We start from the raw sequence: 144,179 nt of genomic DNA, 5'->3' as shown, positions 1-144,179 counted from the left end.
TGAGGTACCATCAGAATTATTTATGAACGATGTTTATGTGAATCTCTTTTACATTGGTTTTGTTTTCAGTTGTCTGCGGATCCTGGTTTGATCATTTCCTAAGTTGGGAAGAACATGAAAATGACAAAAATGTACTGTTTTTATTCTATGAAGACATGAAGAAGGTAAATATGCTCTCTGCTCTGATTTCAGAATGCATTACTTGCAAATTAACATCATTAAAATATCAAAGAGCAAATTATAATGAAAAAGGAGAAAGAAGGAAGATGTGAATGTATGTCTTTGGCCATATTTTCTGTTTGCACAGAACTTTATATTAGTGAACTAATTCTGACTGCAAAGTTATATAAATATCAATCCTGTGAGGGCTGCATTTCACAGATGTAGGAGTGGGACATATATTACATTATTTTCCCCAGGATACAGGAAGAATTTTAAGTTAAGTTCCTTGTTCTTGGTCCTATGGAAAGACCAACCAAGGACATCTGTTGACGGCCACACATTATTAACCTGCTATACCTGACATTTCAGGTGAAATTTTCATAAAGTTATGTAAGACAGCAGAACTACTCATGGTCAGTGGGACTTACGCTCCCTATAAAAAACAAAATTAGAGGCTCGAGGGATAGGAAAAAGGTTTCAATGAAAGGAAATTATTATGCAGAAACTGCTTTGTTATTCTTTTAAAAAGTCAAATACCAGCAAACCTTAGCTTTCAGAGAATGAATTTTTGGGTGAAAACACTTTCTAGTGTTTCCATTAAAATAGTTTTGTTCCTTTTTTTTTTTTTTTTTTTTGCAGGGGTAAGGAGAAGTCCACTAGGGCATGTAAATAAACCGGTTGGATCTGTAGATATAGCACTTCCAGTGAAATAAGCTACTTACACAGAAGCTGAGCTTAAATTATTTCTCTACTCCCAGTGAAATAATTCTGAGAGACAGGAGGATACTTTACCTGCACTGAGAGTAAAATTGGCAATGTAACTAACTGTATTTGATATCACATACTTAGCATTTACTCATTTCTGTGATTATGGGTAAGAGAGGAATCGAGTTTACTGCACCCATCATCAACACAGTCCAATAACATCTTTAGCTTTGCTTGAAAGCAAATAAATGTATGATAAACTTGGTAGGTAATAAAAAGAATAATTTTCATATCAACTAAAAGTCTGATAGTCAGCTCGGAAATATAAAAGCTTCATTTTTCTTGTATCTCAGGATCTCCCTAAGGTTGTAAAGGACATTAGTTTGTTCTTGGGTTTAAACATCAGTGACGATGATATCCAAGACATCTGCAAGAAGTCCTCATTCTCAGAGATGAAAAGTGACACAGAAAAGGAGAACAGCAATCCCAGTCACACTGTTTGTGCACTGACATCCAACAGGAAGCTGATTTTCCGAAAAGGTGAGCTCCTGTGGCTGGGCTTAACACAGTAGAAGGAGTGGGAATCCAGCCAGAGGCCACAGTCCAGGTCTCTCCTGCACTGTAGTGATGTTTTGGGTCAGCCACAGGAAGAAGTGACAGGATTCTTCAATTTGAAGCCATCTTAAAAATGACGTTCTTTCTAAGTTCTCCGGTCGCAAATGCAGACTTATACTAAGGAAGCATGGGGGATCTGAAAAACAGTCTGACTAATATTGCTCTGTGGGAGCTTTTATGCTAAAAGAAAAGCTTCATGAAGCATTATTCTGTATCTGTCTTTTTTATCTAAAAGTTGACCACTTCAGTCTTTTACAACGTGTCTCCTCTGGTATCACCTGCAAAGGTCACTTTATTTTAGAAAGAGCTAGACACACTCCTTCCAAAGGAGACTGCTTGTAGCCTTTATCCTCCATACTATCTCTTATCTTATTGAAATGTTCCTGAAAAAGGAATATGCTGACAATGACAACAACAAAAGAATGGATGACTCAATCACCTGATGGCCTCACAGGCAGCCCTTAGACCTTGGCCAAGCTGGAATCCCTGGTAAAATCTTGAACAGTGCTTAGCTCAGATGGGACTTTAAAATACCTGCAGGAGCTGTTTTCTTGCTCCTAACATTTCCTCAGATGTGAATAATAATTAGATCAAACAATCATATTTAGTTGGATTTTGATTATTTTTACATAGTTAATTTTTTAACAACAATTGATAGTTTAAAACCAAGAGTTGTTTCAATTAATAAATAGGGAAATGCTCTTCTACATTTCACTAATTCAGAATGTTTTTACCAATGAGCTAAAGCAAATGCCAAAATACAATCTGTCAGTAAAAAACAAAAAAGCAAAACCCTCACATACACTTTTCTAAGTCAGTGACCTTTGACAAAGACATGCTGAAAGATTTGAAAAACACCAGTTTCACTTCCAAGTAGTTCCTCTTCAAATCCCAGGGGTTTAGCTAGTTGCAGCCAGTTTACAGAAGATTTATACATATATATTATTCTTCAGGCTCTCTTTTCTTGTCTCTGATGTCCAGAATGCTATTTTAGTGAGCAGTTTTGGGATCGCAGAATCATAGAGTCATAGAATCCCAGGTTGGAAGGGACCTCAAGGATCATTTGGTTCAACCTTGGCAAAGTACGACCTAAACTAGATGCCCCAGCACCCTGTTCAGCTGAATCTTAAAAGTGTTCAACGTTAAGGAATCCACCTTTTCTCTGAGGAGATTATTTCAATAGCTGATGGTTCTCATTGTGAAAAATTTTCCTCTAGTGTCCTGTCAGAATGCAAGGTCTTTAGAGGATGCATTGTACACATTGTCTCATTCAAATATGTCAGTTTAGTAAACAATTTCCTGTTTGCTCCAACTGGGTAACAGTTGAAACACTTTACTGAACATGAGTGTGCGTGGTCACCCAGAAGCAGCTAACTGCCCACTTATGTAGTGGGACATCTCTTCTGGAGAAAGCCTTAGAGATTAGGAGTGGGTTTGAGGGTGGGATTCATCTATCAGGGCACTCTGGGCTCCTTTTTTAGGAGTCTTCTTTAGCCAATGGAGACAAATGGCTGCTTTTGGGGCACCATTCATTTGATGAGTTTTAGATGTTGACTAGGATGAGATGGGTTTCAGACAGGAAGTAACAGTTTCCTCTACTGCCTGTGAAAGAGCCAAGGCAGACCTTTAACTGCATACATCTAAGGTGCAGAAGATGCCTCTCTGCTGAGATGACCAAGAGCTCTAATCCATCTAGAAAACCTGCTGCTCTTCATGTATCACTTAGTTGTTGGCACTAACCAAGTACGAGGCTGAGGGTTAACAGCGTTTATGGATGATGAACCAGCTGCTTCCTTCAGAGTCCCACCAGACCAATAAAACAATTACTTAGGACCATGACCTAACACAGAGACTGTGGTTAATAATATATTAACAATTTGTGCCAACAGCAACATTAACCAAACTGGGCTGCATTGAAATGATTTTCTGCACTATATATTGCTAACCTCACTGTTCTTTTTCTGCTCCTGCTCTCCTAGGCACTGTTGGTGATTGGAAGAACCATTTCACTCCAAAACAGAATCAAAGGTTTGAGGAGATATTTAACGAGAAAATGAAGCTCAGCAAAATGGCGAAAAGTCTCACCTATGAATTTTAACTGCATGTGAAGGACAATACCCAGTTATCAACAAACACAGACAGAGCAATTGGTGGGAAATTCTGAATGGGGGCTCCCACTCTGTTTATAAGCCTCCCAGCAGAAAGGATTGTAAACACCAGATTTTGCAGACAGGAAAATTCTGTCATGATGCTAGAGCTGAACTCAGCTTTCAGTGGGCAGATGTATATGGTTTTACAGAGTTAGGTGTCAGACTCATTTTTCTATAACCAAATCTACATTATAATTTATTTATTTTTTGCTCTAGAGGGATATGAATGGATGTCTTAGATATAATTTAGGAATTTTACCTAAGATGTAAAAAAAAAAAAAATTAAAACCAAACCCATAAGAATCTGACTATATGAAAAGTCTAAACCCACATCATAAGAAAATGACCAAAGATTTGACCCCAGCCCTGCTCCCTTCCTGATCTACCATGATTTAGAAAGTGCCTATCTTATCGGACTTGATACTGAAGTTGAAAACTACAGCTTTATATTTGACGATCTGAAGTGAAGTTTGTTTATAAAATGTCTTTTAAATGTCTTTTTTTATATGTATATAATATGTAGTTCTTCAATGTAATTTATTTCTGGGTTAGGTACTGTATAGTGTTTGCGTTTTAAATGCAACTAATATAAATCCATGTAAATTTCTGCACCATATGTTGGGAATTACAAACATGGTTTTTTTTCTATTTGACTTTCTTCCTGCAAAATGCTGGTTTCCACTGTTTTGATGAGAAGCATTTTACTTCATAGTCCTTGTGCAACGGAACTCAACAGTTCCACTGTGGTAAACAAACTGCACTCAGAGACAGTTTAACCAGAACACGACTTACTTATTTACCCTGCCCTGATAAGACAGATTCTCCAAGAATCAGCTGTCTGTGTTCATATCTGAGGGACTGTTCTAGGAACCCAGAAAGGATTTTTCTTCTGATTTATTCCATGATGTGTTTTCTGTCCTCACCTTCAATTTGCTTTGTAGGCTGGCTTTAAACACTCTTCTCCCTAAACTCGATCTCCCCAACCACGCAATGCCAAGGCATCAGCAGGCAGAAAAAAACATAGCAAAAGCTGTTTGAAAAGAAACTCATGCAGACAAACATGGTTACTCTGACTCTTGTGTGTTCCAAAGGTACACATCAGTAAGGCAAGGTCGTCCTCTTTTTCTGAGAAGCTGAGGTATGGCCTTATTTGCAGTGTAACACTAATGCTTTCTCTAGCCACACATTTCACACTTGCCACATAGCCCTCTCATTCTGTACCTTGCTTGTGCAAGCTGACCTACTGATTTTGCATCTGTATAAATGATACGGAAGTTATGTGCTGAGGAGATCAGTGAGAGAAAAGCCTGTTTGACTGCAGTCCCTTGCCACTTACCAATTCAACACAATCCAAGCGAGATGCTGCCCTGAGCACTGTTTTATGCAAATACCCATTTGGAAACCAGAAGTTTGTTTGTGTTGCTATGCAATTCTGACACTAAAATCACATTCTCTCCCACTAAAATGCCATGGGCCACTGTTGCCTTCCTTTCAGGTATCATTCTAACACTATTAGTAAGTGGCGAGAGATCAGCTAATAAAGATGCTTGGACTTTTTACTGAAAGACTTTTTTCTAGCCCTCTGAGTATGGAAAAAAGCCAAAGGATCCTTGGGCAAACAAAGTTTGCAAGCAAGTTTATTAACTGTGTTAAGACGACCACTGTAAGCAGCATTGGTATGTGTATTCACAATATGAAAGTGTGTGTGAAGGGACAGGGTGAGGACATTCCATGTGGACCAATGAGGGGGTTAAAGCATACAGTCCTGAACTGGCTGAAGAGATAGCATTAGAATATAAGGTAGTGAGTGCTTTGCCAGCTGTCCAACCTCTAGCACTGCACTGCAGAGTTAAATGGACTTTCAAAATAAAGTTCCTCTCAATAACACTTCGTACTCTTACAGCACTTTTAATCTCCAAGAACAGCTTTCCTCGAGCTTTATGCAATGCAGCCACACCTGAGGTAGAGTGCAGCAACTGTTTGGCAGTGCGTAATAGAAAGCAAGCAGCTTCTGACAGTACAACTACAGGGTAGCAGGAACATGCTAGGCACTGGCACAGCCCAGTGCAGCTGAGGACATTGTCGCAAAATGTGCCTACGTCAGAGGTCCAGAGAGCTAGGCTGGGCACTGTTACTAAAGGACGGGGGAATGTAATGCTAGCAACAAGCAACTAAGGTCTCCCAGCAGTTGCCACGCTTACCATTTCTTTCACCCTCTTTTCTCTTGCTCTCCCCACTGTGCTGCTATTCCCCCTCCCCTTCCCATGAGTGTAGCAGAGGGATTTAAACTGAGCTTTCCACAGAATTGTCAATCTGGCTCCACAAGACATTTTGGCAGGTCACAGAGGTGTTAAAAATTTTCAAAACTTCCACAGTAAGATGTTGTAAAAATGACTTTTCACCTCTCCGTTTTTCTTTCTTTTTTCCATGGCAGTTAGAATTTTTGAAGAGAGAAATTTCAACTCTACAAAATATAAAAATACTGGTCCAAAATGTATCTAGACCACAGCAACAGTAGGTTTGGAAGAAACAAAGCCCTGTGCAATCTCCATTACATTTAAATGGCTACAATACTGCTTTCCTATTTGGGTAATATATTCTTTCTTCCTGAGTAAGGGCTCTTCTGAAGACTGATTTAATTAGAGAGGACAGCATTAAATATTCATGCCATCAGAGCTGAGTTGAGAGGCTTCTACCACCTCCTGTTGAAGTTAGCCTGGTTTGCTTGCTAACCAGGCTTACCTGGCTTTCGGGTCAGATGAAAAAGAGAGCAAAACATTTGGAGAGCCACAACTCCTGTGAGAGGAACACATGAATTTGAGGCCTTGCTTCAAGGATCTTTTCCCTGAAAACAGCACAAAACTAGCTTCTAAAGTAGCTCTCAAAGAAGAAAAGGTGCTCAGATAAACACCCTGGCGAGCTGACTTAAAGTTATATTAGTTCTAATACAATGAGTTTGATTCCTAAAGCAGTTTCTTAGAGGAAAACAATGACTGATGAAAAAAAATTTCTGAATAGCTTCTTGCCTTGCAGAAGATGCAAGTGAGTCTGGAGAAATGAGGGGGAAAAGCAGGTGGGGGAAGGAATCTGAGACAGATCTGGTAATCTCTGAAAATAGAGAAGACTCCAGGCAGATCAACTGGTGGGTTTCTACACTCAGTCTAAGCAGAGCAGAGATGCTTAGGGGATCAAGACAAGGGTTTACCTGTAAGGATCTGTCAGCTGGAAAAGTAAGCATGAAGGAACAGAAGGAATTTCCATAGGGATTGCTTCATGACCAGCTGATGAGAGGAAAGCCAGTCACAGGCCACAAAGAGCCAAGGATGCTCCTGCTTGTGAAGTCCAGGGAGGATGGGACAGGAGGGATCAAGCCTGACAGAAAGGAGATGGTGGTGAAGGCAATCGCTGAAAGAGCATGTCCAGAAAGGGGAAAAGAACTGAGTGGCCGTGTCACTCCCACCAATTCCAGCTTCACAGGTGACAACAATCCACCTTCTTTCAAGGGACCAGCAACCATGAGACAACTCTGCAGCAGCTTCTCTGCTAACTTTGATTGGAGACAGTCCTCCCCTTTTCCTGACCCTGTTTATCTGCCCTGGATACCACAGAGGCTCTACTGTAGGAAAGGACAGGCGGAGACGGTGTGTGCGTGGTGAGACATTGCCCTTCCTGGGCTCCTGCAGAAGACGCTTCTCCTTGGCCAAGCAGAGAGGAGCAGCGGCACCTCGTGGCCCCAGCAGGAGCTCCCTACAGCTGCTCGAGCGAAAACCCCAGCAACATAAAAGCATGAAGTCACAATTTACATCACTGTGCCTCCTTCTGGCCTCCTCCCAAACTGGTCTCACAGGCCAGTGCTAAGTGGAGAAGCAGCCGTCTTGGAAAGGACTGCAACCCCATGGCACCAGAGACATGTCCCCTCTGGTGCGGGGCTCATCAGCCATCCAGGCTTTTTGCTATTAGAAGAGGAGCAGCGTTGCCTTTGAAATGTACAGAAATGCTTGCTCTTCACTGACATCTATTGACTGCAGTGTTTTAACCTAATTCTTTAATGCACAAGAATTAGGCATGCATTTTTGCAGGATGCTCAAAACCAGAAGCACTCTAAAGGGAATTAGACACAGGTTTGAGGGAAGCAGGTCTGTCTTTGGGTACCTAGGGACATGCACAGCCTGCTGATGAAGTCCTTCATTTCTGACTGCCAGTGTCTGCAAGGATGTAGCCAGGAATGATCAATCCGCACTACTGAGAATCTACCAGCAGCCATAGTAGAGACAGGATGATGGGACAGATGATGACATTCCCATATAAACAAATATTGATGCTGAGGAGTAATAAAATCAGATTTTCCTTTTCTGCCTGCAGGGCCTTTCACTAAAACAAAGGATAACTGTGGTTTGTTGTACTCTGTCATTTATGACCTTGGTAAACTACTTAGACCTAATCCAACAGCCAGGTACGTATTGCTGTGCTGCAAAAACTGCAGTTAGTTGCCTAGCTACTTAAGAGGGATGAGGAATTAATTGAGTCTACAGCATTGCCTACTGGCTAAATTAACGATTTACCTACCTTACAATAATAATAATTAAAAAGAAAAGGTAGAGCATGACTTCATTGGCAGGTGAATGAAATGCAGTAAGAGCTAGTTCATGTATCTCCATGCTATCCAAGCTCAGACACCAATGACAGTACCTTAACTGAAGCAGCCCAGACTTGAGTTCCCCTGCTTCTCGGCAGGGGCATCAGTACAGATGCACTGCAAGGTACAGATCCTGTTAGCTTGTTCTCTACATTGCCATGCACTGCCTGCAGCCTTATCCTGAAAACCCCTTAAATCTCTTGGCTTTCATTATAAATCAAACACGTGCTTTCTCTAAACAAATAAGAAACTTGAGGAGCCTCGCTCTTAGGAGCTGCAAGGTGCTCAATGACATTTAGTAAAAACCTGGCAGGGTATGGAGCATACAAGAACAAGAAGTAAAAAGCAGCATGGCTTGCAGACAGCCCACAGGTATTTTACAGTGAGAGTGCACAAAGGATATCAACAAATGCAGAATTCATAAAATTGAATGAATCCAAAGACAGATCATGATAAACATTCTGAAGAAATCGTTAAGTTCATTAAGTCAGATTAATTGGAGTGCTTTATATTTGTCTAAATCAATTACTCCATCCCATTCTTAAGCTTTTTAAATTGAGCTTCACCAAATCAATTGCAACACTTGAGTTGGGCATCACTGATCAGGATGAGTGACTGGTGATGCATCCTTTTCCAACTCAAGACTCTGCTGCTGAGGACAAGATTTAACCAGGAAAAAAAGGTGGAAAAATAAAAACAGTAAAACTCCTATGTAGACTGTACAGGCAATAAAACATGCAACTACAGTCTTAGGTAAAAGTTACATCCCTGAAGAGACAATCTCCACATTTAACTTTAAGACAAGAGTGGCCGTACTAGCTCAGATCAATTTAGCCCAGATACTTGTCTGCAAAAGTATGTGAACAAACAGGACAAGCCCACGATATTTTCCTGAATATTCTCCCAACCTCCAATTACATTTTGTCCAAGAACTTCATGAGCAATTTACCATTAGTATCTATGGACAATGGATGTCAATTCAGCTGATGTCATGCACTTTCACGCAGTTCTGTGTGTACTTCTGCTCTATTTTCAATGAGCTTTGAGGATTAGAGGATTAATTCCTATCAGTAATAGTAATGCAATGTCCTGCTCCATGTTGTGTCAGAGCTACACACTGACATTTTAGAATGAGCATTTTAAAACATATATTGTGAAATAAGGCTAAAAATGCACTTGGGTATTTCCTGTACAAGTAAGAGGAGGAAGAAACCAAGGTTCAGAACCTGAGGAACCCTACTAGGTGTCAGACTCATGGAACACATGGGCAAAGGCTGTTTTAAGTGTGCTGAGGTTTATTAAATATCTATATGCCATGTCCAGCTATCGAAATTCCTGAGCTGCAAATGTTTTGAGGCCACAGGAAGACTGGAAAGCTCTGGCGAATACAACACAATAAATTTATATTCCTCAGGCATCTGCTTTTGGTCTCTGCTAGTTTTTTCAGTGGTCTTTCCCTGTTAGATATCTAACACAAATCTCCTTCTTCCAAACTGAAGAATTCTTACTTGGCTATTGCTCACACTGAACCCGATTCCTTCATCATCCATTTTACCCTCCCACAAACCTTTTGAGTACTACAATCTTTTTAACATGCAAGAAACAAAACACACAGTGTTCAAGATACATGCAAATCACTGATTTATACAGTGGAAAAATTACCTTTATCCTTTTTGTTCTATAGGCTTAATTCCTAAAATTCAGTTTGCCTTTTTAACTGGTAGCACACACCTTGATAGTTATTTTTCTGGATTATTGAAATGAGTATTTTTTATGCATGACATTAGGATTGTTTTTCTATTAAGATCATCATCTTATACATGTCTATTCTGCTTCATCAGCCCTGCTCTTTACTAACCTAAATGATTTGGTATCACTGCCTCCACATTGCTCACTGCTCACTCCCTATAACACCTTTTTTTATAAACAACTAAAAAAATCCTTCCATCTGCAAAAACAAAATAATGGCAACTCTTTTAGGGAAGTGGTCTGTAATGCTACAGAGGTGTGGGAGAGAGCTATAGAATGGGTCTGCTCCCAAATGTTTCTCTTTCCTCCGATACCTCTAGCAGTGGAAAAAGCTCTATTAAAACAGAGCCACATACACAAATGCATCTAGGCTCAGCAATGGTAATAGACAAACCTGTCTGAGAACAAGAAAGAAACAAACCTAAAAAACAAGGATTTTTAAGACAAGTGCATTACTTAGAAGATTTTCTAACTCATTTATGCAACAGGTTGCTGCATAATGGTGTTTTTCTTCCGCTGGACATACTTTATTATTGCTCTTATAATGCTGACATTTAGGATAATTAATCCCGCTGCGTGTAAACTAGACTCATTTGGAGTTATTTCTGGAAACAGGAAATAGTGTTTTAAGAGAATACTAATAGAAAATAGAATTTAAAAAAACCAAAACAAACCAGAACAACCATCCTACACAGGAAAAAGCTTGTTAACTAATGTGTGCTCATGGTTTAAAAGTATTAAGAAGCTGAAATCACGAAGTATTATAAAATATCTCTGACCTCAAAAGGCTGAATGATATATAACTCATATTGATTTGAAATGAACTAAGGTCAGAACACATTGGATCACTCTCCAGGAAGTAGCACAGAACTGGAGAGAAGCATACATTGAATAGGACAAAGATCAGATAAAAATAAATTACTGGATCCACAAGTAGGTGAAGGGCTAACCACTACTTCAGCTAAAGTTAGCAAATGTAATAATATGTTACTGTCTAGCCTTCTCTCCTCTCCTCAACTCTCCTGGCAATAGCCATGCACAAAACACTCAAGATTTGCCTCCGAGACCAGATCAAGATGAAGATTTAGAATAGCTGACTGTGAGCGCATGTGATTAATTTGGGCATTAAATCTGTCCACCTTCATCAGCTATAATCCATCTGTGTGGCACATGAACTTGGAAGTATATTATTTACAGTATATAAGTCATCATAAATCACCCGATAGCCATTCTCTACTCAAAACGCTAAAGGAAACTGTTTATTTAAAATTTCAGGTAATCAGCTATTTTTTCATAATAACTTATTACATAGTTTATTCTTTTCAGTTTCACAAAATTATGATAAACCAGCCTATATTAAATAAGATCTTTTTTTGGAATACAGTAGGCAATTTAAAATGAAAAACAATTACTCACATGAACAAAAGACATTATTCCAAAATTAGCCCACTATAATAAAAATGACCACTGAAATCTAGTCTGAGTGAACTATGCATGTCTAATGAAAGGCAGCCATCCAGGTGCCATCCAGGATATGTCCTGAAACAACAGGCATTGGCAAAAGATACTACACTTGCGAAGCTTTTTCGGGACCTGGAACTTCCCCATTAAGGTGACAGTCTCATCCTCATTCTCTCTGTGACCCCTAAATCCTTCATATGATTGAGGATCTTCTATAAAATCAGTAATTAAGAGATCCCTCATGCTACTCTACAGTCAGGCTTTGCCCTGCAGCATGAGCAATACAAATATGAACTTTTCAGCCAGCAGATCACGCGTCTCCTGTATCCTCAAATGGGCTTTATTTTGTAAATAGTTTTGAACTCTTTTGTTCTTCCCATATGCCCAATGTAAGTTTATACCACATTTTTCTAAACAAGAATTTGTCAAAGTGAAAACACTTATATATCAGCTACCATTTCTTTCTTCTTGTTACCAACGCTCACATAAAAACATTTCTACATTTATTTTTGATTCATGCAGAAATTTTGCATAGAGACTCAATGTATATGCAGCACATTCAGCAAGCAGCAGCACATTCAGCAAGCAGCTGGAATGTTAGAAGAGTTATTGATTCAAACAGTAAGCTAAAAACAGTACTGCCAACTCATATTTTTATTATAATTGCACTTACTCATTTTTGCTTTCCTCTAGCATAAAAGGAACGGGAATCACAGTCACCTTGTTTAAAGCAACCTATTCACAGGGAACTGTTGTTGAAATTTAAGTCAGGAAGTTACTGATGATGACACAAGGTGAAGTAATGAAAAACCTGGCCAATTCTATATGACGTTATCAAACCTGAATTGTTCATTGAGTCTGGACTTCTGAAGCTTTACCACATAAGTTTAGAAAACTAAATAATCAATTTCCCTATACCAAAGTCCACAGTTCTGTCCAAAATGCGTCTCTCCTGTTATCAAAGTTCATAGGATCTATTCAGCACAGAACCATAAAACTTCACTGAAAAGAAATACTTAAATGATAAATTAGAGCTGATTAGTAAACTATTCACCTGTTAACCTTCCTACTGTAGCTAGGCAGTAAAAGAAATACAGTTTAAAATTTTCCTTTGTAAAAGGAAGCAAATACAAAGTTAATCAGAGGGCCATCTGTCAGGTGATATTATATTGGGAGTGAGAAACCAAAGCAGAGAAACAAAATAAAATGACAAGCCACTATTATTCACCTCAGTAGTAATCACCTGTGTACCACAGGTATTTTTTATTTTTTAGCATAACCCAAGGCAGAACTTGATTCACTGATAAATACTAGGATTGAAAACCGATGCTTATTTTTAGAGTCAGTTCTATGAATTTTTACAGATATCAAATTCTTTAAATCAAGACACAGTAAAAACTGTATTTTCCATAAATACAAACATACATACACACCAGCTTTAAATTAACATGCTAAAAAGTCTGAATATATACTTTTTATAAATCCACAATCAATAACTATGTTTTGGTTGTTTTCTGTTTTTTTGTCTTTTGCTCATTTTTAAACAGCATTTAGTTTTCCATACAATACACATTAAAGGTTGATTACTTTTTTTTTTAACTCAGTGACTGTAATAAAGGCCTTCATAGAAAGAAACTGAGTTTCTACAAAGGAAAGATCTCAAAGTTAGTGTTAAATTTAACCCCAAATTTGACAAAGCATTCAGGTATGTTAATTTAAGCACTGCCATAAACCTCAACATAAAGAGATTTAAAGAGGCACAATTCCAAATGCCATTTAATACTTATGAGCTTGAAATTTAACACATGCTTGAGTGCATTTCTTAACTAATATTAACTGGGTTTACAGTAACTGAGCTTTCTTTTAAAAATACAGGAAAAAGTTTGATAGTTATTTTTCTCCTGATCTCTCCAGCACATGTTAAAACTCTTCCTTACGGAGATGAATCCTGCAAAAAGCAAGCCCACAACTACAACATCATGTTGACATTTGGTAAAGGAAATGTAATCCAAATGAGAAAAACTGACTTTTTTTTTTTTTCTGAAAGTCTGAATTACGATCTTCGAGTCATGCAAACTCATTGATCCCCGAAAATGTCTGGATTATGAACTAAAGACACATCATTCCTGTAGCACAGGTGTAAAGATTAAGAGTAGATTTACAGAACACTACTTTTTGTAGCATTTCTTCAATGGCTTTTAAAATAATCCTGAATATGATAATTATTATCAGCATACAATCATCCATATCAGCACTTAATTGAAGTGGGACCTTAAATTAGAGGGAAACATCTTTGTAACTCATGGCAATGTAAAACTTGAAAGATAAGCCATCCTTTGGGATACAGACTTACCGAGAGAGGAAGACAAGAAAAGCAGGACTGACCAAAACTGTGTTAGTCCTTTTTCATTAGTTCCTTCTTTCCTCTCCTGCTGTTCTCATTTCCCCCTTTTCTCTCCTGCTGAACTCATTTCTTCCATTCGCTTCTTTGCAGAGTTCACCTTTTCTAACAACAGGAATATGTGTTCTGCAAACTCCCGGACAGCTCCACAGCCACCATTGCTTTTACAAATATAGCCAGCAGCCTTCTGAGCAACTACACAAGCATCAGCAGGCACACCACTCATGCCAGCTTTCTTCAGGCATTCCACATCAGACTCTTCATTTCCTATGGAAAAAGATGACAGACAAGGCAAAATATCACAGAGGGGAAAAGCTGAGCAAACTCGTATTAAAATACATATTAAAAAAAAAAAAAGACTAAAATTCGTATTCTTGCCACAATTTTCATCTGAGCAGCTCAACAGCAGTTTGCACATACGAGTCAGTTCTTGGAAAATCTTAGTGATACGTGTAAATGCTGATCACACTTCACACAAGCTTCAGGTAAGAGAATGGTACTTGTAAGAGTAGTAAAATTATTAGAGCAGCTGAATAAACATTTGCAAACTATACACTTAAGCTGTCACTGAAATATAATTTTGTACAGAATCATATGGCTTTCAATTTTAATTCTGTTCATCTGTTTCAATTTCAGAATATAATCTATACAACATCCATCTGAAATGAACTACAATCAGCTTAAAAATGTGAGCTGTAGCTGTACGCTTGTGTAATACCAAAAACTTTCCTAAATCTCATTATAAAAACAGCCAATACCTCCTTACCAAATTAGACACTGATTCATCAATGCCTTTAATAATCAATGCCTTGTACCCTAACAAGCCTAAAAATACATACCTGCTTTTGGTGATTGGTGTTGTAATTTACATGTCAATCACATTAAGTTCAGCATATTAACGAAGAGCAAAGTGTTTCGAAGCTGAGCAGCACTGTGAAGTTTTTATTTGTGTATACTATATGAAATTTTACTATCAAAAAAAAAAAGGAACTGACCTAAGTAAGAGACTTCTTTCCAGCTCAAACCCATGTCTTTTTGCCATTCCTCTAGGACTTCTAATTTATTTGTTGCACTAACTTTTGCTATACATCCCAGCTGCATGGCTGACAGTGTTTTTGAACAATCTCTGTCAGAGATGAGTCGAACCTATTAAAATAAAGTCAAGTTAGAATAAACTCTGTATACAAAGAAATAAAACATGTAAGATTATTTACTAACAAAACAGAAGTTTTGGTCATAGGAGCTCTCTCAAATATCACAAAAGCATTGAACAACTGGTTTCTTCAATCAAAACTCAGAGCAGATGTGATTAGCATCCAGACTCAACATCAGAGTCCTGATGTTACTTTGGGAAAGTGAAACACCATTCTCTAGGCTTCCCTGAGGTTCAAGAAAAGAAATCTGCATTTGTCTTTTTAAACACATGTACTGAATAAAATACTGGGTATCATGGTCCAGTGGCATGCTGACTCTCTAGTGCAATAGCATCTAATTAAGCCACAGTAGGGATTAGGAGAATTCCCAAGGAAGATTTCTGTAATACTTGTAGAAGTAAAATATTATGGAGTATTTTCTATGACTCCTTTACCTAGTAACATCATTTTATTTACAGTAGGGCTTCAGAGCATCAACAGAACACCAAACAGACTCACACAGCTCAGAATATAAATCTCCCAAAGTTCATTCCAACTTTGACATTTCAGAAATGATGTACAAGGCAAGCTAAAACCAGAAGATTACTGCAGCAGGATTTTTAAAAAACTCAGACACAACCCCTCCAAGTTTTCTGTTTATCTTCCCTACTTGCTTTTAAATACTAACAAATACTTGGCACTGGTTTTAGGAATGAACAGAAGTGGTGCACAAAGCAGCAACATATACTAGAAATATATAAAGAGCAGCACAAAGACCAGGAGGTTTTTAATGAAAGACTCCAAGTCACAGCAAGTATGGAAATGGGTCCCACAGGCAAAAAAACAATGATTACAAGCTTCCTTTCCCTTTCGCCTCACAGAAAATGAAGCTGAGGGAGTTTTGAAAAACCATCTACTCCATTTCACTGCCCCAAGGCAGCAACACCTGCATCCAAGTATGTCATGAATGTCTCATACCTAACCTGTTCTGAAAGAATCCTACAATGGAGACTCCAAAAATGTATCTAGACAAGTCTACTTCGGGTATAGCTACTTTTGTCTTACCCATGCCTATCTATACCTGCAATAGAACTGGGTTAGGGCTCTTTGAAGGCAGCCTACATCTCTACTTAGTTCTTAACCCCAAAAACGTTCAGTTTACGTAAGACATAAAGCCTCACACTTCAGAACATACCTGGATACCTCTTTTCTTTAATAGGTCGATACCAACAACGTCTCTATAATCATAGGAGACCATTTCTTTCCGATCTTCTGTCACATAAATGCGACCATTTGTCAGGCATCCATCAATACTGCAAACCAATAGCTTCACCTCTTTTAATGGCTCTTTGCCAAAATATCCAAAGCTAGACAAAGAAGTTATCTCTTTAGGATCAAAGTTTCTGCACACTCCAAACCCCAAATATTTCAAATACAACTGTGATCTTCAGACAGAGAATCAATTTTGAAATTCGTTGTTTTTCTAATGTCTTTTCTCACCATTATCCCTCTCCAACTATATTCTCCCTCTTCAAAGAAAAAAACAGAATGACCCAAAAGACAGCTCAGTTATGTCGTCCATTTAAAAATTAGGATGAGATTTACTTCCTTAGCATAACCTCTTATGTTCTGTAGCATTTACGTGGGGCAAAACCAAAATGGAGCAAAGGACGAAAAAGGCACAGAAAACATATTCCGTTCCCACCCATCATCTCCTTAGAGAAGTGCAGAGCAGCTGCAAAGAAAACACAGCTGGCAAGATGTGATCAGCTCATGCCTTAGATGTGAGCACTCTCACCCATGTGCATCAATAAATGTGCTCCAGACCATTAAAGCCTAGAACAACTCAGCTGGAAGGGCCGGAGATGATGCTAACACATTGCTGTAGTATAGTGAGGCTTACGCTTTTCCCCAAGCTGAACTTTCAAAAAAAAAAAACCAACCAACCAACAAAGAAACAAAACCCAAACCCAACACAAAACCAAACATATAGCAAAAGTAATTTAGATGATTTCAACAGATAGAAGAAAAAATGATGCATGGAAAGCAAGCTGTCCGATTATCTTTGATCTTGATTACTTACATTACATACATTATGAATTCACATGACCACACTTTGAAACAATCAGAGATATCAAGGAAATAAAGGAATAAAAAGCCGTTTTACCTCAATACTCTCTGCTCTGCAATAGGCCAATCAATGTCTATATCAATATCCACACTGTGCTCTGCACGCATTTCATAGTAGGCCATTTTGCCACCCTAAATAAAATAGAACCCTTTAAAATGTTCTGCTTGGCTTAATACAAGATTAAGAGACTTGTACAATTTAGCACCATGTAATGAAAGCTAAGTATCTAGTTACACTTTGGTCACAACAGCTTGTATATGTGAACTATCAATAATCAAGTTTTTGCCAGTGATACAGAAAAAAGCATGCGAAGGAACTTTTACAGGCAACAGTTAGTAAGTATTTTATCACTAGAGAAAGTGTGCGAGAAAGATGTTACCCATTGTAGTCATTACGTCACACCAATTTCACCAGGTGTTTTACTACACTAAAATAGAAATGCCTTTAGCACTTACCTAGTAAGAGTATGCTTATATTTTGTTTGCTGTCTACACAAACAATGTCAATTGGAAAAATATCCACCACATCCCAATGTAATTGAAAAAAACTAAAAACCCTAATCCTCTGAGAGTTAGTGGCCCAATCTTCAGAAAATGTAGAATTCAACACAATTGTACTACCCAGATCAACTCTTGCAAGTCCACACAGCACTAGGTAGTACTGCATGGGTCTTTACAAACTACAAACCTAAGCTGGCATCTCTGCATTAGTGAGGTATCTGGAAAAGAGAGAAGCAAGAACCAGGTATTCTTGACACACCTAGTAAGGCATTCCTCTTAGAAATATGGAAATACTTACACTGGGCTTTTTTGCAGTTCTGCTAACAAATACTGGAAATGACCTGTACGATGGAGAACTTGTCATGCATGAGAAAATGAAGAGACTATACTTGTAGACAAATAAAATGAAAGCTGAAGTAAATGCATTTGTTCTGCATTACTACACTGGGATGTAAACACCAGGAAAGGGAAAAAGATTGTTTAAGTTACAGCGTAAAATTAGCCTAAGACTAAACTGGCCAAGAATACAAGTTTATAGATTAAATGAGAAGCCTATGACACTGCATGAAGGTCAGTTTTGCACCTTTAGTAACACTAAAATGAATTACAAGATGTATACTTACATCCTGGTGAACTGATGCGAAATTCAATATTGTATTGTTTTAGGCTTAGAGCTATATATTGCTCAATATTATTTATATAAGAGCTATATATTGCTCAATATTATTTGTATAAATTTGTTTCCTGTGGAGGATGCTGTTACTGGAACTCCCCTTGCTGCAGCTGAGTTACAAATAATAAGTAAACTGTGCTGAGGTCAAAGTGTTGTTACTTCATACTGACTGCATCAGAAACAGAAGTACATTAACGAATTTTGAATCCTCTGTAACGACAGTAAAAGGTGTATTATGCTAAAGAGCATGAAAACCAGAAGCATTAACCTGCAAGTAGCCTTTCTCAATCAACTGTCTCCTGGCAAAATAAAATGAGCCATTTTCATACAGCTCCCCAGGCCAATCTTGCCTTCGGTATCGTTTTGCTGGATTCAGGTTCTGGGGCTCTGTCATTTTGTTTTCTGTTAACAAAGAAAAATTACAAAGTAAGTTTTCTAGCATCTCTGTTCAGAGTCAGTGAACTTTCTTTAAATAGCTTTCTGTTGAAAAATGAAGGACACAACGCAGTCACCAACTTCCTTCGTTATGGCCTCTCATTGCTTAGCTTTATAAAGGATCACTGAATTGTTTCTCTTTCTTGGAGCTGCGGATAACAAACTGGAGGACTGCCTTGCATTTCTAGGAAAGGAAAGGGAAATTTTTCATTCCAACTTAACAAAACAAACCAACAACAACAAAAAACCACCACAAAAAAACCCCCGAGAGCTCATCAGCTCCAAAACTGGTTACTAAAAGGAGTAGGGGGAGACATTCTTCTAGACAGTCCTTGCAAATGTGAAAGAAATACTACCCTCTTTCCATACTCCACCTCCTAGTCCACGTTAGGAGGTGGTTTATCTCAGTAAGGGTAAACACAAAATAACCCATTCAACTACCTATGCCTAAAATCAGGAATGCCCTGAATGAACTCCGAGAACTGAGAAGACTAACCTGAAATCTGGAAGGTGATAAAAGAGCATACAAGAAGAAATTTTGCCTGTGAAAACATCTCAGCGCTTCCCCAAAATACTTCCTATTTAAGAACACACATTATGTTAACTTTTCATAAGTGGTTTAATCAGTGCCCACAAACTAACAAACAAATGCCTTTGAACAAACATAATCCCATAAGATCCCATATTGTTATCAATGCCAGTAGTGCATGCAGCAGAAACTGGACCAGAGACTTCTGTCCTTACGCCACTCAAATTCACACACACAAAGCAGCTAAAATTCCCCAGGTCTCACGATCTAGGAACTATAAAAAAGTTAGAGGGCATTCTCAAACACCCAAAACATCTGAGACTTTAGTATATATACACACACCTTGTATTTTCTAAATACACTAGAGCTGTGTGCTCAATGAAGTAAAACATTTACAGAAAGACACCTTTCTCTTTCAGGATGCATCAATACTAAACCTTAATGCAAAAGGAAAAATAGAAAGACACACAAAAGATATAAAATTCTTTTAACATAATGAGTATTTTAAAGCCATCTGGACAAAGACTAAAAAAAGAGTACAATACTAAACTGTATGATGCTTTGTAACTCGTAAAAAAGTTTTCATCTGAAGCAATTTATGTCACAACAGAATAATTCTAATGTCCAAGTATAACACATTCATTTTTAAAAAATAACAATGTGACAGCATCTGAACGAACTATTTTTGAAAAAGAAGCAAACATTTCTACTTCACTCACAACAACAAAACCAATACAGATAATGTGCAAAACAGTTCTTTGTACAAGGACAAAAGGTACTTCAATAGCTACAACAAGGTACAATCTTTATTTGCAAGTAAAGAGTTCAGCCTTTAGTCATCTTGGCAGCTGCAGCTGAGAGGCATATTTTCACCAGGAAAAATAGTCACATCCTTCTGTATGAGCTGATTAATATGAGTTCAGTCCTCATGACTCAAAGGCAGTTTGCAATTTCACACATGTCAGCAGCCAAATTAGCAGGCTGAAACACAGTCTAAGTCTCCAGGCTAAGAGGTTGCCTTCCCATCTTCACTAAGACTTACCTCACATTATTTTCATTTGTTAGCTACTGTATAGTAAGAACACTTTCCTAGTTAAGACAGGAAATCAGTCTTATGTTTACTGAGGTAAGTTCATATAATTTTAACTTGCATTTTTACAGAAAGGCTGAGCAATGATCAGTAATACCAAAACAACATGACTTAGAAGGAATTTCTAAGCCATCCCAAACCTCCCCAGGAGCACACCCCTGCCTCTGATCACTTCCTAATGTAAGTATCATGGATATGAAAATAAACCATTTGAAATAAAAAAATAATTCATTAAGTGTAACCAGAAACACCTAAATATTACCTCCTTTTTTTACCTCGCTCCATCTAAATTGATGTCGTCTCACAACGGAGAAGACAGAATCAAATCCCTCTTTCTGGATCATATCCGCCACTTTTATAAGATCACTTGGATGTAAACAGGGAGATGTTGCTTGAATATTTCCTACAATATCAACCTCTAAAGAAAATGAAAGAAACATTTATGAAACAGCATTTTTAATACAAACAAATGCAAAGCGGGGTATGAATAGATGTCAGAATCTTTCTAGCTTTTATTTACTAACAGCTTTATTTATTTTTCTAAGAAATAAGTGGTTTTACTTATGTTTCTGAACAGTGCATTTTCACTCTGGGACTACAACAAAAAGGCTCAGCATATTTCATCACTCATTTACCATGATGATGATTAAGAAACTCTCTGATAGCTTCTAGAGAAGTTGACGAGTCTTGGGAAACTTCGGGGCTTCTGCGATGAACTTGAGCACCAAACTGCTTTGCAACCTTCTCAATTTCATCATGGTCCGTAGAAACCCATATACTGTTGGCAAACAGTGACAGAAATTAATATAAAGAATAAATCCCAGCATTGTTGACTTGCCTGCCATAATCTAACCTGAACAACACCCTGGCTTATGTGCGTACTACACCTTGCAATGAAAGGAACTAGTTCTTATATTTGCATTAGTAAAAGTATCAAGCAGCTTCTAACAATACGGATAAAACATACACATTCACATTCACCAGAATGTAAAATCTCAACCCTGGCCTGCATTTCAGTTTAATACTGTAGGGTGTTTGATCTACCTTCCATGTGGGAAGCTTAAGCAATATAAAATTCAGAAGTGTTACCAGAAAAATCCTGTGTCAGCACACCACAATTTGCTTCGCATGCTAACAGATCAATGAATTGTGAATGGGTTGAATGAGGCATCCAAAATCATCTAAGAGTTCAGAAACAAGGCTGACAACCAGAGCTGCCACACAGATAGAAGATGAACTTATCTGCAAGTGTTTTAAAATGTGTTAATTAGGCTCCATATGATCCCAGAGAAAGAGCTGTTCAAGTTACAACCACATATGTTTTGGCACAGAAAACCTTCAGTACTGGTAAAACAAGATTGTGATTGTTCAGGGTTAATAAACATTTACAAAAGGAAGGGCTAAGTCTGAATATTATGTGATGATAAACACTGGCTGAGCACTGTGAGGCCATTACTGCCATCACTGTGACAAAAAATCATGCGAGATATAAAACCAAAAAATACGAAAAATAACCCTTCTCTCAGCAACACTGGCATTCTCAATGCTCTCTACACAGCAAATGGTGCTTTAGTTAAGTATTTTTCACGCAAAGACGTCATGGGATCATCAGAATAAAAATATGTATAACAGCGACAGCAATGTCAAGTCACACCCAGCTGAACAAATGCAGAAGAGGTATTCTCCATAAACTGCCTCAGGCTGGTTAGCTTAAACACACAGTCCTCAGTCAACTAACAGAGTTTTGTTGTGTAACACATGCCATCAACACAGCTGTTTCAAAGGTGACTAGAAAACCTAATATTCCATTTAACGCACTTGTTATGCCTCAAGAGTTAGGCTGCATAACCCTAAGTGGTTTCCTGTTGGGCTAATTCAAATGCCAGATAGAAAATGAGAAGGTCGCTCAAACCACCATATCCACCACAGGTCATTAAGCAATATGGATTTGCATGCGTTAAATAATTATCAGTAATCTAGGTCAGAAATGTTTTTGACTGCTTCTTTATTCAAAATAAAACCAACTCAGTGATGCTTCCTCTACTTTTGAGATACAGTTAAAAAGATTTTCCAGAACAGATAATGGTACAGCAACTATGAGACACAGAAGGCTCATGCTTGCTTCCAGGTCTGAATCTTCCTGGGCTACACTGCTACTTGACTACATCAAGTCCCTGCTCTGACTTGACGCAGTAGGTTTGCATTGGGAACCTGCTACCTACCAAGGGCATCCTAGCCACGCACTGGTTTAATTATCAGTATGCATGTAGAAAACTCTCAGCTTTGTTCTGCCAGAAAAAAGAAATATCTAATGCCCATATTCTTCACACTATCTAGCTCTAATCATTGCTATCAAAGTTTCCTGCATTTTGCCACAAACTGAGCTTCTGTTCTGTGTCACATGGGCACACATGGTTATTTCCTTCCATGTGACATTTACAAGATTGCCTCTGATGTGCTGCATACAGCTGTGGGCTCCCTGATAGAAGAAAGAAAAATTGGAGCAAGCCCAGCAGAGAGCCAATATGATGACTGGGACCTCAGAGCACATGCATGCCAGGAGATGCTGAAAGAGCTGTCTTGATTCAGACTTACAAAATTCTTTTCATAAGGGGTGACTTTATTGCCATCTTCAAGTACCAAGTACCTAGTGAGCAGGTGGAGAGAAAACAGAGAAACTTCTCCTGGAAGAGCACACTAAGAGGACACAGACACATACTGCAAGAACAGAAGGGTCAATTCAACTGGTTCCATTGGAGGTTGTCCATCAATGGAACTAGTGCCCAGAATGGCTGTGGAATCTCCATCCGTGGAAATACTCAAGCTCAGCTGCATGTGGTCCTGAGCAACCCTAATGAGTCTGGCTTTGTGCTGTAGGTGGGACCAGATGATCACCCACTGGAGTCAGCCTGCAATCCAGCTATCTTAATGAAGTAAAAATGTCATAAAATAATAGACTGGTTTGGGTTGGAAAGGGCCTTAAAGATCATCCAGTTCCAACCCCCCTGGAAGGGCAAGGACACCCTCCACAGGTTGTTCCAAGCCCCATTCAACACTAACTGACAAACATCCTCAATTAGCGGCTCCCAACCACGAAAGAGAACAACTTGAACTTCCAAGTACTGCACTGCACGACTGATTACTTCATTCCATCGCAGCTCACCCTCACCAGGAAGGGATGCCAGAGTTCCTGTCAGGGTGCAGCCTTCTTGCCTTGCCCTGCCCGATCCCTAACCCAGTGCCACGTCAGCCGCACCCCCCAGCCTTCAGCGAGGGGCTCATTCAGCGAGCCTAAAGACGCGCCGTGGTGGGACCACCCGCCTCACGACAGCCGCCTCAGAGCCCGTCAGGGAGAAGCCAGCAGTGAAGGAAAGGCTGCCCCAGGAGCCTGCTGCGGGCAGAGACCACTCCCCGACCCCTCAGCGCGCCGCAACCCTCCATAATGCCCCGGCCCGGGACCCCTTCCCGCCCACCGAGGAGCCCGGGGCGGCGGGGAGCGGGACGGCGCCTGCGCACCTGTGGAAGACGCCGGCGTCGGCGGCGGCACGCAGCACCCAGCCCACGAGCGGCACTCCCGCCAGCAGCTTGATGTTCTTTAGCGGGATGCCCTTGCTGCCGCCGCGCGCCAGCACCAGTGCGGCCAGGTGGGCGCGCGGCCGGCCCTCGCCCGCCGCCGCGCCGTGATCCATGGCCCGGCACGGCGCCGACATGCACGCTGGGAAGTGTAGTCCTGCTCCGGGAAGGGGCGGCCCGGCCTGGGCGCGCGTGCGTGCTGCGAGCGCGGGGCGGGGGAAGGTGCTGTGGCGGAGTGATCGGGAGTCAACGCATCGGGTGGGTTGGGGTAGGTCTTTAAACTCATCAAGTCCAAGTGCTACCCCAGCTTTGCCAAGCCGGCCACTAAACCATGTCACTGATGGCCTCATCTACACGGTTTGTGGACACTTCAGGGACGGTGATTCCACCACTGCCCTGGGCAGCCTGTTCCAATGCCTGAGCACCCTTTCAGTGAGGAAATTTTTCCTAATATCCAGTCTAAACCTCCCCTGGTGCAGCTTGAGGCCGTTACCTCTTGTCGTGTTACATGGGAGAAGAGCCCAGCCACCTCCTGTCTCCATCCTCCTTTCAGGTAGTTGTAGAGAGCAACAACGTCCCCCCTGAGCCTTTTCCAGACTAAACAACTGCAGTTCCCAGTTCCTTATAAGACGTATTCTCCAGACCCTTCACCAGCTTCATAGCTTGTCTTTGGACATGCTCCAGCACCTCATTGTCTCTCTTGTAGTGAGGGGCCCAGAACTGAACACAGGATTTGAGGTGCAGCCTCACCAGTGCTGAGTACAGGGAGATGGTCGCTTCCCTGGCCCTACTGGTGATGCTATTTCTTATACAAGCCAGGATGCCATTGATCTTCTTGGCTGCCTGGGCACAAGCTGGCTCATGTTCGGTGGCTATCAGTCGGCACCCCCAGGTCCTTTTCCACTGAGCAGCTTTCCAGCCACTCTTCCGCAAGCCTGTATCATTGCATGGGGTCGTTGTGACTCAAGTGCAGGACCCAGCACTTTGCCTTGTTGAACTGCATACCACTGACTGGCCACAGCCCACTGATCCAGCCTGTCCAGATCCCTCTGCAGAGCTTTCTTGTGTCATAGGGCAGGGTTGCTATTTGGGTGAAGGGGTCTGGCACCAAGGGACACCTTGCTTAGGGGGAGTTTGGGGTGAGGCAGCCTCCCCCGTGGCTGTGAAGACAGGCAGCCTATTTGGCACGGAGCACCGTGCAAAGCCCTGTCCTGCGCGGGGAGGAAGGCTCCGTGTCTTCTTGGATGAGACTGTCGAGGTTGCACGGAGGGTCCATGGGGCCTCCGCAGCGTCCGGAGAGCTGCACACGCACCAAGCGGCCGGATTCAGTGGGTTTTTCGTCATCCACTGGCATAAATCCTCAAACTTGAGTGGTGCCCTTCCCTCCTCATGCGTCCCGGCAGAGGGCAGCGTGGTCACACCGGAGCCTGTCTGCGTGGAAGGGAAACCTTCCCTCACTGCTCCACCTCGTGGAAAGTGTACCAAAGCACAATAACGTAAATTAAATAAATAAAGCGTTAAAAGAATTTACCTATAGAAACCGGATGGATAAAATAAAGTAATACCACAACCAATGTAAGGCTGCACAGGAATTTGTTTTTTAATGTAATTTGGAAAATAGAAAGTTGAGGCTATTGGACAGCATCATAAAATCACTCCTGGACACTTGGGTGCCAGTCTGTAGTGGAAATGTATCACATGCCATTCACTGAAATACTCCTCAGGTTATTTAAGATGTGTTGAGGAGCAGAAGGACCTCGTCTGCCACTGACAAAGTTATATTCAGCGGTAGGCAGGCATTTAAGAAAAATAACCATTAGGTGTTCTGTTCTTTCTTTTTGAAGTGGACATCTGTTCAAAGAATGAGAGACAGCAGAGATAGACTGCTTGCCCTTCTACTGTGCAGATCAAGGCAGCAGCTTTCAGGCCTCTTTTTTCTTTTTTTTTTTAGATGAGATTGAAACTCATAGCTGTAAGCTGCTAAGTACAGTGTTTCCTGCAGGCCACTTCCCATGCGCCTTTTTTTTAACTCTAGAGTTTCAAGCCTTTGTCACATCATAAGTTCCTACCTACTTAGTGATATGCTTCTGTTAGATACTGTGCCCACAGCAGACTGAGTGCAATAAAACACGTGCCTGGACAAGGTTGACTTCACTGCGAAGTCTGGTGGTCTTGCTGAGAGCTGCCAGTTCTGCTGCACAGGCTGGAATCTCCAGGAGGGTCTAAAGAAAAGTGCTGTCAGTGCTAACTTTTTAACCTGGCATAACTAGCTTGCTAGATCCTACCTGTCAACCCTTTTAGATATAGATGTAAGAAAAATAATATCGAACTTCTGAACAAACACAACAGCTACATGGTGCACTTCTGCTGCAAAAAAGGGTCCTTTTGGTTGAGAAGAAAGATACAAGTCCTCCTGAGGTCAGATTTATGCACTGACTTTTACTCTAAATCATAGGATTTTGGCCAGTTCTCTGAGAAATTCCTTTAAAGTAGCCAGAGATGGCACTTTTATAATGTAAATCTACAAAACTTTAGCAACTGAAGAATGAGAAATCACATGCTGTATTAAATCTCTTTCAGAGTTTCCTAGGTAATTGTTACAATATTCAACATACCTACCTGTTAAGTGGCAATGGGTTGAAAAATCTGTATTTTGCTTCATCACTTTGTGAAAATCAGATGATTTGCCAACAATAATATTTCAGCTACACAATTCACTTCAGTACTTTCTCATAGTCCAGGAGTATCCCAAGCAGGGAGCTGAGTCTGAATTTAACTTTCATTTGCAGAGAAAAGAAATTACATCAGAAACTCTCGCCTACATCATAGATCTAGGTAGGGTTCATCATTCATCTGGTAAGAATTTCTTTGGAGGTCTGTGCATAATTAAAACTTGTTTGTTTGTGGGGTTTTTTTAGTGTGTTTGTTTGTTTGTTTGTTTTTTGTCTTCACATCAAAAGCGAATCTTTCATTCATAGGACTGAAATGATCCTCAAGCAAGTATCTTAAATATCTCTGTCCTTCTTCATAGACATGAGTCTAACCCAGTCCTAAAGACTATCACTAATGTTGACTGCATAACCTGTCTGGGCAATCTAGAGATTCATATGAAAGCAAAGCTTTTCCTAATCTTTACTGAATATTCTTTTCTGTAATGGAAGTCCATTAATTCCCATCTTATCCAAAACAGATCTCAAGAACAGATTATTTCCTATCTTTTATTAGCAGGCACATGTATATTTAAAAACAGGCACCATCTCAGCTCTTAGGCATTTCCTTTTCAGGATCATACCCATTAGTTCAGTCTTTCTCCTAGTTCAAATCTTCCAGACTTCCAATCATCGCCACTATTCTCCTTTGGAAATCCTATAATGTAGTACTCAAAATTAAACAGAATTTTTCAAGTGAAAGAAACAGAAAGATGAATACTTCATATACCTTGAGGGCTGTACTCTCAATCATGCATCTCTTTATGATTTATCTTTTCTTGCACAATATTGTCATGATTCAGCCAGTGGTTCACTATGACCTCATATTTGATTCTGCAAGAGCTGTTACATAGTTAGATACTTCCAACCTCTGCCTTTGCATCTGGCTATATCTGCCCAAATGAAGTATCTTGCATTTATTCCTGCAGCAACCACCTTAAAATATTTTAAGGTGGTTAAAATCTGTCCCCACCTTAAAATATTTCCATGTAAACCACGTTCCTCTAGTTTGTTTATGTGAAAGCTATGTGAGACCTTTTCAAGAGTTTTACTAAGCTTAAGATACATACTATTTACTCCACCTTCCTCTAGCCACAGGCCTGGTTTTGTAGATTGAAATTATACTGATTTGACTTATTCTAGGTAAGTTATTGTTGCCTGCTATTAATTACTTTGATTTCTTTTATGTGCTTACCAAAGTTGTTGATTATTTATTCCAGCAGGGGTTTTTTTATTAGGATCAAGTGTTTGACTAATGGTTCAAATGCATCCATATCAGAATTTTAGTTCAGATCAAGAGTGCAGTTCTGAACTGAGTCTCAAAGCACATATAAACTATTACTGCTTTATACTACTCGCTAAAGCAGACATAGTGAATAGTTCCCAGGTTCTTCCTTTCTCCCCTTTTTTAACATAGTAGATATTTTATCGTTTCTAGTCTTGGTAACTCTACCTGGCTCTGAGATTTCATTAGCCAGCTGCTTCGGTATCCAAGGATGGAAGTCAGTTCTGAGCTAGTTTGAGTACATATTACTCACCTAAATACATTCTGACTCGCTTCTTCTGTATTTGTACTGACATCTTGCTCCTGAAGGGACTGTGTGGGTAAAAGCACTCAGTGAGATAAGAACATTTGCTATTCTAATAATAGAGCAGCAGAGAACAAAGCAAAGAATATAATGCTTTCCACTTCTTTGGAACATGTACCCTGTTTTATGTAATCATGAAGAGGCCTGCAGGCACAGGTTTCCCAGCACGGAGGAAGGGATTTCAGCTCTCTTATCACCACTAGCTAGTGCAGTGCACATTCCTACATCACATAAACTGGTCATGGTCTTGTGACTATCATGCCCAACCGTCCCTGAACAAGTAGGGCCAAACTGGCTCATTTCAAGGAAATGCTGGTATACTAGTAAAATTAGTGGGAATAAATCTATTTTTAAAATATGTTCCATGCCATATGATTCCACTAGGGATAATAAAATCTGTGAATTTCCTTTCTGGCCACTATTCAGTTGCTATAAAATATCGTATTGTAGTTTCAAGAAAGAAGTCCATTTATTCAAGCTTGTATGTAAAAGCAAATGAGCAAAACTGGAGGCATTCAGTAGGTCTGTACTGGAGTGTTACTGTGATCACTTTTCAAAGGTTATAATCTACTAATAGGGAGCACATCATGGAACTTAGGCTCTTAATGAAGGAAACCTCACTAGTAGTGACGGCTGGCATCTGCTTTCAAGCTTACAAACACCCTCTGAATTGCCAGTCATGAGATCTACCCTGCCCTTTCATCTTCTGAATTGCCAGTCTTGAAATCTTCTCTGCTCTGCTTTTTCTGACATTCACCCTGGTCACAACACTCTTCATAAACTTTAAGTCAGGAAAAATATGTAATAGTGGCTGTCTGAAGCTCACATTGAAGCTTCATGAGGAGAGCCTTGTGGGGCATTGGTCAAAGCCAAATGCCTTAAAAAAAAAAGCAGTGATAAAACTGCTGTTGACCTAACTGGGTCTAGGATTTAATTTTGTGTGCATGGGTCTAATTTGGTTTATGTTAGTAGGGCTCCATAAGTAAGCATGTAGATGGGTCTGGTTGCAAGGTTCTGCTTTTTTCTAGGACATAATAACTTAATGAGTACTATAGAAACAGGTAAGAAAGACTCAGTGGAAGCATGTGGTGGAAACCTCAGGGATATGCTACCTTCGGGTAAAGTGGGAATTACTCTTTCCAGGCCTCTCTACAGCAACAGGAAATCTCAGAGATTCAGATCTTCTTTCCTGGCTCTGAACCATGGATAGCTCCAAACCAGTGTAAAGGAAATAAGGAATGGGCCTGAGCAAGTCTAGAAAATTACCTGTTCATGTTGCTGGAAGCTTCATGCAAGCCTTGGGCTAATGCAGTCTGTCCATACATGAGAGTTGGAATAAAGGCTAACATATGTTTATAAAAAAGGTCAAGGGAGTGTTCAAGGGTCTGAGATTTCCTAAAAGCAGATAGGAGGGAATACGATTACTTAGAGCTTACACTTGGCCTGGTGTATTACTTGGACTTTCTGTAGAAATTAAATGGAACAAACTGCTGCAGCATACTGAAAGTGTTTAATTCAATGCCTGCTGGATGGATTGTGTTCCTGTTGGCAATCTCACGTACACAGAAGAAATCAGAAAGAACTGAAATATGCATATTTGAGAATAATTTCAAACTGCTGAAGTGAAGTCTTTATTACTATTACCAAAACTATTACAAAACTATTACATTATTTGACAAATGGTGTTGATATTACTTGTCTGGCTGTAAAATAATTACTGATTCTTGTGATAACAACATTGATTTATATTTCATTTTTAGTGTAAAAGAATCCAAACAACTTTGTAAATCGAGTCAGGATTGCGGACGTTTACACTTGTTCATAATTTTTGATATCATGACTAGGATTCATCCTACTTAAATCCAGGTGAATGAGGCAAACTGGAAGCCTAAATTCCTCAGGTACTTTGTATAGCCAAAGCATATAGTTCAAGTAGCCTTCAGAGCGTACCTTTAGAGAACAGCTGAAGGCACCTAAACTTTGGATTGCCCTCAGAGAGGGTACATCAGCAGCTTTCCCCAGCTGGAAAATTAATTTTAGTAGTGCTAGCTATCCCCCAGTACTCAGCTTTTTCAGATGCCAGGTTAGTGTGTCCTGATTACATGGACAAGGTTAAGCTTTTAGCCTGATGTGCAAGCAGAAAGAATTTTTCCCTTATAGTTCAGATTTGCAGAGATCTTTGTTACCTTGATTGTTTTGGGTTGTTTTTTTTTCTTCTGTAGTGTGATTTAGTTGTGGTCCTCCCTAAAGCCTTCTTCAAAAGTTCCCTCCTACTTAAGGGACTTAGTATAGGAATGACATTTTCTTCCTGTAGTTGGTGGCTTTTCACTCTTTTTATTCCAAATTGTATGTCTTGTTACAATGTCAGGAAACCTCATGGTTTAGCATTTTGTGAGGTTTGTTTTTTTTTTTTTAACTAACCTGCTATCACATGTCTGACCGGATCATTTTTCCTAGCCTATTGTTCTTACATCTTCCCTCCATCAACAAGCCTATGGGAGGCTAGCTGAATGCCCAAAATATGAGATAGTTGTTGCCAGCAGGTAAAGCAAAGCACCAAAGTTCCTGCCTGGTTTTCCTTCTTAGGCTGAAACTGTGAAGAAATGTTGAGGGAAGTGGACCTCTTTAATCAAAAGAAGGAGAAACTGAGAGGGGACATGGTAGTAATCATCACACAAGTAAAAGATTGCTGCAAGAAAAAAAGAAAAAAAAAATCTTTGTCATGTCAGTGTGTTTAGGGCACGAACTTACAAGCTTGAGTTACATCACAGGATATTCAGGCCAGATATTAGAAATGGTAATTGGAAGGGCGATTACCCCTACGTTGCTTAGGGAGGATGTGACATCTCCGTTATTGGCAGCTGACGCGGTGTTAGGATTTGGTTTAGGTACCATTGGGTGGCCTAAACGATCTCTTTGAGTCCCTTTCATCTTCCTTTCTTTTTATTTTCTTTAAATTATGATTTGCAAGGAAGACATTCTAAGGAAGAAAACAGAGAGAGAACCCCAAACCCACTAATATACACAAGTCTGAGAGAACATTGTAATAGAGAGGAGTTAAAAGAGGTGAAGGAGTCAGGGGACATGGGAATATAAGTTCTAAAAAAAAAAAAAAGTAAGATTTATCAGGCCCACATCACAGTCACCTGCATCTATCTCCCTGTCAAGGATCACTTGCGTGCAACATAGATTGCAAAGGACATTGTCTGTTATGTGTTCATCATTTCTCTGGAGTTCTTCTTGATAGACAAGAGTGAACTTGTTTTTTGACAAATCTTGATAACCTTTAGGAATAAATGTTTGTTATAGGGCAGTCCTTTGTTTTGGGTTTTTGCTTACTTTAGCCTCCACAAATCACAGGCAGAGTTGCTGGTTTTGCCCATTTTTTCTTGTTTGTTTGAAATGTACATCTGTTTTTCCAGCAGGCTGATGGGAAAAGAAATGCTTTATGTCATATGCTGCAGCCTTGTTTCTATCCTGCTGTTGTGAGGATGCAGCATCTTCTGCTGAGAACTCTTCTTGTCTTAGAGTGCAGGCCTTTTGGGCTTGACCTAAACATCACATTACTCAATTTTACTGCTGAGAACAATGTTCTGGGAACAGTGTCAAAGGAATAATGTTCTTCATTATCAGTACAGGCTATTCTTTTACCCCTTGTTCTACTGTCTCGTGGTGTTTTCACACACGTATGTTTCCATTCACATTGTGTTCATAACACTTGATGTTTTTTTGTTACAAATCTCTACAACTTTAGCAGCCAGCTCACTCATTTTATCTGTGCACTGGGTCATTAAACAGTTTATCTGTCTGAGTCCATAAACATCCTCAATCTGCTGCTGCCATTTGCACACAATATATGTCAAAACTATTTATGAAATGCATGCTTCGTTTGCACATTAGCAAATACTTTCACTTGAAGCGCAGGAATGTGTATATAGTGCCTCCTTTTTTGCCTGACACTGAACATCCCTGACTGCTGTTAATGGTTTTGATTTGCCAAGTACAAGGCTTTGCATGTTGCTTCTTAGTAGAAGAGAAACCCACAATCAGAACAGAGCTTGCTTTAGTTGTACCTAGTCTAAAGCAGTTTATACCTTCCTTTATCTAAAGCAGTAGATTTAGTTATAGATTCAAACAGCTCATAGTCTGACATGTCTTCTGAAACCGCTCCTGTAACACGGCCCGGTATAACCCTGCATAAATCAGAATTAGCAACCCATGCTAGTGCTCGCATGCCATTTCGGCGGCTGGTGGAAACAGTGCCATCTAGTGCCATTATTATAGCAGCGTTAATACTATGTGGTACAGAAGCAAGTAATAATCAACTGAGAAAATCATCAGAGGTGCAATAAGACCTCTGCTTAAATTATCTTTCTTACTATAACAATGATGTCAAAACGTGTCCATGGAGAACTCAGTAAAATCACCAGCTATTTTTACTGCATACAGATTTCCAAGACAGTTATCTATAATTATTGCACATGAAATAGCTTCTGCAGATGCTGTTATGCTATTACTGGTTGCAGTTTCTAATTACTGTATTTTTTGATTCTTTTACAGTTATGTTGAATTGGAATTCTTATTCCCCACAGGGCATGACTGACAGGTACAGAGCAGACAGTACTTTCCCTTTAAGTGAAATTAATCCCTTGTGCACGCATGTAGCTCCTCTTCCTTTCAATGTAAACACCCTCCCTCTGTCTAGGCCTCAAGCTGGATGGGAAACAAGTACAGTAAAGTGTTGTTGTTTGGACCGGTTCCTATTTCCAATCTCATCACTGGCTGATGACCCACGGAGCAAGCCCTGGACAGAAAGCTCATGCGCAGCCTGAACATAATTTTGCGGGGTCAGATAAATAGTCCTCTTAATAATTTCTCTATGAGCATGTGAATCACAGAGACTGTACAAAAGATCACGCAGAGATCAGGGTATCCTCATGCTACCTTTGTAATTCACGCTATTAGGAAATCTACTTCCCATTCCCCATTGCTTGCGCGATGTCAGAAAGTCCGTGTTGCTCTTGTGCCCCTGTGTTTAGCTAACTGTCTTCTCAGACCCAGAGGTATTTTGTGCACATTTCCGTAGTGTCACTTGCCTCAATGCAGCTGCTGAGAGAGCATTACAGAGCTCAGGTCTGCACGTACAATATTCCTGTTTCACTATAATGGAAATTTTTGGAAGATGGTTCTCACACTCTAACTAATCAGTTAGGAAATGGTCATTTTGGACTACCCATACAAGCACATGAGCCACATCTCACTCGTAATTGCTTCTGAGAAGGCAAGTCACTGAGTACTGTGTGCAGTTCTGGTGTCCTCAACATAAGAAGGACATGGAGCTGTTGGAGCAAGTCCAGAGGAGGGCCATGAGGATGATGAGGGGGATGGAGCACCTCCCGTACAAAGAAAGGCTGAGAAAACTGGGGCTGTTCATCCTGGAGAAGAGAATCATAGCAGCATTCTAGTATCTGAAGGGGGCCTACAAGGATGCTGGGGAGGGACTCTTCGTTAGGGACTGTAGTGATAGGACAAGGAGTAATGGGTTTAAACTTAAACAGGGGAAGTTCAGGTTAGATATAATGAAGAAGTTCTGTGAGGGTGGTGAGGCACTGGAACAGGTTGCTCAAGTGGTAAATGTCCCATCCTTGGCAGTTCAAGGCCAGGCTGGACAGAGCCTTGGGCAACAGGTGAAGTTCCCGATGACTGGAAGAAGGGTAATATAACCCCCATTTTAAAGAAGGGGAAGGTGGAAGACCCAGGGAACTACAGACCAGTCAGTCTCACCTCTGTGCCTGGCAAAATCTTGGAACAGTTTCTCCTGGAAAACATGCTAAGGCACATGAAAAACAACGAGGTGGTTGGTGACAGCCAACATGGCTTCACTAAGGGGAAATCCTGCCTGACCAATTTGGTGGCCTTCTATGATGGAGCCACGGAACTGATGGACAGGGGCAGAGCAGTTGACGTCATCTACCTGGACTTGTGCAAAGCGTTCGACACTGTCCCGCATGACATCCTTGTCTCTAAATTGGAGAGACATCAATTTGATAGATGGACCACTCGGTGGATAAAAAACTGGCTCGATGGCCGCATGCAAAGAGTTGTGGTAAATGGCTCGATGTCCAGTTGGAAACCTGTAACGAGTGGTGTCCCTCAGGGATCGGTGTTGGGACCGGTCCTGTTCAACATCTTTGTCGGCGACATGGACAGTGGGATTGAGTGCGCCCTCAGCAAGTTTGCCGACTACCCCAAGCTGTGTGGTTCGGTTGATACGCTGGAGGGAAGGGATGCCATCCAGAGGGACCTTGACACGCTTGTGAGGTGGGCCGATGCCAACCTTATGAAGTTTAACCAAGCCAAGTGTAAGGTCCTACACCCGGGTCGGGGCAATCCCAGGCACTGCTACAGGTTGAGCAGAGAAGAGATTCAGAGCAGCCCTGCAGAAAAGGACTTGGGGGTGTTGGTTGACGAGAAGCTTAACATGAGCCGGCTTTGGTGTGCGCTTGCAGCCCAGAAAGCCAACCGTATCCTGGGCTGCATCAAAAGAAGCGTGACCAGCAGGTCGAAGGAGGTGGTCCTGCCCCTCTACTCTGCTCTTGTGAGACCTCCCTTGGAGTACTGTGTACAGTTCTGGTGTCCTCAACATAAAAAGGACATGGAGCTGTTGGAGCGAGTCCAGAGGGCCACGAGGATGATAAGAGGGCTGGAGCACCTCCCATATGAAGACAGGCTGAGAGAGTTGGGGCTGTTCAGCCTGGAGAAGAGAAGGCTGCGTGGTGACCTCATGGCAGTCTTCCAGTATCTGAAGGGGGTCTACAAGGATGCTGGGGAGGGACTCTTCCTTAGGGACTGTAGTGGTAGGACAAGGGGTAATGGGTTCAAACTCAAACAGGGGAAGTTTAGAATAGATATAAGGAAGAAGTTCTTTACAGTGAGGGTGGTGAAGCACTGGAATGGGTTGCCCAGGGAGGTTGTGGATGCTCCATCCCTGGCGGTGTTCAAGGCCAGGTTGGACAGAGCCTTGAACCACGTGGTTTAGGGCGAGGTGTCCCTGCCCATGGCAGGGGGGTTGGAACTAGATGATCTTAAGGTCCTTTCCAACCCTTACGATTCTATGATTCTATGATTCTAACATGGTCTAGTGTGAGGTGTCCCTGCCCATGCAGGGGAGTTGGAACTAGATGATCCTAAGGTCCTTTCGAACCCAAACCATTCTATGATTCTATGATTCTATAATATGTATTTGTAGAGACATACAGCCATAGATATTTGTGATAAATTTTAGTTCTTCATTAACACTAACCAAAAGTAGCACTATGCTGATCATGGAGTAAAGAATTATTTTATTTTGTTAGTGAAGACATAGAACATTCGAAATATCTATAATATACAATGATTTTATACTTATATATATTTTTAAAAAAACAGCTTAAGTTATGCAATTTTGATTGAACTGCCTCCTGAGGTGAAAGAGGTAGCTGAGGTGACCATTATGGCCAGGAGGTGTCTTAAGGGACATTAGGTGATTCATTTACTCTAGGCTTTTTCCTTGCTATATCTTGGAAGAGTTGGACACAGAAACCTCTGCTTTACAGAAACAGACATTATCTAGTCATCTTATTGTCTTCCATCTTACAATACCCTTACCCTTGCCTTTGCAAGGTTTTTGTCATTTTTCAATAAAATCTCTGCAAAAGTTCAGGAGGTTTTGGGACTGTAGGACTAAAACCTCAATCTGTCCTAATCTGTCAAATCATGTTCCAAACCAGAGTCCAAGCCTGGTACAGAGCTGGTCTTTTAAATATTCTACCCTTCAGTACTACACAGTACTCTGCTTTCAACTATTTAGGCTACAACTTGCATGTGTTGTATGGCATGCGTTGTATACCATGTCTTAAAACAATTTGACAGATTCATAATTGTTTATTCTAAGTAATCTAAAACAAAGATCTCTGTTCAAGTGCAGGAACAAGCTTTCCTGGGAAGCCTAAGGCAAATCAGACATCATTCCTGTGCCTTATCTCTAAGGAAAGAACTCCTGGAAAACATTAGTAACTATTGAAAACACAGCACTTGCAAAGACCTGTCCCTTGAATGGTGCCAATTAGATTTCTTCCCTGTTAGAGTATTTGAAATGCGTTAAATCTCCTTTAGCTGTCACTAACTATGAAAGCCACCTAAAAATATCTGTTCAACATGGAAATAAGTATTTTTCCTAGGCTGGATTAACTGTGCTCAGGCAGAAAGTGCAGAGATAGCTGCAAGGGGATGCCATTCAGGAGCCAGAGCTTCTCCTGGTGCTAACCATGGCCACGCTGACCACAAGCATCCAACTGTTCTGTCAATCATTTTTGTCTTCAGGCTAAATTGCTCATGGAAATATCATTGCAGACTAATTTTCCTTCTGCCTCTTTTCCCATTTTCCCTAATAAAGCACTCTATTAGCTCAGGCCATGAACCTTTTGTTTTCATTGATGCATGTCTTAGACCTCAGAGGGAATGACACCTTTTGGTGTGATAGCAAGCACTGTTGTCAGGGAGGAAAAACTTTCCCCTCTATCACTCTCCTTTCTTCCATACATAGATGGAAGATGCCTGAATACTGGTACATTTTATTTTGGTTTTGGTACCAGTGGTGAATGCTTCAAACTATGCATGAAAAGGAGGTTGTTTTAGAATTATAGCAGGATCATTATCAACAGATACAGGCCAGGAACTTAGGGGAAGGTACAGTGGTAGTAGGCACTCACCTTCCTTGGGAGACTTCATCAGTTTCTGTCTCTGAAAGATTCTAAATCTGAGACTGTTAATGCCTTTGTATTTTATTTATTGAATGAACATCATGTTTTAGCTTCTGAGATTCCAGCAACCTCAATACTTGCTTCAAAAGGACTACAGAAGAATGTTGTTGTAGATATCTACATGGTATGATGGATGCTGTATTGAACACTTTTATTGGTGATACCTGATAATGAAACACAATATTTTATAAAGGAATTATTCTGCCATTGTTACAAGTATTGTAAATTTTCACGGTGAAAGCTGAAATGCATATTTGCAGGAGAGAAAGCTTTCTGAAGAAGAATCTTGTTTACTACTCAAAGTGTGTCCAGAAACTGTGGTAAATCTAGTAGGAATATTATCTATTATAAAATAGTATTTCAGTTTGTTTTATTTATCAGGATCCCATTTTACTGGGTTCCCCCATACATAATAAAATGCATTAACACATTAAGAAACTGCATCTTCCCATACACTCCCCACCCTCTTTAACTTAAATTAATATATATCTCTCATCTTAGCTCTGGAGATTTCCTCAGAAAATTGGTTTTCAGGGTATCAGGAATCTGCATCTCCTCATAGCTTTGGTGGAAATGTACTTAACAGTGTTAGCGCTGGTTGTTAAGACGTTAAGATTTCCAAAATATGGGGCCTAAAGTTACCATTTTGCATTTTGAAAATGCTGGAACAAATGTCATAGGAATCTGAAAGATACTTTTTTCCTGCGTAAGACTTTTCACAATGTTATCATAATTTTCATCTCAACAAATATGAGATACCAAGGACTCTCAAGATGTGAGAAAAAAGGTTTTCCAACTTCTTCTCTGTGTTTTTCTATTAAAAAGGGGTAGAAAATAATATAAATAGTAGAAAATATAGAAATGAAAGAGAAAGAAAAAGAAATAAGAAAATGAGCCTACATTTTTCATAACTAAAGTAAAAACATTACAAAAATACTTTGAATTCTTTTTTATGAGTGAGACAAAAGCTTCTCAAAACAAAATTCCAACCAACTCTACTAGTCGTGGTTTTCATATCAGCTTGTATTGAACCAGCTTAATAAAACAGTAGTTACCCAGGCTGAGTGGTAAGGATTAGGCAGCATATGAACCTGAGAAACTTCAGAATACAGCTGCTCCACAATGGACCTGCTTGTCTTCATCAATCCTGAAAATGACCAGATTCCTTTCTTTTTTCTTTGAATCTCAATGAGGTACTTTAGTCAAACATCCAATTCAAATGAAGCCACCTTGTCTTATAAGAGGGTCTGCTTAATGAAGGTAAGAAGGATGTGCAGCTGTATTATTCCTCAAAGTCACAAATGTTTGTGGAAACATCCTCTGAAGCATGTCTCCTTTCTCTTCCCCTCATTTTTTCTCACAGTTTCTTCCTCTGTTCTGTGGAAAAACATGAATCAGAATATCATTAGCTACTTTTTCCAACAACATAATATTGCCATAGCAACAGATAAAGTGAGTTTGGGTTTTTTCAGTCTAAATAAAAGAGTGTGCATACACATCAGCTGCTGAGGACACAATACAATGTATGAATGCATGTTGGACATATTGCATTCTGGTTTCATGAACTTGTATTTCCATCTAGGAGTTTCTGAAGAGAGAAATGGGAGTTTGACCTCCTGAAGATATCATTTAATCTGTTCAGACATAACATGTCATAACTATACGATTCTTATCAGTAGTGGCTGTTGCCTTATGTTTCAAATCTAAACCCAATTACATCCAACTGCTTTCAGGCATGCATTAGCCAGCAGTTAGTTGCTGCAAGTTGGCTCATAGAATCTTTTTCACCGTAGAGAAAAAAACACATTTAATTTGAAACATCTGCTATATGATGATGCATCTACACACCAGATTTGGATCCATCGTGCAGATGAAGTTCATTTTTAATTGCAGATGGAGTGATAAGCAATACATTACTTTACATGTACACACACTCATGCACATATATGAGTTTGATCTTCCTATCTCTGTGATAACTGGAAAGATAAATTAGTTCATCAGAACAGCTGAATGCAGGATCACATGCAGTCAATTGACATACCAATTCACAAACTGCAAATCTGAATAGAGTGATTCTGGTCGTGTTTGTTCAAAGATCTCCAGATTGCATCAGCATGTCAGCATTTCGTATGCTAAGTTACAAAATAATCCATTGGTCCACTTGAAATGAGATAGTGCTCCCTATCAAGCCCGTGAATGCTACAGGGACAAGATGTAAAGCAGAGAATGAACACTGACGAAAGTCTGTTTAATTCCCTTTTACATTTCTCAGACCATTTGCTTTATTACAGCAAATATGATGTAAATGTCCCTTAAGTCATATTAATAAATCTTATATTGTCTGCCAAGAGGCTGCCTTGAAGCATTATACTCTTCAGGGTGGTGTTTTACTACTGGTATTCTACAAAAACTGCTGTTTCCACCCCAAAGACTGCTTTATTTTCTATTACCATATGGTATTTTTTTGCTGTCTTGGAACTGGACCAAGTTGTGTTGTAACAACTTATCCCACTTTTTCTTTACTTTTATGAACCCTTTGACCATGCTATCAGACTGCTGTCACAGGCTCGTGGTGAAGTATTACAGAAGTACTTTAGAAATGTCCTACCTAGGAGCTTCAGAAAGTGGGAGAGTCTGTGGGGGCACCATTCCTTGTGATGTGTTTCTGCAGTGTGCTGATTGCTGGATAATTTCAGAAGCCTTTCTTGGTTTTCATTAATGGGCTTTTGTGTCTTCTGCTAAGATGCTTCCTTCCACTGTTGTGCCATTGACATGTCCTACTGACTAACTTTTATTCCAGATTTTAAGCCATGTAAGCATGGGATTTAATGAAATTCTGTGTGCTGTAAGATGGACTTTAGACTTACCTTACCATTTCCTGATTTCCAACAAGGGTCACAGCTGACATCAGCAAGAAGAGAATAAGGAAAGATCAGAGGTCCGGGACATCAGTATTTAGTACCCACTACATACTAATAGTGCAAAGAACAGGGCAATGCATATTAAAGCCTCAATTACTACACTTTTACTGCAGCAGTTAAATTACCCAGATGACATGTATTTTTAGCTGAAATACAATGTAAATTGTGACCACAATGATTTTAAATATATTTGGGGTTTGCCTTTTTTGTGAAAGTGAATTTTAATAGAAGTTCTTTTTTGTTCCCAGAAACCTGAACAGACACTTTGTTAAAAAGCTTCAGCTTTGGAACATGCAACTTCAGAGACTGGAGTATGAGGATTTAGATAAAAGCAGATGTGGGACCCTTTGCAGTTGAATGTTTTGTTGGAAAGCAGAACTGCACTATATATCTTGCCTGAAAAAGAAGACATGGATCTTCTTAACGATTGAATGACTCCTCTTATGGTAGTGGTTTTCTGAAGAATGTATTATATATGGTGCAAACAAAAAAACCCAAAACTGTATTTTGTATACAGCAGATGTCAGATTTCAGGTTTAGTATTGGCAAATGAATTTCATCTTTTCCTATAAAAGAGATTTCTTACAGTTCTGATGGTTCATCTTTCTTTGTGCTATACATTTATCCCAGCATAGAACATAGCAGTGCTCAAGTATGACAGCTTCTGGAATTACAAACAGAGATGGTAAGGGATGTGGGAGAAGGACTATGTGTGTTCTACCAGGTCTAGTAAAAATGGTGGGGATGACTTCTGCGAGATACTTGTCATGATTATTAGCTTTTTAACATATTCTCTTGCTGTACACAATAACATAAAGTAGATACATGCCTAAATATCTCAGGCTAAAAATTTATTTCCATATCCCAAAAAAGAAGAAACTAAAAAGATATAATGTAAACTTTTTACAAATGATCCAGTGATTTAGGTTCATTTCCAAATGTAGCATAGCATGGGTAGCAGCAGGAGTCTACTTCCCTAATTCTGCTTGTGAGAATTACTTATCCTATAACAATCATATAGACGCTGTTCTTCTCCATGGAGTGAGATAGTCATATCCAGAGGTCAACGAGTTCCCACTATCTCCCATACCTGTTTTAGGATGAAAAGAATTACCATCTGCAAATGTATTTTTCGCTCCAAATGCCATATAGGGAGACTAGGCAATGAGCAGAGACATAAGCAATCAAGTATCTGCTATCTAATCCTGGGTGAGGCAAGTTCTGTGTTTAGTATCTAAGCCCCTTTCAGGCATTCACACTGAAACTAGACACCTAACCATCTTTTTGTTTCTGAATACTAAAAGCCAAAATTTGTAAATGGGACTAAACAATGTAGGTGCCTCATTCCTAGTTTAGTCCCGTCTTGTTTGCAGAGAGGATAAAATGCAACTGGTAGGTTTGCTGGCTTAGAAATAAGTGAAGATTTTCTGGGCAACACACAAGAATAGTCTAAATTGTCCAATGTCGTCCTAGAGGGTGAAAATTCAATACAACACAGATAAAACCAAAGAAAACCATTTCTTCCAGCTCCACACCCACAGACACACATGCAAAATCCACAGTATAATTGTAATTTATAACACAAGTGCGTCTATGTGTTTGGTAGAATTTAAATAGTAATACAAATAGTCTAGTTTAGGATATTTAGGATGAAACTCTTCTACACTTAGAGGATGTGGAAATCTTACTTTGTTCTTGAGAGGCTCGAAAAGCCCTCCAATATTGAAAGAATAGCTCTCAGGTTTTTGTGTGGTTTTGAAGCAAGAAAAAGACTGTAATCCAAACCATATGTGTTTGGTTGCCAATGTGACTGATTTTTTTTTTTTTTTTTTTTAAACGACTTTTATCAGACAGAAGAAATAAAACTGGAGATCTGAAAAGTTATATTGTGTGTAGCATCTAAGCTGCAACTTTGCACACAGATTCAGCCAAGATCAAGAGCTACCAAGACAGATTATAGCATTGTATTCGATGCCTCTGACTCCCCCATTGCACCACTTCAAAGCAGTTGTCCATCAAAGATCAGAAGTTTTGTAAATCCCTGTTCAAGTCCTGTGGCTTTATACACCTTTTATAGCGATAAACTCTGACGTCTGGGATTTTCTCGTAGTTCCCTATATAGAGTCCTTTTCTACACTAGGTTGCTCTGCTGAAATTTTGCTGTATATATTTTCCACAACAGTTTTCTCCATAGAAACCAGGAATAATAACTTTCAAAAAAAGCTGTGGAAAATATTTCAAATAATACTAAGCTTCTATGGCTTCCCCCCTCCAAGCTTAATCACAGTAAATATTTAAAAAGGACACTGAAGTTATTCAAAGACCTGGCTACGTTTTCCATTACATTAAAAAAATAAAATAAAATAAAATGGAGTCTTTGCTACTTAATTAACATTTTCTTGGTAGATCCATGGTTTTTTTTGATAAAATATGTAATGTGCAATTAAAACAAATACAACAAAAATTTCTTTTTTTTTTAAATAGGGTTGTAAGTGTACATAAAATTAAACTTGAAGCTGTGTCACTATGTTATTTTTATATGATGGCATGAGTTCTGACACTGTACTGTGGGGGTTCTGTCACTGTGACAAATGTGTAAGTGAAATAAAGACTTGATAGACCATAAATTACATTATTTACTCTGAACATTTTTTATATTGTTACATCAGCATAAAGCCCTGGTATTTATACCAGGGTGGGTTTAAAGTAAGTAATGGAATTTATCCCCACTTGCTTAGCACAATATGCATGAGATGTTTTCTCCAAAACAGCTACTGTAGTGTCAACAGTACAAACAAAATAACCTGCATGCATGGGTGAAATGGTGGTCATTTCAGCTCTTCACCTAAGAAATGGGAGCGACTTGGAGCCTGCATGCAGCTACCTGAGTTTGGCTAATGAGTAGTAGCTTATTATGGTCCAGTGAGTTGACTGCTAGTGTTAGTGTGCCGTAATACGCATGGAGAGCGAGATCTATGGACTGCTCTGCAATATGGAATATGGCAAACCGAGCTGTTGTCAGCTGAAACCAGAATACCTTGCTACATGAACACTGTCCAGAATGCAGATACCCTTCCCTCCCTGTTTAGTGAGTTACATAAACCAAGACAATTCAAGCGGAGAGTGCTCAGCTGGGAGCGATGGCAAATTAGTCTGTACTCGCAGTGGCTGTCGGGTCATTTTCCTCACATCGGTGAGTCCGCATTTATTAAAACCTTTTCCCACTCCTGCTATTCCTGCACCACTTAGGTCCCTTTGGGTTTGAGAAGGTCATGCTCATGGACGCCCAACACAGCGTGGGAATCATTGCTAGCTGGGACATGGGTTTCACCTGCCTCGGAGCGAGGAGCCAAAACTCAGCCGTTCCGCTAAGATCCGCTTAGAATTTGTTGCACACCCTCCGCCCACACCCCCACCCCCCCCACCCCACCCCCCCCATCCATCATGTAAATCAGCTTCTGTATTGAAGCTGCCCATCCGCCACGGTCACGTCCGCACGCTCCCCCATCCCGCGGGACACCCTCCCCCGTCGCCGCCACGGGTGAGTGCCCGGGCCATGGCCGGGTGGCTGTGCTGGCGGGGGTGGCGCATCCCCCGCCGCTGCCGGGGCCGGGCCCCGCTTTGGTTCCGCACCGGTGGCACCGCAGCGCCACGCCGGGGTAGCTCCGCGCGCTGGAGGGGTCGGTAGCAGAGCGCTGGTCCTGGCAAGCTCACCAGTGGGAAAAGCGGTGGCATGTCGTACATACCTGGGACTCGGCTTACGGGTTTTAACATTCACTTACGTGTCCAAACGTACCCTGAAACGTCCTGAATTCCCGTTATTGCTATGTTGTGGTGGGGTTTGGTTGGTTTTGCTGTTGTTTTGGTTTGGTTCCTTGTTTGCCTTTTTCGTTGGGCTTCTTGTTTTGTTGTTTTTTTCTCTTTCCCCTGGCAAATTGAAAAGCCCAGATTAAAAAAGAAAATAAAAAAAAAAAAATGAGAATAGAGCAGAACGTGTTCTGACATTGTAAGGCTTTTTGTTTTTCTTAATACTTTTGAAAAGGCATTTCAAAACAGTTTAGCTTGTCATGTAGAGGAATGAAAGCACGTCAATGTAGAAACAGCGAAATGAAACATGCTGGTTGCTTCCACGTTCAGTTCACCTTTTTTTTTTTTGTTTGTTTTTGTTTTTCCTTCCTGTTTACATAACTTGGTAGAAATGACCGAGCAGAATGACAGTGAAGCAAATTTGCCTGTTTTGGTAAAGAAAATTGTGACCATAAATGCTGCTCACTTCTGTCTGAAATTACATGTATTCTCAGAAATATCGCGTGACAATGGTATTTTAGATGATGGTTATAAGGATTAAAGATTTTATTTTGTGCCTTCTCTAATGAAACATATAGCAGAGCTCAGAAGCTTTCAATCCACAATCTTTTTCCTAAAACATTGTACTTTAATACATGAAAGGGAAGTAAAAAAAAAAAAAAGAAAGAAAAAAAAAGTGAGTGCAATAAAAGATTTCAGGTGCTGTGAAGGACTGCTAAGGACTGTCTCAGTGTAATGGTGTGTTGTTTCAAGCCAATGGGAGATAACGAAAGGCGCTAATTTTCTCTAGATCTGAAGTTTCTGCTTTCTTATCCCTACAGTCATCAGGTAAGAAACATCGGAGAAGAAGGAGCAAGCTGGGTTTGTCAAGATTTTGGTGAGTCCTGCCAGTGTTTGGCCTCAGTCATCCAACTACATTCTCAGCTCAGAGCTCACTGTAATCCGTTTTGTGGCATGAAAACATCTTTGACCTCAATCCATTGGACACCATTTGCTCTCTAGTGATGTAGTTGCAACCTTGGGATTCTGCAAGCTTTAAGCAAATTCCGTCCCAAGGGCCTCCAGCTCTGGTACTTAAGGGCTAAACAGCTCTGCTGGTTTTGCAGCCAAAAAATATTATCCCATGTAAATAAGGGCTATTGTATTGAAAACTATATTCCTGGTATGAGCATCAAATTAGTTTGGAATTTTATTGCAGGTTTTAAAAAATGTGCTCCGAAGGAAGTAGATCTGTGTGATCAAAAAGTGGGATTTGTCTGTGTTTTACGCAGAAGAGTCTGGAGGGATCTAGGGTAAAGTAAAATATCTGAGTAGGCTTATTTTTCTCTTCTGCTCAAGATGATGGAAGACATGCAAAATGATGTTGTCAAATTTGAGTTATCCAAGATTAATTCAAAGGAAATCAAAAGCTGAATCTCCACAAGCCTTCCAAAAGTTAGACTACCTTGTCTAAATCAATTACTTTGGAATAGCCATGTGCTAATAGTCTATGCGTTGTAATGCAGCATTTTGGAATCTTACTACTCCAGTGAGGAAAAAAATGAAAATAAAAGCAAGCAGAAGAAATCCCAGAGGACTGTAGCTTCAGGAGGCGAAAAATGGGTGCTTTTTGCTTGCCTGTCTCTTCCCAGTTTCCTGCCCCCTTCAGCATATGAAAAAGACAAGAAGAGTTTTTGCACTTTGGAAACTCGATAGGAGGCAGCAGCTGATCTTCCCATCACCAGCCTAAAAATAATCCACTCCAGGGCTTGGAGCGGCTTCACTAAGTGGAGGAAAATTCTGCCATCGGGATGATATTGATCACATAGCACAACCGAGACAATTGGGGTTGGTATTTTGGTTTTGTGTTTACAAAGGTAAGCTACAGAGTTTGATCTAACATTCAGCAACCAAACGGGGCATGCGATGACCCTCCCCCATTATCTCCTACTAACCACCTCCTCCTCCTTCCCTTTATATTTGTGGGACGGGGCTGCTCCTCGTTCTTTCCTGGGATTACAACTCCAATCTCTTTTCCCTTTTCCTTTTCCATTTGCAGGCATTCTCAGCCTTTACCGTCCCCTCCTGCTGGTGTTTTATTTGCCGCTGTTCACAGGGTTACATTTCTTTTTTTAAGCTGTCCTGTCTTGGCATGTGAAGTTGAAGGTTTTACAGCAGGCAGGGTAGCATGCTGATGTTGGAAATTGCATTCTGTTAAGCAGCTTACCGAAGAGGAAAAAAGCAAAGTATTAGATGTGTGAGACCACTGCAGATGTTTGTGTGAAATGCTTTTCAGCGCTGCTAGCCTGTTTAATGCCACTACTGTTGTGATTTTCTGTGTGTTTGGAGCCTGATCCAAAATCCTGCCAAAGTCAATGAGATTCTTTGCATTGACTTCAATAAGGTTTGGATCGGGCTGCTGGTATGCAGCAGTCAGTGACAAGTAATTTGCAGGTAATTCATCACCTTGAGGCCCAAGGTAGCAAGAGAGCTGGATCTATCTACGATAGGTGGTCACAGCTTAAATAGGAATAAAAAGGAAAATGATATTTTGTACAGGATCATTTTTTATAAAATAGATTTTAAAGGGGCAGCACTTTTTGCCTTTACCTTAGCAGAACTCTGCAAAAAATGCATAGACTACAGATCACATAGATTGCATTAGGTCTGGTGCTTTTAGAAAAGTAAGAACAAATAGATTTATATCTAGAAAGGAAAAAGATTCAGAGCACTAACCTAAAATCTGTGGCAAAACTCAGTGAGGCCTTCCACTGTGCTTATCCAAACCTTCATCATTTGTCCATAATTAAATTTTTCTCTGTGAAATTCAAGAAGACAAACTATTGCTTTTGTAATTACTTGATTATTCAGAAGATATGAACTACCTACTTTTGTACATGTACATATATACATGTATATATGCATATATGGACTTTATATGTAAGACACCCCCCAAAAAAATTCTGAACTGATACCCAAATATGCTCTGTAAACTGATGTATTTTAAATTAATAAGTGCAGCTATTAATTTCTTTTTAATATAGGCAACAGAACTACTGAAATAAGTGTTTTTCAAAATGTTCTTATTTCCCCCAAACAAGGTCCACCTGAGGAGTATATTTATACTCTTTTCTTTATAGTCATAAATATCTTGGAAAGCATGCCGAACAGAGTGATAATCCAGGTAAGATGAAACTCTTGAATATGAAGACTTTTAAGTCCACTTTAAAAGACCATAAGGTAATCAAAATGTCTTTAATTGGAATTCTTAGAGTTTTGCACTAGGTGAGGATGTTCTCATAATTTTAATGGAAATTTAAATTCTCAACCATTTTCCAATTGTCTTCCTCAAAATTGCTTGTGGAAAATATATCTCAGGAACTGGCTTAGTGCCTTGAGAATCCCCACTTATACTTATTAACATGAGACTTGTGTTTAGATTCAATGCTACGTCATATTCATGTTTACAAATCTGTCCTATTTTTTCTTCCCAAAACCTTTTTCTTATTTACAGTATTTATTCCTGACTCTCTTTTGTACTGTTTTCTGTTTATTATATTATGACTATATCTATACGCCTTAGCACCCACCCAGAAAGTCTCAACTTTGCCACTGATGGGGATTTTAGCATGAAAATTTAAATGCTCAAAGGACATAAGCTTTTTTAGCTATTTCATTGCAGGGTGAACTGCTGTTCAGATGATTCACATCCTCATTAAAGTAAACCAACAGGGAATCAGATTCCCAAATTATGTACAGGGGAGCTGAAACTTGCCTTCCACTGGCACCATCATGGGCTCATCATCCTAATTTTTCTTTCGATTCCCCTCCTCTGTGAAGTTTTGCTTGTGGCTTTAGCTTGTAGTTGACTACTCAGCAAAGGCCATTTTCAAAACGAGAAAGAACAAAAAACACCTCTGAAAATTTCTGTCCAGTTCTACAGTTTCTAAGTTAAAGTGAGCAATTTGCCAATAACTTCGAAGGACAAAGGCCTTTCAGCTTACAAGTGTTAAAATAAAAAATTACCTGGCACTTGACACCCCTGTTGGGATGCTGAATGTAGCTGGTACCCTCAGATAGCACGTGCTTGTTACCAGATGATCTCTATCACATCACTGCATTTATCCTGACTGAAATGCTAGATTAAACCTAGTATGCTTGGCAATATTCCTACTACAGTCAATAGCAAAGCAAATATAATGTGAGGAGCTAGCTCTGGTGTAATAACCCCAGCGTAATTTAGTGGTCTACTATATTCCACAGAAAGGGAAACTCTCTCAGAAAGCCATTTTTTGTAACCACTATGAATAATGTCATCTTCTTAAATGAGTATTTGAGAATCTCACCCCTTACTCTGAAAGGGTGCAGCTATGTGATGAGAAATAGCGGTCAATAACTTCAGATAACCAAAAAATATCAAAACAACTTGCTACCCTTTCCTCTGTTCTCTCCTGAATATTCATGTTTGGGTTATGCAACTTATTGTTTTAATGTGGCAGTCAGAGTGCTCCCATGTTTTGCAGGCATCGCTGTTCACTAGACAAAGCCATCTGCCTGTAAAGAAGCCTTCATCTCCAAAGATTCCAATTTGAACATAAGCTTAGAGAAAAAGTCTTGGCTACCCACATGAAAAGAAGAGGCCTTTGCTTTCCAGTGACTGTCCCTTCCTTTGGGACCCATAGATAAAAATTTGCTAAAAAAACTAGTGGAAATTTCTCTGCTATTATGCCCTATGGCTCATGGGCCCTGGAGATAGTTCTGCATGAACCAACTTTGGAACTGAAGTGTGGCGGCTGCAACAACTCAGCACCAGTGTTAAGCTTGCTCTGAGCACGGCTTCTTATCTTGGGAACAGCACCATGGTGATCAAGACCACAAATTCTGAGGCTGAACTAATATTTGCGTGGCTCTTCACTTGACGGCATAGCCTACAGTGAAGCAGGCAGCTGCCTACAGCAGTAGACTGCTGGGGATGATAAAACCATCTGGCTTTGCTGTTTAATTCACCTGTGTATAGTTCCAGGAAGCCCCGCTTTGTGCTTCTGCCAGCGTTACCAAGGAAGGTGTCTTGGCAGGTGTAGGAGGCCGACTGCTGCTATAAAATGTGATAACGTCTCTGAATTACAGCAATAACTGCTTTTATTTCTTCAATCCCTTCACAAGAGAAGTCTCTTTAAATTTTTCCTCGTGTGGCTCTGCAGCCCAGTTTCTCCTCTTTGCTCTTTCCCTATATACGTACTGGGGTCTAAAAAGTCTGTCTCCTCATCTTTAGTAAGAAGATCGCCTTTGGCTACACTGTGGGAAATCTTGAGTCAGCTCTGTATTCTGACTCGCTTAGGACCGATTCAAAGTTCCTCAGCATGGCTACTCATTACAGGGCTAGCCTGTTTAGTGTGGTCAGCATTCCATCTTTGGCAATGATCAACCACTGGTGCTCAGGAAAAATAGAAAAAGTTGTCAGTGCATTTAATTACGTATTTGCACAATGCTCAGCTCTGAGTGAAACAAACAGCACTTCCTCACATAGGCAAGGTACCTGTATTCACCTCTCTACAGATCTAGTTCTGACTGAAGCCCAGCATTGCCTTACTGGAAGAGTTAAAGCCAATGGAAGAATAGTTTAATTACTAGTAAGACAACCAAATTTGGTCAGTGATCAGTCATAAAAGTGTTCCATCTTCCCATCCATCTGCAGTCAGAGTTAGACTCTCAAATTAGTCTGAAGCTTTTGAGCATGCTACTTGCTCTGTTGGCAGCCGTAAGAATGCGTACATCTGTAGCTACACTGAGCTTTGCAAGCATGGGATATGGGCACGAGAAACTTTGCCATTATATTATCAAATTTTCCTTTGAAGAAGACTGGTGATTACACTGTTTCCTTGGATGAGCAATTGAATCTGGAAACCTGTCATGGTCCAACTCCTGTTAACTTTGGTGGAGCTGCACAAGCATTGTTTAGAATGGCCCATACTGTCTAGAGAAATCAAGGACTTGTTCTTCTGCCTTAGGGGCTTTTATTTCTCTCCTTTGGAAATCAACACAGTGTGTTAAACCTTGAGGCCAATGAAAATGAGGCATTCCCTGATGCAGCAGAAAGTAATGGCTAATTTCAGCTTCAAACTAAATGAGAAGTCTCTCGCATGGACTGTAAATGCAAAGTATCCTCCCTTACATCTCAGTAAAATTTCATCCAGTATATGGGAAAAACTGTGGAGGGTGTATTGGATCTGCCTCTGCACCAGAAATGGATGGGAAGGGAATGATGAAGTGTGTCTGTGAGTCAGACTGGACATATAATTATTTCTTAGGGCTCTAAAGTACTGCAGTGTATTTTCATACACCACTCTTGAACATACAGAGAACTACTAGCAGCTTGTCTGTGTAAACAGTAGAAGGTGTCTATGGAAGTTGACATACATCAACAGATGCAGAATAAGATTCCTCTGCTTTCAGTCACAGTTCATTTCTAGCACACTGGTGATGGACAAATGGATGGAAGAAAGGAGGGGAGCAAGGATCACTGGGCTATTAATGCTTCTACAGTTCTTATCTCTTCTATTCCCTATCAGTGCTATCCCATATTAGATGTGTCCCCTGAAGTGGGTGCTGCTGAAAAGGGAAGTTGTACCTGGTGAGCATTTTAGGAGGCTAAATTGTAAGCTGCATTGGGTCAACCAATACCATGACACTGATCAGAATGTTTTGATAAATTTGAAACCTGTGAAGGTTTAATGAACGTGGTCACTGGATGTTCTGAATAATGAAGAAGTGTTCTTTGATTTAAAAACTTGAGAATTTATTGCCAATTAGCCTATCTCATTTCACTGGCAATGCAATCTTTTTGATTTTCTGTTTTATTGGGTTTTGGGTTGTTTTTTTTTTTTTACAAACTAACCAACCTAGGCTCTTTGATTTTCTCTCTCATTTTAAGAGAAGATAATTAAATTCTACCTCATTTTTGAAATAAACCTGTAGCAAAAGTACTGTGGATAGAGTGCTTATACCTACTCTTGAAAACTATCATTAGTAAGATGAGCGCTGTTTCTATGCATCAGTATTAACAAGACCAGATTCTTTCCCCAGCCCTGCCAATGTGCTAAGGGCAGTTGGTTTTAAGACTGTTGCTGGACATACTCCATCACCTCCATCACAAAACTAGGCACAGCACAGATTCTTGTGAAGATTCAGATGTGATTCTTGAAAGATGTATTTTTCTTTAGAGCTGTATAGTTTTAATCCTTTCTCCCAGATTTATTTTTGACCAGAAGCCAAAAGCCACAGTGGAAGTCAATGATTCAGTGCTCATTTGAACCCAGGAACCTCCTGCCTTTCGGTACCAATGCAACCACTAGACCATAGTATCTTATGCTGTCTCAGAAAAGAGTCCTTTTTCTGGGAAAGGGAGGAAAATTCCCAGCAGAACTCCCTTGGACTTCTGACCTTCGATAAAAATGAAGAAACAACACTTTTGATTTTCAAGAGATTTACATTACCATTATGTTTCTCTTAAAGGAGACATGTCAAGCTTTTACAGATTAAAAACAAACAATCTCTGTGTATTTTTTTTTTAAGTTTTATATTTGTTTTGCTAATAACTCCTCAGTCTATTCAGACAGAATGCATAGTAACAGAATGTTTCTTTTTCGTTACTAGTTATATGCACTTATGAGTATATTTTTATAGAAAAATAAAATGATAGAATGATAGTGGTCATACCACTCTGTTCATTCTAGAGAATGGTCCAACGTCTCCATTAAACTGTGTTCTACTGAAGATTGAGTGGGTTGCCCGTCAGCTTTTGCACCACAGTAAGTACATGCATGCATTTTTGCAGGATGTGGTCCACCATACAACTCTCGGTTATGCTTAACTTCTGGCAAATCTCAGACCATAAATTGCTATTATGTTTGGAAAAGGGACTGACTGCATTTATCACATTCTTTTTGATGAAACTGCTTTACAAATTTCACTGATGATTTCAATATGGATTATGCTTTTCAGATCCAGCAAAAAGCCAATTAAAAGCAAAAAGTGGGTTTAGCAGACATTCAAATAGCCTTTTTGAATTCTGTATTCTTTTGAAGATCTACGTTTCTTCTCTTTCTATGGGAGTATTTGAGTGGTTTATGCTTACCTTGTTATGCTACCTTGTTTAAACAGCAAGGCTCATCGATAAACTGAACTATTTGAGGAATGAAGGAGAGCCTTTTTCTCCTCAATCAAGTATCTTTTTTTTTTAACTGTGTTCATGCATTTTTTGCATGTCTATGTTGTTCCTATTCCACAAAACTCATTAATGCCAATGTTGTTGCAGAAAGATGCATTCACCAAAATATACATATACTTTGCTGAATCAAAGATATTCTTTCCATTTTTGTATGTAAAATATAGGGAATAAAAAAAAGGTGAGCAAATGAGTTTACACGACATATTGTACAGCACTATGTTGCTATGTGTAAGTCTTCGGCAAAGAAATCAGCAAGGAAACATTTTGGTTGCAATCTTGTTTCATCTTCTTATAAAGAAAAATGAAAAAATAAACGATGCAGAGGTTGTTAAAAGCCAGAAGCTGGACATAACTCTGGGTCATTCGATGGCCCACACTCTGCAAGCATGAACACATGAGCTTATCTCGGTGCACAAAGATAATCTCCTAAGAAATCATAGAAGCCAGAGAACTGCTTAGATGAGACTAAGCACATGCATAAGGATTTGCAGGATCAAGCACTGCTGATTTACTGGCTATGCAATCTTCATTACAACCCACTTTGATTAAGAGTTTGGCAATTATCCATCATGACTAGTGTACGTGACCATTTTTCTATGGCACAATGAAGAAATACAAAATATCAGTGAATGCAAAGCTGCTAAATCACAAATATTAAAGGTTCAGAACTTGCACTGAGAATCTAGTGCAAAAAATTGTATAAACAGAGATGTTGCACAGAGAATGTTAGCTCATCAAAGAAGCAGTTACACACAGGAGTCAGCTTATGTGTATTTGAGTTTTCTTGAGACACATGGAAATACATTTTTTTCAAAACTTACTTGCTCTTTTTCTATATTCTCATAGAGCATTTACAGCATTACATTTGTGCATATAATGAACACTAGAAGACATAGCATACTGTATTTAATAAGTAGTACTTATAATAAAGAATAAACAAAAATAACTAAATACAAATAATATTAATACAAATACAGCCTTCATTCTAATGTACTTATACTCAACAGAGCTCAAAAGGATTTTCAAAATACAACTGAATTATTCTGTATAGGTTGTTCAATGTGCTCCTTCTGTATCTATTTTATTGATTTTGTGTTTAGCTAAAGGGAATGCTAGCAGTCTTGGTAGTTAACTATTCTTTCTTTTTTGTAGTAATCAATCAGACCTTCTGGAAGCAATGAGGCTCGCATTTTGTGGTAACGACAATGCTTCAGCCTATAACATCAGTGCTGGTGTCCTGAGAAATGTCTGCTTCGTGGATGCCCTCAACTTGGTTCCTCATGTCTTCTTGCTATTTATCACCTTCCCAATTTTGTTCATTGGTGAGTTATTCAATGGAGCTGTGCAATCCTACAATGCTTAGGCATGTATTTATACTCAGTTATGTTTATATGTGCTTGGAGGCCTGCGGTGCAAACCATTGGATGCTTTGTATTTATTAATTTTAAAAAAGAAGAGACAGAATGGCTTGACCCAGAGGACATGATGCCAACCAGCTTGAAATATTGGGCATCTTAGATACAAATCTGAACTAAGCAGCATGAAAAGATGGATAAAAACCGGAAGAAACAGATCCAAATGCTTTGAAACTTCTCTCTGGAGAAGTTTTATTCAAATTTGAAATTGGCAACTTGCAACCTTTGCTATTATTAGATATTAGAAGACTTAGGGCAGTGGGTCTGAATTTTCTTCAAGTTATGTGAATTTCAGAGAATATCCAAAACATGCAACTTGGATCTAAGGCTAGGAGAAGTGTAGGAAACTTTTAAAACAGAATTATTTCTTATTTTACTAATTTTTTTTCTTATTTTACCAATATTTGTAAACATAAGTAGAGCAAAAGAGATAATCTTTTTCCACAGGAGTGAAGATATAAATCTGTCTTGAAGAATTTAGGACAGTGCAGTGGTTCTAACTCACATATTCTTGTAAAAAGCCCCATCTAAACTAGAATTCTAATTAGACTTTTTCTCTGTAGTTGTCTGTTTATGCCAGTTATTTGCAGTGATGAAACAGATACAATTTAATTATTTTTAAGAGCTGTCAAACTGTGGCATTCTAACTGATCGTAGGAGATAGAGACCTGAATAACCATCAATAGGCAATACATATTATTACTGCATGAGAAATGGCATGTCATTTCTTCCATGTTGCCTTTCTGGTGTCATGTATATACATGCTAATACATTTCTTCCGTGAGGAAGATTTTAATTTGGGACTGTATTTGAACTAGAGATTTAAAGACTTCCATTATGCAAAAAGACTCTGAAGTGATTGAATAATAGCCTACAGGAACCTGTGGGCTAAGACACACAGTACCTACCAGTCAAGGATAACAAGATCCAGTGACTGAAAACTAATTAAATCGTTAAGCAAGTGAATAAGAAACAAGTTCTAACAAAAAAAGTAACCAAAGACTGGGAAAAACCCCTAAGGGTTATGGAGAACTCTCTCCAACAGTGCTGGATCTTTACATCAGTGCTGGCTCTTTCTTTGAGATGAGATGCAAGTCACCCTTGAATTACAGGGGCTTTCTGCAGAAGTGTTTGATGGAAATGCACTGCAAAGTCTGAGGGCAGAGATAATCTTTTACAACATTCTGTGTTATGCATTGAGTGGTAGCAGGATGCTTTAAATTTCTTACAGGTATTAGCCAATTAATTTTGAAAGAGTATTGCAGCCACTAAAAATTCCATCTATTGTCCAACAATGTTAGGAAAAAAACCCATAATAGCTTAAATTGTGTGTTATGTATGTATGTATGTATGTATTTGTTTTCTATTTTGTACCTTAATTATCAGGACAAATAGTTGCTGAACAGAGCATTAAAAGCCAACTGGAGTCCACACTATTGACTGACTCCAAAATTGAAAATTGATGATGAACCATGTTTATGCAGATGCAAAGAGGAAATAAAAATGAAAAACAGCTTACAAGAGACAAAGATAGGACCAAGGTCAAAGAAAGCCACATTAGATTAGTAAAATCTTAGGAAGCTAGAAAATGCTTGAGATAGATATGGAAAAGAGAGAACATTTTGTTCCTGCAGTACTTTGCATATTAAACAACGATGAAGTAGTAAAATCCTGACAGTTTCCAAGAATTAATAAACCTGCATTCCGGTTTAGGTATTTCTGAGCCACTCGATGAGCTTCTAGGCATGGTAAGATGTTGCATCCTTGCGTATCGAAAGCATATCATGGATTTTAAACTCAGCTGGGTTTTTTACCTTTTCTTAATTTTTTTTTTTTTTTTTACTTCCCCTGAATGTGCTGTTCTTGGGATTCTCTATGGGCTTTGGGAATTCTGTCAGGGAATTCCAGGAGCTGCCTTACAGTAAGAAGCACATGTACAGCCATTTAGGCTGGCTGAATTAGGACAGCCCTCTACCAGGGTGGGAAGGAAATAAGGCTGAAGCAACACACAGGACAAGACTCGCTGTCATGAGTCTAACTCCTAGGCAGTCCTCAGCTCCCCCCAGCGCTGTCATTTCCCTCAGTTCCTCAGTGCCCTGCTTCTTTCCAGGTTGCTGGCCTCAGACAGGATCTTGCCTGAAAAGGATAGGTGCCATCTGAGGTGATGACATGGAAATAAGCTTCAAGATTAATTTGTTGATTGAATCAGCTGAGTGCTGGTGCTGTGCTGGGAGCTTTAATGTGCCAGGAATGCACAGGGCAAGAAGGCTGGGCGATGCCTGAGGAGCAGAGACTGAGAAATTGCCATTCAGCATCCCCTGAGACAGTGCCTGAAACAGAGATAATAAATGTTATTCGTTTGAAGTAAATGTATTTCTTTGAGGCCTCATTGGCCATATCAGTTGTAATCTTTGCCCAGTCTTGTCTGTGGCTGGGAAAGACACTGTGACGCCATGAATTAAGATCCGTCAGTTCCTGTTGTGCGAGGGCAAGACTCTCAGATGTTTATTTTGGTTTTCTCATCTTTGTTCTTGGCCAGGGACTTCTTATCTTTGATCGCAGTTGTGGGAAGGCTGTTGTCCCATTGTTTATAGGGTTAGATTGAAATTATGGAGGTCTACATGGCAACTCAGACACCTCTCGTCATCTTGTTAGTAACAATAGTCTTGTAGTGTTTTTGTATTAATTGTATACTAGTAAGTAAGACCTATGGATTAGAGTAGGACAGGTCACTCGTGGTCTGGCTTTGTGATAACTTTCCTCTTTCATTACGGTTATGTCCTAGGCTGGGGAAGCCAAAGCTCCAAAGTCCAGATTCACCACAATACCTGGCTGCACTTCCCTGGACACAACCTGCGGTGGATCCTGACGTTCACCCTCCTGTTTGTACATGTGTGTGAAATAGCAGAGGGCATAGTTTCCGATACGTAAGTGATGCTGTTTGATGGATAGCCAAAGCAATTGCATTCATTAATGTATAGTGATAATGTGTGATGGGCTGGCTAGTAAGGCATAAGGAGTTTTTCCTCCAAAAGATGGGGCATCATTTCATGAACTGTCAGGATTTTAATGGGATGAAGGTCAGTGAAATGGTTGTTCTTAGCACTTTGTTATTCTTCTCTCAAGCTATAATGTCAAGTAAATATTGACAAAATTTTAAAAATTCGCACGGAAAAGATCTTTTTATCTCTAGGATAAAAATCTATTTAATTTTTATCATATTTTTCCTTTTAAATGTATTAGCAGAACACCTAGGAATGTAACAATGCTACATTGAAAAAATACATCAAAATCACTAATTCATACCTTATTCATTTTCAGACAAATGAAATCTCGCCATCTGCATCTCTTTCTACCAGCTATAATGGGATTTGTGGCTGCCACTGTATCCATAGTCTATTACCATAACATTGAAACATCTAACTTCCCAAAGCTACTGTTGGGTAAGTCTGATCCTGGTATTTATGTACAAAACCTTACAAAACTCAGCAGTTTACCCAAAGTCAGCTTGGGTATATTGAAATATGAAATGTGTGAGACTATTAAAAGAGAGAGGAATAATTCTCCGCTCTTTGAATTAGTATTATTATATGAGTTACTGCACCTTTTATAAGGTATGCAATGAAGAATATTTTTAAAAATTATTGCAAAAGGAAAAAGATCATATGCCTATTGTATTTCTAGCATGAGCTTTTAGGTATTTTTTAACACTGCTCGTTATTTTGAGGCAAAAACTTGTTTTATTTTGAAAGGGCTATTTCAAAAGACCACTTATAATAGTTAGCTGATCACAAACCATCCTGTGCAGAGGGCTCTTGTTTCTCAGAATCCTTTGCAGTTGCTTCTGAGATTACCCACTCTTCTTCTGAGTTAACTGTCTTAGTCAGGAGATGGTCAGAAGAATCTGACTAGCATAGCAGGATAATGTTTCATACAACTATACTATCCAAATTACGTATAACTCAACAACCTTAATGAGCCATTGACAGATACAAGCCATGTTGCAGAATATAATTAAACTTTATGAACTCTTTTTCAAAATGAGGACATTTCCATATGCTTATCTGGGATGCACCCTATTTTTTCAAAGATGGAATATGATATTTGTCAAGTTAAGTGACTTTTACTTAATTTTAATAGCAATGTTCACCTTCAAATTATCTTCAGTGGACTTTTGTAATCGTGTGAAGACCCACCATTGTGGATCTCTTTGCAGGGTGTCATCACCTCAGATGGCACCAGGAAAGAGAACAATGACTTGGGTAAAGGAAGCACAAAGCAAATTTCTTGAATCTGAGTTCCTGACTTTGGCGGAGATCACACATTGCCAGCCTTCAGGCTGGTGATATAGAGGGTCACCATGCCTGTATTGCACTAAGCCATGGAATAATTCTGTTTGAGAGAGCTAATACTTCTGCAGCACAAGTGCGGTTATTTATTTATGCATGTGCACTTTTTTTACAGCTCTCTTTCTTTACTGGATAATGGCCTTTGTCACCAAAACGATCAAGCTTGTCAGATACTGCCAGGACGGTGTGCCTTTTTCTCAGCTGCGTTTCTGCATCACTGGAATTATGGTCATTCTCTATGGGCTGCTGATGGCTGTGGAGATCAATGTCATTCGAGTTAGAGTATGTGGTTTCTTCACCACAATATGAAAAAAAATAGCTGTAGTATCTTGGGGATAAAGTTGGGTCTTTAGTTCCAGTAACTGGCTTGTGTCAAGTTTAGCTTAGCTATAAATGTCTGGTTAATTCTATAGAAATCAACGGGACCTGACATCTTTTTAACATATATGTCCTTCATGCGTCCCCTAGGCATGGTATGTGTGTGTGCCTATGTATACATATACACACAGAGAGTACATACTTATTTGTATAGATATACATGCGTATTTGTGCATGTAGGAGTATATGCATAAATGGAATCTATACAGTATGCTATGTTAATGAAGGTATACTATATATGTAGTGAATGTATAACTTAGCATATGTTCTTACCCATGATGATTTAAAATACAATTATCTCTCAAGAATCTTTTTTTGTTGTTTTTGTTGTACTGGTAGGCTATAGAGCTGTGTACACATTCCATATTGCTCAATTTCTTGCCAGTTCTGCTGTCAAAATGGAAATGCTCTTATTTACATGCACATTTATATTTAAATTCAAGGCATGATTACCTTTAAATGCTGATTTTACACCGTAGTTGTATTATGCATGATTTTTACTAACAATTGTTATTAATAAGATCATTCCTGAACACAGGCTGTCTATTTTGTCTTCTCCAGAGGTATGTTTTTTTCATGAACCCTCAGAAAGTAAAGCCCCCAGAGGATCTACAGGACTTGGGGGTGAGGTTTCTGCAGCCATTTGTCAACTTGCTCTCAAAAGCGACTTACTGGTGGATGAATACTCTTATTATATCTGCTCACAAGAAACCCGTGGACCTGAAGGCAATCGGAAAGCTTCCAATTGCAATGAGAGCACTGACAAACTACGTTTGTCTTAAAGAAGCGTATGAGGAACAAAAGGTAACCAAAGATGTTCATTTCACTGTTTGGCCTTAGAAACTATAATGTCACTTTGAATTTTTTCTGCTTCTATGAAATCCTAATTTTAAGAATCTTTAACTTGGGACTGTTTGTTCTAAGGTGAAACTTAGGTTAGGAAATTCCAATCCAATGGGTACTGTTTGGTTTTAAGTGACTTTATAGCAAGGGAGAGTTGCCAGATTGAGAGCAACTGAAAACTAAAACTGTAACAGGCTTGCTAGCTTTCATTTTAAAAGTGAAAGCACTGTTTAAATCTTAGCCTCTTATGGCAGCACCTTAAATTAGAAGACATTCTGTCCATAGTTTCAGCTGGAAACAGTCATCTTCACTTTTTTCTTCAGAAAGAAATAACCAAAACCACACATCAAAAATAGCCAAAACACTGGTGCCTTAGCAGCATTTTAGTCACCGATACAAAACAGAGCACCATACAGTCTGCTATGAAGAAAATTAACTCCATCCCAGCCAGACACAATGCAAAAACCATGGTGGGCAAACTCACTGGCTAGGGCAGGAGTTTCCAGAAAAGCTTTTGAATGCATTTAGGCAAAATTCTGGTGTTTTATTTGTGCTTCAGGCTGGTGATTCCTGCCAAAGAAAGAAAGATTTTGTTTTGCAGAAAGGAGGAAGGATTTGACAGCCTGCATCCCTGATTTTTATATACATATCCATTCTCAAGCATAAACAGAGAGAATACAAGCACTTTGGAAAATGTAGCACAGAGGACAAAAGCATACGGATCCTGTTCCTGCACACACCAGAGAAACACATGTTTCTACACAGTATATGGTTTAGAACTGCAACGCGAAGGAAAGCCGGGAGGAGCAGCTGTCTGCTCACAGCAACTGATGGAGCTGCAGGCTCCTTTCTGTGCCCTCTGAAATGAAACCATAATCAGTACAATTATTTCTATTTTAATAGATTTAGGTTGCTTCTCTTTCCTTTTGTAGTTGATGCTTAGAGACCAAGAACCTTCACTTTAAGCAGAAAACTACTGAGTAATTGGAACTGAGCTATTCATAGCAAGAAGTGCATCTCTTAGCCCAACTCCTTAAAGAAGCATTTGATGCCTAAATTCTACTTAAAGAAACCAAAGTGTCTTAGGCACCTACATACCCTAAGGATCTGAGTCTCTGTGCTCATTCTTAATGACAGTCATGACAACTGGGTGCAAGCATTTGTCTGTAGCTCATTTACAGGCACTGTGTGTGCCTGCACAAATATGTGGTTCAGATGCCAAAAGGCAAGTTAAGTGTGCTATTGCTCACGTGCATGAACGCACTTTCAGTGTGTAGTTTCCCTTGGTGTGCATCATGCACATATGAAGACTTGCATATGTACCCATGCAGTTACATGCACCTACGTTTATAAAGCTGGCTTACATCAGATATTTTGGTTTCTGTTGTTGTTTAAAGTCTTGAGATTAACACAGCCTCTAGCACATTTGTGGCAATGTTCAAAAACAGGCTGTAACCCTAAAGTAAACTGATACTTCACAGATAAAGTAAACCAAAGAACTAAAGCCAATGCAAAGAGGCAGGCAGTGAAAGTCACTGCAGTTCAATCCCAACAGAGAAATATGTTGGCTTGTGCATGGATGGGTCAGAACACAACCACAGAATTAGGAAAATTCTTCAGGTTGAAGCATGCTCTGCGATCTGGATGAGTTGATATGTCACTGCCTCTGCTGCTGGGGTATATTTTACACTAATCTTTTGCAGTTGGTGAGGGGAGCCCCCCAGAATACTCTGGATTAAGTGGGGTTACCCCTACCTGTGCCTGGTGAGAGCTGATCTCAGCTGTGCTCCATGGCCCTGCAGAAAGAAAGCTTCTGTTCCTTTCCAAAGCCGCCTTATCATGCCTTGATGAAAGACACTGAACATGACCATGAATATTCTGTATTGTAAAATGACTTTGAGATGACTCACATGGCATTGCCTTGCTATCCCTTTTGCATGCTACAAAAATTGAAACCGGTTGAGGTTCTCTACCAACTAGTAGCATGAGTGAAATGAGTCAGGCTGAATTTTGATGACTGTTTTCTCAAAATCACTGTTTTCCAAACCTTTGTCCCAAGCATACATGAATGTAAACTAGAGGGTCTAAGATTAAATTTTTATGGCTGCTATATTCTGCAAAAATAGCATATTGCCACTTGCATAACTATGAAGCCTGTTCAACCTTTGCTGTTTTCTTTGATGAAATCCATATCCAGCTATTTAAACAGGATTTTTCTGGCTCCTGCCATTTGAAGGTTTGCCCACTGACACCAGACCTAAGCTAACACTTCTCAAAGTCAAATCTGAATTCACTATTCTGTTCTAGGTTTTTTTACATTTTCACATTTTCATCAAGCATGTCTTAGCATTATGAATACATTCACTACTCAAAATCCTTTAGTTATAAGCAATTTTTTTCAAAGCATCAAGTACTACCACTTCTATAATTTATAGACGTTTAAATGCAGTTATTAGTAACTTATTGTAATATTAAGTAATATAAAACAATGCAATACGATGCTAAATAACTGGTGATCAACATTCTAATTGACTATTAGTCTGGTAGTCACTACTGCAAAAGGCATTCCAATTCTTACTGTAAGATGTAGATCGTTACTGGTTTTATACATAGTTTGTGCTTGAAATGTGTAAAAGAACATAGCATATGTTCTTTCATATTTGAAGATACTATAAAACTACAGGTAAAACAAGCTCTTTTCATAATTAAGCTTACTTAAATGTGTTTTCCTGATAAGTTAACTTAGCTCCAAACCCATTAGGCAACAAATTCAGAGCCTTTTGTCTGGGAAACTCGCATGTGCTCTTTCCCTCATCAGAAGAAGCAGTTTTATTCTTAGCACTTTCTGAAATGTTAGCTCTGATTTGCCCCTATGTTGCTTATTTCTCAACCTTCCTGGCATTGGGTGTGACCAGCCTGGCCTAAACTCTAGAAGTCAGTAAGCAGCGATCTGGCCCTTCTGTACACTCGTACATTTCTGGCACCATGCACATATTCTATCTCACTGCTGAAGCGGCACAAAAGGGAAAAATGAGAAAAAAAAAAAAGACATGAGGCAGCCCAGCAGGGTACAGGCATACTGGCTTTTCTTTGGTTAATTTGTGGGGAGAGGGAGTTGTTATTACTGGGCTATACTTAAAATGTCTTGGTGAACAGTCAAGAGGGCTTGGCTTGGGTTACAACTTGCAGGCATATGTGCTACTTGAAAAATGACAGATGCTTTTTTAAAGTGTCAAAAGCTGCTGCCTGGAGCACAAGGAAGCACTTTGCAGACCATGGGTCTGTTCAGTAAAACTCTTTCTTCTACAGATTAAGAGAACCTCAGAAGTATCAGAATTCCTCTGACTAGATAAAGGATAACTGCTGGTTGGTGTTTTAGGGCAAGAGTTGTGATACTGCATCAATTCACAGAACTGAAGGCTTTCTAACCTTGATTTAATCTTACCTCCCAATGTAGCCTGCTACTTTCATCTTTTTGAGCACAGTAATTAGAGATCACCTGATGTCTATCTTCCTGGAAGGCATGCAAGAGAGAAAAAAGACCAGATAAATTAAACTAAGCTATATTCTGCAAGTGTCTGTGCATGTTTTTTTTCCATCAGTCCCTTTGTCATGTCAGAAGCCTTTACTGGATCAAGTGATTTCACATCTACTATGAAAGCCAAGATTACCCCTGTGAGCAAGGGGTGGAAAGGTCAGACCTTTTTCTAAGTGCACATGTGACAAGGAGCAATGGCTACACAACAGTTTGATTAATCTGTGTTTGCATTCCTGTGTTCACAGGTTCAGAAAAGTGGTAGGACTTAGAAGTGAGAAACCGCAGTCACCAAGAGGAGTCAGAATTTGAATTTGCAGTGAAGAATGTCTGAAATCTGTTGATACCTACAACATGTTTGCTACCACACCTGCCCAAAACACCCTTTAGGAACCATTTGGGCATGAAATGGAAGTTGCCAGGGAGGCCTCTTCTTGGTGCATTGATACCTGTTTCTCTGTTTTCCAGAAAAAGGTAGCGGACCAGCCCAATCGGAGTCCCTCGATATGGTTAGCCATGTATAGTGCTTTTGGACGACCAATTCTTCTCAGCAGCACGTTCCGTTACTTGGCCGACTTGCTGGGTTTTGCTGGGCCATTATGCATTTCTGGCATTGTACAGGGCTTCCAGAATACAACCAATAATACAAATACAACAGAAAAGGTAACCTGACAACATGCATTGAAAGACTTTGTTTGGTAGTAGTTCTAGATTCATATGAGGTATTTAATTTGTCTGGCTGCATGCTTTTGTATGTCTATGATATCATGATTGTATTATTTCATTGTTTCTTTCAAGTTGAGTGGGGAGTTTTGCGACAGACAGTCAAGTTATGAACCTGAATAGTGGAAGTCTTTGGTATGAATGCAGCACAGGTAGTGGAGGCTTCCCCCAATTGCCCAGCTATCTGCCTCTTGATGGAGTCATACCAGAAGTTCTAGAGAGAATGAACAGCTTTTCTGCTCCTCTTCTAATGTGCCTCTTCATTTCAGTCAGGACACCTGGTGGTGATGCCTCAGCGATGCATTCAGCAAGGAGGAGCCTGTGAATTTTGCTTAATTTCTGTGCATCTGTCCATTTGTAGTTCATTGGCAGGTTTGAGCTCTCAGAAATCTGTTTTCCACCAGCAAGTTGACTGCAGTTGCTCCCCATTTATGACTGGTTATACTGCTCATTGCTGAAATGCATTGGCACATGTGAAAATTTGAAAAGCATCAACTTTATTTAGTGGCATTCTTGATACTAGAGATGCACAAAAGATAATAGTTCACAGTTCATTTCAAGATTCACTGGGACTGAACTTTGAGAGATCTCTGAGCACTGAGCAAGCATCTGACACAGAATATTTTCTATCCTAAGAAAAATAATTCAGTAGTAACTAGTGAGAAGACACAGGTAATATTATTTTATCAGCTGACAGCAGAGAAGACATGATGAAGAAATTTTCCTACATCTGTCTTCTGACACAGAAACATCCCATACACTTTATGCAGTGAGTGCTTTGTCTTTGAATGAGCAGATAGGTATGTAATGGAACAACATTTTCCCCTTCAGATAAAGCATTTTACTATCATCACTATCCAAATATCTTCTTCTGGCTGCTGACTCCTGACATTCGTTTTCTTGCCTGATGGTCTGAATTTGGCTTTAGACCTACTCAGCCATTGCACTGAGGAGAGTTTAATTGTGCAGCTTATCAAATAAAGCTCTTTATCATCTTTCAAACTCTATGTGTTGGATTTGAGCCACAGAGTTAAAAGGCAAAGTGTGTATTTTGCCTTCAAAAATAGTGAGGTTTCGCATGTAGATAAAACAAGTTATTTTAGCATGAAAAACGATCATTTCTCAGTCTCAGATTTAGGAATCTGCACCTTGACAGCTTCCTTTATCTTTTGTACTCTTCAGTGTAGTGGTTTTAATTGTGGGTTTTTTTTAAGTTTTAATCAACACTATCTAAAGGGAAGATTAAAATTCACTGGAAAACTTCAAACTACTCCAAAAGCCTGGCTTGGTGACAGTCACTGTTTCTCTTGGATACATTTCAGAATACATTTGCTTTTAATTTATGGATTTTGACAATCTTTCTCTTGGTTGCTCTTGCTATTATGCATTTCTCCTGTAAATTATCTCTAGTTTCAATTAATATGAATTAACTTAATTTTATGCTTATTCCCCCTTAGTATCTGAAAACTCTATATACATTGAGGTATCTACAAATGTCATTTTGTTATTGATATCCCCACTATGTATACATGGGGAAGTCAGATGCAGCAGAACATAACGAGAAAAGTTTTCAAATATATCTGACCAATCACGCACTTAAGCAACCTCATTTTTAATGAGTTGGGCTGGTTGAGCCATTTAGTTCTATTATTTTGGTGGGATTTAGGTGTTTTACAGACATTGGACCTTTTGAAAACACTGTTAGGTGCTCATACACACCTTTTCGGTGTCAGCTGCCTGTGGCAGAGGGAGGAGTATGAGGTGAGGACAGGCTGGGGCCACTGCAGTGAGGTGAGCCTGGATGACTAGGAGCACCTCTCTCCTGCCTGCAGTTTTATGGCAGCTGACACTAATCCAGAGAGATGAAGGAATCTTCAAGAGGGTGGGTACATGGCTTACTTCCCAATGTTTCCCGAACCTTTCATCTCAGAATCAGACTGGGTATTTCAGTTTTCAGTAGAACAGGCTTTTTCCTTCTCTCTCTCTTCTTTTTTTTTTTTTTTTAAAGAATTCCAGTATATCCTGCTTCCAGCTGGATCGGAAATACCAAAGGAACAGCCTTCCTTGCAGTAGTTCAGTGCATTTATTTCTTTTTCTGCCTGAAACAGAGCAGAATGGTAAACATAAGTATCAGAAAATTAAAATAAATAAAGTTTTGGGGGTTTTTTTTTGCCCCTACTAAGGCATTTAAACCTCATTTATATGGGGAATACTGGCATATATATTCTTATTTTATTCAGAATTCCAAACTATAATTCTGGAAGGAATTGTTTCCATAATATACAAATGCAACATAAGTAATTAATCCCATATAATAATAAATATTGCCTTGCAGCTTCTTTGTGGTGCAGGTGGAATGAGGTTTATTTTCTACTGAGTAGCATTTCTATCCTACGAATCATCAGAATTTGATGAAGAAACTAAAGATAAGGCAGACATGGTGATCTCATTATCCCTTTCCTCTTATAAACAATTCATTTTAGAACTGCTAAAAGTAAAGATCCTAAGTCTTTAGATCATGAGTAGAGTATGCAGTTTTTATTCAAATGATTTTGATGCATAGGACAGTGAGAAATCTGATTTCTGTAACTGTCCCATAATACCATCAATATTTTTTATCATATTACAATGACTGAATTTACTTGTTTCCAGTGTCTCAAGGATATACAATCCCTCCTATGCCACTTTCATAATTTTTTCCTTTCTTTTCAGGTGAAGGACCCATCAAATTCATATCTTTCTTCAGAGGAATTCCTCAGGAATGTTTATGTTTTAGCAGTTCTTCTCTTCCTGGCCCTTATCTTGCAGAGAACATTCCTGCAGGCATCCTACTATGTGACTACAGAAACTGGCATCAACCTACGAGGTGCTTTACTGGTGAGCAAAGATGTTCCCATGATCTGTGAATAAATTCACTAGTAATAGCTCCAGCTTTGTACTTTTGTTTGTCTTGTTCTTTACCTAAAGACTCAGCTAACAATTGTTTGAGAGAAGACATGCACTGTATTTTTATACAGAAAACTGGAAAAAGTAGTATCACTAGCATAGCCAAACTGATGGCAGCAATTCCTTTTGCTAAAAATTAAACCCATCATACTTACATGTAGAAGTTTAACACTCACTCTGTGCATGTAAGAACATATCTTTGCAGATGACATTAGGTGTATAAAGATAAGCGGTATTGGTCTTGCTCTGGCATCTGCTTTGCTCATTTGCTTATGAGGTTACTTCTGCTGACTGTGAGCAGTCATCTGCAGAGTATCTTGGCTGAGCTATGTTTTATGGGAACATGGTCCATGAGTGATGATCCTGAGTATTCATGCCCTTTTGCACAGAGCCCTGTGGTATGGGACAGGAGTGATTCATCTGCAAAATTGTGTCTCCAAAACCAGCATCCATTAAACCTCCGTGAAAGTCATGTTTATGAACTGGACCCAGCAGCTCCATCTCAGCGTGTGGGTGGGTTGTAGCAGGGATCTCTGCAGACCAAACTCCACAGACAGCAGTAGCACTGTGTGCAAAATAGAAGCTGGAACTGATGCTTTTCCAGCTGTAGCTAACCATAGGAATATGATCGCAGCATGGAAGCTTCTTGGTTTTTTGTGCTCACTTTGATTGATGTAGCTGTTTCAAACATTTTCTGCCTTCTTCCAGGATAGATGGTACAGACTTGGTGAAGAAAGAGTACCTGATTATTTCCTTGTGGTTTTGTGACTCCCACTTTCCAAAATGGGGACTCTTATGACCGTATGCAGCTGATGTAATTCACCATAGTCTGTAGGCATTTCTGATTAATTCAACAGGATCTACCTTGCTCATGGACAAAACAGAGCAAAGAGAACAAATTATTTTTAAAAACCTCCTTGAAGCTACAGTGTTTGATATTTTGGTCATAACTGCAAACTGGGCTCACAATATTTAGCTTTAAAATTCTGGTAGATAGAAGCCCTGATTAATTTTCAACCCTGTTAGGTTCCTACAAATTTTATGGAAATAGGTAAAGGAGAGAAACCCAAAGGAATGCATACCTACCCTGATCAAAATTTTATAGCATGAGTTAACTATCATATCGGAAACAAGGATCTCTTTGACAGACAGTGTTACAGAAAAGCAGGCTCACCAAATGTTTGTTAAAAAAGATCTTTGCCCCGCCTCCTAAATTTTGATATTTTGTTTGTTATTTTGTTCTATTTTAGGTCTGCATTAAGCAACAAACCTTTTAAGAGGAATTGGAGTTTTTAAAAGTCAGTTCTCTCTCTTGTGCTTTCTCTTACTCTGTCTCCATCTCTCTCTCTATCTCAGGTGAGAGACTGGGAGAAGGGCTGTCTTAGGTAAAGCCTGATACCACAGTTCGAAATGTCCTGCTGCTACTGTTGTTTTATGATTACATCATTTTTATATCTTCCATTTTATTCCTTCCCTACAGGCAATGATATATAATAAGATCCTGAGGCTTTCTACATCCAACTTGTCCATGGGAGAGATGACGCTGGGACAAATCAATAACTTGGTTGCCATAGAAACAAATCAGTTAATGTGGTTCTTGTTCCTGTGCCCCAATCTCTGGGCAATGCCTGTTCAGGTAGAGCATCAAAGTAAGGGCCTGATTTCAGATATTCTCCAACCTGGTTGAAAAGAGTATAGTTCTGTGAGACTACTACAAAATCCAGAAGGGAACCTGGACTTCACACTCATTTGGGAGGAAGACTAACAAGCAGAAATGTAGCCCAACATCTCCTCCAAGGGCTGGAAGGCTCTCTCTGTGAGGGCCAGTGAAGATAAAGGGTCTCTGTGAGCAGGATTTCCATGTCATGGATGTGGTCTGTGACTTTAAGAATGATGACCTGTCACCCTTTCCTGGCTCATATTTCTCCCACTTCTGACAAAAGACATTGCTTTTACTTCTGCCACATGGCAGCAGCACAGGCATCTGCCCAGCATTAAATATTGAATTTGCAGTGCCCACTTGTAACTGAGTTTTGTGGTAGGAGCAAAAAGCAATTGAATCCTGCTCAGCCAATGAAAACAGCACTGACAGTGCACTGCGCAAAATGCTGAGAGGAGCTCTCATCTAAACAAGCTTACTTACTGTAAAGGTCTGGTTCTTAACCAGGCTGAGAAAGATCTGCAGGCAGATCTGTAGGAAGGAAAGGTAAAGATTATTAGCCTGAAAGAAACCTTCAGAAGTTCTAAATGACTTAATGACCTCAGCCATGCTGATTTTCCATGAAGCTTGGACTCCTGTAGCACCTTCAGAATTGTCATTTGGGGTAGGATTGGCATGGTCTTTAGTTATGGGTGGTCCTGCTGACATTATGCAAGTTTAAAAAGGGATAGAACCCACTCTTATAGTAGATCTGTTTTGCTGAAATTCCTGGAACTATCAGTAATCTATTGTAATAGTCAGCAATATTACTAATGGATCTGGTAAGGTTTAGAGAGTCATAAAATAATATCTGGAGAAAAAGACTAAAAATTTTACATGGTGGCAGAAATTAAAAATAACACAAAGGGTTTCATTTTAAGTCATTGTTTTACATCCAGGTTTATCTGGAAGTGTTGCTGTTAATACTTTGAATGTTATTTAATGAATGGGTGGTCTGTTTGCTGTGGCTAGTGAATAAATGCATGTAGCCTACATTCGCCACTCATTTGTCTCTTTAATGAAATTTCTGCCCCAGCTACTGTAGAAATGTAATGGCCTTCCTCACCACTACTATAAAAGGCTGGTTTGAGGAAGCTTCTGGTGATTCACCCACGAATTTGGATCCTTTGAGTGCACTTGGTGAGTGAGCATCTGTAACTATACAGGGCTCCTTCTGCTCTTAAGCTCTTAATCATAGCAATTGCCCTACACCTCTGCTCCAACAATAAAATGGAAAGGTGAATACTTACTATTTCCTTCTCAAAATACCATGCAGCTGATATCAATGACACTGATTTTGTAGTAATATATCTTTCTGCCTTTTTAAACTCAATTGGTTGGTTTTTTTGAAAAATAAGGGTAGAAACTAACCTTTGGTAAATATGAGCTGGATTATAACTATACCACTCTGGAAAAGGTGATAGGACAGTCCCGTCTTGCCGTATGCAAAGGAGCTGAGCTTCAAGGGATGTTCCAAGAAACAGCAATTGTCAAGGCTGCTCCCACCTTGAACAGTAGAACAGCTTGTAGCAAATACTGAACTTATAGCCATCCAGTGTGGTCAAATATAGCCATAGCCTGCTGAAGATTGGGGTGAATCTAAGAACATATATCACGTGTATGTATATTATTATGTGGTTTTATATATATATTCATATATATATATCTTTCTTTGAAGATAAATTGTGTACCAAAAGGAAAAATTCATTGCAGGATCAGTCCCCCAGTAAAGGCTTCGGTTTACACAAGTACAAATTTCTATTTGTAACCTTGTATTATTCTGCTAAGGAAATGGCATCTAGGTATGCTAATTTACATTACAGAAACCTAAAAATCTAAATAATGCTTTCAAAATATTGAACTCCACTGATTCTTATTTCTGATATTGTATAATAAGAAGACAGATTTAAAGACAGAACTGACTTAAGAGATAACAAAAATACAAAGTAGGGAAGTAGTTTGGTATGCCCTGTTATCACTGAAGACAGCTCTGTACCACAAAGTGGAGCTTTTAATAAAAATACTTGCTTTGTATAGCTTGTATTAGCTTGGGAACCAGAATCATGGTAGTTGCATCAGAGCCAGGTAAACCTTTGTGGGAAGTGTTTCCAAACTCTTTGCAGGGCTAAGATAGCATCTCAGTGTTTTCCTACAGGGCTACATGGCATTGATGCACAAGTTCAGGTTTGTGTCACTCCCAGCACATCTGCTTTGGGCTTCAGTGCCTGTCTTAGATATGCCTCTGCCTCCGGCTGCAAGAATACAACTGCGATTCACGGCAGTCCTAAAACTTTTGAATACTTCCATAGTGATGTAAGCAGCTCTCATGTAAATAAGACTTGAGGCCAGTGATTCTGTAAAATGCCTTGGGGAAAGCACCATCATTTTAGTGCTCTTTTAGTTCTGTGGAAACCTCATCTGGAATTAGGACTACTAAGCAATAACACAAACTATGCAGCTAATGTCAAATATAAAGGCTTCTGGGTTCATTTCCCACACTTTCCAAGCATGACCTTCTGAAGTATGGGCTCAGCTGATTCCTAGGAACCATCTAACTGTTTATTAGAATAACAAATATTTTTTTCTTGCTATCATTCTGTCACACTGAAATCCTTTTTTTTTTATTTCCATGTTCCTTTTTTCTTCGCAGATAATAATGGGTGTGATCCTACTCTATAATTTACTCGGAGTGAGTGCCTTGGTGGGTGCTGCTGTCATTGTACTGTTAGCTCCAATACAGTACTTCATAGCTACAAAGTTGGCTGAGGCTCAGAAGAGCACTCTTGTAAGTAAATTATTTCAGTGACATTTGTCATCCAGAAATGAGAATGGAGAAACAGGAATTCTGGATTCTGTTCTTGTTGTTAGGGAACATTCACTGTGGAGGTTTGGGCAAGCCATTCCTTAATTCCACCATCCCTTAATTCCATCATCCTTCCCTTTCTGTTTTAATGTGGGTCAGTATCGCTTCTTTCCTAATAATTATCAGACAAGAATCTAAAAAAAAAGCATTGACCTACCTACTCTGCAGAGAGTATTTTCCACCCAGCTAGTACAGTTTCATCTCAATTCAATTCCATGGAAAGATGTTATTCCTACATTCAGATGTGGTATTTCATGGGGTGTTAGCAAACGGTACATATGACTGATAAATTATAGGAGGACACTATTAGGGAATGTGTACAGCTGCCCTCTGAAATGGCTAGAGACTTTATGCTCTCACCTCAAGCTTTGGTGTTCTCTAAAAACCAGCTGGCACTGCTGGATTAATATCTATTCTACGTTCTTCACTGCTGTAAGTTTATGTTGCTGTCTAATTTAGTTTACCCATTAGAAATGTTTTCTGATACTTTGTCTAATTTTTAACTTTATTCTCATGACCCTTGAACTTTTTTAATCAACCTTTGATGTTTGAGTTGTCATATATTTAAAGTTGTCAAATATTAAATTATTTAATATTTAAATGTTAAATATTTAAAGATACCTCACTTGTAGTATTGTGCACAGTTCTGGTGTCCTCAACATAAAAAGGACATGGAGCTGTTGGAGCAAGTCCAGAGGAGGGCCATGAGGATGATAAGGGGGCTGGAGCACCTCCCGTATGAAGACAGGCTGAGAAAGTTGGGGCTGTTCAGCCTGGAGAAGAGAAGGCTGCGTGGAGACCTCATAGCAGCCTTCCAGTATCTGAAGGAGGCCTACGAGAATGCTGGGGAGGGACTCTTCCTTAGGGACTGTAGTGGTAGGACAAGGGGTAATGGCTTCAAAGTTAAACAGGGGAAGTTTAGATTAGATATAAGGAGGAAGTTCTTTACAGTGAGGGTGGTGAAGCACTGGAATGGGTTGCCCAGGGAGGCTGTGGATGCTCCATCCTTGGCGTTTTTCAAGGCCAGGTTGGACAGAACCTTGGGCCACATTGTTTAGTGTGAGGTGTCCCTGCCCATGGCAGGGGGTTTGGAACTAGATGATCTTAAGGTCCTTTCCAACCCTTACTGTTCTATGATTCTATGATTCTATATCCTTTTTATCTTAATATTCAGTAAGCAGATTATACATATATGGCCTCAAGCTGTGCCAGGGGAGGTTTAGATTGGATATTAGGAAAAATTTCTTCACCAAAGGGTTGTCAAGCATTGGAACAGGCTGCTGTAGTTGAAAGACATGTAGATGTGGCACTTAGTGACATGGCTTAGCGGTGCACTTGGCAGTGCCAGGTAAGCGGTTGGACTGGATGAACTTAAAAGTCTTTTCCAACCTAAATGATTCTATGATTCTATGATTCTAGACATGGATCTAATCTTCAGCATTCTTCAGTCCTGTTGAGTTGTGCCAATTTATACCAACAAAGGATCTATCTTCGCATAATTTCAGAAATAGTCTGAATCTTTCTTTTTGACCCTTTCTAAGTTCCTCTGACTCATAACATCTTTTGGATTATGATTTTACCAAAACTTATGATTACTGTTTTCTGGTGAGGCACAATTGGCTAAATATCATACAATCATAACTCACAGAATGGTTCAGGGTGAAAGGGGCCTTAAAGCTCGTCTAGTTCCAACCTCCCTGCCCTGGACAGGGACACCTTTCACTAGACCAGGTTGCTCAAAGCCCCTTCCAACCTGGCCTTGAACACTGCCAGGGATGGGGCAGCCACAGCTTCTCTGGGCAACCTGTGCCAGTGTCTCACCAGCCTCATAGTGAAGAATTTCTTCCTAATGTTTAATCTAAATCTCCCCTCTGTCAGCTTAAAGCCACGTTCCCTTGTCCTATCATTGCATGCCCTTGTAAAAAGTCCCTCTCCAGTAAACATCTCACTTAGTTTCATGACCTGTCTGTATGAATCCCAGAATGGATCTTGTATCAGCAATTACACACATGTAGTCTTCTGTCTATTGTTGCAGACATCATTGACCTACTGATCCACCTCCCTGAGTTTTACCCTCTATTTGAAGGATTCAGATGATTTGTTTTATTTTTCTTTTCAGAACAGGGTCGCTTAATTCCCCTCATGATTGTAGGCATTTTAATATCTCCAAAGAACATGGAATTTTATATTGTTTTACTCAGTATGGCAACTGAAAGCCTATACAAAATCACAAACAAATTAAATTATAACTCTTTAATGAATTTTACAACAGAAGTGAAGGGAAAAAAGCATTTCATTAAAACTACAAACCAATGTCTTATCCTTGTTTTCTTTTGAAATGAAGGACTATTCTACTGAGAGATTAAAGAAAACCAATGAGATACTGAAAGGCATTAAGTTATTAAAGCTGTATGCCTGGGAGCACATATTTTGTACTAGTGTGGAAGAAACGAGAATGAAGGAACTCACCAGTCTCAAAACCTTTGCACTTCACACATCTCTGTCCAGTAAGTAACTATGTTTTTAGCGCTCGGAAATGGATCCTGTTTTTCATGTCAGCATTCCTCTTGACTTCAAGTAAAGCGAGATACAGCTGTGCCTATGACACTTTTTTTTGTGTGTAATGTGAATAAAATAAAAAGTCATGACTAATGTATGACACAGAAACTTGAAAATACAGAGCATATCTTGTGATTGTTTTGTAGTAAGTTTTCTGTTACCTTCATTATGACATTACAGCTATGAGTTGCTTTATAGTAAGGAGGCTCCAGATAATATTAGCAGCTCTGATTGCAGCAAAGACAAATTAGTCTCTGAAAGAAACTGTGTTTTCTGTAAAGTAGAAAAGTTGAGAGGGTAATCTTTTAGTTGTGTTGCATAATAATTGTGCACACATAAAACTTTTTATCCCAGTTCACTAACGTATGCAAATGAGATAATTCATTGGTTTATTTGTTTGTGTGTTTAAGATCTCTGTCATGGAAGGAAATTTCTTCCTGCAGAGCAATTTTCCTTTGGGAGTTTCAGTTACTTGAATTGGAAATAATTGGATTTTTCTAGTGCCATACAACTAATTGTACAACTGTTTTTTATTATTCCATATAATCTGATGCTTATCTTATTTCTCTTTCACAGTATTTATGAATGCGGCCATACCAATAGCAGCTGTTCTTGCAGTAAGATATGGAGTTTTTCACTTTTCCTTACAAAAAGGGAGAGAAAAAGTGAGGAGGGAAAGAAAGAAAGGAAGAACAGCATTGTTATTGTAGGACATATTCCTCATAAAAACAGCAGATGAGTAATGTCCCCTTGCTAACTGGAGGACAGCATGACAGTGGAAGTGCCATTCCCAGAGGTGGTATTTTACCAACTCTGGTCTGAATTGGTAAAAATCAAAATAAATGAAAACTTTTACTATGAGAAAGAAAGAAAGAAAATCATTGCAACTTAAAAGAAGACCTATTCTGAGAAGCTTTCATTTTGAAGGGGGTTTGGGTGGCTTTGCTTTTCTATTGTCTAGCAGCAAAAATCATTCCTGTTTCAAAGCTCCATTTAAGTTTTCAAGAAAGGGTACTCTGCAGTTTAAGGAGAAATAAATTTTGCTTGTCCTTTGGCCATGTTTAAATCTCAGCCTAATGAACTACAGGAACTACGGTATGCTGGTCAGTAAGGAGTCTTCATAGACCAAATTCCGAGGATATTACTCAGAATATGCTGTCAGCACATACCAGAATTGGATGAAAATATGACCATAGTTCTGCATCTATGAAAAAACCTATAAGGTTTATTAGATTCTTACTGATTTTTATGGGTTGTGTGTTTCCTCTAAACTCTGAAGGCAATTACAAAACTTTACAAAGAAATTTTTTCCATTCTTAAATGTGTAAATCTCTTGAAATCACCGAGTTTTTAAAATCATTTCCACTTTAATAGAAGACACCTTTCTCTTCAGTTTACTGGGATTCCCAATAAATTGACGTATAGTTATTTGCCTTAGTTGAGTAAAATGTTTTGCTTGCTGTTCTTGTCCAACTTTTTCAAGAGTCCTTATCCTGACATGCTCTTTTCCTGATGTGACAGACCTTTGTGACTTACGCGTATACGAATGACAAGCCGCTGCAGCCCGCCCAGGCCTTTGCATCACTGTCATTATTTCACATCCTGGTCACACCACTGTTCCTGCTCTCCACGGTGGTTCGCTTTGCTGTCAAGGCTATCATAAGGTAAGGGGCCCTTCTAGTTTCTCCAACTCTTGAACACCTATGTTCGGTAATACAACAGGGAAGATGCTGCAGACAAAGGTTGTTTCTACCTGCTCATGTGGAAGGGGATTAAGAGGTGGGACTCAGATGTTAAAAAATGTGAAAGAAATCAGAATAACCATTTCTTTTTACTGCATGATACAGAGACAATGAAACGTTCCATTCTTTTTATAATTTCACCAAGTTTGGCAGTTCAGATTCAGAGCTGGACTGTCCTTCCTTGGGATATGCTCCTCACAGTGGCCACCCACAACCACTCTTACACAACTGGCTCTGCTGCTGCAAGGAAGAGCAACTGGCTTAACTCTTATCTACCTCCAAAAGAGTGCATTGGGCTTTAAGGGAGAGTTTGGTGTTGTCCTGACTCTCATATTCTAGCATTAGCATGGACTCTCTCAGGAAAGAGAGTGGATGGAGGAACATTAGACAATGAAGGACTAGCTAATCAAAGGAAACTGAGCCATACTGGACTTCTTCTATAGAGGAAATTCCTTTCCCCTGAATGGCAGTAAAAAGATTCAGGAAAGGAAGCATGGCAAGACAGATATTTGGGAGTTTCATCTGTGAGGGTTAGGGATCTGCATGGCAGGACAGTGAAAAAGTTGTCACAAAGTGGAAAAGATATGAAAAAAAAGGAAACGGGACTCATGAAATGTGTTGCTTCATCAGAAACATGTATGATCCAGGCATTTATGTCTGCAAATAGCCCAACAAAACAACTTCCTGTGTGCTGGGCTATAGACCAGTTAATGTCAAGGGAGCTAGTGGGTAGTAAGTCAAATTTCAGACTTTTGGCTGTTGCGTCAGTGGTCTCTGTGGGAAGACTCATGATCATGGGACAGTTATGTAGATACGCACATTGCCAGGATGTCCCACAAGGCACAAACTGACACCTGACTGGCAGTAATGTGTCAGATGTCAAGCACTAGCAGGATGGAAAGACAAAACTAACCCTCCCACCCAGAAACATAGTTCCTTCTTGCCGAGACTGAGGTACAATGGCAAGGTATTGCATTGCAGCTGCCACTGCCTGGTTTTGGTGGGTAACGATAATAATAAATAGCAGTCATAGGGACATCAGTCTCCACAGCTGTCATTTTCAAGCACCACACTCACTTTAAAGAAATATATATAATTAAATATGGTTTATTTTTATCAAAGCACCAGCAGGGCCACATGAGACATTTTCCCTAGGTTTAAAATGATTTCTGGCTAGTGGAAAATCTCAAGGCTCCTTCATAAATCATCTCAGCCTCTACATCTCTGCACTATGTTTAGCATAGTCCTAATACCAAAATGGTGTGTACGTTTTCCTTAACACTGCTGGTCACCCCTCAGGACATTATTTAAAGACCATATTTGCCAAAACAAACTTTACCCTTTGGCAAATTTATTTCCTAAGATCTTTCTCCCATGAACATTATGTCCCCTAAGTGAAGTATGAAGAAAGTATGCTTGGCCACCCCATGGCTGTATCATCAATCAAATACATGTATATGAGTTATGAGTTCATTTATGTTATGATTAGGTGCTTATACTTGGTCAGAATCTCCATTTTATGTTAAAGAGTAGTTCTAACACCATGAAAGCTTCTCAGGTCATTCAAATGCAAAGTAATGGTTGATGTCTTCTTAGGCAGAATGTCAGAACAAGGTCTCTTATCTTCTACAAGAAGATAAATTCTTGCTTAGTACACTTATTTAAGACTGAAATTCTGATATGGGAGTTGGACATACAAATTTTCCTTTCAACAGAGGAAAGACGATCAAATCTTTCTGTGATAAAGAATGAATTGAACCTATGTGCTGTATTTCCCAGTGGGCAGTTTCAAGAAGTAGGCAAAAAGAGCTCTTGCTACATTTCTCCAAGGCTGGCCGTGGCTGTTCTGAATTGTGCAACTGCTGTGTTCAGGATGCACCTAGTGCATTGTCATTTTCAGAGGATGTAGGTGGGTGAATGACTCAATTATGAATCGTGACTATGTGTAGGCATGAGAAAGGCACAGAGAGATAAGTCCACCAAGATGGAAACCATTTCTACACAGCTCTAGTGCTACTCACATGACTAGCTCTCCTCTTCATTCCCAGCTACCAGTATGACATTTAATTATTTTCATCTGTCCTTCCTCCACATAAATTGTTGCTTGCCAGCAGGGTGGCAGACAATCCACTCCTTTGAACTTCTTTTGGAACATTTCTGATACACCGTGCTGGCTGAACTGCACAAAAATGGAAACGTACTCATGGAAACCTGGGTTAATTTAACTCACTGTCCTGTTTTCTTTCAAGTGTACAGAAGTTGAATGAGTTTCTCCTGAGTGATGAGATTGGAGATGACAGCTGGAGAGGTGGGGACAGCTCTGTAGCTTATGAATCCTGTAAGAAGCACACAGGACTTGTAAGTTCTGGTTTATGACACTGAATTTCAAAGCAGAGAGGCCATATAGGCCATACAAGGCCCCTGGCCAAGCTGATACGGTTTGTGAGTTTTGGCTTGTAGTCTGACTCTAATATAGACCAGTTTTGCCTCCAATGTCAGGATCTCTGTTTTTCTTTGACATGAAGGGTCCGCAAACACATTTAAGCATTGCTGAAGTGCCAGTAATGATAAGAACCCCATAACACACCGACACATTCACACATGGTTCAAATTCAACCTTCTCAGTTTATATAAAAGACCCATGTGCATTTCCTGTGATTATGGGGTTTGTACCATACATGCCAGTACAACCCATCGTATGTTGAGCATCTCTAGGTAGTCTCAATTCCCGCTCTGGAAATTCAGAATTGGAGGTGGGAAAAACACCAAACTTTGTGAAATAGGAATTAATTCCAAAATTCTTTTTCTGGAGTGCTAACATACAGTGAATTTGAGTAAAATTTGAGGGGGGAAAAAAACCCAAGAGAGATGATTTGGAAAAAGTTGTGGGGTTGTTTTTTTCATTTTGACATTTTTCTAAAGCTAGATATTTCACCTGTTTCAATCTGATTAAATTGAAATGTGACTGAAACTTGTAGACAGCAACAGAAAGAAGGATTAGCACAAAATAAGTTTTATTTTGGACTAAATTAAATTAGTTTGCAAACCTGAAAGAAACATTTTTCTCGGTCAACAATTATAATAAAGGAAACAAAAATGAAACTGTTTCAGCCTTTGTTTTATTACTCTTGTCCACCTTTTGCCTAGCCCTACAGAGAGAGGCAAAGTTTAGATGATTGCGAGAGGGAAAACTAAAGGTAATATCTGTAAAGGTTAAATCAATCACTGTATACAGCCCAGCTGTATGGAATCACTAAGATTACACCAATTTAGCCTAATACAGTAGCACTCATGAATACCACAGGTAGCTCTGAATGAGCTAGTTCCACAATCGCTATTATGCATTAGTGAAGTACTCTGCACAAGCTAATTTGATATGCTTCTTGCTCCTGTAGCTATTCTACTTGCAATAACCAAACTGGTAACTCTGCATGTCATTACACTTTTACTGACACAGCTTTGTTTGGAGATGCCTCACGTGGGGCAGACTTACCTAGCGGTTTGAAGAGGAAGACAAAGCTGAAGTTTGGGATGGTTATGCATGGGAAACAAAAAATCGGAAATTTCCTGTGCTTCAATAGAAGGTGTTTAAAACATTACCCTATGTGCATCACAGTAGTGTGTCTTTATTATCACAGATACTGAAAAGCACTGGTTTCTTCTTGTGACCTAGAATGGTGGTAAGAAAGAGAATGGATTGTTTGTTTTATAGGGAACCAAATGCTATACTCTCTTAAGAATTCCAACTTTTCTCCTTTCTTCATTTCACTATGTAGCACACCAAGGCCATCAACAGGAGGCAGCCCTTAAGGTATCAGCTTGAAAGCTATGAACAGCCAACAAGGAAGCAAACACGCCCTGTGGAGATAGATGATATCGCAATCAAGGTGGTAACACTGAAAATATTGTCTCATTCTTTACAAAGAGCAAGTCCTCCTGCACAGTACCAGATAGTGCCCAGTTGCTGCTGTTCTTCCAAAGGCAAATTGTCCACTGCAAGAACAAGCCCTTAAATAAATTTAGCCAAAAATAAAATGAAAAGAATTAGCTTCTGACCAGATCTTTATAGTGATTCCCTGTCTTCTCAGGAAACAAAGAGGCATCATCAGAGACTAAAGGAACAAAACCTAGATAATCTGAAATGCAGAAATTCATACACATTTTTTAGACTTTCCTTCCATGCACTACTCTTTTACTCTTAGAACCAAGATCAAAACTTTTGAGTCATTTATGAACAATTATTATTAGGTGTCATTTATTATGACAGTATTTTAGTCATGTTGGCCAGCTTTTCCCCATATATGTGCTCTGTGCAAAGAATGTTTCATGGCCCTATCAACTCCAAAGGAAATTTGCACAAAAAGGCTATGGTCCACTAGGGAACATTTTACTTATGTCCAGCCTAGACCTTGTGAATATTCAATTTGGGAATACATTCGCAAGTGGCTATAGGTATATATTGTGAGATATTGTGATAACAATAGGCAGAATGATTCATTCCTTCCTAAGCTATGCTTTTTAGATTGTCACCTTTGAGGTCTTGTGATCATTATTCTATCATTATTCTTAGTCTTTAGTCCTATACTTGACAGAATGAAAATATTTGGTAAATAAAGTTCAGCTCAAGATCATTCCTTTATTGCATTTCATACAGTATATATGTATATAACTTAACTTATTTGCAAACTTTTCTGAGTTTGGCAATCTTTACTAACCTAACTTGGGGTTTTTTGTGTATAAGTGTACCTCACCATATCTATTAAGCACAGATTTATTTTAGTAACATATTGGAATCCAACCTAGACAGTCTTTTTTTCTTTTTCCTCATATGTTTGCATAACTGACAGGTGGTAACTATTTTGTAGGTGACCAATGGATACTTTTCATGGGGAAGTGGTTTAGCTACATTGTCCAACATAAACATTAGAATCCCAACAGGTAGGATAAATGCATACCTCAAACATGAAATATGTAATATTAAATTGTTACTAATACCATTCCTTGATGTTGTGAAAAGCACAAAACCACACATTCAGATTTTTATAAGAAAAAATGAAGGTTAAAAATTTATACAAGATCATAAACTGTGTTGGTCATATAGCTATATCATTAGCCCAAAGTATTACAAATGAGCAAAAAAATTACATGTTTTTCGTATACCTACATAGTTTTTATAATAGCAGGAACAAATTTAAGAGTAAGAATAAATATCAAAAAGATGGTTGCAAAAAAGTCATTATTATTTTTAATAGACTGGAAAAAAGAATGAGGGAGAGCTCCAGACTCATTCAGACCAAGGGTCCATCTAATTCAGTATTTTCTTTCCAGCAGTGGCTACCAGTGCATGCACAGGGACACAGAACTCATATACTTCTGCCATTATTCAACATTACCGTCTCCCACTTCAGAACTATTTTAATCTCAGAAAATTCTTTGAGCCTCACGCAGTTTGTCTGTCAAGAAATCCTCAGTTATTTTCTCTATCAAAGAATTTATCTTTGTCCAACTGAGTTCCTGTAATTTCTTGCATCTTCAATGTCTTTTAGCTAGGAGTTCCACAGGTTTACAAAACACTGATTTGTTTTGGAAGACTTACATAGCAAATGTGAAAAGTAGCAACTATCATTTTCTATTATTATTGTTGTTGTGCTGGTGGTGGCCAGTATTAATGCTGTAAAATTCCTACCTGTTGATATTTCATATTATTAAATAGTCTGCTATTTTTATATCCTATCAAGTGCTTAGTTTTAAAACAGCTTATTACTTTAGGTTGACACATGTTAGATATTATATAACTATTAACTAATCCCAAAGCCTGTATAATTTCTTTCACTGTAGCATTAGGTATCCTAGACATGTATGAACTTTGTGCTGGCACAGTGCCCCATACAATACCAGCAGAAGTTGTTTGCTCCAAGGAGTTACAGTCTAAGGCCATGGGTACCCAGCTGGATGAGCCAGTCCAAGGGTTTTCCTTGTTTGGAAGGAATAAGACCCATAACTCCCTAGCTGGCAAGAAGCTTACCTGGCAGATGCGCTAACTAGCACAGTTAGTGAGTTGGGAATTAGTTTATGGGAAGATCTGAGAAGTACCATTGCAATAGGAAGGTAGTATGGGAGGGAAGGAAGAGATTAGTGTGTACTTGTACTGTCCATAAATGTATATTTCCATAGATGAATACATATGGTATTGCCTATTTACATAGTGGATGCTAACAAATTTAAACAACTAGTTCAAGTGCTGTAGAACTGGATCTATTTGGGCCTTGTGGACTTGAGTAGAACTGTGTTTTTTTTTCTTTTCTTGAAAATGTGTTTGTTATTCTTATTATCATAGGTCAGATGACAATGATTGTGGGTCAAGTTGGCTGTGGAAAGTCATCACTTCTACTTGCTATACTGGGAGAGATGCAGACGCTTGAAGGAAAAGTTCACTGGAGCAAGTATGTTTCATATAGCTATTAATTGCTGTATTCATTTAAGAAGGAGGTAGTTAGGATTTGCTGTGAGAAAGGTAAACTTCATGTCTCAGAACTGCATGTTGAATGATTATTATTACCCAGATCCTCTCTGGAATAAGTCACCTCCAAACTTATAGAGGATTTTCTTTGCTGTTTTGCCATGATTCAGAGGAGGCAGAGCAAAATGCCTCAGGAAGGGAAAGAGGCTAGTCTGACGATTAATATCTAATATCTTAGACCTAGCAAATGACCTGAATAGAAAGCATATACTGTTCCTGCTATCAAATAGGCTTCAATACTCACTATAATTGAAGTCAGCATTGTTATGCTGCTACTGTATGCACCAGTGAAAGCATGACAGGCTGGAGCTTCTTCAGTCAAGTAGTATGCATAGGGCATCAGCATACAGGAAAGGTTATATTTCCTACTCCCTGATGCTGCTGCTAGCAGAAGAAAAGGTGATACAAAAACACATGAGCAATGCTTCTCCTCTTCTCTGGTATCTGCCCAAGTCTCGCCTATGGAAGTCAGCGTTATTCTTCACAGTAATAGGTTCAGTCTGAAGATACCAAATGCCTAAAAAGTAAAGGCTGTGAAGAAGCTGTTGCCGAAGAGTGACTGCCAGCGAGATCAGGCCTTAGGATCCACATGGATTCAGATGCAGTGAATGAGAACTTCCTACGAAACGAAGTGGGGCAGCAAGTACTCTTCCAGGCTAGGCAGGGCAGAGGCAGTGGAAGGGATGTGCTATAACCTCAAGGCTTGTTCTTTGATTTTAAAGATCAATTCCGTTTCCTTAAAACTACCCAGCCACACTCTTCTTAATTAGCTTTTCAGGGAGAAAGGGTTATTTTTGTCACAGAGACCAATATATAGTTGCCCCATCCCTTGACTAGTAACTTCCTTTATCATCTTTTTCTTACAGCAATGTTGCAAGCTGGATCTTTTTTGTTTTTCCTGTGCTAGTATGCATGGCATTTTTGTTCTCTAGCTATATTTCATGGACTGCTATTCTAAACATATGATCTCACTGGAGTAGCAGGTACAATTGGAGCCAAGGCAAGACTAACTTTAATTATATGTGAGTTTAAGCTTTGAAGGAAAACGAATATGTGTCTTATCATAGTTAATTTCTTTGGGACATATAATGAAGATTTTGAAATCACAATCCAGCATTTTTTTTCTGAGTAGTTAAAATACAAGGAATGAGTAGAGTGTACCTTAAAATTATTCTCACAATTGTTTTCAAAGATATATTTGAAAAATACTCACATTTTTCCTATAGAAAGATATGGAATTTTGAGAAGATTAAAGAAAATGAGAAAATCTTAGAAAGATACTAGTGGAAGTTTATGAAATACTGTGTAAGTAAGTTTCATGTTGTTTGAGAGAGATTAAGATCATATTGTCAGTTGATTGGCAGTCTGTACGTAATCAGGCAACTCAAGTTTTAACAAGCATCTCAGGCCCTACTGAGTGAATTTTTTTCATTGCAAACTACAATTTGGTACTGTGATATAGCTGATGCAAACATGGTTATGTTCTGCTGATAATTTCAGACTGCCTGACAGACAGATGAATACAGAAGGATACTTCAGGTATTTAACCAAGTGGATCCTATATTTTACAAAACCATAATAAAGGTCTTATTTACTCTCTTAAATCCCTTTCCATGTGATTCCACATGCATGACTAACGCAGCTACTGATCCAGGGACGAAATGCAGGCTAGGGGAATTCCCCAGCAAATTCAGGAATAACAACACAGTAATAGTAATGATGGAAACATTATAACACAATATAACAGCCCGTTATATTGTGGTAATACTGTAATGCATCATTGTGAAAGCCCATCATGGGGCTTGAATACCCTATTGCTGTTGTGATTGACTGCCGTGAGAGCTGTATATCCTGCTGCTAAGTTTGTCACTGGTTTGGGATCTTAGGGAAAGAAAGCATCTTAATGTAACTTCCTGTAAGAGATCTTGCCCAGGGTAAATCTTATGGGCCAGATCTCAGTTCTTCCCCACTTATATAACATATGCATCAGACATATTACAAACCTTAGAGAAGGAGCTGGCTTTTTGTTTTCCCAGTGCACAGTCAGCTAGAGAAACTTCTTAAACACTGAAGCATGAAGCTATCAGGATGCAGTGGTTCAGCTGATATTCAGATCTGAGTTACTAAGTCTGTACAGGAACAGATGTGGGGAATATGCAGAGACATATATTCCTCTCATCCACACCAAGCCAAACAGTCAGAATAATCTCCAACTGCCAAGCAGAGAAGAGTAGCTAAGTGGAAGCCCTTTATCTGGTATACATTTTCTGCACATTGAACTGGTTTCTGTGCAAACAGATTGTTGTGCTGGATAGAATTTGTGTAGATGCTCAGACCTTGTCTTGCCTCAAATTTCTTGACTATATTAGCAGAAGAGGTGGTTTATCCTGCTCTTACAGTGGTATCCTGGAGATTTTCTATCCCTTTATTCTCCTTCCTATGCATTTTGTAGGCTGATGGAAACCAGGAGTGGTTAGAGGTGCATCAGCCAATTTTTAAAAGCCCAGAGTTAAAAGTTAAAAGTGATCCAAACTTCTTTTTGACTTTTCCTTAAAACCTTGATTTAAATTTATTTCTATGTAATTTTATCTTATATATTCAAAAACTTATAAAAATGACTAATTCATCAAATCAATTTGGTCTTTCCTACTGTTTCAGACTTGAACATATCATGCCCCATTTTGGGGAATATGTATATTTTATAGTACAGCTTAAAAATCAGTAAAAATAGCCACATTTCAATAAATAAGGCAATTAAAGCAAACATTACTAATCCCAGTGGGCAAATTCTTTAAAAACCACTCCTTTAAAAATGGAGTGGGCTTCCATTTCAGCCCACTCCCATGCTCTGCAATCACATCACTCTTTCAGAGTCAGTAGAGTAATAAAGTACAAGTCCAAATACTTACTGTCCTTATTTGTGAAGGCCCCAGTTCAGTAAAAATCTTATATGTGTTTATTCATGAGATTATTAATGAGTGTGGGTTCTCACAAAAACCTCATAATTTGGGAGAATTAAAATGTATTTTTCAAGATAAGCATGGAATTAAAGAAGAAACCAAGAAAGAAATGTTTAAGAAACTGAGATGTTAAAAGTTGTCCCCACTCATTCAGATAATCTATTTGATTATAATGGCAAGCATATTAAATCTGGTATAGAGTTGCAAAGAGTCTTGCAAGGCTTTTGTCCAGTTTTTGTTAAATTGTAATTCAGAGGGCACTCCCAAACGTGTACATGAAAGCATTATCCCTTTCTTTACTATTCAAATGCTCTGCTGATAAAAGTTTGGGTGTTTTCAAGAGAGGAAATTTAGGTCATCTTCTCTTTTGTGTGGCTTGACCTAATTTCCAGCCTCTTTCAAATTGGTCTTTAGAGTCCATCTATTGCTTTCTTGTAACTTGTTTCCACTGTAGAGAAGACTGGAAGCTTCTGCTGAATAAAGGACCAACTCTAGTGAAGCAATGTTGTTTTCAGCCTCAATTTGTGGCTCTCTGACCCTTCTGATATAACCAACAGGACTTATTCACCTCCGACGTAATATCTTCTCTGTCGATTGGTGCGTGAAGGAAACACACTGTGTTCTTTAGGAGGCACGAATTATCAAAGTTCTTAGAGACCTGATGTGCAGCAAAGAAATGAACAGGTTTCAGTTCTGGCATTTTGAGAAGATGCATAATGCATAAGTCTGGCATTACAAGGGTTTTACTATTAGAATTTTTATGTCCTTTGCCAGACTTGGATCCTCTGCTTAAGAGCACAGCTGCAGACACTGGTATCCCAGCAGGCAAGCAGACATTTCTGTCTCAGCAGTAACATATTTCGTCTGGAAGATTCAGACTTGTGAGGGAAGGATTTGCTTGTTTCCTTTTTTTTTTTTCTTTTTTTTTTTAAGCCTGGCAAATAATATATGAGTATCAGTTTTCTAGTTCCTTCTAATGCCTGTTTCCATTTACCTGGCATAGACTTACTCTTTTAGGCTTTGCATTTTGCAGTGATGTGTCACCATGCCTGGACGTGAGCCTCATTGCTGGTCCAGGACTGCTTTGACTGTCATTCCATGCCCTCAACACTCTTAATAAGTCAATTAACAGAGGGAACTGCAAAATCATCCATGTCATTACTGCCATCGCATGCTTTTCAAAACATATTTCATGGATATGTTCCTTAAAAAGTGGAGTTTGACAAGGAAAGCTTATGTGTTGTAGTGCCATGCACGGCTTGATGCAGTCTTAGTGCTAAAAACAGGTTCAAAATCTGTTCTGATTCAAAAGTGTGTCTATCTGCAAAGCTTATCTTTGCTCCAGGGGAAATTTGACACCAGTTACCAGCTTTTGCAGGTTATTGGCAGAACTGTGTGGAGACACTAGCTTGTTGCTTGTCAACCTTTTATATGCCCAGGCAGTATTAGTAATTTTGCTTTTAATAGGTTTTAAAATACACTTTTCATTTTTAATACATTTCATAACATAACTTGCCTGTTTAGCCACTATGCACTATAGATATGAAACTGTTGTATTTAGAAAAGATATATGCTTTTACTTAGAACTTGTTTATTTTCCCTTTAAGAACAAAAATAACCAAAACAAAACAAAAAAAAACCAACGATAAACTGCTGTTGAGTTCTTAAAATATGTACTTAACTCTAGTTTCCCTGTATGTAAAACTAGCACAAAATGTTATTCTATTTTCTGCTTACTGAATGTCATTTACCATAACTTACAGTGTAAATGAAACTGAATCTTCTTTTGAAGCACCCAGAAGGTATTATTTCTATTTTTAGTGTATCATAATACACTCATTCATTTCTTCAGAATTTCTTCAAACCTTCATCTTTGTAGCCTTCAGCCATCTCTGTGTTTTCTTATCATGTTGATAATCATTTACCATATGATTAACCAACAGACTGTGTTAAATCTAGTGGATCCCAATCTTCTCCAGCCATTGTACCACTACCTCAGTCTTGTCTGAAACATGCTCAGTGCTCTCAGCTCACATTTAATATCACTGGGAGTTTAGCGTGCTCCATATCTTGACCGACAGGACTTTTAGATATAAGACATCATTACATGTACCCTCCCATGTGTTTGCATGTTTTCTGATCAACACTGGGTTTCGTGTTGCTTGTAACCCATCTTGACAGTTGTGTGATGGAGCAGGGAAGGGAGCTGGTTGTGCTCCAGCTGAACTCAAGAAGTGACTCCAACCCTGGCTTTAGGGAAAGGGCCTGCAGGTTGAAAAAGACAAACTAAACTAAAAACATGTCATATATGATAGAGAAGTAGTGGCACACATAGCTGTGGTTGGGAGCCCACAGCATGATTTGCTACCTGATAATCCCAAGGACAGATTTCATAGTAGTGCGTACTGACCTGCTAAAACTCCTAAAATTTTGGGGATACTACTGGCTGCTTCTAACTAGCTATTTCTCATACCCTAGCATCCTCTCTCTCAATAACAAATCCTAGATGCTTACACAAAAAGCTGTATCAAACGGTTGGTTGGAAGCAATACCGTCAAAGAGTCTGAGAAGGAAGATGAGTGTTCAGATCCACAAGCTGGTACCAGTTCACACCATCTTCCTCACATGTCTCGGCCATTTCAGAAAAATGTCTGAAACTACATGATCTTTTTTGCTGCTGTACATAGGCAAAACCACCAGAAGTGAAGACTATTCATATCCCTATTGTACACAGTCACTAGGTATTTAAACACATTTAAAGTATGTCTAATAAATACTTGGAAGACTGTAGTGATTCCTTCCTAATTTGTATTGAACTGCCCTCTTTTCCAATGTCATGTCAGTCCACTGAGGAGCGAATAGACTTAAAGGAATAAAAAATTCAGTAAGAAAGAAGTATTTTGTGTGTATGGCCATGTAAAATAATCTTAAAACTTCAGAAAGCAGCAAGTCAAGTGTACTGATGCCATTAAAAAAGTGCCCTTTCACTACCTGTTTTGACATTAGAGCAAAAAAATACCAAATAACTATTCTTGTTAGAATTTAATTATTTTGGTTATTTATAATTTGTCTTTGGATTGAAATTGCAGTTACTAGATTGAGGTAGATACCAGCCTAGTATAGCAGGATAGCATATAACCTAGAGAGTAGATTTTGCCATCAGGTGAGAGAGTGGGTGCTGTTCTAACAAAAGAATCTAATTTAAAATTCTTCCCTTCACTTTTGTAACAGTTGCTTGGCCTATGTGTTTCCCTGTATTTCTATGAATTCATAAAATTAATTTTAAACTGATTCTCAGACATTTCATAACATGGGTGCTTTGCTTTTTATTAATGCTCTTTATCTGTCTACAGTAGAAACAGATACTCAGTGGCTTATGCAGCTCAGAAGCCGTGGCTGCTGAATGCGACTGTGGAGGAAAACATTATCTTTGGGAGCCCATTTAATAAGCAGAGGTAAATATCAATCCCCTTTCAAAAACACCTGGCAGTTTCTTGTAAAAAGTTTTTTGGCTTCTCCTTCTGGAGGAAGTTTGTAGGTTCCAAAAAATATCAATGCACAATAACCCTGGGGTGAATTTAGCTAACCTGACTTTAGCCATCTCATGGGAAGGTGTCTGTTTTAAATCAGTCTTTCAAGTCTCCCCTTCCAACCAGAGTGCATGTCTAAGATGTTTGTGAGAATCACACAACAGCAGTGGCTCTCCATGGAGTACAGCGGAAGCCATATGTGTATTTTTCAAGCAGCTAAAGTTAGGTGAGATGCATCCCATCTTTGAAGACTACTGACATGCTTTTGTTTTGTTTAATGGAGCCTGAGGTTGCCAGAGGAATCTGGAAATAGGCGTGTTTCCACTGAGTTTATGTGCTAATCCTGCTGTGATCAAATTACTGGAGCAGCCACTTTACAAAAACACTGCATATATGAAGATGGGGTGCCTCAAGGAAATAACCTTAATTCTTCCTTTAGAAATACAGGAGAAGGGAGTGTGAAAGCTGAGGTGCATGGCCTCTGTCGTGCCTCTCCAGCGCTTGCTTGTTGCGTCCTTCTAAAAGGTCAGCTGTCAAATGCAGTGGAAAAAGTGACTTGGCTTGAGGAAAACAAATTGCTGATGTTTTGAAAGGCAACACACTATGTTTGAAGTTATTAAAAATACATCTCATTTGTCTCAGTGTGTGCTTTGTTAAGATGTATGACTCCATTCCCACTTGGTAAAAGTTAGTAAATATCTTAAAATCCAGGCAAGCATCTAAAATTTCAGGGACCAGATTCTTTAGCTACTGCGTTCATCAGCCTAACTTCAAACATATCAAAAGGGCCAGGCTGAACTACACCACTCAAATACTCTCGTCTCAGCAGATCATCTGCAATATTCCACAGACCTAGAAATCTAACAACAAAATTTAAAGTTTTGCAAGTGGTTTCCTGGTTCTGGCAAGATCATAAGACAGATTTGTCCTGTAATATCACACAGAAGTAAATGAAGGGGCATCTAAAGGGGAAAGAATAATAACGCATTGGAAAATGGCTTCAAATACTCCAGAGTCCAGCAAAACAGCTCCACGATAAGGAGGAATATACTCAATAACTTACATAATTGAATCTTTAAAAGGTAGGCTTGCCAATAAGGATCTCCAATAAATGTCAGTTTTTAGATGCTTAGTTTACAATGCTCCATGATTAGTCACTGAATAATCATTTTGCCCTATTAATTTTTGCAATTACCAAACCACCAGAGCCATAATAACTTGGCAATGAATTCTAGCTGAAGGCTTTTGTGTTAGCAAAGTAAGTGGCTGGCTAAACAATTGCAATGCTCATGTTGTTTTTACAGGTACAAAGCTGTTACAGATGCGTGCTCTCTGCAGCCTGACATTGACTTACTACCATTTGGTGATCAGACAGAAATTGGAGAAAGGGTAAATAATAAGAATGCTTTTTTGTCTGCTTAGCCTAAGTATTAAGAAGGTGCTCTCTGATGTCACTCAGACAGATCAAGTCTGTACTGGGCTGCCAGCCTGGCAGAGAATTGTAATTCACCAGGGGTTACTGGAAAAAAAAAGTTGAAAACTTTTTCCTCCTTCAGATGCTTCTCAAATGGGATTTTTTGATCAGTCTCCTATATTCTGCCTGCAGAATTTGATGCTAGTATTGCTTGCACTTTTCAATCTAAGAAGCCTTCTGTGCTTAAAGAAGCTCTTCATAATTTACACTTACCCATGATTAGTTGCTGAGTAATAATTTTTCTTCTGATATTATATGAAGATTATGCTTGTTTATCAACAGGATTAGCATTTTAATGAAGCTTTTCATTTTTATTCAACTCTGTACAATTGTAAAAAATCATGTTTCCAAAGTCCTATCAAAATGTTTATTCAAAGATGCATATTTCTGATCCATTATACTCATTAGGGGATTAATTTAAGTGGTGGACAACGACAGAGAATCTGTGTAGCTCGAGCACTCTATCAGAACACCAACATTGTCTTCTTGGTAAGATTTTTCTTTTTCACATGGAGCATGGGAAGTTACTAATAAAACTGTCATTCCTTATATTTAGCTTTAGAAAAATGTATGTTAGAGTAGAAAACTATAGGGACTTGTATTGAACTCCAAATCTGAATTATAGAGTTAGTAAATAAACATCCTCTAGAGACAGCATCAACACATACTGGGAGTCTGATGAAGATGATATTTCCTACAGAGATTAACACTGGAAGAGTAGGACAGATTGTCTAACTTCTGCTCACTCTCAGTGGTGACCTGCTATCAACATAGTCCCACTGAAATCAGCAGGACTTCTGATAAGAAAAAGCATCATAATGCAAATACCTGTGAGCAATGAGCAGACTGAGGGTTCAGTACTCTCGTGCAGAGTGCTGTGGATTTGGACAAAATTTTCCTTCTCTGTTACTTATTTCAAGATATTTCAGGAGTTTCAGGAGGTTAGTGCTCATGAAGGGGCTGTTTGAGCCTCTTCAAAATAAACCAAGGACTTCCATTCTCAGAGAAAAAGTGTTTCCATATTAATATCCTTATCTGAATGTTGTCTTGTTGATAGCTGCACTCACTCAAAGACTGACGCATCTGCAGTTTAGTTTTGAGAAAATTAGAACAGTTCCTAACTCTGCTTAAACTTTCCTGTGCCAGTTTCCCATCAAAATTTGACCTAAGTTTGGCTCTGGATCCTGGCATTCTCAAATTTGGATGGGAAATTTCAGTTCTGGTGTTCCTGATCAGGATGACTCCACACTGTCAGTGTGGCCCCAGCACTGCACACACCTAGATGTCAAAAATTAACTGAGTCCATTGCTATGAAATGAAGAGCAATGGATTATAGCTCACTTTCATAGTGCGGTCCTCTGACAAGGTCTTGGTCACTGAAGAGCGATGAAATGTTAGTAATAGCAGATGCTTTCTATTTAAAAAAAACTCTTCAAAGAAATAAAACGAATTTTTGTATCCTGTTCTAATATTTTTTTTAATTTGATTCGTTTACAGGATGACCCATTCTCTGCACTAGACATTCATCTAAGTGACCATTTAATGCAGGAAGGGATTCTGAAGTTTCTGCAAGAAGACAAGAGGACTCTTGTTCTGGTGACACATAAGTTACAATATCTACCACATGCTGACTGGGTAAGAGAGGAGATGTTGTGATGCAGATTTGCTAATGGGGAACATCCACTTAAAGTTAGCACCATAACACTTAATGAGATCACTACTTTTCTCTGTGATAGAGTCCCTCCTTAATTCCACATGTCATGTGGCTAACTGCCACTTTATATCATACAGATTTTATTATAGAAGGGACAATTTTAATTTTGCATTATTTGTGTAGGTTTTTTTGATTGAAAGCCACCAGAGAATAATGACTTCATTGAGAATATGGCTATTACTTATTACGTCTTGTCCATGCTTTTTACAAGTACAAGTAAGCATGGCTCATAGAATTTAATTTTATGAGCTTTGTCAACAAACTGAAGAAGTTATTAATAAAATATTGAATAAAATTCACATAGAAATTTCCATAACGGTAATCTAACCAATATTGAGACATGCTGTAGGATCCAGGTCAGTGATTATGGTATCTATGTTGCTGAGTAGACCTATTGCTTGCTTTCCTCCCCAGATCATAGCAATGAAGGATGGCATGGTGCTTAGAGAAGGGACGCTAAAGGATATCCAAAACAAGGATATTGAGCTATATGAACACTGGAAAACTTTGATGAATCGCCAAGATCAAGAATTGGAAAAGGTAAATAGGAGCATTTGGGCAAAGATGATATTTCTGAAAAGAAATACTTTACAGTTAATTTCTGAAAAAAACCCAAGCAATGTCAGAAAGCAAGTTTTAAACTAGACATTAGAGAAAAAAACACACGAACTGTAAGGAACTTTAAGGACTGGAATAGATTGTCTAGGAAGTATGTGGTATATCTTTCATGGGTGGGTTGTAAGGACACATTAAGCAAATATGTTTTTGTAATGTGGTACACAACTGATCCTTTGCTGGGGCAAGGGATGGATAAGAGTCTTCTTAAAGTATCTCTTAGACTTTTATTCTGTTATTGCCATGAGCATTTATCTAAAGATGATTTTTGAAGTTTTTAACATTCCAGAACAGAGGGAATGAAAGAATGGAAAAAAGAGAGAGGAAAGAAAGTGAACAAAACAAGTTTTTCTCAAAGATAAATCCTAAAATACTGTGCCTTCACAATCTGTGAACTAAAAGATCCAAATATAGCCTCTTTGAGGTTACTGTTGGTGCTACTGTAGAGGTAGTCAGCTAAGATCTCAATAAATAAATGTCTTTATTACAGGATATGGAAGCTGACCAGACTACTCTTGAGAGAAAAACTCTTAGAAGGGCCATGTACCCTAGAGAATCCAAATCACAACTGGAAGATGAAGATGAAGGTATGTTTTATCATTTCACTTTATTGTCTCGATTACCATGTTTCATTGCCTTTCCACTTGAATAGCTGGCAGTCCTTAGCAATGAAGTACGAAGATGTTGATGACACTTGGTAGTAACAGTGGAAAGTCCAATATTTCTATTTGTTACAATATGACTTGTTTAAGGGATTCTCCATCTATTTCTCTATAAATTGTGCAGGGATAAGAGTGTACCAAAAGAAGTTAATTTTTTGCTAACTCACACTGCCTAGAGGTATTGAGGAGCAAGATAGAAGTAAAACAACAGAAGAATTGTAACACTTCCAAAGCACCGCAGGGAGCAGAACAGTTGGATATTAGCAGCTGGCAACAAGACCCATCAAGAACATCTCTGAGATGCTAGATCAGGCCTAAAGGGAGTTGTCAGGCCTGGCAAGCAGTGAGCTTGTTCTAGGGAAGAGAATAGGCAAACTGCAGCCTTCACCTTAACTCAACAGGAGTCCTAATTGCAGGGATTATCATGTGACCAAGGGAATGTACACAAAGTCTCTGTGTCCCCAAAAACGTAGAATTTCACCTTTCAAGAAATGACAAAATCACTTACTAATTAATTTTTAATGTTCAAAATCAGAAATGAGTGGAAATGCTGTTAGTTCAGGGCTGTCAAGAGCAAGTCAGTATTTTTCTTCTCCAGGTGCAGCCTGCAAGACTGCAAGATGCATTTTCTTATTACTTGGAAAAAAATAATTCTTAAGTGTCATGTTTATGCACCTCTGAAATACATATTTCCTATAGCAGAAGTGGTCCACCAAGTGTATTTCAGTATGGTAGGAACTACAATCATTTTGTCATAGGCAAAACTTTACTACCCTTGAATAAAGGTAAAACTCAACTCTCATGCAACAGATGATGGAGCATCTGGATGGAAAGCTTTGGAGAGCTTTCTAGAATCTTCCATGCTACCCAAACTGCTCTGCTGACTATGTAATAAAAGCAGCTGAACAAGTTTGGCAAGGCCTAGCGTCTACTGAAAGTAGTCAGTACTGAAGACCTGATTTACAGAAATATTAACAAAACTATAACAAGTCACAGACTGACAGTCTGTAAAGTTGTTCAAAGAGCGCAAGGGAAGTCTTACGAAAATATGTCTGAAGTGTTTGCTTTTTTTAAATGACAAACTGAATTTTGTCATTAAAACTAAAATCCAAACAAAACCAAACAAAAGTTAACCAAATCCAGTAAACCCAGATATAATTCTTAATATTGAATCTGAGCTAACTTGATCAAATGTCTGAGTAACAGAGGAAGAAGAGGAAGAAGATGAAGATGATAATATGTCAACTGTCTTGAGGCTCAGGACAAAGATGCCGTGGAAAACCTGCTGGAGATATCTAACCTCTGGAGGATTTTTCTTGCTCTTTCTGATGATTTTCTCAAAGTTGTTGAAGCACTCAGTTATAGTGGCCATAGATTACTGGCTTGCTACGTGGACATCCATGGACAATGCAAATGAAGTCAGGAACACTGATGATGATAAGAGCACAAATAAGGTAGGCCATATCTTGAAGCTTGACAGGGCAAAAATAGAAGAAAAATATATGTTCTAAAGTAATTTTTTGCTGTTCATCTAGAAGCCAGCTAGACTGGACAGATACATATAGTAAGATTGATTATTATATAGGATGGATGAACTGTTCATGCTAACAATGAGACAATTCAAATTTTATTAATCTTTTCAAACAAGCAAAACTGAAACAGAAGCATGTTTGATGTAAGAAAAATAATTGACTTTTCAAAGAAAGGAATCTCATAGTAAACTTTTCCATCTGTATCCTTTAACACCTAAGTCAATGACCCCATTTTCCCAAGTACTGGCTCTCCAGAAACGTCCTGCCAGGGACAAAAAAAAAAAAGTCTTCAAATGTACTGCTTAAACACAATCTGCTTATAACTGTAAATTTGAGTAATATACAAATATCTCACTGGCGTCCACTTAGTGTACTTTCAGAAGGCTGAACCCTGGCAGATTAGTTTGGGATCTGCCCTGGGAATTTCTGTGGTGCTTGAATTTAATAAAGTGGAACTTTCTAACATCTCTCAAATGCCTTAAATCTTGAGAGGTTCCACTTTGGTTGTCTAAGTTTCTTGGCTATCAATTTGTATACTTTTGTATTTGTCTGGTTAGTCTATCTTCACAGTTCTAAGTATTATCACTTCAAAGTCTTGAAAGGTACTCAGCAGTATGTTGAGGGATCTTAGTACTGCCAGATCTTCTAATTATGGGAACTTAATGAATTGAAGTTCCATCATAGTTCTTTTGTTTTCCAAAGATTCTATTAATAAAATCATGTCATATAAGAGATGTGACATACTAGCTGATTGGTACCACGTACCTTGGGAACTTCCTAGTAGAAAAGAGAGATGTGTGTTTATTTCTAGGGTTGATGTATTTGTCATTTTATTAGACTTATCATGTAGCTGTCTTCAGCATCCTCTCTGGAGCAGGAATTGTCCTTTGCCTCATCACATCTCTGACTGTGGAGTGGATGGGCCTCACAGCAGCCAAGAACCTACACCATAATCTCCTCAACAAGATCATCCTTGGGCCAATCAGGTACAACAAAAGTAATGTTCCTCTTGAAAAGCCACACAGTCAAAACCTAACCTCTTTGTAAATGGAAGGTTACTCTCATGAGAAGTTCTTGTATTTGCTCTGTTTCCTCCAAGCCCTAAAAAAAGAAAATGAGTAGTGAGGTAATCAGGGGAAAAAAATCCATGTCAGAACATATGAAATTCAGATGAGTTCTGGTGCCCAGTACTATGCAGGAAGGTTGACTAGCGGCCAGGGACAGGCTGCGATCTTTGGACGGGATCTTCAATCTTGAGGAAGCATGGATGAAAGAGCAGGAGACAAGATGGTAAGTTTTTGGAAGAAGAGACCTAGCAGTTTTTTGGGCAGAATGCCAAAAGAAGCATTTAGCTAGTCAGGGTGCAGACATTATGATCTGTTATGTTGTTCATATTTACCACTTGGTTTTATAAAATGGCTGAACACAGCTCCGTGTTCTGTCTGACTGGACTTTTTATCCAAAACTGGGATTCCTTTTCAGGTAACTTTTTGTTTTTAATTTGTTCAACAGATTCTTTGATATGACTCCGTTGGGGCTAATTCTAAATCGCTTCTCTGCTGATACAAATATCATTGATCAGGTAGATGTATCAATACATTCTGTTTTATTACATCTTGGCTTTGTAAATTTTCACTTAGCTACTGAATAAGGTGATGTATTAAAATAGTCACTGTAGAAAGGCATAGCAAAAAGAGGCTCTGGGAATGATAATAGAAAAGCTCAAAATAGAAAGCACACACATTTGTAGTAATAAAGGTGGGTAACCATTAGAATAGGCATGGTGGGAAATGGTGGTTCTTAATTTCCTCAGATGCAGTCTGGTTGCTTCTGTTGGAAGATATGGCTTAGCAAAACACTAGATTTGGGGCTCAAAACAGCATAGAATATAATAACTTTAACTATATGGGATTATACATGACAAGTAAATGTTGCATCCTGGCTGTAGCACATGTGAATTTACAGCATTCAGGGAGAGAAAGGGATGCTCTCACTATGGCTCTGAATTAAAATGTTTGGATGAACAATAATTCTGAATGTAAGGGTGATGGGAACATGGAAGGAAAATTAAGAGGCTCTGAGAAAGAACATTCTGTTTCTCTAAATGTTTGGGATATCAAGAAGAATTTTCTCTTTCTTTCCAGTTAAATGAAGTGCAAATGTCTCCCATTTCCCTGTGATCTTTGAAACACTGACCTTAAAAAAAAACACTACTGACTTTTTAACCCCTGCTTATTTGAGTAGTAAACTCACAGAAATATAAAGGCTCCTGACATAAGGAGAATATCAGTGAGCACAAGGTGGTATCATTCTGCTTTCCCTATCGTCCTCTACAGGAAATGTCATATAGTGGTACTATCAGTGATTTTTGCATTATGTATGTTTTTCATTTTACTCTAGCACATTCCACCTACACTGGAGTCTCTTACCCGGTCCACCTTACTCTGCCTGTCAGCCATTGGAATGATCTCCTATGCCACTCCATGGTTCCTTGTTGCACTTGTGCCACTTGGGATAGCATTTTATTTCATCCAGAAATACTTCAGAGTTGCTTCGAAGTACGTATTAAAAAGCTGACCTGAAAATTTCTTCTAAAAAAAAAAATCTACATAAGAATTGAGATGTAATGTGAGGTTATAGGAGCTAGTATAAGGGGAAAATCACCATGGCACCCCATTTTTGATCCTGAGGTATGATTTTGAGACATACACTGGGGGATGTTTCCAGCTGACACAACTACAAATGGGGTATTTGGGAAGTAACACTAGTTGTATCACTTTTGTACACCGTTGGCTGTAGAGTCAGATGAGCACAAAGTTTGTTAATCAACTGAGCCAGCTCGCATCTGGTCAAAGCTCCTCTTTGACCTTTTGAGGGTTAGTAGAGAATGGAAAATAACTTCCTGGATAAACATCAGTCATGGCTTTTTCTGCATATTGGGAAAAAACTCCACAGAAAATAATTTCCACTGTACAGCAACATTTCATATTCAGAATGGTTTGGCTAGTTATAAAGAGTAAAATTTTTCAGCAAAAAGAGTGTCATGATTTCTTAGAGTCATGCTTCTAGTGCTAAATTAATTGCATAATTTAGTAAAACATCTTAGGCAAGCCATTAGAAGTTTTTTCTTAAATTCGGTCATGCTGCTTTTTTTTTTTTTTCTTCATTTTAATCAATCAGCCAGATTTCTGGCTGGATTTACTCCACTTTCTGATACTTAAAAATACCCATTAAGGTGCCTACTGACCATCAGGGAGGCCAAAACAGTTAGCAACTGTCTCTTCTGGTCCTGTCTTTGCAGCAGGGACTTGGTAAAGCATTAGCTGCTGTTTTGTAGCATCCAGTTAAAAGACGCAGTGATTTTTAACTGATCATACCAGTATAGTTAGCTTCACAGCGAATACTCTTATTTAGGCAGCCTGAGAAATAATCACGTCAGTTATTCACCTTAAATCAATGGAGCAGGAGGCGCACAGAGTAACATGTCAATAATTTAGCTTCACTTTACCCTACTTTTCATCAGCTTTCCTCAGAATTTAAAAGGATATTTATTCATAAGAAAACCCTATAATTAGAATTCACAAACCAAAAATCTTTAATTCTGAAATAATTTCCTTAAATTCTCTGAGATTTTTCAGAAACTTTCTTCTTTCCCTACCAGGTTTCCAAAGTAAAGCTGTATGTGGCAGTACACCAGGTCTAAAGGCAGCTGAGGAATCAGCAGACCTGATTTTTGTTTTTAAATCCATTGTGGGCTTCTGAGTGACACCCTGTCTTGCTACACATAGCAGTGCACACTGTTTAAACTTCTTACTTAAAATACACAAGACTAGGCAAAATCTGATGTATTAGACCTCAGGGAAATACTACTATTTCTCTCTTTATTTTATATGTGAGAGTTAAGTCTCCATCCTTTTCCAAACCTGGTTTTCCTACATGCTGTTCTAATAGCCATACCATGCAAGCTAGCAAGAGGGTGATTACCCCTGTGAATCAGCACACACACACACACATACACCCATTGGCTCTGCAAGTGCATAACTACCTCACCGATTTTATTCCCTTACAGTTTTCTGGGAAAATCTGTATCAGCAAGTGCTATTTTTTAAAAAAATCTGTTTAAATTGAAATCTTAAATCACTTGTGAGGCATTCAGGGCTGACTTGTGTTCTTTCGATACATAATAGAAATTAATAAATCCAATTTATTTCTAGAAAAAATAGTCTTGGGAAATGTAGCTTCAGGAAGGAATAGCTTCAGCCAGTATTTATAACTTACTTGTGTGCACTACTTTGCAGGCATATAAGCTTCACTAATTTTTAGAAATGCAAATATTTACAGATTTCTTGCAGCACTTTGACTCTTTGTTGTATATTCCACTACATCTCTCAAAAACTTCTGTGTATTTTCCATCATAAACTTGAAAGAGGGCATACTTATCATCAAAACATAAGCAGCAAATTCAGTTCTGTATACTGTAACATTCAGCATCATGAAGCAGTTATTTCTCCTGGCCTAGCTAAAGCAGTTTGCATAGTAGGAGTTTGATAAAGAGTTTAAATATTGAAAGATCTGGCTTCTCTTCTGTTTATACAACTGGCTGCTATGCCAGTGGTGGGGTGTTAGAGAAAGATGTATTTGTCTCTGTGGTTTGGAAAACATTCCTGTTTTAGGAGACTGGAAATTTAGACTTAAATATCCTTGCCCCATGCAGGTCTTGAAAATACCATTGCTGAATAATTGAGGGAATTTCTCATTCATATTATTTCTCTGTCAGTGCTGTCTCTATTTAACCAGTGTGGTAATGTTAACACTACTAGGACTATAGCCTGTTATGTTCAGCATTTTATGTTCAGCATTTTATGCTATTTACAGATACTCAGTGTAAGGCAAGGTTCATATGGAAAGGCACATGAACTTTTTGTTAGGCCAGCAAATACAGCTGCAACAAAATAGATAAACTTACAGATACACAAATTCTATTTTATACCTGACCTAAGAGCCACAAGTAACGTGCTATAAAGTTTAAAATCAACTGTTCTGAATTTAAGTAATTATATTAATAAATTAGAATGTTTGAGAATAAAAGGTAATTAGGATCTGGCTAAAATGGGCAGCAGGTTCTTTTCCAGGAGAGACATGATAATGTCATTTTTACTGTGGGACAAAGAGAAGCCTAGCTGTGACCAAAAGCTAAATTGTCGATGCACTGGCAAATGATTCAAAGGCTCTTGTGGCAAAAGAGAAATGTGATATTCCCATGACAGTGTCTTTCTATACTATAGAAATACTATTTTGTGTGATCCTGGAAAGAATATGTGCAATACATAAAATGTCTCTTCTTGTCTGCTATGCAGTAAAATTTCTACAGAGATGTTCACATTGTAATGGCTGTCTCTTGTTTTTTGTACTCCCAGAGACCTCCAGGAACTTGATGACAGCACCCAGCTACCTTTACTCTGTCACTTCTCTGAGACAGCTGAAGGCCTTACCACCATTAGAGCATTCAGGTGAGAAAAATGAATCATGAGGGAGGCTTGGGTTTTGGTCTGGCCCATGAAGCTTGCTTGGAGCATGCCTGAGGGCAAATTGTTGGATTTGGTAGACTTTAACTAAGACATCTCAAAAAAGGGAAGAGAGGTTGTTTTCCTGTTGCTTTGCCATGTCTCTAAACACTTGTGCATATTTTCAGTAATACTGATTTATCTGTATTGCTTTTACACTGAATTAAAGATGATGACATTTTTAGGATATGATAATTAAACTTACAAGGTGTCCAGTTTAACCAAGCCTTACTTGGACAGCGGGGAGCTCTCCTTTGCTGGGCAGGCACAGGCAGCACTCCTTCAGACCCTCCTGCTATATCCCACAAGCTGTGCTTTCCGAGTACCCCTCAATAATTTCTGTATTTAACCCACTCCTCAGGCAGGCAAACATCACTGTAGCACTCTCCAGCTGAAAGCTGGTATGCAACATTGAAAGACTTTGCAAGAAAATTACAGCAGAACAGAACTTGATGTTAATCTTTTAAAACCTAGCCTGTCAATCAAAACTGAAAAATAAATTCCAGAAGATTCAGAGAATGTTTCCAATTTTCCATGCATATATTTTTTCCTCTACTTTCCACAAAAAGCATAGGCCAAATTCTCCTCATATATTCACTACAGTATAGCTAGCATGACTCTGTCAAAGTGCCAGCTTGATGTTACCCCCCAGTAAGTGTAACTTGCACTCATTCTGTACAACGCAGTATTTCGAACAAGTGCAGATCGGCTATTTACACAGCTATTTGATCAACTTAACACTGTTTCATCCCTTCAAGCTAGCTTTACTACCTGAGGTATTGGTACAGAGTGCTGCTTTAAGGGCTGTGGCAGGATAAGGAAAAATATTGCCATGCTGAAGAGATGCGAGCCAGTGGTCAACAAGAAATGTTTTAACAAGCTTTATCAACCAGAATGATGTATTGAAGCAATAATTCATAATTAAGGCCTGATGCTAATGTATGCCAAGTGCTTCTTGAGAGGTTCAAAGTGGCCTTTCGTCACATTATCTTCTGAGAAAGACGAAGGAGCTTAGCACTTCTTGGGAGTGGTTCAACCTTTCCTTACCTTTCAAAAGGATAATGTGGGCTTGGACGGCAGAGAGCAAGAGGCAGCCCTAGGGAAGGACTAAGCATCATAACCATCACTTGAATATTCCAGGATCTCTGGTGCTAATCAAATCCATTTCATTTCCCTGCCTGTGCTCCACTGTTCACCAAACCTGAGGTCTCCGGTGTTTTTTGTCAAGCAAACTCATATTTACTAATAGTCCTGTTAGTCATCCTCTGCAGTTTTAGTTCAGTATGTTCCAGGATAAAATAGAGTAGTTCCTCACACAACTTACCACAGAGTAGTACAGTTGGACCAGAAAGCAATTTCCGTGACCTTTGCTGTTTGTCATCTGGCAGGATAAAAGTCTAAAACTGCCTAGAAGATGAGCTGGACGTGGATGAAAAGATACAGATTGAGCATGTCAGATTTTCCATTAGAAAAACAAGAGTTTTGCTGCCAGGAAGGCAGACGAGCAGAATAGTCAGTGCATTTTTGCTCCTCCCCACATCATTACTGTTACCAGTTGTTGTTTTGGGGAGGTCGCTTGCCATGTTTACAAGCTGTGCAGAGGGAAATAAAATATCAATGGGGGAAAAAAAAAAAGTTTCTGGCAGAACAGGCGTTACAGGTGGTTCACAGCAGGGCCTGAGACTTTAAAATGGAAAAGCTTGCCACGATAAAACAGATCATAAGCTGCTAAATGAAGTTCAGTTAGTTTATTCAAGTGAGGGTATTTAAAAGACAGTAGAATATGAAACAAGAAAATGGTTTCTATCTGCCTGCAGGTCATACCTAAAGTACTGCAAGGTGCCATGAATTTAATACATTTACACCAACACAGATTTTCCCCACCTCTCCCAAAGCGTACCTCAGCTCTTAACACTCTGACATCCTTGCACTGCTTTTTAAATGTGACAGACATTACGTGGGGGAGAAACAAACAACTGACAGTGTGGAGGTAACACCATTCGTTTTTGTAATTCAGGAATGATCTGTAGCTCTCCCTCACTGTAGTTTTCCAAGTTGCTTAGGCAATGTGTGACTGGCTGAGAAAACAGCTGAGCTGAGTAGCTGAAAGGCATTGATCTACTGATCAATCTACAGTCTGCACTAGTTGAAACCTTAGACATGTCACTCCTGTTGAAGACTCCTGCAGCTGGCCAGGTAACTGGCTTGTGAAGAGAAAGTGAGGGGCCATGACAGCACTCACCAGTGAGAGGGCTGGAGGGCAGCAGCAGCCACAGTCCACAGCTATAAAAGTGGATATGCTCTGGGAAGTAAAACCTGCCCTTAGCACCCTGGCATTGCTGTCTCTTTAAGGGGACAGGCTCTGATCCAAAATCTTGTCACACAAATTCCTCCCTGCTGTACGTGTAGCTCTGCCTGGTTAAGGAGAGCCCTGGCAGCAGGTACAGGTCCTTAGGAAAGAGTTTTTAACCCAAAGTCTGGCAAAAGCAGAAGGGAGGAAAAGTTTTGCTTTGGTAGGAGAGGAGGGAAAGAAGAGTTTAAGGCTTAATCCTTTTGTGTATGAGTGTGTAGTGTGTCGTAATGTAACAACTTTGCTCTTGGCAGGCACGAAGCCAGATTTAAACAACGTATGCTGGAACTAACGGATACGAACAACATTGCCTACTTATTTCTATCAGCTGCCAACAGATGGCTGGAGGTCAGGACGGTACGTTCAGTTTCATCCCAGCCGTGGTTTTGAAACCTTGGAAGCAAACAAAGACTTTGCCTGATGCAGAGAAGATAATAACGAGAATTAATCTCGTGATGAGATTATACACGCTGTTCCTTAAAATAGATCAGGATTGTTTATGTTAAACCCATAGAGGTTTTTCAGCTTTCTTGGCCAGGAGTAAGAAAATACAAGTCTCCCTCATCTTTTGCTGTTGTGATGTCTAACGCCTGAAGAGAGTGCAAGAACAAACATTTACATAACTTGAAATGAGGTTTGCTCTACTACTGTACAGCATCTGCAGACCTGCTGCAGCAGGAACTACTTTTAAACCAGAGCATGGGTTTTTAGTAGTTTTGTGAACTGTGCCATCATTCTATTCTAGATACCACTGAGTTTCCAGGTCCTGAGGTATTACTCCAGTAATAGGTTTAGTCCCACAGCTGTAATTTAACCCCCTCCTTTGCAGTTTCCTTACTGCAGCCATGAGGCTGTACTCTTTGTGATTTTACCGTTCAGTATCATGAAAGATGGCTGAACTAGACTCCAACTGAAAACCAAATGAAAGTAGGGCAAAATACAGCCACTGCCAGCGGGATAGGCTCCTGGGTTTTATGGGGGCTCTCCAGGGACAGCACATGTGGAACTATTTTGATCTGCAAGCCAAGAAGAAGCAAGCAAAGTCACTGTGATTTCTTTATTCACCTGACACTGAAAGAGCAGTGAATAAACAGAGCAGTGACCTGATTCTGCTAGACACAAATAGTAAGAGGCATGATTAATCCTCACATCAAAGCCTGTATCTTCACCTTCATCTCCTGCTACACTGGTGGAGCAACAAAGTTGTGCTCCGTTTCTTATGACGGCAAAACTTTCCCTTGTGCATGAAGCTTTCAGATTTCTACAGCATTCAAGATCAAGCTGAACTTGCTTCCAAATCAAGACAGATAAATAACAGAGCAACAGTCAATTCTGAAATAAGCTGTGACGATGGCTGTTAATGTCTCACAGTCTTAGACTTGCTTACATGTGGAATGAATTTGATCCAAGAATATGCATTGTTTCATCATAGCATTAGAAATAATGAGGGCTTGCCAAAGAATAGTTCATTTAGCCCTGCCTAGTGTCACAGTGGTACTAAGATCACTCAAAAGTTTGTAGGATTTAATAGCAATGGCGAAGTCCTGTCCCAGCTGCTGATGGAGACTCGAGACCATTGTACTTCTGTGAGTCTGTCATCTGCTCATCAACACTTTTTACAGACAGATGAACTTGTTTCAAATCTCAGCAGGAAAGGTTCCAGGCACTATATTATCAGACAGGAGGAAAAAAAATGGATGGAAAATGCTAACCCTGTAATCCAAAGTAAATATAATGCAGGGAGCAGTGGGAATACCAGCAGTCTCATGAATCAGGCACCTTGACAACTACATGAGATCACATGTGGCATTCACTTCAAAACTGAGGTACACATCAAGAAGATGGGTTCAAGCTCCTGCAAAGCTTGTAAGAAGTCAAATCTTTCTAATACAGCCTACACAGTAATTTCTGTAAAGCAAGTCATCATCATGCAACAGAGCTGAGATCCTTCAGGTATCTACCACAGAATCACTGTGAAACTCCAAGTGCTGTGGCAGGAGCAAGGCTTAGTAGCCCATTTGCAGCACCACAACTACACAGCTATACTGCTTTCAGAGTCCACACTGCCAACACCCACATGGTATTTCACCGCAGGCTGTGAGTGTATAGAAGGCTTAGGGATGCCTTCACCATGCACAGTGTCCCCTTGCATGATGTAGACACTGGATGTCAGTTTGCCCACTTGTGCCAATAAAATATATTGCATGACCTGTATAAACTCTTCCAAAATTCTTCATGGACTTTGTGAAGTCACTGATACTTCTCTTTTCTGGGGAGGCAAACCCATGTTTGAGAAGACCTGACGGAGAGTGGAGAGAGAGAAATTGATTTGGTTTAGTGGTAGGAATTAGGAGTATAGGAATTGTTGTGCCATTATTGTATTTTGCTTTTTTTATGAGCTTATTAGATTTTTTGGGGTGGCCACAATAAGATACCCTAGCCCAAATGGATTTGCAGAATACACTGGCCTGTTTTGCTTGTGTTCAGCAACTTCCTTTAGAGTGTTTCAGGTTGGGCACCACAACCCATAACCTTTTCCAGGAAAAAAAACCAACACAGAATTAAGGACTAGGCATCATTATAGAAATAATCCTCAGTAAAGCGAATCTGCTCTACAACTAAAGAATCTTTCTCTCCCCCTCTCTCTCCTTCCAGGATTACCTTGGTGCTTGTATAGTTCTGACTGCAGCTGTCACTTCCATCACTGAAGGACCTAACTCAGGGTTTGTGGGGCTAGGTCTCCTGTATGCTCTGACGGTATGTACCAAAGCAAAGAATAAGAACCTCAGACTAATGTATTAATTTTATAATACTTTTAAAAATACATATACATGGTTATCTCCCAGCTTTCTTAATCTTGAAAAAAACAATCTTGCAAATAATGGATTTGAGCCAAAGCTGAGAGAGTTCAGGGCAACTTGGACTTGCTTCAGGTTTTATGAGCCAATTAGAAAAACACAACCATTCCCAGGCCCTGCGTGCTCCCAAGCAGAGCAGGAGAATTAAAAATGCATGAGAGGACCTGCTGTGCACTCTGTTTTGTACAACACAGTGTTGGTTCTGTCTGTATATAGCAGAACCTGCCCGAAAATACTCATAATCTGGGTAATCTTTAACTGAAGACCAAATAAAATAACTGCTAAAGAAACAGAAATACCAGTTCTGCCCTCAGAGGGAAACCATTCAGACATCCAATATTGTCCACGCAATTCTGAATGGATTTGGGGATTGTGACCTTTGGGGCTGGTAGGCATGGTTCATCATGACAGGTAGCAGAGGAGATGGGGGTTAGGAATAATGAGATTTTGGTGGCACACTAGCTCATTCATTGTGACACTGTCATTAGTATTGAGCTGTTTGAGCTGAGTCATGGAGAAGGAACAGTGATTTAGTGTACTAGCCTATAAGAGAGGCTGAGAGCGCATCATGAGCACAGAGTGAGTATCATCACCGTAGAGAGTAGAAATACTGCTAAATTAACGATAAGAGTGGAGACAAAAGCAGGATGAAGGTAGTGGCAGGAAGAATTTTTGAAATCATGGGTGGCACAGCAAAAGTCTGGCTACTTTATGGCACCAGTATGAGGGCAGGATGTGGGTATGGGTCTAACACTGAGATGTGGCTTTGCACATAAATGCTGGTGAGCCCATAGTAACAGCAGAAAGTTCTCAGCAGCTGCCTTAGGGTGGCCTTAGATCCCCTTTGTGACACTGTTGCAGCAGTGTGAGAACCTGACAGCAACTGAGGATCAGTCCCAGTGCTTCAACTTCACTCTGAAAACATTCCTGGTAATCCTGCTTCATTAGCAGAGATCTGGAAGCGCCAGGATGTCTGCATCATCTTTGGCTTCTCTGTATTAAGTCTGTGTTTGCAAACAGATCATTAGTGTAAATCAGCCATGTGCTGAAGTCTGGCATAGCAGAGGAAAGATGCTGTTGTCACCAAGTGATTACCTGTCTTTCCTGCCAAACAATAACACTGGTGAAATTTTAAGCACAGTTGGATTATTACTTGTGTGCCCTCACACACGGTTTTTTATAATTTCTCTTTGGAGCTGATGTTTGGACCTGGATGACAGCAAACTGCACCGACATTGTGTGTACAGTAGATATCCATAAACTTATTCTCTCCCCTTGTATAAGCACTGCCAACTCCCTTGTACAACTGCAGTGAAGGTTGAAATAATGGGTAGAGCCTTTCAGATGCCAGGCTGTGTTATCAGAGCTGCCAGATCTATGATTATAGCCTGCTACTCCACAAGCAGCAGTTCTGCAGAGTGTTTAGCTTATCTGCAAATGTATGCATTTCTGACTCAAAAGCTGGGCACCAAATGAGCATGTTTCTGAACAACAAAGAAAATACCCCTTGAGTAACCCTATCTTAAGGATAAAACAAGCAATTAAATCCTCAACTCCTCTAAATTGAAAATAATGCTATTGGTGAATCTCAGTGAAAATTATTTACTCTATGCCTATTTCATCAAAATTAGGTTAGTGGAAAAGAAGTGGGGCTGGGTGACTTCTTCATAAAAAAGTTCTTATTTGGCAGATTCGACAATCTCCCACAAATAAATGGCAAAACCTTTCTCTGAATGTTTGTGTATAGGGTATTTTCACAGTGTTAAGCTTCTAAACCTTTGTTCAGGTATGTGAAGTATCTCAATTTTTAAAGGTGCTTGGCAATCAACTGTTCTTAGTAAGAGCAGTTTTTCTTTTTTATACGAGCACCTAAATCTGGACTTATGAACGTTTAGGAAACTGATTTACAATTTTCAGCCTTAAGTAGTCAGTCCTAACTACAGGTCAGTTTGTCTGAGCTACTGGGTATGGTTAGACAACTAATTATCAGTTATTATCTACTACAAGTAATACTTTTACTATTGATCAAATCATTTTCATTACAAATGAGAATAAAAAACAAGAAGGAAGTACTACTGAGCTGATAGTACTTTTTCTCATATATTTCTCTGCTAAAAACCCCTCACATTTTCCACAGAGAAATTAATTATCTAAATATGACAGAAACAGAAATTAAATGCCTATCAAACACTTTTAATATATTTGCAAGTAGTGAACTTCCTTAATCATTAGTTGCAGTCTTTGAAAGATTAGAAAATGTAATATTTCCAAATAGCACTGCCAATTTTGACTCTGTGTGTGCTTAAAGAAGATGCCTTTCAGTACTGATTACTAGATGCTGAGAACAAGAGATTCCCTTGGTCAGTCACGTCTTCAGACTGTAGGTTCAACCTTTCCATAGTTCTCCTTCAAAAAACAAGGATAAGAATACTGAGCACTAAATTACTATGTTTGTGTTGGAGCATGACTGGTTTATTATGTATTTGATGGTGTTGCACTGTCTTGAACTGTGGTAACGTCAATATGAGACCCACTGTACCGAGACAGGCCAAAGACTTTTACATATTTATCCAACCTTTATTTACAAACAGATAGATGAACAGACAGAAAGATGAACCCTGTCCTTGTTTTCATTTTATGATGCAGATAACCAACTATTTGAACTGGGTGGTGAGGAATCTGGCTGATCTGGAGGTGCAGATGGGTGCAGTAAAAAAAGTACACAGCTTCCTGAACATGGAGTCGGAGAACTATGATGGCTACTTGGGTATTGCTCTCAAATCTTTTGAGGTTTTAATGTGGTAATGTGAAAGTACAGTAGTCTTGGTCATGCAAAATGTATACTTCTCTTTGACCAAAATATGTTCTTATTTACATGGAACTCCCACCAATCTTAGTGACAAGGATAGCCAAAAAAAGCTCTGAGATATGTAGCCCATGCTAATCAACATAAAAATCCCCTCTACCAAATGCCAGGGAGACAGAGCATGGATCTCTAGTACAATCAGAAAATACCAGTGCACAGTTATAGATGGGATGAGCAAAATATCCATATAGCTGTTTAGAAAACAAAAATATGGATAAAAATTAGAAATGCACCATCAGTCACATCCTTCAAAATCTCTGATCTTTGCAGCAAATAGGAACTACAGGACAGAGTCACGTTAGCAATTAGACCTCAACAACTCTTCCTTGAACTGCACATTGGTGTTCATACTCCACGCTTGACCAGTATCTTAGAAGTGCTTGAAGTGCAAGAGCAAAAAGGCTTGCAGATCAGCAAACTTCCCTAGAAAGCCAAGCCCCTTAGTGTGGAGAGAAAACCTGCCTGTGTATTTGGAAGTCGGGATGAAATGCAAGCTGTGATAATGTAGTATGGCAGTAACGACATTCTTCCTTGCACTGCCCTTCCTGTGCTGGTTACTGACCGAAGAACATGTTAACACTGCGCTGACACTACATTCTTCTCTGCTCGTTTGGCTTCTCCCTGTTTTGTTGCCAAGAGCCACTTTAGCGTCTGCCCTCTCTTCATATGTGTTATGATCTAGAAGCTAAGCGCTAACATGCACACCAGGCTGATCCCAGCTCACCCTTGGCAGGGAACTGGGACTCCGTTTGAGTGGCTTCAGGAATGCGCCAGGCAGGACAGAGGGGGAAAGGGCAATGTCATAGAGAGTGACCCTCAGAATGATTCATTTTGGTTTGTTTTACTGTAACTATTTCAGATCCCTCTCAAGTCCCCAAAGATTGGCCCCAGGAAGGGGAAATCAAGATTGAAAATTTGTGTGTTCGATATGAAAACAACCTGAAGCCTGTTCTTAAGCACGTCAAGGCATATATCAAACCAGGACAAAAGGTAGGTACAGTGTCAAACAATTGCTTATCATTCTCATTCTGGAGCAGATCCTTCATTACTGGGTTTTTTCCTTTCTAAGGTGGCAGAAGAGCAAGAATAACAACTTGCAGTGACAGCTATATATATTGATGGTCCTTTTTGAGGTCCCTGGGCATAGGTCAAGAAACTTACACTGATGACATCTTATTCTTGGCTGGGCTCAATTTTCCTTCTGGCAGTTCCACTTCTTTCCAAGTCCATAGAGTGAGCCTAGGTGACCAGATAAGATTAGGTGAACAGCAGACTGGAACTGAGCAAAAAATGCAAGAACATCTCGCATTTCTATATATAGTGTCATTGGAGTCCAGGTCAAAATGCTGAAGTTTCAAAAATGTTCCTGGGACAAGCCCCCATGATGCTGAGAGGCAGAAACGAGAAGCATGCTTGCTGTGCTGTCTTGGTTTTCTTTCCCCTGGTGTCTGCCATCGGCTACTGAGAAGGATCTTTCTACTCAACAGCAGGGCAATCCAGTCCAGCTTTCCCAAAAGGACTGCAAGTCTGAGTTACTGCTTCCCTCTATAAGTAAGTAACATCTTGCATTCCTTGCAGGTTGGGATCTGTGGTCGTACTGGCAGCGGCAAGTCATCCCTGTCTTTGGCGTTCTTCAGAATGGTGGACATATTTGATGGTTAGTTTTCACTGGAGTATGTTGTGACTCCTGACCTGCTCCTCTTATTTCTTCAGAAGTGAGGAGACATTTTGATAGTTTGGCTCTCTGGCTCAGAAGATACTTGATTAGAATGAGGCTTGTTATGCCTTATCCTTCAAAGTACCAAGTGTCCTATTGTGAGTAGTGCTCGGTTCTTCCAGGAAATGTTATGCACAGATTATACTTCTATTTTTTTAAATCTTTTTGCGTATGTTCTGACAAAACAATATGCCATTTTTGAGATAGGAGGGGAAAATGTGCAACTCTCTGGAGCCTCTAAATTTCTCCCTAATGAATAATTGCATTAACTTTTGATAGCTGTCAAAATATTAGCAGAATAGAAACTAAAACTCATCAAGTCCATTCCCTTGATATTTATTTTTTATTTTATTGTGGTTTCCCACAACTGTAGCAGAAATTGACTAAAGATTTTGGAAGCATTTTGGTGTGTTTTCACTCCTGCAGCACTTCACTCTGCCAGCTAATTGGCCTGAACTTATATACTGCAATATGAACCCTGGCATTTAAAATGCACATTCATGTGTACTATTGTGGGAATATGGAAACCTACTGGAAAGTCATATTTTTGTTTCAAAGATTTCCGTGTTTCTAGTCTAGCCATTGTTCATGGAACATTTGCTAGGGAAACCCCAGTAGGATGTGGGAGGATAAGTAAATCTGATGCAGCTAATATACGCTTTTGCTGTGGTTCTGTGTCTATATGTATCTATGGTAATAGGTTTCTGATTCATGACTGGGGTTCCTGGACACATAAGTAGTGCAAACAAATAGTAATTATGTTTATGGCCAACTTGAAGTTTCCTTCTACTTTAATCTTTCAGTATCTTCTCTTTGTCTGTTCCTTCTGTATCCCTGATTTTTCCCAATGTGACTGCCTAAATCTTTTCTAATCGAGTTCTGTTTATCCTTTATGTACATCCCTCTGTGTCTCAGCTAGACCCTTATTTGGCCTCTATGCTGATCCACTTCTGGGTAGAGTCCTGGCTCTAATAGAAGTTACATAACAAGATATGAAGTAACTTTACTAGAGCCAAGATTTCATTCATGTTGTTCATCTTGGTTCCCTGTGTCTCTGTTACTTCTTTAAATTTGTATGTGTTCCATTTTATTCCCCTACTCTCACTTCTTTCTTTGTTCTTTAGTGTTTCTCTTTTCTTGCCCTCTGTTCAAACTATGTCTCTTTTCTCATCTGTCTTGCTTGGCCACCCCTCATTACTCTCCCGCTTCCCCAGCTCATCTCTAATTTACTTTTTCTCAGAAGTCTTCTAGCTTCTATCAAAAATGTACTCCCCTATTCCCAAGGCATGCCATATTAATTTTTCTCTGATTAGTCCACCTTATGTCCTTATTTATGAAGAAAAGGAATTGCTTAAGTTTATGCAATGACAACTACCTCGCTGCTGCCCATCCCTTCCCCATAACCTGAAGGAAGTTTCTGTGTCCAGTGAAAGTCAGTGTGGTCAATAGTTCCTGGCTTTTGTTTGAGGATTCAAGGGAAGACATTCCTTCTGCCCTTCTCACCCTCCTTCTACTTTCAAAGCAGCCAACCAATTTCTCTTGTACATTTCCCCTATCTCCCTGGGCTCAATATCAGCAGTTGCCACACCCAGCACATCATAAATCAGATTTTCAGATGAGATCCACAGGCTCATTGACCTGAAGTAGTGACTAGAAAAGGAAAAATCCTCTTACTTCACCAAGTATCAGCTGTTGCAGCAACTTCTTGTCAGGGAATGAAATACTAGGTTAAGAGGTGATTAATGTGACTGCTTCCAGTAATGTTATGCTAGCAGAATAGTATGTGGCTAATTCACAACCAAATACTCAGATGAAACTAAGCTTTAGGAACTAGCATGAATAGTATTAAAATGCCTTGGAGTAGGACATCCTTTTTGGTTTTCTGATCTGCCTCTTGTTAAAAAGTTAATGCTACCTCTTTCTTTAGGAGTTTTGGCTCCTTATTTATGGATTGCAGATACATGCATATATTATGCAAAAGAAATTGTGCACAATGTCAAACTAAGTATCTTTGGCAACTGTTACAGTCAAGAGGAACAAAGGAAGGCACAGGACATGGCTAATTACAGAAGTTGCTCTTGTTCTCACTCTGTTTGGCTGTAAAGCTCAGGTTGCTCCATAATAAAATTTCCTTCTGCTACTATCATTAATCACATATCATGGAAGCCACCTATTTCCTCTAAGGAAGGGGCAAGGAAAGAAAGAGAGCAAGACAACAGTGTCACTAATAATAAGCTGCATTCTCTCTAGCTTGCATTACTACATACGCTCGCCTTCCCCGTGTTTATGTGATAGTGCTGAGAGATCGCAGAAGCATGCTCATCTGGAGTCCAGCCCAAACCAGCTGGTTTATATTTCTATCTGCTACCTGCAGATCACATGCTTTGTGCAATTCCCTCACATGTCTTCTGCACATTGTTTTAAACAGGGAGGATAGTGATTGATGGAATAGACATCAGCAAATTGCCTCTTCATACTCTCCGTTCCCGACTCTCCATTATTCTCCAGGATCCAATATTGTTCAGTGGCTCCATCCGGTAGGTATATGCCATTGGGAGAGACAAGCAGCATTGCATGGCATATTTGTGATGGGCACTATAGAACAGGAAGGAATGGAAAAGGGTAGGAACCTTCCTAGCTCAGTCCAAGGGAAGGCAAGTGATATACACAATGCCAAAATGTTCCTTTGCAGAAGACCTGAATGAACTGTAATTGCAGTAACAAGACTCCTTTTATGGTTTTCTTTGCAGCTTTAATTTGGATCCAGAATGCAAGTGCACTGATGATAGACTCTGGGAAGCTTTGGAGATTGCCCAGTTGAAGAACATGGTCAAGTCATTGCCAGGAGGCCTTGGTAAGTCTGAGCCAAGTCTCTGGGAACATAGGCCAATAATGAAATCATGCATGCAAGAGCGTGCACACATATAAACAAATGCAGAGATCTTACACTCTGAACCATCATATAGGAGTTGACAGGCACATAATGAATATTCTGTCTCCATGCTAGAGAGAATATTCTTGCTAAAAAGCTGAAGAGTAGTCTGGTTTTCCACTCATTGCAGAAAAATCCTTCAGCACCTCAGCACCGTAGTGGTGTGACTAGTCATCAAAGAGCTAAAAGAGAGCAGCTTTACCTCCATACCTTCAGCAGAATCTGGCTCTGCCAGCAGAGCTGTAGCTCTTGTCTAGAACACTGACAAAGTATTTTCCTTATCATTTCAGTTCTGGTTCCTGAAGGAAACTCACATATTTCTTTCATATTAAGTGAATTTCATATTACTATTATCCTGCAGCCTACCAGATTTGCTAACTATTTGTGCCAACTATTTGCTTAATGGTATATTGCTTCTTTCCCAAGAAGTTGTGCTCACTTTTTTTGGTATCATTCCCTTCCAGTGTACAGTCAAGATTATGCTTACTGGGTTTTACTGGAACTCTGCACAATCAGAGCTTTCATAGTGCCCACTCAAAATCACTGGATCCTCTCTGTATGAATGTACAGCATTTCAGTGGTGTTACATTCAAAGCAACTGACTTTATTACAGATGCAATGGTCACGGAAGGAGGAGAGAACTTCAGTGTAGGGCAAAGGCAGCTCTTCTGTCTGGCCCGAGCCTTTGTCCGCAAGAGCAGTATTCTTATCATGGATGAAGCCACGGCATCTATTGACATGGCCACAGTGAGTATCGCAATTAGCACCATTGATGTGTTGATGTATGAAAGAAGAGGCATCTTAGCTAAATACCAGCCATGAGATCTCTTAGCAGGAAAAAAATGACAGCTTTTTTGCTTTTCTCTTGCATTTGGTTTCATCCATTGCTGTTGATGTGTTTTGGGGATTGATGCCTATGGTAAGAGAAAAAAAGATGAAATGTTCTAGAAAATCCCTGCTTTCACAAGTGTGGCATTTCCTTACTGAGAACCTAGTGCACAGATGATAGGTAGTATGGAACATGATCCTCTCTTCTCTATGTGCTTAAAGACACATGAATTAAAAGGATGTATAACTGAATGTTACTGGATGTTTACTGGATGTGTAAAAGGATGAAGTAACTGAAGTAACTCATTTTTGTTTTTTAGGAAAACATTTTGCAGAAGGTTGTGATGACTGCCTTTGCAGACCGCACAGTTGTAACAATAGCAGTAAGTATTGATGCCAGCAAATGCACTCTTTCCTCATTCTTCAGGCAGTTAATCTTGCCTTTCACCACTAAACATCACTAGATAAAATTAAAAACATCACAAAATAAAACTAGAACACAAGGTCGGAATATTTCCAGGTACTAGAACAAGTCGAGACAATCAACCTGAAATTTTGCGGTAAATGCTATCTTGCTACTAAGTGGGCCAAATCTAAAACACTGTTTCCCTGAGGAAGGACTTTACAGGGAACTTCAGCCTCTACACTGTATCCAGGAAAATTTGAGCTCATTTTCACTAAAAAATTGGAACCAAACCCATGGGTTAAACCTTGATTGAAAGTTGCATCAAAATCTAGATTTGAAATTTACTTCTGAAAGTCTATGCATGTATAATGCTTACAATGATGGCACAAATTTATAAAGGAACATGAGATTTCAAAACCTTCTTGGTGTGGTTTCTCAATTTGGGTTATCTTTTCTGTCTTTCAAAATAAAAAGCTGGGTTTGTGATAAAGATTTTAAAAATTGGAATCAATGGAAATTGCTCAAAAATTGATATCTGTTCAACTAAGGGGTTATGACTTTTTTTTTTTTTTTGTCTGTTTTCCTGCCATTTCTAGAGCCCAAAAGTTCCATATATGTGTGCAGGTATGCATACGCATTCACACGCATGCACGCACATAGGGTGGATACCATTAAGAATAGTTCCACTTGTGAAACAGCAGGCTTACTCAACAAATGGATGTTTTATCCACGAGATAAAATAGATTTGCTTTGTCTGGAATCCACTCTTGTGGTTAGAGATTAGAGCTATGCTTCCTGAGCTCTGCTTTTAAGCCTGTTAGTGACTAGTTTGTGTCAGGCAAACCACTTAACCTAGCTCGTTTACAATAGGCTCTAAGGTTCTTGGATGTGTAAATGCTGAAGATGCTATCAGTAAGCATAGTCTCCTTCGGTTACATGCCATTCAAGTTTACAGCATTGTCCTTCTGACTGGAATCTCACTTTTTTTTTTGCTTTGTCTTTCCAAATATGGTGTCCCAAGCAAAATAGCACACGTTAATATTTGGCTTTCCTCACAAAGTTGGCTTCATTTCCTTCCTCTTTTCATTCATGGCTGATCCTTCCTTCACCCACCTGTTTTTCTTTTCTTTTTTCCAGCACCGCGTATCTCACATCTTGGATGCCAATATTGTCCTAGTCCTGTCTGAGGGCTTTCTAGTTGAATGTGACACTGCCTCAAACCTACTCCTCAAAGAGGATGGCCTGTTCACCACTTTGGTGAAGACTCACAAGTAGACTTTCTCAGTCCACACTGTTCATGAGACTTCTGGCTCTTTGGTAGTTATTTTTAACTCTTTAGTTTCTTTTCACTCTTTTTGCTCTGGTTCCTTTCTACTGCACAGCTTCAGAGATAACAGTGCAAGAAGGTGTTTATTGTGTGGTTCCTGGGTTTGTTTAATTTCAAGACTATTTATGCTAATCATATTTAACTAAAGCTTAGACATGCAGCTAACACTGAATCTATCATGTCAAAGGAATCCACCCCCTGGACCAATCCCTGACTTTCAAGCTATACAGTGAAATATCCCACTTTTAGAGTTCGCCCTGTCTGTACCTGACTGGCTGTATTCATGTGGCATTGAAATAAACTCAGACTCATTACATTCCTTAACTAGTGCCTGTAGCACACTCAAATTTAATCTCAGAGGGAGCTAATTAATTTACAGAAGGAGACAGCCCAAGAGTGCCATAAGATAGATGCATAGTCAGGGTACAGAGACCAAGGAGTGGAGCAGGACACTAAGCCTCCTGACAGTGCAGGCATACCCAGGATATTTCTTGCCCGTATTTCCTAAAGGGGAAGATGTATTTCGATGATGCTGTAGGATTTATTCCAATAGCTGTGCTGTACATGATGGCAATTAGTGGACCAAAAGTGAAGTATTTTCAGGTTTGGTGGCAGATGCTGTAAAGTAAGTGGAGATCTCTTCAGATTAAAGTTGTATTGTACAAGGACTGTAAGCAAGGATAGCCTGTCACCAACGTTGTATGCCTTGGATTAAGTCCATTAATGAACGGCATTGAGAATTATCATAATGACAACTTCTGTATGCTTTTCTTTCTGGCAGCATCGGGTTCACACCATCCTAACTGCAGACCTGGTCATCGTCATGAAGCGAGGGAACATTTTAGAATATGATACGCCTGAGAACCTACTTTCTCAAGAAGACGGCATCTTTGCTTCATTTGTCCGGGCTGACATGTGAAGAATCGCATGATGCATCTTAATAGCTTATTTTGAAACAAATGAAATGCAAATATTTTCTATTCAATGTAACATCACTTTTATTTTTTAGAGATCTTTTTCTTCACACTTCCATCTTCCAAAATAATAAAACCTATTGCAATACATGTATGCCTCAAAGCAATAAAAATGTCACTTCATTCAAAAGCTATAAAACTTCACACACACACACATGCACACACAGGCAGAATTTTTTATTTCCTGGGAATGTGGCATTTCCTTAGACTTTTTAGTGACTTTATTTTCTTTTACAGAGAGCAAAAGAATGCCCTACTCTTATGAACTGCATATGTTATGCTGGAACCGGCAATCAAATCGTGCAGTTTGTCAAGGAAACAAGAGATCCCCAGAAGCATTCTGTCCCCGGAGGGGGAAAATGTAAAAAAATCAAATCCAAACCCAAAACACTTGGGGCAATCTGCTGCATTCCGAAGGCATGAACTTTGCTCTGCAACTTGTAGTGGAGGAGCAGTGAAAGAGTGAAAGGTCTTCCATCAGAAATAAGGAAACTTTTCCTGTCCTTCACTTCAGTTAGCACATATTTGTCACAGTACTATTTTTCAGTGCAGTGATGGATTATTCCTACAGTCAGTTCCTAAATCCATATTTGTTCTGCAGACTCTCTTCCATCAAAGATGCAAATCATCCTATAACTATGCATGCTTTGATAGGCTTATAGAGGAATTTTGTACAGTATCTTAAGACTTTGTATTCAAATCAGTATGAATTTATAAACTTTATATTAGCCAATCTTTTAAACATGTCCACTAAAATTTTCTACATCAAATGGCATATAATTAGCCAACCACTAATTGTTTTGTATGTTTTCAGTCCTTCACATTATTTTTTATCCTGGGACAATCTTTCTTTTCCTTTACACATTTCTGGCATCTCTCTAAATCAGATCTAATCCAAGAAGGTATGATTTTCAAATTATCACTATATCTTTAAGAATTTAGGTGAATTTAGATATGTATTTACATCATACAGCTTTGAAAAGCTTGCCTGCACCCAACTAATGCATATGGCTAGATTCTGAACCATGACAACTGCACAATGGAGAGTAAACCTCCAGAAGGAGTTTCACAGACGTAACTCCAAAGCCACAGCTTGAGACATCAGCTTCACTAGTAGTACTCACTGTGATTCTTATTCATGTATTGTTATAAGATATAGGACGATCATAAGGTGCACTTAAGCCTATTTCTAGTGTAATTAAAAGAACAAAAGGCAGAGTACTTGGCACCAAAAAAATGCTACGAATTTTGGAGAAGTTGTAGGACTTAAAATTAGGATTTCATTTAGTCTGTTAATGTAAAATGATACAGTGGTTTATCTTCATTTGTTTATATTTTTCCCATTTAACTATTGGAAATAAAAGCTGTGTGACACAACTAAACAAAAAACCCTGTCTTGAACATTGTATGAGGGGAAGCACTTCTGTGATTACCTTGTCTACTGCTGTGAAAAGTTTTTTCTCTTTTCTGGATTAATTCCCTTTGTCGACCTTTGTCACACAAAGAAAATAAAAAAAATAAAGCAGATGTTTCCAGTGGAAGTGTATGTTGTTACACAGATTTCAAAACCAAAAGGCTGGAATCATTCTTGATTTTATTTCATTGTCTTCAGCAAAAAGCTAATTGGATTCATTGCTGTCAAACTCAGTATGAAGATGAAGTACAAGTAACTTTGTTTATCTGTATATCTTTGATGACAATGCAATCCTGATTGATTTTAAGTGGTGACAACTAGTTCATTGAGATCCTGGTTCCCACTACATTGTGTTAGGTATCTTTGTAGTACATAAGAGGGGCCAGTAATTAGTAGCTCTTTCCTCCTACATTTGTTACAAAGCCACTGCAGGCATAAGAATCACTTTCTCTGCTCATCCCTCCAGAGCTATAGAACTTAATACTGCTGTTTAAACATGTAGAAAAGAGAATATAATATGGCATGAGAAAAACCTACCAGCTTGTTTCATTCATTTTGATGGAGATGTGCAGGAGTATTGGCCCTAGTGCAACATTAACAATGGTCAAAATATTTGATGATTGTTGTAATGTATCCCACAGCTGCCTAGAAGGTTTAAAAGCACTATTTCATTCCTGAAGCCATTAATCCTATTGAACATACATACACAAATCTCAAGAGAAATAGTAAACACAAACCAACTGCTATAGACATACCAGATCTCTTCACGTTATAGCCACTGTGCATATGACGTTATATACTTCCCAAGGGCTTAAGCTGAACTTTGCTTTTTTGTGTTTTCTTCTAATGGAGGAGGGTGTTCCCAACAGTAGCACAGCTGGTTTGTTACTAAGAAGGGTGCAAGAGGAATGAAGACTTTGAATAAATTTCTTTTCATTTCATGTAAAGGTCTTAAATGTGTGCCCTTTAGGAGCAGTTCCCTTAAGCTGTGGTGCATATGGTAAAGGAAACATCAACCTGGATATTTTGCTTCTTCGACTTGCCACACTGCCTCTGCTGCTGCTCAGCCCTTATTCTCTTGCCACAGCTTCCTTGCTTTTTTACTTCCATTTCCTTATATCATACACTCTTTGAGGCTCCTGCTTGTATCGCTGAATGCTCCTTATTCTGCCTGTAGCCTCCCACTCCTTCCTGATTTAGCTCTATACCCTCTGCTCCACTTTCTCTCTGACACAGATCTTCACTCACTCTCCTTTCTTTCCTGGCTTTCTCTAGCATTCTATCATAGCACCCTTCCTCTTCAGATGTACAGTTACTGCAGTGTCATTGTGTTCTGGCACTGGTTCTTTTTTTTCAAGCATTAAACTAAGCAAGCTTTCATTATTGCAATATTATGCTTCAGAACTATTAAGTTTTTCCTTTTATGAGCAAGCTTTGAAAGCAAACACTGACCATGGGTATATTTCTTTTAGCTATGGGTGGAGGAAAATCATCTCTGTGAAATCCTAAAGATTATCTAGTTCCAACCCCCCCTGCCATGGGCAAAGACACCTTTCTCTAAACCAGGTTGCTCAAAGCCCCATTCAACCTGGCCTTGAACATTCGCAGGGATGGGGCAGCCACAGCTTCTCTGGGCAACCTGTGCCAATGCCTCAGCACTCCCACAGCAAAGAATTTTTTCCTAATATCTGATTTAAATCTGCCCTCTTCCGGTTTAAAACCACTACCCCTCGTCCTATCACCACACTCCCCGATAAGGAGTCCCTCCCCATCTTTCCTGTAGGCCCCCTTTAAGCACTGAAACTTCTTGTGCAACTGCTGTGGAGCCACAACAGCATTTCTCAACCTTTGACTCGCAACCAGTGGGTTATCTTTCCCCATCCTTGAGCCAGGTCCAATGGCTGGCAGAGAAGAGACTGCTCCCTTCCTATATGTGACCTTTCATCAGACTCATAACAGCTAGCTATTTATTACTGCTTCTTCTAAGCCACTAATATCCCATACAACCTTCATGTTTATTACTGAGCCAAAACTTCATTGTGCTGGGAAACAGACTGTAGGGGTTTTAAGCACTTTTTGGAGTAGGTCCTCAAGCCACTGCCATGAAGCAGCACTGTTGACAGGTAGCAAGGGGAAGCTTATCTTCCTCAAGATCCACTGTTTAAACCAGAACTCTCCACCTATTCATGTTGCTGGAGTTCTACATCAGCACAGTGGATTCTGGAATTCATCTAAGGTGAATTATTTTGATGATGTTTTCCAGGCAATTGCAGCTTGAAGGACTATGAGAATCTCCTTAGGAATATATTTGCCTGCACCAGTTGTGTTCTGCTGATTATTATTTACACTTCAGGGATTTATTATTTGGACTTGATATTTCAAATAATACACTTACTAAATAGGAAAGTTCTTTTTTCTTTTTTTTTTTTTTTTTAAGGGAAATAAATCAAGTCATTAGCTGTGAGAATTCCTAATTTTGAGCTGAGCTTGTTGCTGAGTTTTTGTAACTTCAAACTTGTTTTAGCTTAATATTATATGTTACTTCAAAGAGTCCCTTGTAACTAACTTCATACTCCCTTTGCTTTGTTACAAAGACCTCTTAAAACCACATGGATAAGTTTTCTATTTGATATACAGTATGTTGTCCGCATGTGTGTGTGCTTATATGCACAAACACACGTGATCTTTTCTTTAAAGAAGCCTGTTGTACAAGCAACTCAAGGTTCATTTCCTTTCTGTTCAGAATAAAGTTTTCTAAAGAACAAAGGTATGTATTTTTCAATGCCAGGCAAAGATCCACACCACATCAGCCAAAGGGATGACTCTCCCACTGGAGGTGCCTGTCTTTCACCCAAGTATGCAGAAGGAGTCCAGGCAATGAGCTTGAACTAGATGTCTGCCTTTTCGATTGCTAATTTTATAGTCTCAAGGATCCTCTGAGAGGTAGAGATAGACAATCTGTGTGGGATTTTTATCCATGTATAAACCAAAGAGAATGCACTGATCCACAGGCATTTCCTGCAAGGCAGGAAACTTCCCCATAGAATTTTGGGATAGCTCTGATAAGCCAAGGGCATAAGCAAGGAAAAGTCTGCAGGGACAGATCATAGCTTTGTTAAGCAAATTGATATGCAAAAGAGATATCTATTTCAAGTGTTTGTAAGTTCCAATTTAATTGCAGACCTGAAAAAGCTCTCTATTGGAAACAGCATGCCTGCTTTTCCCAACTGAATCATTCTGCTGAAAGAATATAGTATCAAAAGCTTTTCAAGCACTCAAATGAGCCCCTTTTAGGTTACTGTAAACTAGCAGAACACTTCTGCTGTAAATTAATACACTTCCACTGGATTCAATTAGTACCAACATGAATATGGCCCAAAGGATTTGGCATCTTATTATATATAAAACATATTTCTTCAAACTTCTTATGAAATAAATCAGTTTATTTAATTAATTGTGTTATTTTTGCATCCTAAAGCAATGGGCTTTAGTACTTTCTTATGAAAAGATGCCAATACATTCACATACCATTCTGCTAACATGTCATGAGAAGCTGAAGAAAACATGCGTATGTTTTACGCAAGCTGTGTAGGCATTTTATCACAAATAGAGGTATAATATATTTGACATGAAGAACTACTTTTATAAAAAACCTATGGACAAAGGCCATGTTTTCATTACCATGTTTCCATTATCTAGTGGCAAAAGCTGGAGTATGTTTCCCTTGCAAGCACTATGGCCCACTGTCGCCAGCTTGACACTGCCAATAGAAATCAGCCCTAAAATAGCTAGTGAAACAACAGAGCTACTTGTTAAAATCTCTCTGGAGCAATGATTCTCCCATAAAATGTGTTTAAAAGCAAAAATTATTTCAGCACATGTACTAGTTTATATCCTCAAATAATATCTTTCAAAAACCTAATTTAAAATTAATAATGTAAATTCTCTCATATGAATTCCATGGTGGCATGTGAAGAGTTCTTTAGTTTCTTTGGAAAGAAATCCCTTCAAAGGCAAAGCTAATAGAGTACTAAAAAAAGTCTGAAAACAAAACTGTAAATCAAATTCTTCATTGCCATGCAAACATCCCAATCATTTCCACATTGGTTTTTTACTGCTCTGTTTTTTCTCCACCAGAACTGACCTTTATGTGGTATTGTGGGGAAAGATTATCAGGTTTTCAAATTATCAAAAATTGTTGTGAGCCAGAAGTTCTTTCACTCTTACAAATTATCAATGTGCTGATGCTGTTTTGGCAGGACAGCTTGGAGTATTGGCTTCTAGAAAGCTGTGGAGTTCAGAGAAGCTTCCAAATGTAATCCTTCAAAAGAAGAGAGATTTTTAGAAAAGTCTTAATTTACTTACTATATAGTTATTATTAATTATTCCCTGTTGATAGCATCTGTCTTCTGCTAGACACTACCCATGCAAACATAACAGACATTCTTAGCAGAAGCTGTTTATTTCTCTCATATAATAAGCCACATTCTGAAGAGACAACAAACAAGCAGTCATTAAACAATATATAAATTTCTAATACAAAAATGTATTTTAAAATCAATTTTTATTTGATGTAATTGACATTCATAATGTGCAAGATGCTTTCTCTCATTTTAATTGAACATAGAGTTATTCATCCTGTGAATTCCTATATAACAATGCAGCATTCAGCTCACATATTGCCATGTTGCACATTTCACTGCCCGCTGCATTCATTCCCTTGTATATATATTAGCCCATTTAATATATAAATACATTACATAGTTATACAACCTTTGGATAAAAGGTATAAATAAGTAATGAACAGCACCAGCTAGCACTGCCCATAAGAGCATCTCATAGCTATTCCCATGACATTTCTTAACTCTCCTTTTAATTTACTTCAGGGTTTTCTGGCTGTACCAGCTTACAGCCATAAATATCACTTGAACAGCCAGTAAAATATTTAACCATGTAACTAAGGAACTAATGCAGCTTAGTGTAAATGACACGGTCCAGAACCACCCTTAACTATCGCAGTTACAGATGCCCCAAAGCAGCATATTCTTTGAAAAGCAGAAACTTAGAGATTCATGTTTAACAGTTATATGTGGTTTTATTTTACCAGCTAGATTAGGCAGTTCCTTTTTCAGAAATACCATCTATGACCATTAGACTTCTCCATCAGAAGCAGGAATGTGAGGTTCTAAGAGTCTCTGACTGCTCTCAGTTCTAAGAGTGTCTACTGAAGATTTTCATGGGTGAATCATTTGGGTTTGGGGCCACCTACTTCTCCAGGTCTTGGCATCTGAGATCAGAGGGCTTGGAGTTGCTAGTTATTCTGTAATATGATTTTAAGAAGAGAGATGGTATCTATCTTCATCGATGACATAATCTTAATTTAACTCTCACTCTGCAGCAGAGATATCAATCACTTGTAAGCAAGGGGACCTGGAAACTCAAAGAAGAAAATACAAAAACATTCTATTTCACAAATCAGAAGAAAAATCACCTTCAGCTGGTGATACAGCCTTGTGAGCCAGTTCTGGGCTTATCAGAAGAGAAGACAAAATTCTATTATACCACTCTGAGGCTGAAGCCAGCCAGAAGCCTTCTGGCTCCTGCAACATTAGAGGGAAAAGCACAGTTTGGACAAGGAAATGGAACGAAAAGCCCTTGATTCCATCAGTACCTGGCTTTGTTACTCCAGATACTAGCAGAAGAAAAGAAGAAGAGAAACAGCAGGTATCATTTGTCCCAGCAGTAGAAGTACCTATCCTCTCTTAGCTTCTGGGGTTTTGCTGCCTCCAGCACTTTGCCACAAGAGATAGCTTTACCTGTTCCTAGAGCCTACTCTCAGGTTCTGCCTACACTGCTAAAGGAAATGGAAAAAGTGGCATGGCCTACCTGTGACACCATCCATATGTCTAAACCCACAGCTTTCCTAAAATAAGGTTGCCTTGTCCATCCTGTGCATTTAGAAGAGACTTTGGGAGACGTTTGGGGCATCCCATATCCAAACCATGCATGGTTACTAGGTGGGAATGTCCACCCGATACAAGCCAAAACCCTGCCATGAAGAATTGGAGAAACAACATTGCAGTGGAAGTTGTTTTAACAAAAATCAGGTGTTAGACACTTGAGATATCATTTAGTGAGGAAATCCCTGCCCTACAGGACTTAAAATACAAATGTTGTATGGAAGTCTGAGATGAGACTGAGCAGAGGAAAGAGGGCAATGACATCCAGGGAAGCATAAAGCCATGCCTGATTGCTGAGGATCAGGTTAGCAGACCTTGCTCTGTGACTCTCTTGAACTTGGGAACAGCTCAGATGATTGGAGAGCTCTGCTGTTTTAAGTGCAGTCTGCTATATGAGGGAAAGTCTGCTATGGAGCAATGCAAGAGGAAGATGCTAAGGAGCCCAAACCCTTATATATATTTTCCCCAATGCCCTGGGGATATGAAGTACAGCACTGAAGCTTCCCACCAGCTCTTCCACCACAGCTGGGGGGAGCCACTTGGGCATTGTGCCGCAGGTTAGGAGCTAGTAGGAAGAGCTCCTACCCTGTGATTTCACCCATAAGTGAACTTAAACCATTTGATACCTCCATCTGGTGACTCATCATAAGACTTTGGCAAAGAGTAGGAAAAGGAGCACGCACATCTCCAAGAGCTAGAGGAGGCAAAGTGTTCACCTCTATACTCAGCCTATTCAGAGGCTGGTCTGGCCCATAAAATCAGAAATGAGAATCATCATAGAGAGATGGATCAGCAGACAGTTTTCCCATAGAAAAAAAAGTCATTACAGAAATAGCCAGTGAGCCATAGGGGAGAAGTGCCTAGGGAAAAGAACACTCCAGTGAATTAACAGCTAGACACATACTGTAACCATGTTCAACCTACCTAAGAAACTGATTTACAGCCTTTCCATAAATTATGACAGGGAGGTGAAGAAACAATACCACACTGGTCTCTTCCCAGAGCCTTGGAAGAAACTTCTGCTCCAGGAAGGGGCATGTAATGAACAAACTTCACTATGCAACTTACTAAAATTGGATGAAAGGCACTAATTACATGTATTTTGATGATAAAGACTATTTTTGCTCTGCTGCTTTTGCATGAAACAGGAGGCGGGGAATCTGGTTCAGGGTAACAGATGCACTTAGTTTGCAGTTTCTGCTCTTTCATGTTTGATGGATCTACTGCCAGCTGGGGAAGACTTTGTCCATGCTATCCAAATACAGCTTATCAGCTCTGTGTCTTTGTGGAAGCCTTGTGCTGAGTGCATGACATCTCTGGATGCCTGCAAAGTCATCCTATCTCTAAGCTAAGATTAGAATTTCAAACAAAACTTATTACAAAGCAGGATTTCTGAAAGGGCTGGACACAACCATAATGTGGAAATTTCAGATTCATGTCTAAGCATGTTACTTAATCCTTTTTTAGATAAACATAATTGCAAAGTGATATTTACCATAATATCAGTAGCTTTTGTGGGTAGAGGGAAACAGCAAGAAGGGAGACACATGATGGGCTGTAACAAAACTGGACCCAAACCCACCATCAATTCTGATAATTTTTTGCCTGAAAAGGCTATGTTCACAGCACTCCGACATTATGTTCCTTACAAAATGGGTTAGGAGACATTTTGGGAGATTTTCCCAGCTATTACTTAAATCTCAGACTTAAATGTGCATGTGGCAAACAAGCAAGTATTTAAGAGGCCAAAGGGGAACATTTTTAGTAGCTGTCGCTCTCCAGAGCATATTCATCCACTGTAACTTGGGGAAGCTGATGCTGTGCTCAAAACCATGTTTCATAATGTTTAACAATGAAAAGGGAATAGTTCTGGTGCTCCTGATCTATACATCCCAGTGGTCATGGCCCAGTATGCTTCTTCACTGCTAATCTCAAGTGTAACAGAGGAGGAGGGCATCCCCTCTTGTGAGAGGGGAAACTCCTTCAGTATTGAGTAGGCAGAGATAGAAAGATAGGATTTCATGAGCACTTTGTGTCAGAAGCAAAATAATACAATTCAAGGATCTTATGAAAAAGGATGGGGGTTTCCATGCAGTTCCAACAGTGCTTTATTTTTGGAAATGCCTCTAGCAGCCATACTGGGAAACCTCAATCTTGTTTCTAGCCCTAGCATGGAACAAATACTTCATAGAAGCTAAAAGGGAGAAAGGAGGAGGAAAAGAATAAGGAAAAGGAAAAAAGGAAAAGGGAATTGTTTTGGGGTTTTTTTTCCTGTGTATTAATTATTTCCAACAGTTACACCCAAGTGAGATGCACTTTTGGAGGCTGCATCAAACAAATGAGTCAGCCTCCCAAGACCAGTCTCTGCCACCCCATCTGCAGCAGGGTAAAGTCCTGAATTCTCCAAGCACAGCCCGTGAAGTGCCACAGCTGATGGCAGCATCACCAATGATGCTGATCTTGTAGATACCCACCTGAGCGACTATGTATGTGTACTCTGAGTCTGGTTAGGATCTAAAGATAATTGGGTTATATCCCGATCTTTCAGACTGAAGCTGGTCATCTGCTTAAAGTTAATTTCATACACAAATGTTTAGCTAATTGCCTGATGTGACTGGGGCTTTAAGCCTGTCTCTTTTCTGACTACTGGACATCTGGTATTAGAAAAGGATAGTGCTAGAAAAGTTTCCAGGAATCGCTCATCTATTTAAAGTTGAGCACGTGCATGTGTTCAATAGGGTGGATATCTTCAATCTGAGGATTACACTGCCTGTCAAACACGCCTTCTCAATTTTTCCAAGCCTGAATACACTTAAAACCTTCCTGATTGCAGCAGGCCTGTCAAGTGTTTCTTTCCTTCTTTCTCTAGTTTACAGAGAGAAGTATTTTGTTCTGTGTAAATTTTATACCATATAGGTCATTTGCTTGAGTCATACAGAGGAAAGTTCAGAAGCCTCCCCACTGTACACACAGAAACACACACACATTCCCTGGACATGGGGGAGTTAATCTGACACAATGAAATCTCTGCATTTTGCTTCATTAAAATCTAAATTTAGATCTTTTCATGAAGTTGATGTACTGTTTATTCTTCCTACTACAAACCCTGAGACTTTGGAAAAAAAAGCTACCATTTCCAAGAATGCAAGTTTCCATTAAACACAAGAGTCAAAACCATCAACCTCGACCTGTGGGAAAAAGAATGAACTGTGATTCCACTGTTTGGTTTTTGCAATTAGGCATAATTTCTCTTATATCCATCCCATGTACAAATACCCATCTGCCAATGTCCGTTCCACCAGCTGAACATTATAAAGGGCCCGACTCTGTGCCCAGTGAGAGGCATAAAAAGGAATACTTCTTTCTTTTCTTGCAGAAACAGGTAATTAAGTTTGTCAAAAGCAGCAAAGGCCGTGAGATTCTGGCTTTGGTCCTCCAACCTCTTACGCACACCCTTCATTTTCTGCATGCAAGCTGCCTCAGCCAGATTCGAGATAAGGTAAAGTTTAAAAGGCACAATTCTGGGATTACCAGAGGAAGCGAGGAGCGTGCCCTGCTGCAGCCGGGGATTGGCTTTGCGTGCCCGGACAAAGCCAGCTTCACATAGGAAAGGCTCAAATCCACTGCCTAAGCATCTCACCCCTCCGCTACATCTGCTGGACCCAGCCTGAGATGCCCCATCGTCCCATCTGCCGCAGGTCGGGTGTAGGGAAAGGAAGAAAGAGCGTGCGTGGTGCGTGCGCCCCGCACCGCTCAGCACCCAGCCACGCCGGGCCGCCCTCCCCACCGCCCCCCTGGCCCCGCTCCGCTCCGCCCCGCTCCACCCCTCCCTGCCCGCCCTGCCCCGCCGCGCTGCGGTAAACGGCGGCCGGGCGGGGGCCGCTTGAACCCCGTGTTGGGGCGGGGGGACCCTGCGGAGCGGCGGGGCTTCAGGCAGCCTCTGTCCTCCACTCCCGTTCCCCGGTGGGACGGGCCAGCCGGCGGGGAGCCGGGGGAAGCCGGGCTTTCCGTAGGTTTGTTCTGTCACCCGTCTGGGGACATAGTTTGGGAATAAAGGGGAGGGTTTCCCCGCCTTATCCCGGAAAAGGACGGAGAGCTGCGAAGGGAAAGCGCGACCGCCTGCTCCGTGGAGTCCCATTCCCTGCCTCCCGCACTGCCAGCTCAGCTCCTGCTTGTGATGCTTTCGGGGGACGGGACGGGGGCTTTCGGCAGGGCTGCGCTGCGAGGCCATAGCCATAAGAAATGAGTCTTCACGGTCTCTCCACAGACTAGCCTTGGTTCAAACCAAGGAAGTCTGATTCTTCAGGTCCTGAAGGATGCGAGTAACTTAGTGCTCTGTGTTGAGGTACCCACCTGGGCACTGCTGTCTCCTGGAGAAACAGCCTGAGGAACTGACCTGTTGTACGTCGTGTTACTTTGCACCAAGTTTGCAAGACTGTTCTGCAGCCTCCCTTCCTGAAAGGAGTGTCAAAAGAGCATATTATGTTTGTGTTAGGAGCAGATGCCAATTGCTCATATAAAAATTATGGTCTGAAAGAGGGATGGCACTGTAGAATAAGTAGTCGTGCAGTGTCATTTAATATCGTGGCTATTGGTAGGGGGAATCTCATCAGGGCTTCTTCCTGTAGTGCACAAAGCTGACCAGGTTCTCTCTTTTCGCAGGGCAGAGTGAGCTCTGTGGAGACGTGCTAGAGGGACCACCCCCCATTTTGCATCTAGCTGAGTGGACTATGGTGGCAGGAAGATGTTGGCTCGGAAGAGTATCATCCCTGAAGAGTATGTGTTGGCACGGATCGCTGCCGAGAACCTGCGCAAGCCACGCATCCGAGACCGGCCACGCAAAGCCCGCTTCATCGCCAAGAACGGGGCATGCAACCTGGCACACAAGAACATCCGCGAGCAGGGGCGATTCCTGCAAGACATTTTCACCACCTTGGTGGACCTGAAGTGGCGTCACACACTGGTCATCTTCACAATGTCCTTCCTGTGCAGCTGGCTGCTCTTTGCCATGATGTGGTGGCTGGTGGCTTTTGCCCATGGCGACATGGACCCAAGCACAGAAAGCACTACAAACAGCACGAAGTGGACACCATGTGTGACGTGTGTGAGGTAAAATATGGTCGGTGGCATGAAGAAAGGGGGTGGAACAGAGCTGCCTGCTGTCCTAATGGTGCTAAAATGCAGCTTTTGGTTTACATGAACCGTTGTGTTTGGTTGAGACAGTTGAAAAGTGCAGTGTTTTCCTCTAGATTACATAAATTCAGCAAGCCTTCTGGGCTTGGAAAATACTGTACTGTAGATTTCTTTGATTCCTTACAGGATCTGAAAGAGAGGGAGACCTGCTGCTTTTCATGTGTCTCCACACTCTGTGGGTAACATACCTTGCCTGTCGAGATAAGAGCCTGCTACAAGAGTGGGTATGTGTTATATGTATTGTAACCTTGTCTACGGCAGCGGGAGCATCCCCAGCGTGGTGTGAGCCACTCACCATGCCAGTGAAAGGTGGCCACCCCAAGAGCGATGTCTGAGAAGCAGGATATCAGCCGTGGGTGTCAGGCTGATATCCTAGCAAGAAAAGCCCTGCTTAAGGCAAAACTAGTATTTCAAGATGACTCCCATGAGACAGCTAAATATGGGGTGCTTCAAAATACCTTGATGAAGCCATAGGCCAGTAGTTTAACAGAGGAACCATTTCCACAGTGCGCATGATGTGACAGACAGTGAAAGTTTAAGGGACAACTAGACTGAATGTCACCTGTTAAAGTGTTTTGCTCCTCATCCCCAAAGCCATGACAATTTTCAAGGCACCGATGAACTGACACATACACACACAGAACAGAAGAGAGTTTAACTGGGAGGTGGGGCAAGCAATAAGATCTCTTTGTCATCTCATCAGTAAAATCTCTCTTTATAGCACTAGATTTTCAGCAGAAAAATCCTGATTTGGTACCACCAGACTGCCCCAGATCAGCTTCCTTACACATTGCAGTGCTGTGAGGGACTGGGGGGGTCTGCAAGTCTGCTGAGACATCAGAGTATCCACTTCCCTTTTCTCTTTCCTCCTGCACATAGTTTTGAGGCACCTCAAGTTTGAAGGGATATTCTGTCTGACTCATGAAGGAGCACAGGTTTCATTCTCCTTTTGTTTTGACATTTTTTGATAAATTGGGATTTTCCAAGCCAAAGGAAATGGGGATTTTTCCAAGCTAACATGGGGGAGTGCTGTCTTATTTCTTTTCCAATAACTGGCCACAAGCAGTTGCCTCTGAAATCAGACATCATGACCCAGCTTGCGCCCGCTGGGGTGTCACCCCTGGCGTTGCTGGGGTTTTTGGAAATCATCCAACCTGAATTAGCAAGTAGCTACACCCCACCAGCTCCTCAGGGTCAGGCAGGAGGGTATCTCTTGATTGGTGGCCCCTCAGCTTGGCCCCTTGGTTGGGGCTCCCCATAGGAGTCCTGGGCCACCCCGCAGAGCCTGAGCTGGCTGCTGAGGGCTTTGTGCCACTGGGACAAGGGGGACCACAGCCACGGATCTGACCCTTGCTCCCTCCCCATAGGCCCAGCTGTGGCAGCCCTATGCTGGGAAGTGGGAAAAAGCAGAGCAAGTGAGTAGGTGTAACTTTCTGGTTTAGCCCATGATAAAAGAACACACGACTCCCTCATGCAGATACCTGAGGTGGTTCAGGTAACAGCTGCTCAAGTACCCGTGTCCAAGTCATGGAAAATCTTTTCCCTTCATAGTCAAATACCTCACCTTGTTAAATCTGGCTACCGCTTTAGAAAAAGTGGTAGAATAGCAACATGATTGTTGACATTTTGAAGAATGGTGAGTTGTTGGATGTAAACTATGTTTCATACTGCAATGATATGAATGCCCAAATAATGGCAAGTATTTTTTAATGTACTTTCCTGAGATTTAAGCCAATGGATATTTCAGGAGAGCTTTTTTGGGTAGGTGCCATTAGAGATTTAGAGGAAACCTGCTTTTGGAAATTTTAACCAGTGCCTCGACCATGCACAGCACTTTAATTTTTCAAAGAAAAGAACTGCAGAAATGTCGAAGTCTCACAGCTCTTTGCCACAGAAAGCAAACATTTCCAAAGAGGAAAACTGGTACACAGGTCTAAAGGGAAGGACTTGGGAATAGCATGATTTGGAGTTTCTGGCTCCCTCTTCATATGGTGAAAGTGCTGTACAAACTTGCTGCTTCCATTACTTCCACTGTAAAAAGGTGGATTTTCTCTTTTTTTTTTGTCTTTTTAAGAAGGAGTATTGTTAAGGGAAATCAGAATATTTACTCCACGGAGTTTTAAGTTTAATTAAGCTGAATTAAGTTTAAACCAGAAGCTCCATTCTCCATGTAAATAAATATTCATGAACATAAGAAATCTTTCCATGGATTCTATTAATTAACTCCTTCATTCCTGATTTCTTCAGAGTGAAATGCAAAAAATTAAACCCCTCAATACAAGGGAATCTGTAAAAATAAAAAAAATAGAAAAGGAAAAAAAAAGACAAAGTTCTTTCAAAGATCTCTCTTCTGGTTTTACGAAAGATGGACTTTCTCATTCTACAGAAGATTAACCCTAATATTGCCTATGCTATTTTAATGTCTACTTGTGACCCCAGCTTCAATGAAAATATGGTTAGGAACAAAAAGAAAAAATTATTTAAAAGCAGATTGATTTAAAAGTAAATGAAACCCAATGAATAGTTTAGATCCATATTCATGGGCAAGACATATATTCCATAGGTAAAACTGTGTTGAGCATGGCAATGCTTCAAATGTTGGTGGATAGCACTGTGTAAAATGGATGACTATGACATTAGTTCATATGAGCACCGGTGGGCTGAAAGTCTACTGAATAAACCCCAAGGTAGTGATTTTAGACAGAAGAGAATTTTGTGAAGGATGTATCTGGTTATAAAAGGAAACTAGAGACCCTGGTATATACAGCAGATAGGCCATTGTGGACTGCTATAAATAATGTATTGTGGAAAACTTGTGGACAGCATCCTCTGATGTCCAGCACTATAGCATGTTAGGGACATTTAACTTAAACCACACTTCTACAACCCACTTCTGTATTGAAATTTTCCAGCTAGTCTTGCCACAGCAGCGAGCTAAACCCAAACCCTGGGTCACAGCACTGTCCTCCTGCTGGGATGTGCAGTGGGGACCATGGAAGCCCTGCAGTGCTGCTCTCTGTAGCCACATCTTGAGGGCTCAGTCGCAAGGCGAGCAAGGGTTTGGGAAGTGTCATGAATCTGGGAGTGTCCCCTTTCCTTCCAGGAAACCTGCTAATGCGGGTCACAACTCAGGTAGTATGAGTGAAATGCTGCAGTTTTCCCTGTTTCTTTTCCCTGCACAGGCTGGTGGAAGAATTCTGGTGTGCTAGATGATTGCTCACTATTGCCAAAACCACCACCCTCCACCAAGATCTTCATGGACTGGGAAGGTGGAAAGCTCAGGTGTTACAGCACTGTCGACTAACACAGTGGTCACTATGTGTTCCTGAACAGAGAATCTAGTGAGCTTCCCAAGGTCACCTAGTTTACAGACGGTCTTTTAGGAGCTCAGGCTCCGAGGTCTTCCTTGTCGCCATCACATACTGCATCAATCATACAGAAACAGAGTCACTGAGCATGCAATGCTTTTTCTGATGCTAACAGAAGGCATAAGTGCACCAGGACTCTACAAAGAGATCCTTAACTTTGTTTCTAGAAAGTATATGGTAATAGCTTCTTAGTTTGTGTTCGATATCCTTAGCATTAACTTTGTTTTCTTCTCCAGGTCTTTCACCTCGGCTTTCCTTTTCTCCATTGAAGTTCAGGTGACCATTGGTTTTGGGGGCAGAATGATGACAGAAGAATGTCCTTTGGCCATTACGGTTTTGATCCTGCAGAACATTGTGGGTCTGATCATCAATGCTGTCATGCTGGGCTGCATATTCATGAAAACTGCACAAGCTCACAGGCGGGCTGAGACCTTGATTTTCAGCCGGCAGGCCGTCATTGCAGTTCGAAATGGCAAACTTTGCTTCATGTTTCGAGTGGGAGACCTGAGGAAAAGCATGATCATTAGTGCCTCGGTGAGAATCCAGGTTGTGAGGAAGACTACGACCCCTGAAGGAGAAGTCATACCCATTCACCAAGTAGATATTCCTGTGGATAACCCCATTGAAAGCAACAATATATTCCTTGTGGCTCCCTTAATCATTTGTCACGTTATAGACAAGCGGAGTCCTCTGTACGATATCTCCGCTGCTGACCTGGCACTCCAGGACCTGGAGCTCATCGTGATACTTGAAGGAGTTGTAGAAACAACTGGCATCACGACGCAGGCGAGAACCTCCTACATAGCAGAGGAGATCCTGTGGGGTCACCGCTTTGTGCCCATTGTCACTGAAGAGGAAGGTGTATACGCAGTCGACTACTCCAAGTTTGGCAACACCGTCAAAGTGGCAGCACCACGTTGCAGCGCTCGAGAGCTCGATGAGAAGCCATCCATTCTCATCCAGACACTGCAGAAAAGCGAGCTGTCCCACCAAAACTCTCTGCGGAAACGCAACTCCATGAGGAGGAACAACTCTATTCGGAGGAGCAACTCCATGCGGAGAACCAATCCCTCTCTCATCGTGCCCAAAGTGCAGTTTATCACACCCGAGGGGAGCCAGAGCGCCTCAGAAACGTGATACACAGCTTTGTGAGATGTTGGTGGGCTTTGGAAGGAGGAGGCACTTGTGGTGTCTTGTTTAAATTTTCTTTTACTTCAGAAAATGAGACCACAATGCAGAAAAGAATCATGCAAGAAATATTTATTCTGTTACTTACTGAAAGCACCACCTAATGGCATTAAGAAACACTTTAGCACTCAGTGTATGTATTAATAAAAAATGGCATGTACACTAAAGAAAACACAGTTCACTCATGTAATATAATGTGTATTTATAATTGATTTAATGGCATGATAATTTTTTTAATTGCATTCTTCTTGTCAAGGTTCTTTTCTCATCTTCTTCTGCTGATTGTCACAAAATATGCTTTTGTTCCTATGAAAGTAGGTTACCCACCTGCAGGCAGAAGTGAGTGTTTTTTCAAAACTGCTGCATACAATGGCTCCCACAGATTCTATGTGGGTTATTTAGATATTGATCTTTTGGGTGTGAATTCCTTGTTCTCTTGAAAGGAGTAGCTAAATTCCTCCATGATTTCACTGGAGAAGAGACAGTATTTTATGTTCAGTTTTCCAGAACATTTTCTTTCTATTGGTGTATCGCAAAGGCATTTTGAGAGCTAATTCAGGTCAGCTGAAGTGGGACCTGACCATCCCACAGGAAAACTGGTGCCACTCCAGGCAGCAGCAGCAGAAAAAACAGCGGAATGGTATGGACTCTTGAAGGGCACTGCTCTTCTCAGGGTGAGGTGCTCCAATGCAGGACGGCATGCATTTGTAATGTAGCTGTAGCCCAATCTGAGAAACTCAAGTTCTCCCAGCTGCCATCTGAGCATTTGTTTTACTGAAATTATGCAAGTTGGAAACAGCACACACCTCTTAAACATCCTCTTCATATCAGCGGGAGACCAAATCCTGTTCTGTTTTCTCTTATAGATTCATACACTGAAGACTTCACTTACAGTATTTTGCATAGTATTAAGTCTGCTTCAGCAGAAGGTTACTTCTGGCCAGTGGGAATTCATGAATGAGAATGAGAGGGAACCATGCCAATCATATTTAAGATAGCATTTTCAAAACTATCTGAATCATTTTCAGGGAGACTTGGGTGCTGCTGCTGAAGTATTATTTTTCAGTAGCATTTCACCTGTGTTTTTATATAATATGACATCAAGAATTGGTGGTAAGCAGCTTTTCTCTTCAAATTAAAATGGGCATTTGTTATCTAGAGACTTCAGAAAAAATACCATTGCAAGGGTTTTGCAAGAATAAATAAATGTATGACAAGCAGTTGTATCAAATTTGATAATGCTAAATTGATGCATGCTATTTTCCTCTGGGAATAAGAAATATAATTATGGAAAAATTCCTGTTCAAATTTCTTACAAAAGTTGTCTTATTTTGTACTTCAGGAGAAGTATTACCCTTGTACTGACTCTCCGAGCCACTCAATCACTTAAATACTTTTGTAATTTTAAGTATTTGCTTATTCCTATCAGGTAAAATAGTCAAAAGCAATACTGGATTCTCATTCTCTTTGGAAGTCAGTTCATCAGCACTTGTGTGGATGGTTTGCAGGCTTTGTTCAATGTTGGGTGGTGGCACAAAGGGGCACTGCTCTGTAGCACAGGCTCCTTACATTTAGAGCAGGTGCTCTCCAGAACACAAACACTGACAAAATACTTCGTCTGAAGCAGTAGCGGAAACTGAAGTTTCTGCTAAAAGCATTCATTCCCTGGCCTGCCCATTACAGTTCTGTAAGGATGGATGGTGAACATCTGGAGATCCTAATCTGTCCATTGTGTGTTCAAACAATGAACATCTGTAGCTTCCAAGAAAAGTCAGAGCAAAGCATACACAGTCCGTCTCTGGCCTCTGTTTCCATGGTTGTGAATTTCTTTGAGGCTGTCTGTTTGATATATGGTTAAGAAGTCAGATGCTGTATAAAAGCAAATTTTCTACAAAATAAAAAAATGACAATAATGATTTCTTCCGTCTCTGATTTTTCCCTACTTTTTTCCTTTTTTTTCCTCTGTATTCTCCATTCATTCTTCTATACTTTTAATCCTTCTTGTATCCCAGCCTTTCCCATAGTCCTTTTGAGTGATTATATTATCTCAATACTCTCTCAGTATTTCAGATGACAACCATTTTCTCCTTAAGTACACTTCTCCTTCCAATTTTTATTTGGCCTTCATCTCTCTCTCTGCTTTACACCTAACGTACTCTCTTTCGTGTAAGACTATTATAGGGATATTGGTATTTTGAGGTACACTGACACCTCAGTCTTATGCAAAGTATGCCAAAATGTTATACAAGGCAGACCCTTGTGTCATAAACTTCATGTTCATATGTGCTGCGCTCCTGCTCCTAGCAGAAAATTCCTTAGTGCAAAGCCCCTTCCTTGAACAAGTTTTGCAGACTTGGAAGAGGCTGGTGGCAGAAGCAGTCAGGATAAGCTGTCCAGCCAGCCATAGAGAGCAGTGGGGAGATTATGGGAATAGGAGCTGCATGCCCTACTGAATAACAGGTTTCACACCCAGCTTTGCAGCATCATGCCTGCTGAGAGAGCATGAGCTGGCAGCACCATGGCTCAATATGTTGTTGTATGTTTAAGTACTTTATACTCCCTGGCAACTTTATCAAATTAAAGGGGCTTTATTTTAAATTTAAGTTTTCTGTGTTTAAAGTACATTGCCAAGTTCAGAATGACAGTTGATATTTCTACTAAATACTAATGACAGTTCACGCAGGCATTTAGCTTTCTGTCTCTCTCATTGATAATTTAGAAAGTCAGAAGTAACAATGTATAAGCACAAAATCATGCACCTTTATCTATATTGCAAAAAGCCCAGGCAGGGAATCATGCTTTTGCTTTTCCATCTGGAAGGTGGTATGCACAAACCATTCTGGCTGACTGAAAAAAGCCACAGCTAATTCTGCATATCTTTTCTTCCTTCACAAAATAGAGATCGAGGACATTTTGTGAAACCAGTTTCCAAGCTCTCCAATGATTATTATTAGTGAATGTTTTTTGCTGCAAGCTGAAAATGTAGTTAGTCCAAGACCAGAAAGGAACTTTGACTGGAGAAAAAAACATTAGATATTATATGATGAAAGGAAGAAAGCTTTCATTATTTTTTACAAACTGTATTCTCGGCAGAGCCTGGTATTTTCAAAACACTGGTGAGGGTTTGGAGGGCACTATTGAGCAATAGATCACGTCTTGTTGGACTCTAATTCTGTGCTGTGCTGCTATTAGCAACAGGGTTTTGTAGCCACAGCATGGCATCCTACGAGTGTGCATCAGCCTGGCCGCTGGATGCTTGCAGTCACGGAACATGATGCTGGGAGTTCACAGTGGTGCCTGACTCCAGGAGCTGTGGTCACCAGACTCTACACGGGGTGACGCTGGGTTGGGGCTGGAGGCAGTAAGGACCCTGGTGTTTGTACTCTGGGTTGGTGGCTTGTCCCCAGGAGCAGATTGGGAAGCACTGTGGCTCCCCACATGCTTTGGACAGCATCCTTCACAGGGAAGTATCGGATGGATGGCAGTGAAATACAAAATCATGGAGCAAATTTCCACTTCTCTAAATTTCCTGGTCTGGGTTGCTTGCATAGCCAGGTGAGAGTTAACTTTTCCTCCCCCAAATGCTTATATTAAAATATATTTTCCATGTATGTGTGTTTACATCACATCCAGACTAATCTAAGTTGATAGGCAAGAATTTCTAATACCGCTAGCATATTAATAATGCTTCTTGGCCCTATCTCTCTGAATCATGTTTCCTACTTCCCCTTAAGAATTCTTTGAACTTGGGGAAAAAAAAAAAAAGATTTCTCATGTGATAACTGGACAGTAAAGATAAAATATGTTCCCACATTCCCTTATTGGACAGTGTAGAGAGATTTAGCCTGCAGGGACGAGATCAGTGCTGTCGAAGAGAAACAGCCACTGAGACTGGGGCACTCACAGTCAGGACACATCACCAAGTGGCTTGGATTAAAAGAAAGTTATAAAAATTCTAAGTATTCAGTAGGTTTCTGGCTGAGAACTCTCAGACTACTGAGGAGTTATCAATTAACAATGAACGGAATATGCTAGGACCATCAAGACATGCTACAGTGTAAAAAAGACAAAAAACATGCATTCAAGGAGAACATTCTTCATACTTTAGTTATTGCTACCAATAATTTTAACATTTAGGTTGTTAAAAATTCAAAGAGGCAAACAAAAAAGTGTTGGATTCTCTATACACCTTTAACAAAGTTTTAACACATTGGGGTTTTTTCCACTCTAAAATAGAGTTGTTCTAACTGAAGACATTACTTCTACCTACAAACATGCTGTAGTTTTCTGGAGGGTATGTGTTAGTATCAACACACTTTTCTGGCTCAGTGCAGGAGTAACTGTGCATGATATCATGGCCTGTGTTGCTCAGGAGGTCAGACAGGATGATCCAATGGTCCCTCCGGCACTTCAAATTTATGAATAAGGAGGGTTAATCAAGAGAAAGGCTTTCTCTGATTCAAAAGTTTCCAATTAAGTTCCCACTGAGGAAACAAACATATGGGGGGGCGAAGGGGAAGGAGGAAAGAAAAACCATCGGGGCTAGGCATCTCCCAATTGATTTGTTTTGACAAATGCATCCTTCAAGCAGTACTGACAGATGTCCTTAGGGATAATTTGTAAAAATTAGGATATCTTATCATTACAGGTGTTTACCTTGCTTCCTCCTGTTGTTAAATTTTGGCTTGGTAGTAAGGATATGAAAGACAATTTCTGTGTGGGCCAAAGTGAAATTGTATTTCTTGGTTTTACAGTCTGAGGTCTACTGCAAAGATCATTACATTGAGGAATGGCAACTGGATTGACTGCAAAGGGCTGTCGTGGTTTGGGACTCAGTGTCTTCCTCACCCAGGGAACATCATTGCTCTCCTCAGGCACTACTTTTGTAACCACAATAGCCACGAAAATTAATTGCATCCTTCCATGGCCCAACCTCGTTATCCTTCAGGGTCTACTTTTTGATGTTAGGTCTTTGATTCAGGGTGATCCGGGTTGCTTTGTCCAAAAGGGGTTCCCTCTGCTGACTGTCACAGTTTTCTAATTCATTCAAGGCCAGGACATAAAGTAAAACTGAAGGTTTGCAACACCCAGTAAAAGAAACTGTTGAATTTGAGCAAGAACAAGTGCTAATTGTTAGCCCCTTGGGTGGTCAGCTTTGCATCTCACAGCATTTCAAAAATACATCAAATACTAAAAGATGTTCTATGCTTAGCCTTAGCCTGTGTTTAAAATTGTGTTATAAACAGATACTATTCCTGGCCAATGAGATTAAATTGTTTGTGATGTGCTATTTTTTCCATATACAAAATCTCACCATATTCTTTAAATCTTTTGTGTTAAATTAGGGTTAGTAATAAGATTTCTGAACTGAAGCTCTCCTTATAGTCAGCCCCTGTGTATTGTCTATACGTCAACATGAAAAATGGAATGCAAGTCTTGAAATATTTAATTTAACCTAATTTTAAAGGCATGAGTATCCTTCAGTTTATATTGGTTTTAAGTGTGTCATCATCAGTCATGGGGTTTTTTTACTTCAGAGACAATAATCTGTTCAAATATCAATTCAAACATTGTGGTTAAAGATAAAAAGTACGAGGCAATGAGCAAAGAGTAAGTTTACATTTTGACTGCTTGAATACAGCAAAGTTGCTTATGATATTGCATCGTGTTTCTGTGAAAGTTTGCAGTAAACTGTGCAATGAGGCAAGTTTTTTCAGTATGTCCTTTTTCAGGGATTAAAAATAAAAGGCCTTCCACAATCCCATGTATTATGGTATGTCCTGAGGAATGATTCCAAGAAGACATACACATTTACTACTAAGGCCCAGCTCAGTACTACACTTCAACTTGTGCTTGATTTTGAAGGACGGCTATCTCATCACTGAGCACGAAAAGCTATGTCCAATATTAAAGCCATGTTTATTTTTTGCTTGAATAACAACATTTCCCCAGTTTCACTGAGGCCAGGCTGTCCCTGCAAAAGCATTAATGTGCAGTAGGAGGTTGCCATTCTTCCCTTAGGGGCACGCGTGTGATAACATTGACCCAACTGCATGTTGTATATCTACACCGTTGCTGTCTGTAGGCCAGGGTTAACTCTCGCAGGACTTCAAGATAATGCTCAAGTGCTTTGTTCAGCCACAGCCTAAGTTAAGAATGCCAGAATGATAAAGAAAACCTATATATGTTACCCGTAAGGCATTCAGAGAATTAAACCAGGAGTAGTAAGTTGACCACGTAATTCCACAAAGCAGCTGCTACCAGTGGAGACACATGACTCTTACTTATGTCTCTTCTGTCAATGAAGGCTTCTGTCCTTTTTCTTTCTTTCCTTGCTTCAGTCCTAACAGACGTTTCACCCGTTTAATTAAACTTGGAAACAGTGCAACCCAAATCATACACAAGCCCCTGAGACATTTCATCACAACAGTTTAATACCTCTTATGTTTTTCAAGTAATGGAAAATCCTACGTTTAAAATGCAAAGGGCTGTGCTGTACATTGCTTTCACAGGGAGTTGGAGAAGGTCCAAGGCTAATGTACTTCAGTCATATCAATTACTTGAGTGAAGGCACAAAACCAGAGAAATGAGAAGTTAAGATGACTAAAATGAAGATTTCCTGACCATGCGCTGAATGGTGCTTGGTCAAAAACAAAGGCGGCAAACTTCAAGGCAAAGGTGGCAGAAACTTTACTGATGGAGATGTTCAAAGTGAGACCATACACAGACATGTACAAACATAATAATGTAGCATGGAAACATGTAGACTAAGTCAACTGTATCTTTCTCATTTTAAATGCCAACATCTGAACACTCACTCACTGAGAGGCTGTTAGCAATGTCCACAAAATAGAAAGATCATCTTAAGTAGGTAGCCACACCTTGCATGGTGCTTGCAATTCACTGCAAATCACACACATAGCAACTAGTGATAACTCCTTATGTCTTTCCAACATAACACATCTGTGTATATTAATACAGTCTTTCCTATTCCACTTCAAGCACAGAACTATTCATTCATCAGTAAATTCCTTAAATTTCCCTTGAGTACATTATCAAAACAAAGGAGAAAAGCTTGTTTAACTTGGTATTTATAAAAATAGATGCATATGTATTTTTTTATATATATAAATGTATATAAAGAGGTAAATGTTTTCACCACCAATGTTTTCAGATTTGATGGTGGGGATTCTTCAGGTTATTGATACTTTGGTTTTCCAGAGAAAAGATTCCATTTAAAGCTTAGTCTCTGGACTTGCACACAATTTATATATATGTCACGAATCTTCAAGTTTCAGAGACACCTCTCGTGCTTTAGAGAGGAAAAGACCGTCATTGTGATGGATTTCTCTCCTATCCAGGGCCTCGATTAACTGCATTGACCTTTGAGCAAAGCTACCAGCTCCATCTGTCCTGGCAGACATTAAGGAAGGTCCAAAAGATGCATTTTTTGTTTGGGACAACAGGCTGTGAAGGGGGAATTTTCATCCTTCTTAGGGCAACTTAGCAGTGATTAATGTGACATGATGTCACAGGAGAAGCACTGGTTTTGAGACTGATTTTTGTTTGTAACTCTTCGTAATGTGTTGGTTTATATTTCTGTCAAGTGTCTCAGGAAGTTTCACATGACCGCTTTCCTCTTTGAAGTTTTCAACTTAATTTACGTATGCATGCAGTGGTGTGAAAAGGCTGGTACACGCCAGAGTGCCACCTAGACAGAAAATGGGGCAGAATAGCTACAAAGTGAAACTTCCTTTTCTTCCCCTGTTAAAATTTCCAGGCATTTCTTATGGGTACTTTAGAAATGTCATTTGGAGTACACAGGGGAAATATATACACTGTAATGGAAAAATGCATGCATGTACAAGTGTGCGTGTACAAATATGTAAAATATATGCAAATAAATGCAAAGATCCATTATGGTTTTTTCCTGAGTTTTTTTGTGAAAAAGGAAGGGCTGTTTTAGCAGGAACAGATTTTGAACCTCCCTTGAAAAACTTGCACATAGTAATTTGGATCATGAAATCATCAGAGGCTGTGGCAGTTCAGTAAAATCATCATACACATGGACACATGTACCCAACAGCATCAGCCATGGCACACACACAGAAGAGGGTACAAACGTACCTTCCAAGGGGTGAAATACTTATAAGTAAAGACACGGCAGACTTTTGAAATGGTTTCACTGAGAGATCTGAGTTTTTAATGACTAACACTTACTCTCAGTACTCAGTTGTGGCCACAGTTTACTCCACCAGTGCTCACAGCCACAGATGGTGCCATATGGGGAGCTGCACACACCACCGTGCAGGACATGTGCTTTCAGTCATGAAGCATGGTAGCGACCACACAGCTACGTGCTTCCCTGTTCACATCAGGCAGGGACTCACTTCCAGCTGGGTCGCATGCCGTGGCCAGGCAAACTTCACAGCAACAGCGAGGATCAGCCCTGGAACTTCTTGCTCGCAAAAGCACATGTGCTTAATGTCCCCCCAGGGGAAGGCTCACTCGGAGCTGCCAGAGCACAGTTCAAAGGACTGTGAAAGGCAAAACAGATTCCTGATTCCCTTCCATGGCTTTTGGTTTTCCTCTTGCTAAACAATTGATTATTACATGTAAGGGTCTTGCACACAGTCTGAACTGGAATAAGTCCCCTTGTGCCCTCTGACTGAGCACTAACAACCTGGATTCTCTGCAACAAATGGGGGATAGTGAACACTGAAACTGGTGTCAGCTGTGCCACTATGGTGAACCAGCTCAACGAAGGCCTGCTAGGCAAAAGAAAGAAAAAACAAGAACAGTAAGACAAGCCATTTTCAGGACACATAGAGTATTGTAGAGAACATGACAGGGCAAGAGGGAGTCCAGGCATACCAGACACCAAACTACTGCAGCAGACTTGAAGGAACACATCATCCAAGGGAGTAGACGACAGCTCCTCCAGGAAACCAGCCTAATGTTGGAATGCACTGAAGAAGCCAAGGGATGGATGGCTTTTAAGGAAAGCAGAAGTGAATGTCAGCTGTTCACAGTTTTAAAAACATTTCTTATTAAATGTGCTATTCTTTTTGGTAAAGTAAGGGTGAATTTGGTTTATTTCAGACTAAGGACTTCTGAAAGGGAGATCTGTAAGTACTGGATTCCAGTTGCTGTGCTTGGTAAGATAGGTAAGACATAGGTACTTAATAAATTGTGAAATATAAAGTATCATCTGCTAATATGAATAAATGAACATAATTAAAACATTGAGGATTCTGTTACCCACTGAGGTAGACAGAAACACCTGAGCACCTCTGAAATACTAAACAATTCAGCAACCTCTGAACACTTGCTTAAAGTCCCCTCCAAATTAGGAGGATTCTCAAGGAAACCTCTAAAGTTAAAGACATGCTTACGAGTCCAGAGTCCAGACAGGAAAAGCACTCAAAGTGAAAAGTGGCAGGATCTCCAGAGCATAAATCTGTCTAACATAGGAGTTTTCCTAATTCTGAATTGGCCCTTCCCAGGCAGCATGGGTGTGTGCCTTACAGCCCTAGGGAGTTATTTAATCCTAAACTTACATTAAAACACAAGCATCTTTGTTTAGACATTTTAATGCAACCTCTGCTGGGAAAGAAAATGGCAGTAAAATTCTAGCTGCCCTTTCTGTACGGCATCAGTGTACTTTTGTTTCATAGGTTTCCAGTAAAAAAAGGAAGATTATGTAGCAACGTGACCTCAATTGATAAGAAAAAAACACATCAGTAATCAACTAAGTGAACAAAAGTTGGTTTTGCCTATTTTATACTTCATGGTTCAGTACCGTTTTCGAAAGAATTGTCTCCTTTTCGATAGAGACAGAACTCTAGACACTGCAGCATAAACTGGTGCTGTTTGAAATGCCAAATGTTTAAACTGTACAATGGAAATGAATTTGGGAACACTGTTTGGATCACCTATGTGCATTTATTAGATCTGTCCTTTCTGTGATTCTGTAAAGTGCCTTCCAAATGCTGTGACTGCAAGCAGCTCATATCAGAAAGCAGTATCAGGTAGAAAGCAGAGGTTCGGGTTAGCTAGTTTGTGAATGTAACTCCTAACGCAGTGGGGTCTTCTGTAGAGGACTTCAGGTTTTCCACATGCAATTCCAATGTATTTTACAAACATTATTCACACTGATTATGCAGTATTTCCAGAAGATGATAGAACAAATATGTGTTTTCATTTTAGAAGCAAAGCAGAGTTTGTTGCTGGTTCAACAATACAATAAGTACACCACTGTTACTGCAGGCACAAATCACGACTGACACCTTATCCCATAGGTGCTACCCTGGTTTGCTTTCAAGTCTGTTGATTCTGGCCCCCAAGTTCCCTGTAGAAGAATGTATGAAAGCAGGGATGGACAATGGCCCAATGCTGAACTGGGGTTTCCTGAGCTCGCCATGCTACCTGCCACCAAAATGTAGCCAAAGTAGCCCAGCCCAGCTCTATCTTGCTCAGAAAAGCACTGGGAGGGCAAAGCCCTGTATGTCCACTGTCATAAACCAGTTTACCCTTACCCTTACTACTGAATTCTCCCCCATAATATGTCCCAGAGTACAGGAAAGGGAGGCTCTATCTGGTCCTTTGTGCATCAGCCAAAATTGGATTTGCCACAAAAATGGAGAAAAGCCTAGACACCCAAAATAAGAGCCTTACAATTACATAATTAAATGTACTACTTGTAGTCAGGGAAGGAAAAATTACTTCTCTCATCTGAGCCTAGTAATCACTTGAGAAACAAAATGTCAAGCAAGAGGCATCTCCAGGGTACTGAGCATTCCCAGAGGAAGCAAGAGACACATTTCTTCTCAGGAGATTTTCCCACCGCCAGAAAGCAAGACCGTCACGCAGTTTTATGTAATAAAACGTTAAACAGATCCCAGTAGTAATAGATTAATTGAGATTTTTTGGGGTCCGATTATTTTGTTTTGTTTTTTTATCTAGTTCATAAACCTGAAATTAAATATCTACTAACAGCATTTTATATTATCTTCCTGGTGATATGGCTTTCACTTTGCCATTTGAAACAGAAGAGCCAGGATTGCAATGCAAAATCTCATCAATATCAAAACTAGACCACAGTGCACACATTCCCTTCTAACATGCATTGTTATATTATATAAAAGGAATTGGAAAACATGATAAGGTTGTAATAACTTAATTCAGAGGAACTGGTTTA

At 39.7% G+C, this 144,179-nt stretch overlaps 4 protein-coding genes across 9 annotated transcripts in view; 3 read left to right on the top strand and 1 right to left on the bottom strand.

The window, feature by feature from the left end:
* The window catches only part of LOC115605645 (sulfotransferase 6B1-like), a 7,938-nt gene extending 4,349 nt beyond the window's left edge, over positions 1 to 3,589 (top strand). The window contains exons 4-6 of the mRNA XM_030480399.1: positions 70 to 164; positions 1,221 to 1,407; positions 3,462 to 3,589. Of these exons, the coding sequence (XP_030336259.1) occupies positions 70 to 164; positions 1,221 to 1,407; positions 3,462 to 3,580 (401 nt within the window). The 3' untranslated portion in view covers positions 3,581 to 3,589. The remainder of the gene's footprint in view (positions 1 to 69; positions 165 to 1,220; positions 1,408 to 3,461) is intronic.
* Positions 3,590 to 12,701: 9,112 nt separating this feature from the next.
* Positions 12,702 to 24,121, bottom strand: CMAS (cytidine monophosphate N-acetylneuraminic acid synthetase). Its single transcript, XM_030480215.1, is given in 9 exon segments — positions 12,702 to 13,922; positions 13,924 to 14,146; positions 14,875 to 15,025; positions 16,208 to 16,379; positions 17,180 to 17,274; positions 18,585 to 18,718; positions 20,633 to 20,788; positions 21,006 to 21,148; positions 23,887 to 24,121. Coding segments are annotated over 9 exon segments (1,317 nt in total). The 5' UTR covers positions 24,081 to 24,121; the 3' UTR covers positions 12,702 to 13,873.
* Positions 24,122 to 45,525: 21,404 nt separating this feature from the next.
* On the top strand, positions 45,526 to 117,383 carry ABCC9 (ATP binding cassette subfamily C member 9). 5 transcript variants are annotated; one of them, XM_030480026.1, is made up of 42 exons: positions 45,526 to 45,625; positions 51,482 to 51,556; positions 53,128 to 53,297; positions 56,176 to 56,317; positions 56,712 to 56,833; positions 57,855 to 58,021; positions 58,679 to 58,921; positions 62,964 to 63,158; positions 65,931 to 66,095; positions 67,645 to 67,800; positions 70,514 to 70,648; positions 73,071 to 73,233; positions 73,862 to 73,902; positions 74,807 to 74,949; positions 77,277 to 77,385; positions 78,804 to 78,914; positions 79,893 to 79,965; positions 81,365 to 81,470; positions 83,048 to 83,086; positions 86,271 to 86,309; positions 87,861 to 87,962; positions 89,342 to 89,426; positions 89,920 to 90,000; positions 91,009 to 91,146; positions 91,640 to 91,765; positions 92,331 to 92,427; positions 93,709 to 93,956; positions 94,872 to 95,020; positions 95,547 to 95,616; positions 96,435 to 96,592; positions 99,452 to 99,544; positions 102,203 to 102,305; positions 104,604 to 104,705; positions 107,453 to 107,573; positions 108,532 to 108,662; positions 109,251 to 109,329; positions 111,818 to 111,926; positions 112,140 to 112,243; positions 112,935 to 113,068; positions 113,470 to 113,532; positions 114,693 to 114,872; positions 115,664 to 115,943. In XM_030480026.1, exons 3-41 carry the CDS (start codon positions 53,153 to 53,155, stop codon positions 114,828 to 114,830), a joined length of 4,725 nt encoding a protein of 1,574 aa, XP_030335886.1. In that variant the 5' UTR covers positions 45,526 to 45,625; positions 51,482 to 51,556; positions 53,128 to 53,152; the 3' UTR covers positions 114,831 to 114,872; positions 115,664 to 115,943. The 5 variants fall into 5 exon arrangements, with proteins under 5 accessions (XP_030335886.1, XP_030335888.1, XP_030335884.1 ...); XM_030480028.1 differs by lacking the exon at positions 83,048 to 83,086; XM_030480024.1 differs by lacking the exon at positions 114,693 to 114,872 and having other exon boundaries at positions 45,527 to 45,625; positions 115,664 to 117,383.
* Positions 117,384 to 127,174: 9,791 nt separating this feature from the next.
* KCNJ8 (potassium inwardly rectifying channel subfamily J member 8) lies at positions 127,175 to 133,236 on the top strand. 2 transcript variants are annotated; one of them, XM_030480353.1, is made up of 3 exons: positions 127,175 to 127,243; positions 127,893 to 128,339; positions 132,028 to 132,928. In XM_030480353.1, exons 2-3 carry the CDS (start codon positions 127,975 to 127,977, stop codon positions 132,926 to 132,928), a joined length of 1,266 nt encoding a protein of 421 aa, XP_030336213.1. In that variant the 5' UTR covers positions 127,175 to 127,243; positions 127,893 to 127,974. The 2 variants fall into 2 exon arrangements, with proteins under 2 accessions (XP_030336213.1, XP_030336212.1); XM_030480352.1 differs by lacking the exon at positions 127,175 to 127,243 and adding an exon at positions 127,294 to 127,631 and having other exon boundaries at positions 132,028 to 133,236.
* Positions 133,237 to 144,179: the final 10,943 nt, after the last annotated feature.

Source organism: Strigops habroptila, chromosome 3 (genome assembly GCF_004027225.2).
Source record: "Strigops habroptila isolate Jane chromosome 3, bStrHab1.2.pri, whole genome shotgun sequence".
NCBI classification, from domain to species: Eukaryota; Metazoa; Chordata; class Aves; order Psittaciformes; family Psittacidae; genus Strigops; species Strigops habroptila.
The sequence above is the reverse complement of the archived record's forward strand: the minus strand, read 5'-3'. Positions and strand labels throughout refer to the sequence as shown.

Excerpts from the sequence above, each read along its gene's own strand:
- ABCC9 (XM_030480024.1), top strand. The coding sequence starts at position 53,153 with ATGAGGCTCGCATTTTGTGGTAACGACAATGCTTCAGCCTATAACATC. Across the intron at positions 73,234-73,861 it reads ACTTCACACATCTCTGTCCA|TATTTATGAATGCGGCCATA; the intron begins GTAAGTAACTAT and ends TCTCTTTCACAG. Across the intron at positions 95,021-95,546 it reads ATCATCCTTGGGCCAATCAG|ATTCTTTGATATGACTCCGT; the intron begins GTACAACAAAAG and ends TTTGTTCAACAG.
- KCNJ8 (XM_030480352.1), top strand. The coding sequence starts at position 127,975 with ATGTTGGCTCGGAAGAGTATCATCCCTGAAGAGTATGTGTTGGCACGG. Across the intron at positions 128,340-132,027 it reads CCATGTGTGACGTGTGTGAG|GTCTTTCACCTCGGCTTTCC; the intron begins GTAAAATATGGT and ends TTTCTTCTCCAG.